We start from the raw sequence: 144179 nt of genomic DNA, 5'->3' as shown, positions 1-144179 counted from the left end.
TTATGAATCCATTTTTCTAGCATATTATTTCTAAAATACATCCACTTGGAAAATAATATGCTAAATTATATTATCTGAGGAAGAAATTTAGTAAGTAGTACAATCATTGAACTTCCTTTACAAATTAGCTTCAGAAAATAGAGTGAATGTTTGCAATAAAATCTAGAACTAAAAACTAAAGGTTAGATTCCTAATGAATCTTCATGAAAATCAGTAGGAATACTATAAATGTAAAAGTTATTCATTGCACCCATTATCAGGATAAATTCAAACAAGACAGTGTAGAAAACATAAACATTATGGAAAAAAAACTCCCACAATGATCTGCATGAAAAAATGCCAGCTATCCACCGTCCCTTTGGCAACTTGATAACTGTTAAGAGGTGGAAGAGGGAGACAGGGCTTGGAAAGTTTTCATCCATGCATCTTGTAGCACTCTAATAATTATTGTCATCAAACTTCATTCAAACCTGGTATACAGTTGCTACATCACAAACATCAACTATATTCATCACTTTTGCTACTTTACCACAAATTTCAGTCACTTCAGTTACCAATATCCTGCAGCATTCAGGGTCAAGAAGACCCTTTTGATGTATGGCATCCTCGTAATTTCAAGGAGCCTTTTCCCAAGTCAGCACCATTGCTGTCTATCTCGTGCTCACTCCAAGTTCTTTGTAGTCCAGAATTGTTGGTTTATATTATCTGAGCAGCACCAGAGAGATGCTATTGCCAAGCTGATGCAATATATTTACCTCCTCATCAGCCTATATCAAGGGAAGTGGTTATTACAGGGTATATTAGTTTCCTAGGGTGGCTGTAACAAAGTACCACAAACTGAGTGGCTTAAAACAACAGAAATTTATTGTCTCATAGTTCTGGAAACTAAAAGCCTAAAATCAAAGTGTTGTCAGTGCTATGGCTCTCTCTCCCTATAGGGGAGAATCCTTTCTTGCCTCTTCCTAGTATCTGGTGGTTTTCAGTAATCCTTAGGGTTCCTAGGCTTGCCCCTGCTCCACGTTAATCTCTCCCTCTGTCCTCACATGGCGTTTTCCATTACTTACAAAGACACTAGACATATTGGATTAGACCCCACTCTAATGATGCCATCTTATTACAGCTGCAAATGTCCTATTTCTAAATAAAGTCATATTCACAAGTACTTGGGATTAGGACTTGAACACATCTTGTTGGGGGGCACAATTCATCCCATAGCAAGGAGCTAAGAACATTTTCCTCAGCCATGAGATGCCATGTTTTGTTTTTCTGTTTTCTTTTTCTTCTTTTTTTTTGTCTTTGTTTTTGTTTTCGTTTTTGGACCTTGCAAACCTCAATTCTCATGAGACAGCCAAATAACTATACTCCTCAATTCTCTTTATTTATTTTGGGATAGAAGGGAGAAGTACAGATTCTTTATCTCCAAGCACTAACAGTACATATCCACAGCGTTTGCTATGTAATTTTGCAGTATTATCCCTCTGTCAGTGACATATACTTTTCTGCACCAATGAGCTAAGGTTTGGCCATGTGATTTGCTTGGGACAATTAAGTTTAGTGGGTGCACTATAAGCATTAGACCAAATTGTACTTGCTTCATTTGGCTTGGCTCTTGGACTTCTTCCATAACCCATGAGGATAACATGTCCTGGATAACAATGGTAAAAAATAATAATAATAATTAGAAATATGTCTTCATTCAGTCTTCAACCTGTTAACAAGCCCAGTGAATCTATAGATTGGAGCTGAATTAGTCCTGCTGACCCACAAAACTCTGAACAAGAGAAATAAGTCCTGTTTTTGTAAGTCACTGAATATTGAGACGGTTCATTCCACAGCACTATTATGGCAATAGGTGACCAATATGCTGTGCTGACTCAAGATCTATGCCCACTGCACCATTTCCTCATCCCTGCAATTGCCCTGATTATGCTTGCATATTTTTATATTTGAACTTATGTAAGGTTTAATTTATTAAGAAAACTAGTCAATATTAAAAGAAATGTATCTATTTTCTGTGTCATTTATTTCAGAAACCACACTTCTTAACCCATTTGATATTATGATGCCTGACTTTTTATAAATTCTCTTGAAATTAACTTCCCAGATGATGCCAAATACAAGATTCTAAAGCCATGGATATGTGAGAAATAAGTTTACAGACCTCTTATAAGTAAGGTGAGCATATATAATTAATCATGCACTCAGGGAGATCTTGAAGAAAGGAGATTTTGAAAGGGGATTTCTTGAAAGGGGATTTCTTAATTATGCCAGGATCAGGCATAAACCAGACATCCTGAAAACAATGGCTATGTGATCATTGTTTTTTCAGTAAAATGACATTAAAGCACATAAGTAAGGTTTGTTTTTTGGTCATTGTTCAATTTAGCTACTTAATGCCTCCCCTTATTCATGGGGGTACATTCCAAGACTCCCAGTGGAAGCATGAAACTACAAATAGTACTGAATCTTATGGATACTATAGTTTTTCCTAATATTTACTGTGAAAGGAAAATTAGTCTCAAGACCCCAAAATCACTAAGTCAAAGAGAAGTCAAACTGGGAACTGCATCAGCACACCTGCCTTCCATTTTATTCCTAAATATTATAGCTACAAATCCCTCACAAATTGCCCACAAGGAAATTTCTTGTGAACAAAGGATAGACAGAACTCAAAGTTATCCCTCTGCTTATGTGAGGCAAGTGCATATCTGATTGCTTCTTCTGCCCTATTGTCTCACTGAGCCAGACTAAGGCATAAGTAACTATTCCTGTACCCTCCACTCACATGTAAATTGTGCATTCAGTGAAAGTCTAATCAGACACTGAAAAGAATGCAACCTTTTGTCTCTTACTTACCTATGACCCGGAAGCCCCCTGTCCAGCTTCAAGTTGTCCTGCCTTTCCAGACCAAACCAATATACATCTTACACATATTGATGAATGTCTCGTGTCTCCCTAAAATGTATAAAACTAAGCCATGCTCTGACCCCCCTGGGCACATGTCATCAGGAATTCCTGAGGCTATATCACAGGTGCATTCTTAACCTTAGAAAAATAAACTTTCTAAATTGATTGAGATCTGTCTCAGATACTCTTGGGTTCACATTACATACAAATAATAAAGTTTAATTTATAATAAGCACAGTAAGAGATTAACAACAATAACTAATAATAGATTAAGTATAAAAATATGCCAGCATCACTACTCTTGCACTATGAGGCTATTACTAAATAAAATAATGTTTTTTTGAACATAAGCACTCTAATACCACAACAGTTGATCTGATAGCGAGAGAAGTACTAAGTGCTTAACAGGCAGGGAGCACAGAAGATGGGAATACACTGTAAAAATAAATGATTCATGACATGGTTTGGTTCTGTGTCACCACCCAAATCCCATCTCAAATTGTAATCCCCACATATCAGGCAAGGGAACTGGTGGGAAATGATTGGGTCATGGAGGCAAAAATTTTCATAAGTAACGAGGAGCAGAATGTTAATTGCCAAGACAATGGGAAAAACGTTTCCAGTGAATTTCAGAGATCTGAAAGCAGCCCCTCCTATCACAGGCCCAGAGGCCTAGGAGGGAAAAATGGTTTTGTGGGCCAGGCCCAGGGCCCCATTGCTCTGTGCAGCCTCTGGGTGCCCTGCATCCCAGTTGCTTCAGTTCCAGCCGTGGCTTAAAGGTGCCAATGTATAACTCAGACCATGGCTACAGAGGGTGCAAGCATCAAGACTTGGTGACTTCCATATGGTAGTGGGCCTGCAGGTGCATAGAATGTAAGAGCTGAGGTTCGGGAGACTCTGCCTAGATTTCAGAAGATGTATAAAAATGCCTGGATATCCAGGCAGAACTCTGCTGCAAGGGCAGAGCCCTCATGAAAATGTCTACTAGGGTAGCGCAAAGCGAAAATGTACCATTGGAGCCCTAGACTCCCCACTGGGGCATTCCTAGTGGAGCTGTGAGAAAAGGGCCACCATCCTCCAGGCCCCAGAATGGTAGTTCCACCAACACTTGCACTCTGCATTTGGAAAAGCCACAGGCACTCAACACTGGCCTGTGAAAGCCACTTCAGGTACTGTATCTTGAAAAGCCACAAGGGTGGAGCCATGCATCAGCATCCCCTGGATGTGAGACCTGGAGTCAGAGGAAATTATTTTGGAGTTTTAAGGTTTAACGACTGTTCTGCCAGGTTTCAGATTTGCAAGGGGCTTGTGGCCCCTTTCTTTTGACCAATTTCTTCCATTTGGAATAGGAGCATTGGCCTGTACCCCCATTGTATCTTGGAAGTAACTAACTTGTTTTTGATTTATACAGGCTCATAGCAGAAAGGACTTGCCTTGTCTCAGATGAGACTTTGGACTTAGACTTTTGAGGTAATGCTGGAATGAGTTAAGACTTTGGGGGACTGTTGGAAAGGCATGGTTTATTTTAAACTGTGAGAAAGACATGAAATTTGGGAGGAACTGGGGAAGAATGATATTGTTTGGCCCTATGTTCCCACCCAAATCTTATCATGAATTACTTCACCATATCAGGCGAGGGACATGGTGAGAGGTGATTGGATCATGGGGGCCATTTTCCTCATGCTATTCTCATGATAGCTAGTTCTCATGGGATCTAATGGTTTTAACGTGTGGCACTTCCCCCCAGCTCTCTCGCTCCTGTAATAAAATCTCATATATATATATATACACAAACATATATATATGATATAGATATAGATATATAGATATATGTATATCTCATTAGTTATATCCCTCTAAAAGAACCCTGACTAATACAACAGCTAAAATGTTCAAATTACAGCAAAAACGTTTCCATTTAATTGCACAGAAAATTTAAAAAGTTTGTACTCAAGGATTAAGATTTATTAAAATCAACATATTTACTGCTCCATTAAAGACATCCTCAGTTGAAATTTTCATTTTTTTCCATTGCAAGAGCATGATTTTGAAGAAAGCAATGACTGCTTACACAGTTTTGAGTCACTGCTTTGATTTTTATTAAGCTCCCAGTGATTTTACCAACCTTTGCTTTTCCATCCTTAATGTATTGTGAACACATTGAAAAAACAAATAATGTCTTAACGTTATTATTAGAGTAGTTTTATCATTTCTTAATAGTTCTATTACTAAAATAGCTTTATCTTTATTTTTTTTTCTATGCCCAAAACAACAATAACAAAATAAAACACATTGAAGAATCCCTAGGAATCCCAAACTACACAGTGAAAATTTGTGGACTAGAGCAGGAAAACAAAAATCAACATCTCAAATAATCTTTTCATTATGAAAATCTGTGTTGAAGGCTTTGGGAATAGCTAGAGTTATGTGTTTTAGATTTGCTATCCTCTAGTCACCAAAGAAACCAATTCTATCTGGTCCTGGAGGTTGAAAATATCAACAGGTTATATATATATTTTTCATTTTGATGTAGAATCAAAGAAGAATATATATAGGATAGTTTATTAAGTATTATCTTACACTATCACAAGGTCCCACAATAGGCTGTCTGCAAGCAGAGGAGCAAGGAAAGCCAGTCTGAGTCCCAAAACTGAAGAACTTGGAGTACAATGTTCAAGGGCAGGAAGCATCCAGCATGGGAGAAAGATGTAGACTGGCAGGCTAGGCCTGTCTTGACTCTTCATGTTTTTCTGCCTGCTTTATATTTGCTGGCAGCTGATTAGATTGTGCCCACCCGATTAAAGATGGGCCTGCCTTCCCCAGTCCACCGACTCAAATGTTAATCTCCTTTGGCAACATACTCACAGACATACCCAGGATCAATATTGCATCCTTCAATGCAATCAAGTTGACACTCAGTATTAACCATCACAGTTATAAAGGAAAGTACAAGGGTTGTCTCTCACAGAAATCTTGTATAAAAATCTGAGTACCTGTGCAATTGTTTAAGCCATAGCAAGAAAATTTTTTCATATAAGACTGTTATTACTTGATAGAATGACAGACAAACCATGGTTATTCAGACTTGAGTCTCTAGTGGACATTTTCTCAAAAATGAACAGAGTGAGCTTGGCATGTGAAGGAAGGCAAGTGACAAGGTAGTTGCCATGATTTCAAGCAAAAAATTGAATCTAGGAGAGTGTGTATTTATTACCATGAGCTTAATAGTTTCTCAACAGATTTAAAATATTCTGATGAGATCAGAGGTGATACTAATGAAAGCGATATTTTGATATTTAATTTATATTATGAAATGTACCAACAATTGTAAAACTTTCATTACTGAGTGAACAAGTATTTTCCAAATGACCAATGCACAATATGACAAAATACTGCATTGATAAATGATAAAATCGAGTACAAAAAATAAATGGAAGACTTTCAGGTAACTGTGTACAGAAAGTACACTGATATTATTTAATATTCTACATAGTAATTGACACAAGAATTACTACTTTTTCATTTTGATGTAGAATCAAAGAAGAATATTCTAAAATATCTGAAAAGATTATTGAAATAATTTACCCATTTCTAAATACATATCTGTGTAGGGCCAGATTTTCTTCATGTTTTTCAGCCAAAATAACATGTTACAGCAGTTTGAATCCAAAAACAGTAAGAAAAGCTATGTGTCTTATTAGTTCATTTGAGTTGCTATAATAAAATACTATAAACTTACTGACTTAAAAACAAACAAATAAATATTTACTTTTCATGGTTCTGGAGTCTGGGAAGTCCAAGATGAAAGCACTGACAGATTTGGTGTCTGTTGAAAGCTTTTTCCTTAAAGACAGCACCTTCTAGCTATGCCTTCACGTTGCAGAAGGGGCAAGGAGTCCATCTAGGGCTTCCTTTATACAAGCATCAATTTCCTTCATAAGAGCTGTGGTAAAGGTGATTAGGTGATGACTTTATCACTCTCCCAAATGTCCCATCTCATACTGTTATTACATTGGGCATTACTTTTCAATAAATGAATTTTGTGGAAAGCAGAAACATTCAGACCATAGCACCATAGGCTATTATGCCAGATATGAAAAAGATTTGTGATAATATCTCTGTCTCTCTTTTTTTGGAGACAGGGTCTTACTCTGTCACCCAGGCTGCAGTGCAGCACAATAACCACTCATTGCAGCCTTGACCTCCTAGGCTCAAGTGATCCTCCCCACTCAGTCTCCCAAATGGCTGGGACTACATGCACGTATGTCCATGCCCAGCATATTTTGTATTTTTTTGTAGAGATGAGGCTTAACTATGTTATCTGCCTGGTTTGGAACTCCTGGGCTCAAGTCATCCACCTACCTCAGCCTCCTAAAGTGCTGAGATTATAAGCATGAGCTGCCACACCCAGTCTGCACAAATATCTTAACATTATTTTTCACTAATTATGTTTCACTTACTTCAAAAATAGTAATTTTGGGCCAGGCACAGTGGTTCACCCCTGTAATCCCAGCACTTTGGGAGGCCAAGGAGGGTGGATTACGAGGTCAAGATCATCCTGGCTAACGTGGTGAAACGCCATCTCTACTAAAAAATACAAAAATTAGCCCAGGTGTGGTGGCGGGCGCCTGTAGTCCCAGTTACTCGGGAGACTGAGGCAGGAGAATGGCGTGAACCCAGGAGGCGGAGCTTGCAGTGAGCCGAGATTGTGCCACTGCCTAGGAGACAGAGTGAGACTCCGTCTATTAAAAAAAAAAAAAAGTAATTTTATTTAAAATATATGTTTATGTTAGCACAATCAACATTATTAGTTTTAAACAAATGTATACTTAAAAATTTGTTTTAATTTGCAACACAAAAAATATTAATGGACATAACTCATTTGAATAAAAGCTTTTAGGGTACTCAATAATTTGTTAAGACTATAAAAGAAAACTAAAAGTAAAAGTTTTTAACATAACTGCTCTAGTCAAAAGCTTACTGCCTTTTCTGGATTCCTTTTTTTTTTTTTTTTTTCTTTTTAGTTGATGAGGATACAAAGATAAAAATCATCATTTATTTCCTAAAAACACTGCTGTGCATAATCCCAATTTTATCCAACTCCTGTTTAATTCTTATTTTAAGATGAAACCCATACCATAAAGCTATCTTTTTGAGACCCTGAATTGGCAGTAGAAAAATCAATTTGTTGAGGTTTATGTAAAGTACAGGCCAAAGTAAAGGGGTAGTGATATGATTATGATTCTTCTGTTCTGTCTTTTCCTTGAAGTATTATGTTAAATTAGAAGAGTTACACTGTGAATTTCTTCTCTGGATGAGATTATCCACCCATTTCCATCTCCTTATCTGTTGTGAGCTGCTTTCAAATTACTACAGTAATGGGTTGCATAGCTAATGTATTCGCTCTGAAAAAAAGGGAATTGTTTTTGACATACATGAAGAGAAATAGTTCTGAGGTTTTCTTAAAATTAAACTTATTTATTTGTCTTCCCTATTTACTGATAATGACTTTTACCTATTTGAGTTTTGCTTTTTTGTTTTGGTTGCTTTTATTTTGGAGTTTGTGGGAGTTGGTGATTTTTAAATTAATTTTTTATTTGTTTTTAATTGACAAATAATCATTGTATATATGTGAACAGTGAGTTTTAAAATAACTCTCAGTTTCTTTGTGCTCTGATTTAAAGTTTTCAGATTTTACTGAGGAATTTACTGTGCCCTAATGACTTACTGCAGAGTCATTTTCTGTGAGAAATGAAATAACTTTACTTCCCTAATTTTAAGCATATCCTATTCGCTGAAACTTCACAATATGACTCACTGTATAGTAAATGTAAAAGACAAAAATGCCTGTAAAAACATTAGAAAAACTAACAAAGACATAAATTAGTTTAAAAATATGATAGTCATATATGAAACCCAAGAACAACCTCTCATAGATCAACAAGCGTATTCTTTGACCATCTGAAAGTTTAAAAGTGGCTGGGAAGCACTCCTTATATCGGAACCTTTAGCTCTGGTGGTCAAGGCAAGAGATCTTTGAGGAATAAAGGGACTGGGTAATTCTAGTAAGAGTAATAATAATAAAGGATTTTTTTTTTCTCTCCCTATGGCTCAAGCTTCTAAATTATATTACAAATTAATATCTATAAAGATATTCAAAGTAATGATCTTTCCTAATTTTTACTCAGTATCTACTAGACTTCCTTGCACATAGTAGAGCTGAAATAAGTTTGTCGAATAATCATTTGGTTTTAGTTTCATGTTAATAACACTTATTATGCAAAAATAATTCTTCCAACAACCAGACTCCTTACTTTTTTTTTTCAAGAAAGCATTGCCAGTCCAACTCTACTAACTCTAACCCCAAAAACATCCCCAATATTTCTTTCTGTTTCAATTCCAGTTATTTGAGTAAAAAATTAAATGCTTGTGTGATCTGGAAATATAACAGCAACAAATGTTGGCTGCTCTACCCAGACATGGGAGAAGTTAAGTAATAAAATGCTAACAGTGTACCAGAAGGACGAGGGCTCTTTTCTTCCTCTCTAGTATAGAATGACAGCATGTGGTAGGGTACAACTCAGAAGAAAATGTGTGCCAGAAGTTTACAGAATAAAACATCCAAAGCTCCAGATGTAAAATAAAAGCTGCCTAGAGAAAGAGAGTGGGGGATATATTTCCTCTGAACTCTTTGAAAGCCTGCCCTTTAAATCCTTTGTGGGATGTTTGGCTGTCAAAATGGCAAAGGAGACACAACTTAAGGGGAAAAAATGATGGGAGAGTTGTATTTTATACCTGCAACTTGGGGTGCCATAGAAGCTGTGGTAAAGAGTGAACTTCACAGCAGTATAGGGTAAACATTGCTTGCTGTGAGGTTCTCACATTTCCAAGCTCAGCTGGAGGTGACTGTTGGCATAACAGTGCAGTGTTAGAGACATGATGTGCAAGATTAGAACAACTCATTCAATATTCCCATTCAGTAGCTGTGAAAGTGCAGTTCTATGTCTTGCAATTTTCTTTAACAAAATAAAGATAATATGATATAGTTGATCTTGCCAGTGTGGTTGGGAATTTATACCAATTAAATCAGATCACAGTGAAAAAAGCTCTACTTTAGATGCCCTGCACCTATAATTTGAGATTAGATGAATACCCAGCAGAGGGGGATCTGGAAGGAGTTCTTCTTGGACCCTAGGAATAAAAATCAAGAAGTACTGAAATGCAAAATCAAGAATATTCTGAAGATCAAAATAACTTACTCTAAAACTCAAGGCCTAAATTATTTAGATGAAAAATAAATTTTAAAATATAAAATTATTTTGAAAAAACTACTTAATTTTAATTACTCCCATTAATTCCAATAGAGAGCACTACTTCATGCTAACAAGTCTAGTTCACTTTAAAATGTCACAATTCTAATTTGGAAATGCTCTCTTCTCAAAGGTTTCTGAAGCTTTTAAGACTCTGTTTTTGTTTATCAGTGTGTACTAGTGGGAACAGATTTTATTTCCCTCATATGGCTTTATTTTGTTTAATCTATGGAATCAGAGACAAATTTATTTCAAATTTTATGAGTTCTCAGTCAAAGTTTATTTTGTGTTGTTACTAACAGTCTTATAAATAATTACAGTCAAAATTCATTTTATTTTTTACAAATAAATACTTAAAAGAGAAATTACCTAATGGTGTATTTTCCTGAGGAAAGTACATGTAGTAGTAGACTAAATTTTGCTTAACTAAAAATTTGATTAGTAGGTTAAATTTTACTTAAGTAAAACTGTATTTATCTTGAACTGCCTAGTATATTTAATATACTCTAAAATATCTCTTAATGTATGTCAGATAGCACTTTATTTTTAAAATATCTTTTTCCTATAGCACACACGAGTTTATAGATCCAATATTTATAATTTAGTATTGATAGTAAATAATAGTGACAATATAGATGTTACTAATCATTTCCACAAAAAGGAAAGAAAGACTGGAAATGGACCTATAACTTTTACTGGACTGACTTTTTTGTGGATAAGCATTACCTCTGGATAAAGTATAAAAGGCATCATAGACTTACCAAAATCAGACAGTAATTAAGGGAATTTGACTCTTGAAAGAAAAAAAAAAAAAACTGCATTGAATTAGATCTATGTGTATACATATTTTCCCCTGAGGGCATTTCCAAATCTGAATGGCATAGGGAAGCTACAAGTAAAGAAAAATAGCCACAGACTTATTAATTTGAGGTATCACAAGACAAAGTTTGGGTCTGCCAGACTTCTGATAAAACTGAAAAAGAAGAACACACAGTTGGCAACCCTAAAGCCTGTATATAAAAGTTCAAGAAACTGTACGTGCATGTGGGAGTCTTCAAGGACCCCAACAGAAAGCAATATACTGCCATTCAGCACTAGAGAGGCAGAAATTGGTACACATTAGCTATTTGGTAAACATGTTGGATTTTCCACTGATATCCAAGAATGGCCATTCCTGTTGCACTGGTCTAAGAAATTTACTGTGGGATTAAGGGCAAAATAAAAACAGACCTGCTTTAAGAAACCATCAAACCAAACTTCAGGAATTAAAAGTAGTCAGCCAGTTATTTAACTATTATGTTGAACACAAATTTTTCAGAGGAAAGTGACAGAAACCAGTGCCTAAAATAAATCATCCAGATAGCATAAAAAAGAATAAACATGTGGAGAAAGAATGAATAAACATGAGAAGAAACTATTGGAAAATCTAACCTGTACAAAGAAAAGAAGTAGCACAAAGAAATAAACCCTTAGATAACATAGATGTTAGAGTAAAAGCATGAACTTTAAAGGAGCTACTATAAAATGTTCAAGGAATTATAAGAAAATCAGGTCATAACAATCAAACAGATAAATAATTTCTACAGATAAACAGAAATTATAAAAAGAAACAAATGGAAATTCTAGGATAGGAAGCATACTATTTAAATTTAAAAAATCAAAATCTTAGGCCGGGCGCGGTGGCTCACGCCTGTAATCCCAGCACTTTGGGAGGCCGAGACGGGCGGATCACGAGGTCAGGAGATCGAGACCATCCTGGCTAACACGGTGAAACCCCGTCTCTACTAAAAAATACAAAAAACTAGCCGGGCGAGGTGGCGGGCGCCTGTAGTCCCAGCTACTCAGGAGGCTGAGGCAGGAGAATGGCGGGAACCCGGGAGGCAGAGCTTGCAGTGAGCTGAGATCCGGCCACAGCACTCCAGCCTGGGCGACAGAGCGAGACTCCGTCTCAAAAAAAAAAAAAAAAAAAAAATCAAAATCTTAAGAGAATATTAAAGTTGAAAGAGAAGGAAAAAGAGAAAGAAATATAAAGAAGTTGAAAAAACATATGCAATATAGAAAATAGAGAAAAACAAAATTGAGAACACAGTCAAATGAAGATATGTGTAATATATATTCAGAAGGAGAAGAAAGAGAATAGAAATGTAAAATAATATCATAATATTTGAAGAGATAATAGAATATGTAACTTACATGTCTAAGAAGCTCAGAGAACTTCAATCTTTATAATACAAATAAACCTATATCTGGTCACATCATAGCCAAACTTCAGAAAGCTAAACATGATAAAAACTGTGAAATGTGTTAAAGAAAATAAGACACTTTACAAAAAGAATATTCATAATAATGCTGGCTAAATTCTCATTAAAAACAGAAAGGAAATAAGTCAGTGATATGATATATTTAATGTACTGAAAGAAAATACACACACACACATATTTTTAGACATATATACAATATACATATATATTCAATACTTTCCAAAACAAAGATTAAGATATGTTTAAGTAAACATGACCAGAGAGAATCTAACCTTATAAGGCCTAAAGTATTAAAAAAAAAAAACTAAATGAAAAAATGACACAAAGTATAATCTCAGATTTACAAGACAGAAGAAATAGAAAATGTATGAATAAATATAAAAAATATACAAATACTATCTTTATCCTCTTTATTATTAAAACAAGTAACAGTTTAAAATTATAACATTGTAATGTAGAGTTATATATAAACCCATACTTTATATTATATTATATTAAATGTAAATAAGAGTATCACTAATATTGGATCTACTGCATGAGTCTTGCATTTTTACATTCCTTTTACAATATAAGCTCTGAGTAGACTGATAAATTATAAACATGTATTGTAATACCTAGACCACCACTAAAAATACAAAAACTAGAATTAAAAGAAAATAGATTAAAATGTACTCAAAATAATAGTAACTAGTTAAAAGGCAGCAAAAGAAGAAGAGAAAAGCAGAATCATGACAAATTCAAAAATACAGACTAGTAGAACTAAATGCAACTACAAAAATAATTATAATAAATTTCAAAATATCTAACAAAAGGCAGAGATTATCACACTGAATTGAACAAGGAAGAAACTGTTTCTATAAGATATTTGCTTTAAATAAGACAGAGTTGGTTAAATATAAAATAGAAAAAATATATTCTGTGCAAATTTTAATAAAAAATAAACCCAGAATGCATACATTTCTATATGGAAAACTTAAATTGAAAATAAGAAATATTACAAGAGGTGAGAGGGACATTAATGTGAATAAAATAGCAATTCACCAAAGGGGCATAATCATCCTAAATAAGCATCAATTAATAACAGAATCTTGAGTTACGTGAAAGATACAGACAAATTCACAATTAGAGTGGGATAATTTAAGACCTTATTTTGACAGTTGATAAAACAAAATGATGCAAAGTCAGTAAATGTATATAATACTTAAATAATAATACCAAGCGGCATGACATTTATAGAACAATGCTGAACTACAAATATCTTATTAAATTTAAATGATTAAATTTTAAGAAGTATGTTACATGACCACAAGGAATTAAATTTGAAATCAATAACAAGATATTTTAGAATTTCCCAAACATTTAAAATTAAATAATATACTTCTAAATAATCCATGGGTGAAATCAATCACAAGGGAAGATGGAAAATACTTTAAAATGAATTCTATCTAAAATGCAAAATATCAAAATGTTTGGATTTGATCTAGAACGCTACTAAAAGAAATATTTATATGCTGAGGTCAGAACACAGGAAGTGTTTTAAAAAACTAAATTTCTAACTTGAAACTCTATTGAAATAAGAGCAACTAAACACAAAATAAGAAGAAAGTAAAAGATAATGAAGATTTTCAAAATCAAACACAGAAATCAGACATATAAAGGAATATATTAACAAAGCCAAATTTTAGTCATTTGAACCCCTAAGCCCCTAAAAATACATTTAAAAAAAAAAAGAGAGAGAAAACACAAATCTGTAGTAAGTGGAATAAAGAGAGGGCTAATGAGAATCCATTTGATCTTCATTATTTGTGGATGTATATTTGTGAATTCACTTCTGTGTTAAAATTTATTTGTAACCCCAAATCAATACTTACAGCCCCCTCATGATAATTTAGACATGGACAGAGCAGTGAAAATTGGAGTCGAGCAACCAGCACATTCCAGTTGAAGTTAAAGAAGACGATATTCTGTCTTCTTATTTTAGCTCTCATACTGCAAACAAGTGTTCTTTTTGTGGGTCAATTTGGTGCCATATATTTTGCTTTTTTGTGCTTTTTGTCAGTGATTTCACCTTTTAAATGGCTTCATGCTTAGTTCTGGTTGTCTGGCATTCCTAAGAACAAACATGTGACGTGCCTTACAGAGAAAATATTTATGTTAGATAAGCTTCATTGAGGTATGAGTTATAATGATGTAAGTAATGAGTTCACATTAATGAACTAACAATATCTATTAAATAATCTGTCCTTTGACAAAAACAGTTAAAAATATATTTATGTATTCATTAGTTGATGAAAATGTGACCAGAGGCTTGTAAGAACTTAACCCTGCATGTACCCTAGGAACAATGGCTCAGTATTTGCTAACAGTGTTTATGGCTAATTTATACAACATAACAACCTGAATAACAATTAAATTGTGAAAACATTTATAGTAATAAATTTTACAACAAAATAAGTACAATAATAAATTAAAAATTGGTATTGCCTTACATCTACTTAACAAATTAAATTCATTTTATAAAAGAAAACATCCCCCAAAGAGAATCACAGAACCAGATTATTTTTTACGGAAATTCTCTTCAACATGTGAAAAGAACATAAAAGAAGTACTAAACAATTTCATCCGCAAATAGAGAAGCAGGAAACCCTTTAAGACTTGTTTGTTTCAGAAGTTCAGTATAATCACCCATGCTCGACTAATTGTTTGTATTTTTAGTAGAGACGAGGTTTCACTGTGTTAGCCAGGATGGTCTCGATCTCCTGACCTCATGATCCACTCGCCTTGGCCTCCCAAAGTGCTGGGATTACAGGCGTGAGCCACTGAGTCTGGCCAGAAACAAAATTTTTTAATGAAGAATTAAAATAATCAATCCATCACTATATAAATGATAATTTATCATGACTAAGTGAAATTTATCTCAAGATAGTTAAGATATTATAGAAGGCCAGTTTAGCATTGAGACAGAAGGCTGGTTTAGCATTCAAAAAATCAATAACTATAACTATCACATGAACAGAATCAAAGAGTAAGATTACATGATTTTCTATTTTTAGCAGAAAAATTAGTTTGCAAAATTTAAGACATAAAAATTCTCAGCAATGTAGGCATAAAAGGGAATTTCCTCAATTTGATAAACGGCATTAACACGAAAAAATAAAGTTAACATTATGTTCAGTGGTGAATGAGGGAACACGTTCCTTCTTGTAATCAGAACAGGGTAAGAATGCCTGTCTACTCTTAGTTTTCTATGCAAAATTGTTTTAGAGTTTCTACTTCCTGAAATAAATGAAGAAAAAAATAAAAGTTCTACATATTGAGAAGAATAAAATTGTCTCTACTCACAGACAACATATCTGATTACACAGAAAATCCTAAGGAATCTATAAAAGTAATGACAAAGATAAATGAGTTTATAAAGTTTGCAAAGACCAATATACAAAAACAATTGTGTATTTATATACTTGCATCAGACAATTGCAAATGGGAACTTTAAAATAATGTTTCAAAACATACTTAGAACGAACTTAGTTAAAAGCTTACAAAACTCTACATTGAAACTGAAGATTATGAACACTGCTAATAGAAATTAAAGACAAATAAAGAAATATCTACCACTTAATAAATTGGAAATCTTAATACTGCTACAACATCATTTCTCCCCAAACTGATCTATAGATTCGATGCAATCCTGAGAGTTTTTGTAGAAAATAACACTATAAAAAGTACATTTTCAAAAGTATACTAACATGCAAAGGACCTGTAATAATTAAAATAATCTTTAAAAGCAGGGACAGTTTGAGTACCCACATTACCTAATTTCAAAATTTAGTAAAAAGACACATTTTTAAAGACAGCATATCACATGCAATTACAGACAGACAAATCAGTGGAATATAAGAGTCCAGATATAGATCAACACATTAATTATTTTCAACAAGATACTAAGATAATTCAATTGTGGAAAGTATAGTGTTTACAAAAAGTCATTGTGGAACAGTCAGATAAACATGTAAAAAAATTAACTTGAGTCCAGTCTCCATACCATGAACAAAAATTAATTTGATATAGATCATAGGCCTACATGTGAAACTGTAAAGCCTCCAGGAGTAAATGTAGGAGACTTTTTTGTGATCTTAATATAAGCAAAGATTTCTCAGGACCAAAATTACAATTTAAAATTATTGTTACTTTTGCTCATCAGAAAATACAACAAAGAAAAAAGAGGAAGAGAGAAAGAGGAAAGAGAAAAGAAGGAAAGGAAGGAGAAAAAGAGAAGGAAAGAAGGAAATGAAGGAAAGAAGGAAGGAGGAAGGAAGGAAAGAAGGAAGGAAAAGAAGGAGAAATGAAAGGAAGAAAACATCATTAAGAATATGAGAAGGCAAGTCACAAACTAGAAATAACCACTTATAATCCATACTGCTGAAAAATAACTTTTATCCAGAATATATAAATAACTCCTATGAATGAATAATAAAAAGTAAAATTTAACAAATAACATCCAGATATTTCAATAGACACTTCACAAAAGATGATATACAAATGATCAATAAGCATAGGAAACATTCTCAGCATCATTGGACATCAGGAAAAATAAAATTAAAGCCATAATATAATAATATTTTACAGTCACAAAAATGACTAACAGTTTAAAGATTGACAATAACAAACGTTGAGCAAGGATATAGAAAATATGTTAGCAATATCTTATAAAAGTCAACATACATGTAGACTTTTCCTGATCAATTCCATTACTAGGTATTTACCCAAGAAAACTGAAAACACTAGCCACTAAATGAATCATAGCAATTGTGTTTATTATATCTCAAAAAAGAAAACTCAATTTCTCAAAAACAGGAGAATATATCTAAAATATAAATATGAGTATGCTAATCAAAAATCAAAGGGGATGAGCTACTTGTACGTGCATTTATATATAATAAATATAAATATACACATATATTTGGCTTCTCTTGATATATATAAACATACACACATATGTGCATGTGTGTGTTTGTATCAAAAGAATTCAAACATAAGAGTACATACTGTTTCATTCCACTTATTGTGTTACTGTGAAATGCCAGAATAGACAAATATAAACTGTAGGGACAGAAATTAAAACAATATTTTCATATAATGCTGAGTAGTGACTAGAAAAGTACATGAGAAAAATTTCTGGAGTAATGAAAATATTCCATATTTAATTTAGGTGTTGGCTATATGAATTTACTGAAGCTTCCTGATTTGTATACTTAAGATTTATCCATTTCACTGCATGTAAATTTTACCACAATGAAAAAAAAAAAAAAAGTCACAGGTACCGAAGTATATCAGAAACAGTTACACACATGAAAAGATTTCACTTATTACCTGCATGTATATTTTGAGCTAGATATCATTAATTTTTAATATGAAGAAATGTATTTTAAGAGAGGTAAAATAATTCTTTCAAGAACACAGGATTAGTGACAGAATCAATATTCAAACTTAGTTTGGTATTTTTCTTCTATTCCATACTCAAAAGATCCTATGGAATATAATATTATAATCTCTCTTATAAAATCATATGCCATTAATTTTTTGTTTTGCTTTTTTATTTTTGTCTCCTTCATTAGTGATCAGTGAGTAATGCAGTTGCTGTACACTCAAATGTTTAGGTCTTCAGCATGGCCATTTTCAAAAGATATTTGTTAGAAGTGGAAAAGCAAAGATAGCAGGAATAAGCTTTTCAGTGATCATTAATATGTGGAGCATTTCAAGAATTACAAGTCCTACCAAACACTGCACTTAATTGAGCAGAAATGAGTCATAGGAACAAGATAAGCCATACACAGAAAACACACTTCAACATTACTATTTTACTAACATGTTCATAAAAATTTCCTTTTGTGAGATCTCAGGGTAATTTTTCTTCCTTCTTTGCTCTATTTCTTTTTTTTAACTAACAAAGATTATTTTTTCCAAAATACCATATATTTTTAAATATGATTCATAATGATAATGTAAATTCAGTGGCTTGGAGGTTCAAAACTGAAATCTTTGCCTTGTTTGAGATTCACTTCAGGGAGACATGGAAAGATTCACCCCAGTAACTGAGCCTTATTTGCAAATACTATCTCTCTCATGGGAACATTTTTATAGCCTTAAATAGCAGAGAACTGCTACTCGTGGACTTAACAAAATTTTTAATAGAAAAGAATATACAATAGTTTAATTGTACACACTAACCTTATTGAGTCATAAAGCACTTGAGAATGTGTCAGGGTCAATCAGCATTGTAAATATTGGGATTATCATGGTTTATCATAGACTATTTGAACTTTCAGTTTGTTGAAATTCCATATTTAAAAAGTTTATTATGTTTAGGAAAGCCTTGCATTTTAATTCAATTGATAATATTCTTGCTTTGAATTTATCAGCACTTTATATATTGCTCATATTGTGATACTTTATGTTCTCCGAATTTATTGCACTATTTAACACCCATCCCTGATTTAGTATTTGTTCATTCAGTCACTTATTCATTCATTTTATTCACTTTCAGATGAGGACATTATTTTTATTTCACTGCAAAAACAAAGCAATCAATCAGAGATCTTCCCATCTTCCCTCGTATGCCAAACACCAGAGCAGCCAACGAACCTATATTAATGTTTATATATTCCACCTGCACTGCAGATGCAGTAGGCAATCACTCCCAACTGTGATTTGGATCCTAAGAGCAAACTCAATGGCAATTCTCCTACAATTTTGAGCTTTCTACATCATTACAGTCTTTGCTTCCACATCTGAATCATGGCTTAAAGATAAATCGTGCATTAACATCTCCCATCTTAAACCATAAACGCTCCCCGATCTTACATCCTTCTGCAGATAATAAGCTTTTTTCCCCATCTTCCCTCACAATAAATCTTCAGAAGAATTGTCAATACTTGTTTCTACTTTCTGTCGTTCTGTTCTCTTTTGAACTCTCTCTCTCCAGTCATCACTTGCCACCACCACTCCCCTAATAACACTGTCAAGGTCACCAATAATCACCACTGTATTAAATTCCATGGTTAATCCTCGGCATTTATTTTATCAGACCTATTACCATCATTTTGTCAGTTTATCACTCTCCATTTCTTGCAATACGTTCGGCTGGGATGCCAGTTTTTCTTGGTTCTCCTCCTTTGCTTCTCCATGTTGTTCTGAGCTATATCTATAATGTACAAAACAGTTGCTGTAATAATGTATACATTCAATAAATATTTTTGCAATAAATGAATACTTGTGTTTTAAAAACCACTGTTGCTCTTCAACTATAGGCAACCTGAGCAGATTCAAATCCGAGCATTAACAAATCAATGCCAATAATGTGTCCCTTCTAACAACAGTATAACATGAAGAGAAAATGTTAGTATAAATATAAAAAACACAGCCTAATGATAATTGGCATGCATTTTTGTATCATATTAAAACACAGACTTTTTTACAGTTTAATTTTAGTGGATATTGCTGACAAGATGGCCGAAAAGGAACGCCTCCGGTCTGCAGCTCCTAGCGAGATCTATACAGAAGGTGAGTGATTTCGGCATTTCCAACTGAGGTACATGGTTCATCTCACTGGGACTTGTTGGACAGTGGGTGCAGCCCACAGAGGGCGAGCTGAAGCAGGGTGGGTCATCGCCTCACCTAAGGAGTTCAAGCGGTTGGGGAATTCTCTTCCCTACCCAAGGGAAGCTGTGAAAGACTGAGCCTGAGGAACAGTGCACTCCCACCCAGATACTTCTCTTTTCCCATGGTCTTCACAACCCTCACACCAGGAGATTCCTTCCAGTGCTTATGCCACAGGGCCTTGGGTTTCAGGCACAAAAGTGAGCAGCCATTCGGGCAGACACCAAACTAGCTGTAGGAGTTCTTTTTTTGTTGTTGTTCCCTCATACCCCCGTGGTGCCTGGAATGCCTGTGAGACAGAACTGTTCACTCCCCTGGAAAGGGGACTGAAGCCAGGGAGCCACGTGGTCTGTCTCTGCAGGCCCCACCCAGAGGGAGCCCAGCAAACTAAAATCCACTCACTTGAAATTCTAGCTGCCAGCACAGCAGCATTCTGAGACCAACCTGGGACGCTGGAGTTTGGAGAGGGGAGGGGCATCCCCCATTGCTGAGGTTTGAGTAGGCAGTTTTACCCTCACGGTTGAAGTTTGAACTGGGCGGAACCCAGGGCAGCTCAGCAAGGCCACTGTGGCCAGACGGCCTCTCTACATTGCTCCTCTCTGGGAAGGCTATCTCTGAACAAAAGGCAGCAGCTCCAGACAGGGACTTATGAATAAAACCCCCATCTCCCTGGAACAGAGCACCTGGGGGAAGGGGCAGCTGTGGAGGCAGCTTCAGCAGATTTAAACATCCCTGCCTGATGGCTCTGAAGAGAGCAGCGGACCTCCCAGCACAGTGTTTGAGCTCTGCTAATGGTCAGACTGCCTCCTCAAGTGGGTCCCTGACCCCCGTGTATCCTGACTGGGAGATATCTCCCAGTAGGGGCCAACAGACACCTCATACAGGAGAGCTCTGGCTGGCATCTGGCAGGTGCCCCTCTGGGACAAAGCTTCCAGAGGAAAGAACAGGCAGCAAAATGTGCTGTTCTGCAGCCTCCACTGGTGAGATATTATAATCTGTCTTACAAAATCACACGCCAGGCAAACAGGGTCTGGAATGGACCTCCAGCAAACTCTAGCAGACCTGCAGGAGAGGGACCTGACTGTTAGAAGGAAAACTAATAAACAGAAAGGAATAGCATGTACACTTGGAGATCCTGTCTGAGGTCACCAACATCAAAGACCAAAGGTAGATAAATCCATGAAGACGGGGAGAAACAAGTGCAAAAATGCTGAAAATTCCAAAAACCAGAATGCCTCTGGTCTTCCAAAGGATCACAACTCCTTGCCAACAGGGGAACAAAACTGAACAGAGAAAAGTTTGACAAATTGACAGAAGTAGGCTTCAGAAGTGGGTAATAACAAACTCCTCCAAGCTAAAGGAACATGTTCTAACCCAATGCAAGGAAGCTAAGAACCTTGAAAAAAGGTTAGAAGAATTGCTAACAAGAATAACCAGTTTAGAGAAGAACATAATGACTTGATAGAACTGAAAAACACAGCACGAGAACTTCGTGAAGCATACACAAGTATCAATAGCCGAATCGATTAAGCAGAAGAAAGGATATCAGAGAGAGAAGATCAACTTAATGAAATAAAGCAAGAAGACAAGATTAGAGAAAAAAGAATAAAAAGGAATGAACAAAGCCTCCAGGAAACATGGGACTATGTGAAAAAAACAAATCTATGTTTGATTGGTGTACTTGAAAGTGACAGGGAGCAAGGAACCAAGTTGGAAAACACTCTGCAGGACGTTATCCAGGAGAAATTCCCCAACCTAGCAAGACAGGTCAGCATTCAAATTCAGGAAATACAGAGAACACCACAAAGATACTCCTCGAGAAGAGAAAACACAAGACACGTAATTGTCAGATTCACCAAGGAAAAAATGTTAAGGACAGACAGAGAGAAAGGTCGGGTTACCCACAAATGAAAGCCCATCAAACTAACAGCAGATCTCTCTGCAGATACCCTAAAAGCCAGAAGAGAGTGGGGGCCAATATTCAACATTCATTTTTTTTAAAATTTATTTATTTTTTATTATTATTATACTTTAAGTTCTAGGGTACATGTGCATAACGTGCAGGTTTGTTACATATGTATACTTGTGCCATGTTGCTGTGCTGCACCCATCAACTTGTCAGCACCCATCAACTCGTCATTTACATCAGGTATAACTCCCAATGCAATCCCTCCCCCCTCCCCCCTCCCCATGATAGGCCCCGGTGTGTGATGTTCCCCTTCCCGAGTCCAAGTGATCTCATTGTTCAGTTCCCACCTACGAGTGAGAACATGCGGTGTTTGGTTTTCTGTTCTTGTGATAGTTTGCTAAGAATGATGGTTTCCAGCTGCATCCATGTCCCTACAAAGGACACAAACTCATCCTTTTTTATGGCTGCATAGTATTCCATGGTGTATATGTGCCACATTTTCTTAATCCAATCTGTCACTGATGGACATTTGGGTTGATTCCAAGTCTTTGCTATTGTGAATAGTGCCACAATAAACATACGTGTGCATGTGTCTTTAGAGCAGCATGATTTATAATTCTTTGGGTATATACCCAGTAATGGGATGGCTGGGTCATATGGTACATCTAGTTCTAGATCTTGAGGAATTACCATACTGTTTTCCATAATGGTTGAACTAGTTTACAATCCCACCAACAGTGTAAAAGTGTTCCTATTTCTCCACATCCTCTCCAGCACCTGTTGTTTCCTGACTTTTGAATGATTGCCATTCTAACTGGTGTGAGATGGTATCTCATTGTGATTTTGATTTGCATTTTTCTGATGGCCAGTGATGATGAGCATTTTTTCATGTGTCTATTGGCTGTATGAATGTCTTCTTTTGAGAAATGTCTGTTCATATACTTTGCCCACTTTTTGATGGGGTTGTTTGTTTTTTTCTTGTAAATTTGTTTGAGTTCTTTGTAGGTTCTGGATATTAGCCCTTTGTCAGATGAGTAGATTGCAAAAATTTTCTCCCATTCTGTAGGTTGCCTGTTCACTCTGATGGTAGTTTCTTTTGCTGTGCAGAAGCTCTTTAGTTTAATTAGATCCCATTTGTCAATTTTGGCTTTTGCTGCTGTTGCTTTTGGTGTTTTAGACATGAAGTCTTTGCCCATGCCTATGTCCTGAATAGTACTACCTAGGTTTTCCTCTAGGGTTTTTATGGTATTAGGTCTAACATTTAAGTCTCTAATCCATCTTGAATTAATTTTTGTATAAGGAGTAAGGATAGGATCCAGTTTCAGCTTTCTACTTATGGCTAGTCAATTTTCCCAGCACCATTTATTAAATAGGGAATCCTTTCCCCATTTCTTGTTTCTCTCAGGTTTGTCAAAGATCAGCTGGCTGTAGATGTGTGGTATTATTTCTGAGGACTCTGTTCTGTTCCATTGGTCTATATCTCTGTTTTGGTACCAGTACCATGCTGTTTTGGTTACTGTAGCCTTGTAGTATAGTTTGAAGTCAGGTAGCGTGATGCCTCCAGCTTTGTTCTTTTGACTTAGGATTGTCTTGGAGATGCGGGCTCTTTTTTGGTTCCATATGAACTTTAAAGCAGTTTTTTCCAATTCTGTGAAGAAACTCATTAGTAGCTTGATGGGGATGACATTGAATCTGTAAATAACCTTGGGCAGTATGGCCATTTTCACGATATTGATTCTTCCTATCCATGAGCATGGTATGTTCTTCCGTTTGTTTGTGTCCTCTTTTATTTCACTGAGCAGTAGTTTGTAGTTCTCCTTGAAGAGGTCCTTTACATCCCTTGTAAGTTGGATTCCTAGGTATTTTATTCTCTTTGAAGCAATTGTGAATGGAAGTTCATTCCTGATTTGGCTCTCCGTTTGTCTGTTACTGGTGTATAAGAATGCTTGTGATTTTTGCACATTAATTTTGTATCCTGAGACTTTGCTGAAGTTGCTTATCAGCTTAAGGAGATTTTGGGCTGAGACAATGGGGTTTTCTAAATATGCAATCATGTCATCTGCAAAGAGGGACAATTTGACTTCTTCTTTTCCTAACTGAATACCCTTGATTTCTTTCTCTTGCCTGATTGCCCTACCCAGAACTTCCAACACTATGTTGAATAGGAGTGGTGAGAGAGGGCATCATTGTCTTGTGCCAGTTTTCAAAGGGAATTTTTCCAGTTTTTGCCCATTCAGTATGATATTGGCTGTGGGTTTGTCATAAATAGCCCTTATTATTTTGAGGTACATCCATCAATACCGAATTTATTGAGAGTTTTTAGCATGAAGGGCTGTTGAATTTTGTCAAAAGCCTTTTCTACATCTATTGAGATAATCATGTGGTTCTTGTCTTTGGTTATGTTTATATGATAGATTATGTTTATTGATTTGCAAATGTTAAACCAGCCTTACATCCCAGGGATGAAGCCCACTTGATCATGGTGGATAAGCTTTTTGATGTGCTGCTGAATCCGGTTTGCCAGTATTTTATTGAGGATTTTTGCATCGATGTTCATCAGGGATATTGGTCTAAAATTCTCTTTTTTTTGTTGTGTCTCTGCCAGGCTTTGGTGTCAGGATGATGTTGGCCTCATAAAATGAGTTAGGGAGGATTCCCTCTTTTTCTATTGATTGGAATAGTTTCAGAAGGAATGGTACCAACTCCTCCTTATACCTCTGGTAGAATTCAGCTGTGAATCCATCTGGTCCTGGACTTTTTTTGGTTGGTAGGCTATTAATTATTGCCTCAATTTCAGAGCCTACTATTGGTCTATTCAGGGATTCAACTTCTTCCTGGTTTAGTCTTGGAAGAGTGTAAGTGTCCAGGAAATTATCCATTTCTGCTAGATTTTCTAGTTTATTTGCGTAGAGGTGTTTATAGTATTCTCTGATGGTAGTTTGTATTTCTGTGGGATCGGTGGTGATATCCCCTTTATCATTTTTTATTGCGTCGATTTGATTCTTCTCTCTTTTCTTCTTTATTAGTCTTGCTAGCGGTCTGTCAATTTTGTTGATCTTTTCAAAAAACCAACTCCTGGATTCACTGATTTTTTGGAGGGTTTTTTGTATCTCTATCTCCTTCAGTTCTGCTCTGATCTTAGTTATTTCTTGCCTTCTGCTAACTTTTGAATATGTTTGCTCTTGCTTCTCTAGTTCTTTTAATTGTGATGTTAGAGTGTCAATTTTAGATCTTTCCTGCTTTCTCTTGTGGGCATTTAGTGCTATAAATTTCCCTCTACACACTGCTTTAAATGTGTCCCAGAGATTCTGGTATGTTGTATCTTTGTTCTCATTGGTTTCAAAGAACATCCTTATTTCTGCCTTCACTTCGTTATGTACCCAGTAGTCATTAAGGAGCAGGTTGTTCAGTTTCCATGTAGTTGAGCGGTTTTGATTGAGTTTCTTAGTCCTGAGTTCTAGTTTGATTGCACTGTGCTCTGAGAGACAGTTTGTTATAATTTCTGTTCTTGTACATTTGCTGAGGAGTGCTTTACTTCCAATTATGTGGTCAATTTTGGAATAAGTGTGATGTGGTGCTGAGAAGAATGTATATTCTGTTGATTTGGGGTGGAGAGTTCTATAGATGTCTATTAGGTCTGCTTGCTGTAGAGATGAGTTCAATTCCTGGATATCCTTGTTAACTTTCTGTCTCGTTGATCTGTCTAATGTTGACAGTGGAGTGTTGAAGTCTCCCATTATTATTGTATGGGAGTCTAAGTCTCTTTGTAAGTCTCTAAGGACTTGCTTTATGAATCTGGGTGCTCCTGTATTGGGTGCATATATATTTAGGATAGTTAGCTCTTCCTGTTGAATTGATCCCTTTACCACTATGTAATGGCCTTCTTTGTCTCTTTTGATCTTTGATGGTTTAAAGTCTGTTTTATCAGAAACTAGTATTGCAACCCCTGCTTTTTTTTGTTCTCCATTTGCTTGGTAGATCTTCCTCCATCCCTTTATTTTGAGCCTATGTATGTCTCTGCATGTGAGATGGGTCTCCTGAATACAGCAGACTGATGGGTCCTGACTCTTTATCCAGTTTGCCAGTCTGTGTCTTTTAATTGAAGCATTTAGTCCATTTACATTTAAGGTTAATATTGTTATGTGTGAACTTGATCCTGCCATTATAATATTAACTGGTTATTTTGCTCGTTAGTTGATGCAGTTTCTTTCTAGCCTCGATGGTCTTTACATTTTGGCATGTTTTTGCAGTGGCTGGTACTGGTTGTTTCTTTCCATGTTTAGTGCTTCCTTCAGGGTCTCTTGTAAGGCAGGCCTGGTGGTGACAAAATCTCTAAGCATTTGCTTATCTGTTAAGGATTTTATTTCTCCTTCACTTATGAAACTTAGTTTGGCTGGATATGAAATTCTGGGTTTAAAATTCTTTTCTTTAAGAATGTTGAATATTGGCCCCTACTCTCTTCTGGCTTGTAGAGTTTCTGCCGAGAGATCTGCTGTTAGTCTGATGGGCTTCCCTTTGTGGGTAGCCCGACCTTTCTCTCTGGCTGCCCTTAAGATTTTTTCCTTCATTTCAACTTTGGTGAATCTGGCAATTATGTGTCTTGGAGTTGCTCTTCTCGAGGAGTATCTTTGTGGCGTTCTCTGTATTTCCTGGATTTGAATGTTGGCCTGCCCTACTAGGTTGGGGAAGTTCTCCTGGATGATATCCTGAAGAGTGTTTTCCAACTTGGTTCCATTTTCTCCCTCACTTTCAGGCACCCCAATCAGACGTAGATTTGGTCTTTTTACATAATCCCATACTTCTTGCAGGCTTTGTTCATTTCTTTATCTTCTTTTTTCTTTTGGTTTGTCTTCTCGCTTCATTTCATTCATTTGATCCTCAATTGCTGATACTCTTTCTTCCAGTTGATCGAGTCGGTTACTGAAACTTGTGCATTTGTCACGTATTTCTCGTGTCATGGTTTTCATCTCTTTCATTTCGTTTATGACCTTCTCTGCATTAATTACTCTAGCTATCAATTCTTCCACTTTTTTTCAAGATTTTTAGTTTCTTTGCGCTGGGTACGTAATTCCTCCTTTAGCTCTGAGAAGTTTGATGGACTGAAGCCTTCTTCTCTCATCTGGTCAAAGTCATTCTCCGTCAAGCTTTGATCCATTGCTGGTGATGAGCTGCGCTCCTTTGCCAGGGGAGATGCACTCTTATTTTTTGAATTTCCAGCTTTTCTGTCCTGCTTTTTCCCCATCTTTGTGGTTTTATCTGCCTCTGGTCTTTGATGATGATGGTGACGTACTGATGGGGTTTTGGTGTAGGTGTCCTTCCTGTTTGATAGTTTTCCTTCTGACAGTCAGGACCCTCAGCTATAGGTCTGTTGGAGATTGCTTGAGGTCCACTCCAGACCCTGTTTGCCTGGGTGTCAGCAGCAGAGGCTGCAGAAGATAGAATATTGCTGAACAGCGAGTGTACCTGTCTGATTCTTTCTTTGGAGGCTTCCTCTCAGGGGTGTACTCCACCCTGTGAGGTGTGGAGTGTCAGACTGCCCCTAGTGCAGGATGTCTCTCAGTTAGGCTACTCAGGGGTCAGGGACCCACTTCAGCAGGCAGTCTGTCCCTTCTCAGATCTCAACCTCCCTGTTGGGAGATCCACCGCTCTCTTCAAAGCTGTCAGACAGAGTCATTTGTATCTGCAGAGGTTTCTGCTGCTTCTGTTGTTGTTTATCTGTGCCCTGTCCCCAGAGGTGGAGTCTACAGAGACAGGCAGGTTTCCTTGAGCTGCTGTGAGCTCCACCCAGTTCGAGCTTCCCAGCGGCTTTGTTTACCTACTTAAGCCTCAGCAATGGCGGGCGCCCCTCCCCCAGCCTCGCTGCTGCCTTGGGGTTAGATCGCAGACTGCTGTGCTAGCAATGAGGGAGGCTCCATGGGCATGGGACCCTCCCGGCCAGGTGTGGGATAAAATCTTCTGGTGTGCCTGTTTGCTTAAAGCGCAGTATTGGGGTGGGAGTTACCCGATTTTCCAGGTGTTGTGTGTCTCAGTTCCCCTGGCTAGGAAAAGGGATTCCCTTCCCCCTTGCACTTCCCAGGTGAGGCGATGCCTCGCCCTACTTCAGCTCTCGCTGGTGGGGCTGCAGCAGCTGACCAGCACCGATTGTCCGGCACTCCCTAGTGAGATGAACCCAGTACCTCAGTTGAAAATGCAGAGATCACCAGTCTTCTGTGTCGCTCGCGCTGGGAGATGGAGACTGGAGCTGTTCCTATTTGGCCATCTTTCTCCGCCCCCATATTCAACATTCTTAAAGAAAAAATTTTCAACCTGGAATTTCATATCCTGCCAAACTAAGTTTCATAAGAGAAGGAGAAATAAAATCCTTTACAGAAAAGCTGTACTGAGAGGTTTTGTCACCACCAGGCTTGCCTTAAAAGAGCTCCTGAAGGAAGCACTAAACATGGAAAAGAACAACTGGTACCAGACACTGCAAAAACATACCAAATTGTAAAGGCCATAGACATTATGAAGAAACTGCATCAACTAAGAGGCAAAATAACCAGCTAGCATCATAATAACAGGATCAAAATCAAACATAACAATATTAACCTTAAATGTAAATGGGCTAAATGCCTCAATTAAAAGACACAGACTGGCAAATTGGATAAAGGATCAAGAACTATTGGTGTGATGTATTCAGGAGACCCATCTCACGTGCAAAGTTGCACATAGGCTCAAAATAAAGGGACAAAGAAATATTTGCCAAGCAAATGGAAAGCAAAAAGAAAAAGCAGGAGTTGCAATCTTAATCTCTGATGAAACAGACTTTAAACCAACAAAAATCAAAAGAGACAAAAAAGGGTTTTGCATAATGGTAAAGGGATCAATGCAACAAGAAGAGCTAACTATTCTAAGTATATATGCATCCAATATAGGACCACCCAGATTCATTAAGCAAGTTCTTAAGAGACCTACAAAGATACTTAGACTCCCACACAATAATAGTGGGAGACTTTAACACCCCACTGTCAATATTAGACAGATCAACGAGACAGAAAATTAACAAGGATATTCAGGACTTTAACTCAGCTTTGCACCAAGCAGACCTAATAGACATCTACAGAATTCTCCACCCCAAATCAACAGAATATACGTTCTTCTCAGCACCTCATCACACTTATTATAAAATTAACCACATAATTGGTAGTAAAACACTTCTCAGCAAATGCAAAAGAACAGAAATCATAACAGTATCTCAGACCACAGTGCAGTCAAATTAGAACTCAGGATAAAGAAACTCATTAAAAATGGGACAACTACATGGAAAGTGAACAATCTGCTGCTGAATGACTACAGAGTAAATAACGAAATGAGAGCAGAAATAAAGATGTTCTTTGAAACAAATGAGAACAAAGACACAACATATCAGAATCTCTGGGACACATTTAAAGCAGTGTGTTGAGAGAAATTTATAGCACTAAATGCCCATAAGAGAAAGCAGGAAAGATCTAAAATTGACACCCTAACATCAAAATTAAAAGAACTAGAGAAACAAGAGTAAACAAATTCAAAAGCTAGCAGAAGACAAGAAATAACTAAGATCAGAGCAGAACTGAAGAGATAGAGACATGAAAAACTCTTCAAAAAGTCAAAGAATAAAGGAGCTGTTTTTTTTTTTTTGAAAGACCAACCAAATATATAGACCACTAGCCAGACTAATAAAGAAGAAAAGAAAGAAGAATCAAATAGATGCAAGAAAAGATGAAAAAGGGCCTATCACCACTGATCCCACTGAAATACAAACTACCATCAGAGAATACTACAAACACTTCTATGCAAATAAACTATAAAATCTAGAAGAAATGAATAAATTCCTGGACACATACACCCTCCCAGGTCTAAACCAGGAAGAGGTCGAATCCCTGAATAGACCAATAACAAGTTCTGAAACTGAGGCAGTAATTAATAGCCTATCAACCAAAAAAAGTCCAGGACCAGATGGATTTACAGCTAAATTCCACCAGAGGTACAAAGAGAAGCTGGTATCATTCCTTCTGAAACTATTACAAACAATAGAAAAAGAGGGAATCCTCCCTAACTCATTTTATGAGGCCCGCATCATCCTGGTACCAAAACCTGGCAGAGACACAAGGAAAAAAGAAAATTTCAGACCAATATCCCTGATGAACATCGATGCAAAAATCCTCAATAAACTACTGGCAAACTGAATCCAGCAGCACATCAAAAAGCTTATCCACCACGAACAATTTGGCTTCATCCCTGGAATGCAAGGCTGGTTAAACATACACAAATAAATAAACATAATCCATCACATAAACAGAATCAATGACAAAAACTACATAATTATCTGAATAGATGTAGAAGAGGCCTTTGACAAAAGTCAACAATGCTTCGTGCTAAAAACTCTCAATAAACTAGGTATTGATGAAACATACCTCAAAATAATAAGAGCTATTTATGACAAACCCACAGCCAATATCATACTGAATGGGCAAAAACTGGAAGCATTCCCTTTGAAAACTGGCACAAGACAATGATGCCCTCTCTCACCACTCCTATTCCACATAGTATTGGAAGTTCTGGCCAAGGCAATCAGGCAAAAGAAGTAAATAAATGATTTTCAGCTAGGGAAAGAGGAAGTCAAATTGTCTCTGTTTGCAGATGACATGATTGTATATGTAGAAAACCCCACTGTCTCAGCCCTAAATCTCCTTAAGCTGATAAGCAATTTCAGCAAAGTCTCAGGATACAAAATCAACAGGCAAAAATCACAAGCATTCCTATACACCAATAACAGACAAACAGAGAGCCAAATTATGAGTGAAGTCCCATTCACAATTGCTACTAAGGGCATAAAATACCTAGGAATACAACTTAAAAGGGATGTGAAGGACCTCTTCAAAGAGAACTACAAACTACTGCTCAAGAAAATAAGAGAGGACACAAACAAATGGAAAAACATTCCATGCTCATGGATAGAAAGAATCAATATCGTGAAAATGGCCATACTGCCCAAAGTAATTTATAAATTTAATCCTATCCCCATCAAGCTACCACTGACTTTCTTCACAGAATTGTACAAAACTACTTTAAACTTCATATGAAACCAAAAAGAGCCCAAAAAGGAGCCCGCATAACCAAGACAATCCTGTAAAAAGAACAAAATTGGAGGCATCACGCTACCTGACTTCAAGCTATACTACAAGGCTACAGTAACCAAAACAGCATGGTACTGGAACCAAAACAGATATATAAACCAATGGAACAGAACAAGAGACCTCAGAAATAATACCACACATCTACAACCATCTGATCTTTGACAAAACTGACAAAAATAAACAATGAAGAAAGGATTCCCTATTTAATAAATAGTGTTGGGATAACTGGCTAACCACATACAGAAAACTGAAACTGGACCCCTTCCTTATATCTTATACAAAAATTAACTCAAAATGGATTACATACTTAAATGGAAGACCTAAAAATCATAAAAATCCTAGAAGAAAACCTAGGCAATACCATTCTGGACATAGGCATGGGCAAAGGCTTCATGATTAAAACACCAAAAGCAATGGTAACAAAAGCCAAAATTGACAAATGGGATCCAATTAAACCAAAGAGCTTCTGCACAGCAAAAGAAATTCTCATCAGAGTGACCAGGCAACCTACAGAATGAGAGAAAATTTTTGCAATCTATCTATCTGACAAAAGATAATATCCAGAATCTACAAAGAACTTAAACAAATTTACAAGTAAAAAACAAACAACCCCCATCAAAAAGTGGGCAAAGGATATGAACAGACACTTCTCAACATAAGACATTTATGCAGCCAACAAACATATGAAAAAAAGCTCATCATCACTGGTCATTAGAGAAATGCAAATCATGACCACAATGAGATACCATCTCATGCCAGTTAGAATGGTGATCATTAAAAATTCAGGAAACAACAGATGTGGGAGAGGATGTGGAGAAACAGGAATGCTTCTCCACTGCTGATGGGAGTATAAATTAGTTCAAACATTGTGGAAGACAGTGTGGCGATTCCTCAAGGATCTAGAACTAGAAATACAATTTGACCCAGCAATCCCATTACTGGGTATACACCTAAAGGATTATAAATCATTCTACTATAAAGACATGTGCACATGTGTGTTTATTGCAGCACTATTCACAGTGCAAAGACTTGGAACCAACCCAAATGCCCATCAATGATAGGCTAGATAAAGAAAATGTGGCATGAAATACTATGCTACATTTATACACCATGGAATATACACCATGGAATATACACCATGAAATACTATGCAGCCATAATAAAGAATGAGTTCATGTCCTTTGCAGGGACACGGATGAAGCTGGAAACCATCATTCTCAGCAAACTCACACAAGAACAGAAAACCAAACACCACATGTTCTCACTCGTAAGTGGGAGTTGAACAATGAGAACACATAGACACAGGGAGGGAAATATCACACAATGGGGCCTGTCGGGGTGGAAGACTAGGGGAGGCATAGTATTAGAAGAAACACCTAATGCAGGTGACAGGTTGATTGGTGCAGCAAACCACCATGGCACACATATACCTATGTAACAAAAGTGCATGTTCTGCACATGTATCCCAGAACTTAAAGTATAATAATAATAAATAAAAAATTTAGTATTGACTTTTCAATCAACACATAATTTAGGCTGCCTGTACATAATGTTAATATTAATATATTCATCTATATTGTGGTTCATAAATTTTACAAATACTCTTCTCCCTCCACATGTAAGGATTTATGTGCAAATCACATTTTTGTCTAAAAAGACTTCTCCAATTAAATAATGAGGACAAATAGCCACATAGAAAAAATTCCCATGTAAGAACCACTAAAAAAACCTTTAGATATCTATTTGTAAAACAGCAAATAAAAATAAAACTGCTCAGTGTCCAAGAATTATTAGTTTATTTAATATAACCCCTGGAGACACAGCAGAGTCTCTATAAAACAATAAGTGGAGTAGAAAAAAACAGAATACTATATAATTTTGAATGCATATTTATATTTTCTCTTTGGTTAAATAATAGCTTTATTATAACAGAGGAGATTATTCTAGCAAAAGTATTTTAGAGGCATCATCATCTAAGAAGACATAATATTGAAAAGGAAAGAGAATTATTTTATTTTTTAAGGACAGACATACTTGAAGTATGCTCAAGTAACATAATTATATCATTTAAGGCTGACACTGTTTTACCTAGCAAACTTAGTCTCTTTTAACAAATCATCATATAATGATAATCAGACAGATATGATTTAATAAATATTTGAGAATAAAAGCACTGAACAATTTTAATGGATCTGTAATTGTAATTCCCAAGTATCTTTCCTTTCTCAACTAATTGGGTAATGGCACTGCTAGAATTAATTCAAGGTCATCAGCGTGCACAAAGTACAGATGGTTTCACCATTTTACGGGTATACAGGGGATTCAACATTACTGTTGCCTGCTGCTTTTCAAACTAATTTTTATTCTTAAAAATCCACATTTTTACTGCAGCTGAACAGTTAAGCCATATGTTGCATTGTGAATACTTTAAAATATCTGGTGCATGTAATTGTTACACTGAAACTACCATGCACTGGTAGTTTTCAATTTTGTTGTAAGGAAAGGACACGTATACTACTGCTGTGTGCCTGTGTGTGTGTGTGCCTGTGTGTGTGTTTGTGTGTGTGTGTGTGCGCGCCTGTGTGTGTGTGTGTGTGTCTGTACTTTTCCTCTAAGTACCAGGCTTTAGTTTCAATTATAGTCCCAGTGAGAATTTCAACCTGAAATACACTGTATTGCTGATCTGCCTCCTGGTGTACAATCTACTGCAGTATGCTTCCATATTGCCTAATGCTGTTTGAGATACTTTGGTAATCCGTCTCAAAGCTAAAAGGCCTGGCCTTAAAATATCTTTCCACTTTTCCCTTGTGGTAGTCATGACAAGTAGGACTGAGGTATTTCTGTGTTTTTGTCAGAATTCTGATATGGCATTGTCATGTTTGCCAATCTAGAGCTTTGAGGAGCCTTTTTATATAGTGTGACAGGTGAAATGTCCTTGTTAAAAATAGTAATAGTAATGACCATTTTTGTCTGTTAATATTTAGCACTCACCAAAATGTTTGCATATGAAATATCGTCTTTACACAAAATCAATATCAAAAACCAGAAGCCAGATTTTATCATCATTTTGCACATGAAAAAACTCAAACTCAGAAATCTTCATTGACTTACTTAAGATCACGTGGCCAATAAGTGACAAAATGCTGTTGCTTTGGTTTCTCTGGAGCCTATCTTGCCCCAGCAGGTGAGTCCAGTGTCCTGTCTTTTTGTGTTTCCCTTACTCCATTTGTAGGATAGTAACAAGTCTTGCAGGGCTGAATGGAAAGATAAATCTGTGTTAGAGCTCTCCAGAGAAACAGAACCAATAGGAGATCTACTGCATATGAAAAAATGATGTGTTTCAAGGAATTGGCTCACACTGTTATGAAGACTGACAAGTCCCAAGATCTTCAAGGTGGGTCGGCAAGCTGGAGACCTAGGCAAGCCAATGGTTTAATTTCTGTCCAAACGTAGGCAAACTTGAAACCTATGAAAAGCCAGAGTTTCAGTTCAAGTTTGAAGGCTGTCAGTCAGGAGAAATTCTCTCTTACTTGAGAAAGGGTAGCCTTTTTGCTCTATTCAGGCCTTCAACTGATTGCATGAGGCCCACCCACATTAGGAAGGTCATCTGCTTTACTCACTTGATCTGTGTTAGTCCCATCCGAACACATTCTCACAGGAACGCCAAGAATAATGTTTCACAAAACATCTGGGCACTCTGTGGCCCAGTGAAGTTGAGACATAAAATGAGCCATCACAAATCAAACTAGATTTGTGCTATCATTGTATTCTTTCCTATCCACTTTCTTAATACCTATACACATTGTTAAAATAAACTTCCATAAATCATTTTGTCAGTAGAATAAATCCCTATATCAACAGAAACTATCTATGAGTTAAAAAGTCACCAAAAAGTGAAGCAAAAAAACATAAAACTAAAAGTGTATAGCAGACACTGTACAGTATCTGAAAAGTGCCACAGAAATAATTGATCCTCTGTGCTCCATCATCATAGGACTTCAGTGTGGAGACAAAGTGTGACCTGAGCTGTACTCTGAAAGATGTGTGGTGATCAGTTAAACCGGATTAAGAAGTCTATTCCAAGCCTAAAAATAATCTGAATTAACCAAACAGACACAAATTTGGTAAGTAAATTTGACGAACCTGTTGAGTACAATCAAATAATCAAATAAAAGAGATGAATTAGTAGGATTTTAGATATTATCAAAGTCCTGAAATAGGCAGGATTTGATTCAGATAATAATGAAATCAACTGATGATTTGGAGCCAAAAGTGATGTAATGAAAGTAGTCGGGTTTCTGAAAATTTTCCTTGAGGTAATGAGTGAAATGGATTAAAAATAAAAGCATAGAAGGAAAAAGTATGGCAAATGAGAATTCAGATTTCCTGGCACAAAGTTTTGAATGTATGTAACAGGGTAGTCGTATAAGTGTAAAAAAGAAAGCAAAGGTATTACTAAAAAAAAAAAACTAAAAATAAATGAATGTTTGAAAATGTAAAGCAGGAAAGTTGGAAGATTCAACAATACATCAAGCTTTTAAGACAAGATAGCTTAGAAAATGATGGAAGGAAAACAAAGAGCTTGGGATGAGTCAAGGAAGTGGTGACATGTACGTGGGTTAAACACTCAAATGGTAGTTGAACAAATTGGGAGCAAGAGCTAGAGATTTTAGCATCATCATTTAGTGAAAATGGATTAATTCTTCTAAGAGGTAGTTTACAGAAACTGAGAAGCAAGGACTGAATTTTTGGCCTCACTCTCAATTAAGAGTGTCTGTGAAAAAATAAAAACCAGGTAAGAAAGAAAAAAAGATTATAAGAAAAACAGGACAAAACTGGAAAATTAACCTCGTGATCTAGAGAGGAGAATGTATCTAAAAAAGAAATGTTTTAGAGAAAAACAAAGCACATAAAAGACAGAGTAGTCTGAAGTTCCAAAAAGAAAGTAATTGGTGGAACTGTTTATAGCCTGTCTACTAATCAATTGCAGAGGAAAACATTGTCACTGAATTCTAATTGCTAACTTTCACTACTTAATCTCTCTGTGGAGATTAGAATTAGTTATGGGGTGTTTATGTAGATGACAGTCATCTTGTTTGCCACAAACTCATTTGCAAGGAAAAGCACACATCAGTTAGACTCCTGTCAAAATAATTAGCTAAGCATGAGATAAGACCTTTTAGGTTTTAGAACTTTCTAAGCATGAAATCTTTTTTTTTAATATGAGGGCACTCAACACGTTTTATGGAAATAATAAGCATGTGTATAAGTCTACATTTTCCATCATGTTACATTTTTCTTGTTTTTTTCTTATCTATTTAATAAAGTACAAAATTTACTAAAATATAAAATTAGCAACTGGTAATCACTGAGATAAGGGGAAATAGAATTTCTTCTCACTTTTCTCATTTCTCTCATTCTATGTTAGGCATTATGAAATTAAAATAAAATCCATTTCAATTAAAAGGGATCTGTTCTTTTAGTATAGAGCTTGATAAACAGCATTACTGAATTCAGGTCAGTCATAATTTAATCACCATGCATCAAATACCTAACACAGATTCACAAGAATATATCCTTTTCATTCCTAGATGAAGTGAAAACCCAAAGTTGAAGTGTAGATGTTTGAAAGCTGCTTGTTACTAAGTGCATTCTCTATCTTGCTCTTCCCCATGAGTGAGAAAAAGGGAACCAGAAATCAGTGCTTATATTTCTGGGAGATATTATGTGATACATTGATTTCTGCAATAAGGTTATTTTACAAATAGTTAATCTGATTCTTTCAGTGAATTTACTGTCCTCAATCAAAGTTTGGAAAATATGAAGTTGACATTAGTTCCTTGCATTATTTGCCTTTTGGATTAATGCATTTCGTGGAACCATAGTCATTTTAGTAAATGAAATCCCCTACTTTCCATGTCTTCAGACTATTTTAAAAGTCAAACAAACTTTTCTAGAGCCTACTATTCTAAACACTATGGATGTGAAGATGAGTGAGAAGAAGTTCTGGCCCTCAAATGTGCTCCACAGTGGCTAAAGCATTTGTAGTTAATGCTCTACTAATTAAAAGAAAATTATTTGAATGTTACTTCACACATAAGTGCTTGCCTTTCTGTGTAAGTGAAACAGTCCTGAGCACACAGACATTATACTCCAATACAAGGTGTCTCAACTTTGATATTATTGACATTTTGGACCAGAGAATCCTTTGCTGTAGTAGGCTGTTCTGTGCATTGCAGGATATTTAACAGTGCCCCTGGTGTCTACTGGCTAGATGCCAATCATACATCCTGAGGCCTGACAATAAAAAAAAAAAATGTGTACAGACATTGCCCAGTTGTCCTTTTTGAGAACCACCACTCTGACTGTAGAAGAGAACAGCAGCATGAAAAAGGCAATTAGAGGAATGAGAGCCTTCACAGGAGGCTCAAAAAGAAATAGAAAGACCAACAGGAGAAAGTCTGAGAAACCAAGAGGGAAGAATTTTAAGAAGAGATCTGGTTAGTGGTATCACATGCCGTGCCCAATAATAAAGATTAGTTCTGAGAATGGAGTTCAAACCAAGCATTTCAGAAGTGATTTTTAGATACTGACCTTTATCAAACAGTATACTTCTCCAGCTACTAGTTCTTACATGGCTGTGCCTAACTGTGTCACCTGGACTTATCTACTGCCAGAGATTCAAATTCAGTCACTCTGTAGTGTGTCAGCATATACAAAATTACCTTTATGATCCTGGCATACATTTCTGTTTAACATCCACTTCTCTAATCTCATTTTCTGTTTCCTTTGTATTCCCTATAATTTTCTCCCTGTCTTTAGCAGTGCGGGATAGTATAAGAAATATTGAACTGAACTGTTCTGGTCAAAGTTCTAGTTCCTAATTTGACACTAAATTAATGTGTTCACCAGACAAAGTCTCTTATACTCTTAACCTCAACTTAATCACCTGTAAAATTGGATTGGACAGTCCCTCCAACACTAATTTTCTATAAGCTGATAAAAAAATAACACACACATACACACACAATAAACAGACCCCTAGTGTAAATATTAGCTGATCCAGTCTAATAAATACAAATATATGTAAATAAAGAAGTAACTGATTATAAAGCGCATTATACTCTAAAATGTGATGTAACCATCACATAATAAATATTTAATAATATTTCACGTTATAATATATTCTGGACACAGTTGAAAAAACACATAAAATAGTGTACTACATGTCCAAATATAAACATTAATTCTCAAGTCAGTGTTTGATTATATAATTCTATATTCTGAGGAATGGAATCTTGCATATTTTCATATTTTATAGAATGTCCCCACACATGAGATAACTCTACACATTTAATGTGTAATTTTGCTTTTCATGTACATTGACTGTGGCTAGTTTATCATTATTGAAGCTGTCACCTCTGAGGTGACCACCAGAAATATTCAAGAAGCAAGAAGCTTCTGCTGCCCCTGTTGCCACAACTGCTTCTCGAACACAGGAGGCTTAAGAATAGGCAACCAGAGCTGCAATTTATTGATTCATCAGTCTGATTAACATGTGCTATAGCCATAGCTTCTTAGTTACATGAATGTGGGAGAATGGATGTAGAAATGCTGGTACTAGATACCTGCACACTTTCAAACTTTGTTTCAAAGAACCAAGATCTCAGGAGGAAAGATTCTGCCTTATTGTCACCCTCCAGAACTCACAACAGTGCATCTTGTAAGTGGACACTAATCTGTGCCCAGACGAGAGGCATCTATCAGCTTTAAACATCTCCCAAAGGAAGAATAAAAGAATGAGAATTGAGACAATTTAAAGAATTCACCACAATATAATTGTGAATTTTCCTCTTCAAATGGGGTGAAAAGAACAACAATAATCTCTTTGAGTTAGTAAACTTTATCCTTGTCCTTGATACTCTATCAGCAAAAAACTTTGGCTATTTTTAAAAACAGCTTCATTGAGATATAATTGGTATACAAAGAACTGCATATATTTAATGTGTACAATTTGATGAGTTTGGACTTATGCAAACACCCATGAAACTTGGGCTATTTTAAGGTTTAGTAGATGTCAATGTGATTGATTTGACTTGAAGGATGGCAGAATATGCCCCTCACCCCCAAAATATGCCACTTTGGCATCAAGATTATTTTGAGTTAAAGGCACTTAAAAAAAAAAAAAAAAAAAAAACTGCAAAGGGCACCCTGATCTTCCTTTTTCTTCCTAAAGCAGGAGATGAAATTCCTAGGGGAAAGGTGTCCTTCCTGTACCAAGAGGAAAGAAATATCCCTATTATCAAAGATGAGGAATCAAGGCTGAGGGAAATCTGAACAAACAAACCTTGTTAAACTGACCCTTATCTACCTAGTTGTTTCTCAGTAATTAACTGCCCTGACCCAAGACTCTCTGTCTTGTCATGTTTTCAAAATTGTGTACTCTTTGTCCAACTTAGAATACCAGCATTCAGCTCCTACTACTTCTTTGGGTCTTTATTTTTCTAGGGGAGTCCCCAAGTATGTGTGAAAATCTGTATGTTTCTCTCCAATTGATCTGTCTTATGCCAATTTTGCTAAGAGGATAAAGTTTTGCTTCCTCTACACACTACTTAATATCTAATCAGAAAAAAAAAATGGTTTATTTAGTTTAGTTTTCTGTTTTTGTTTTGTTTTGTTTTGTTTTTCATTCCAAGACAGAAGATTACAGGCAGTGCTAGCTTATCTCTCCTACCTACTTGGAAGAACAAAATAGTGTGTAGCAATTCACACTGGGAACTTTTTCTTAAAGAAGTGATACAGGAACTGAACAGAAAAACTGAAGGAATCCGTAGACCCTTTGAAGGGAGCAGCAGGCTGCTGCCTACACTGTGAGTAAGGCAAGGGACTGTGAGTCCTCAGAGTGTGAGAAGGGGAGAGGCTGCCTCCAGAATACGCATACCTACCAGGGACCCTGAAAGCCTTGGCCAAGAAGGGAGGCCTTAACCCTACCCAGCGCAGGAACTGACTTAGGGAGGGCCATGGAATATTAAAGCAGGAGCAGTGGTGGGAAGACCCTTATGTGCACTCCCAACCTCTAGCATGGACTGAAGGAAGCAATTTCTTATTGCTCCTCACAGGGAATCCTGCAGAGGCCAATCAAATAGTTCAGGCAGTGGTTTCAGATTGAAAGAAGCTCCCAACTGGGTTTCACAATATAACTTCGGGGGAGACAAACTTTCTTTGCCAGGGATGGTGGGAGGGTAAATGAAAAGTAGGCTGCAGCCATATCCATAGGCTTTGCCAGTCAATGGGGAGGGGTGTGACCTGAAAGCCACAGTTCCTATCTCTGAGAGAAAAGCTTATGACCCGGGGCATTTGTAAGTTCTGAGTACAGGATGTGTGGAACTTAGCTCACTGCTGCCAGTGGAACACTGAGGGAGTGGATCTGCCTCACCTAGTGTGTGGGAACTGTGTGGGTCTCACCACTGCCTGCTACTCCCCACTCCCTGTGCAACCTCTCCTGTGCAGCAGAGGAAGCAACATTCTTCTCTGGAACATCCCATCCAGTGGCATGAGAACCACCCCTGGCATTCACAGGGCTGCTGCTTGCCCTGCATGCAGAGAGTCAGAGGCACTAACCCACCTGACACAGCTCCCACCTGGCTTTGCCCCATCACCTGCCCTAGAAGCTTAACCCAGTTATGCTGGAGTTTGCAAATATTTTTTTTGTGAAAAATCAGACCTTGGGGATGACGTTGAGCTGTAGGATATAAATAATTCCCACAAGTTTAGCATTCTAATAATGGAAATCTAGGCATAAATGGGTTAACACAAAGGACAGAAACTATGAGGAGCTATATGACCCCACCCATTGTCTAAGAAACCAGAGTACCTCCAACCAGGGCAATGTAAAGCAAGTAAAAAATCCCACTGCTACTACCATAGATGGTGTTCTTTTGCAGGCACCCACTTCTGGCTGAAGGGCAATCGACACAATCCATTATAGCATCTCCTGGTAAAATAACACTGCACCTACGAAGGAGAAAACAACTGCAGAACCTCAGCTATCACCACTGCCTGTATCACTCTGGCTAACCAGGAGGTCCTGAGTCTATCGAAGTGGCCAGTTCATTAGTACTATAACTGGCATTCCCAAATATACTAAGACTATCTATAACAAAGGAATCTCACAGAGTCTGTGTCATCCCCCTGCCACCCCCATTAGAGCTTTTCCTACTGGGGGTAGGGGAGGCCTCCATGTACTTGTAAAAATCTGTATGTTTAGCAGTTTAGTGCTACTAATCATTGCTGGGAGACTTGAGGACCAGTCACATCACTAGATTCCCTGCAGACATTTCCCAGCACCAGCCTGGAGTACGGCAACTTCACTGAGTGGCTAGACCAAGAAGAGCAACAACACTCATAGTATTCTGGCTTCCACGAGAAAAAAGCGTGCAAAACATCAAGGGAACACCCCATGGGACAAAATAATCCAGACAAAGGGCCTTGAACACTAGATGTTTCCACTGATGGGGAGTTTCTATCAACAGAGGCACAGTTGGAGGACAGGGCTCTAGGAAAGTTTGCAACTCTAACCCAACAGTCTGACAGATCATGGAGGCAAAGTCAACAAAGAAACAATGGACTTAAATGACATGCTAGAAAAAAATGGACGTAACTGACATTTACAGAATATTCTAGCCAAGAACTGCAGAGTATACATTCTTCTCATCACCGTGTGGAACATTCTCCAAGATAGAACATATTATAGGCCACAAAACAAGTCTCAATAAATTTTATGAAATCAAAATCATATCAAATATCTTCTCAGACCACAGCAGAATAAAACAAGAAATCAACTCCAAAGGAACCCTCAAAACTATATAGATACATGGAAATTAATTATTTGCTCCTGAATGGCTTAATGATAAAATCAAAATGGAAATTTTAAAATTATTTGAATTGAATAATAATAATAATGATATGAGTTATCAAAACCTCTGGGACACACCAAAAGCAGTGCTAAGAGGAAAGTTTATATTGCTAAATGCCTACATCAAACAGTCTGAAAGAGGAAAAACTGACAACCCAATGTCTCACCTCGGGAACTAGAGAAGCAACAACAAACTAAACCCAAAGTTAGCAGAAGAAAATAGATAATAAAGATAAGATTAGAACTAAATGAAATTCAACCAAAAAATACAAAAGATAAAGTTGGTTGTTTGAAAAGATAAAACAAAATTAATAGACCATTAACTAGATTATCCAGGAAAAGAGAGAAGATCCAAATAAGCTCTGTTCGAAATGAAACTGGAGACAGTACAACAAACACCACAGAAATAGAAACAATCATTTGAAACTACTGTGAACATCTTTATGCATATAAACTAGGAAACCTAGAGGCAATGGATAAATTCCTAGAAACATACAATCCTCCTAGATTAAATTGAGAAGACATAGAAACCCCAAACAGACCAATAACAAGCAGCAAGATTGAATCACTAATTAAAAATTGCCAACACAAACAACAAAATCCCAGGACCAGATGGATTCACACCTGAGTTCTACCAGACATTCAAAGAAGAATTGGTACCTACCCTATTGAAACTACTCCAAAAGATTGAGAAAGAGGGAATCCTCCCTAAATCATTCTATAAAGCCAATATTACCCTGATTCCAAAACCAGGAAAGGACACAACAAAAAGAAAAGAAAACTACAAGCCAATATCCCTGATGAACATAGATGCAAAAATCCTGAACAAAATACCAGCTAACCAATTTAAACAACACATCAAAAAGATATGTCATGATCAAGTGAGTCTCATCCTAGGGATGCAGGGATGGTTTAACATATGCAAGTCAATAAATGTGATACATCACATAAACAGAATCAAAAACAAAAACCGTATGGTCATCTCTCAGAACTGAGCCCTTGGGAACTATAATAATTAGAGTCTGAATAAACCAGTAGTAAATGAAGAGAAAGAAAGGGTCAGCCGGTGAGTCAGTAGATGTATCAAGGAAGTATGAAATCATGTAAACAAATTAGAAAAAATAGCAGTTAAATAAAAAGTGAATAGCTAACTCCATCAAGAATGATTAAAAGATTGAGTAAGATGAGGGCTGAAAGACATCCATGGGCTTGGGCAAAATGAAGTAGCTAAATCAGTAAAGTAGGTATGTAAATTTAAGCAGAGCAAAAAAATTACTGCCAAGTTGAGAAGCTACATTAAAGAATGTTCACTTTCTTCGCTCCTGTTTAACATAGTTCTAGATGTTCTAGCCACAGTAATTAGGCAAGAGAAAGAAATAAAGGGCATCCAAATTGGAAAAGAGGAAGTCAAACTGTCATTGTTTGCAGATGATATATGATTTATACTTAGAAAATGCTAGACTCCTCCAAAAGACTCCTAGATTTGACAGACGAAATCAGTAATGTCTCAGGTTATAAAATAAATGTATACAAATAGTAGCACTGTTGTGCATTACCAACAACCAAGCTGAGAATCAAATCAAGAACTCAATCCCTTTTATAAACTGCACAAAAAATAAAATACTGAGGAATATATACTTAACCAAGGAGGTGAAAGATCTCTAAAGAGAGAACTACAAAACACTGCTGAAAAACACTGATGACACAAAGGAATGGAAACCCATTCCATGCTCATGTATTGGAAGAATCAATATCGTGAAAATGGCCATACTGCCCAAAGCAATCTACAGATTAGATGCAATTCCCATCAAAATACCAACATCACTTTTTACAGACTTGGAAAAAACAATCCTAAAATTCATACAGAACCAAAAATGAGCCAGTGTAGTCAAAGCAATCCTAAGCAAAAAGAACAAATCTTAAGGCATCACATTACTGGAATTTATACTACATAGCTATAGACACCAAAACAGCATGGTACTAGCATAAAAGTACGCACATAGACCAATAAAACAGAATATAGAACCCATAAATAAAGCCAAATATGTACAGCCAACTGATCTTTGACAAAGCACACAAACACATAAATTGGGGGATGGGCAACTTATTAATAAATGGTTCTGGGAAAACTGGCAAGGCACCTTACACAAACATCAACTCAAGGTGGATCAAAGACTTAAATCTAAGACCTGACTATGAAAATCCTAGAAGACCATGCTGGAAAATAAATAAATAAATAAATAGGACCTAATTGAACTAAAAAGTTTTGTACAGCAAAAGAAATAATAATCGGAGTAAACAGATGACCCAAAGAATAGGAGAAAATAACTGCAAGCTATGCATATGACAAAGGACTTGTATCCAGAATCTACAGAAAGCTGAAATAAATCAGCAAGAAAAAAAAAATTCAATCAAAAAATGGGAAAAAGACATAAATAGGTGTTTCTCAAAAGAAGATTTACAAATGGCCAACAAACATATGAAAAAATATGCTCAACATCACTAATCTGGGAAATGGAAATTAAAATCACAAGGAGATACTACCCTACTCCTGCAAGAATGGTCATTATTAAAAAGTCAAAAAACAATAGATGTTAGTATGCATGTGGGGAAAAGGGAACACTTGTATACTGCTTCTGGTAGTGGAAATTAGTACAACCTCTATGGAAAACAGTATGGAAATTCCTTAAAGAACTAAAAGTACATCTACCATTTGATCCAGCAATTCCACTGCTGGGTATCTACCAAAAGGAAAAGAAGCCATTATATGAAAAAGACACTTGCACGTCTATGTTTATGGCAACACAATTCATAATTGCAACGATATGGTACCAACTTAAGTGCCCATCGATTAATGAGTGGATAAATGAAATGTGGTATATGTACACCATGGTCTACTACTGAGCCATGAAAAGAACAAAATAATGTCTTTTGCGGCAACTTGGATGGAGCTGGAGGCCGTTATTCTAAGTGAAGTACCACAGGAGTGGAAAACCAAAAACCGTACGTTCTCACTTATAAGTGGAAGCTAAGTTATGAGTATGCCGAGGCATACAGAGAGATATAATGGACTTTAGAGACTCAGAAAGGAGAGGGTGGGAGAGTGGCTAGGGATAAAATACTACATATTATACTACATATTAGGTACAATGTACACTACTCATGTGACAGGTGCACTAAAATCTCAGAATTCACCATGATGTAATTCATCCATGTAACAAAAAAAACCACTTGTATTCCGAAAGCTATAGAAATAAAACTTTTAAAAAATAATTGATGTAAACAGAAGCAGGGTAAATTTATTAGTTAAATGTTAAAACTCTGGGGTAAAAATGCTGAATGGAAATATTATCTCTATCATTTTACTAATTATGTGACTGTGGGCAAATTACTTAAACTTCCTGTTTCTTTGTTATTTTCCTATTCATAAAGTGAGAGTAACAGCATTACCTGCCTCATGTTATTGTGAAGATAAAATGAGAAAATCTGTGGACAGCATTTAACCCAAAGATTGACATTTGGTATAAACATTGCTAATGATACTGTTGATTGAGTCACACATTGTATTTTCAGCCATATCCAGGACACCATGAAGAACTTTTGAAATTACTGTAGTATCCACCCATCTGTATACATCCAATTTGTCAATAAGTAATAGTTCAAATGCTGTGTATTCATATATGCATGTGCATATGATTTATTCTCAGGCTAATCTGTTGTATAATGATGGCCATATTTTATAGCTTAAAGTTAACTATATTTTGTTATGCAGTGGTATCTTTGGCAAGAAAAGTCCATCATCCAAAAAGATAACATAAAAGTATTTTTTATTGATGTTACAGAGCTATATCTCTATTGTTATTTATAACTTCTTTCCATAGTGTTCCCGAACCAAACTGAGGTTTGGGCTGCTATTTCTCACAGTCCAATAACGAGATGCAGATGAACTGGGAAAGAGGAGAGTTTTTATTTCTGCAACCAGTTACAGCGAGAAGGCCTGGAAATTGTTGCCAGACCAACTCAAAATTCCAATGTTTTCCAGAGCTTATATACTTTTCCAGCTATATGTCTATGTGTAAGTGTGCATTCATCTAAAGACAGAAGTGATTAACTTCTTTTAATCTATAACGAAGATCTGAGTCCTGAAGACCTTCCTCTAGAGCCTCAGTAAATTTACTTTAGAATCTAAATGGGTCCAGGTGCTGGAGTGATTACCCTTATATTGTCTCCTGCTAAATCATGGAGGTTTGGGGAGTTCCTTCAGATCCCCAATAAACTTGTTTGTGGAGGCCTGGGGAGTTTCTTCAGATCCCCAGTAAAACTTGTTTAACCCTCAATGGGTCCGGTTAAGAATTCCTTCATTATTTTGTCATGCAGCCCAGGAAAAGCCTAGGCAAAACTCTTGGTGGGCTTTTGTTACATTCCAACCTTTGTATAAGGGCACTGGCTCTATCACCTTTTAATATCTAAATTAACCACCCAGTCAGTGCTGAAACAATTGTTATGGAGGCCTGCGTTTGTGAGACCTGGCCTGACACAACAGTACTTGATTTGAATTTTAAAATGCAATTTAACCTGATTAACGAATTTCAGACTGCATGAAGAGCATTATTCCCCAGACTACTAGCTCTCTAATATGATTATTAAGTAATGGGAACTTCCTAGCATGGTGCTTAGTATGGAGAAGGTCCTAAATAAATATTAGTTTCCTTTTGTTTCCACAGTTGCACAAAGGCTTGGACCATGTATGTCTCTATCTTGGAATTAATAAGAATACTCAGTGAAAATGTGCTGTGGTAGAAACAAGCAATATGATATAATAATTTTAAAAAGCAGGAGTTAAGTTCTCAAGGTAGATTAGAAAACACTCACAAATTTCTCCCTTCCTCTATATCTGTTTCTTTGTGCTGTCATTTGGCCTCTCCCCTATTAAAAAGAGCATTTATCTTTCCTTTAAATCTGGGCTTGGCCATATGACACGCTTTACCTTCCGGGACATTAATAAATGTAGTGTAGAGTCATAAAAACTGTTTGCAGACTGAGTTGCTACTATTTCTTGCTGTTAGAAACCCTCCACCAGGTGAACAAGTTGGAGATGACTTCTCAAATGACGAAAAACCATACAGAGAGAGGTCCCAAACCTTCCCAGCTACCCTCTCCCATCTCAGATATGTGAGTGACGTTGCCTAGATTATTCAGTCTCTTTTCAAACAAACTGGCTCAGATCAGAAGAACTGCCTAGGTAATCCACAGAACTATGAGAAAAAAACAAGGATGTATTGTTTTAAGCCACTTACTTTGGAGGCCACTTGCTGAACAAAAAATGAAACAAAACAAAACAAATAAACCTAACTGAAAGGGTTCATATTGTCATTCTACCATTTAACATAGCTGTGTAAACTTGGATAGCTTACTCAGTGTATTAAAAATTCAATTGGCCAGACACGGTGGCTCATGCCTGGAATCCCAGCCCTTTGGGAGGGAGGCAGGTGAATCCCGAGGTCAGGAGTTTGAGGCCAGCCTGGCCAACATGGTGAAACCCTGTCTCTACCAAAAATATAAAAATTAGCAGGGTGTGGTGGCGAGCGCTTGTAATCCCAGGTACTAAGGAGGCTGAGGCAGGAGAATTGCTTGAAACTGGGAGGTGGAGGTTGCAGTGAGCTGAGATCGCACCACTGCACTCCAGCCTGGGCAAAAGAGAGAAACTGTCTCAAAAAAAAAAATATATATATATATATATACACACACACACACACATTATCTTACTTGGAAAATTGAAACAATAACCTGCTCCTATATGGTTGTGATGAGAATTAAAAGAGATAACTTGTTTAAAATCCTTTAACACAAGAGTTGGTACATGCCAGGGATTCAGTAGCATTCACTGGCTTTGCTTTCCTCCCCGCTGACAGTTTCTTTCATAAACTGTGTTTAAAGCCCCATTGTATGTTTGTGCAAGAGGGGCCAAGCACAAAGTACCAAGCCTAAAGAAGAACTAGGATCTATAATACAGTCTGTTCTCTGTTCCCTAAGCTGTGCACTCTGGCTTGAGGGTTTCTCTGCCCAGAGAAAGGGATGCCTCTTCCTAATTCATACAGAGAGGTTAGAAGGTCTAATTGTACCTGGGTCTTATACTTAACAAATTTCTGTTGAATTAAATTGAATTGTGTTAAATTATTCCATAGCGAAAAGGTTGATTTTTAGAAAATAAAATAACAAAAGTTATCTTGACTGATTTCAAAGTCTAAAAGGGTCATCCAAACAAGTCCTCACCTTTCTTTGATCTCAAGTGAATTTTATATCTATCCCATTTCAATACTTAGAAACAGGGCTACAGAAATGTTTCAGCTTCAGGAAAGTTAAAATGTAATACACCGTACTTTGATAGTGTCTCCTATCTTTGACCATTCTACGTTCCTTTGTTGTGCTACATTTGGACTTCACCTCTTGATACCTTCATTTTCTCCAGTCTATCAACAGCCTCTTGCAATATTCACTTTTTTTATGAGCTGTATTGTAAATGACCTAAACTGCTTGCTCATAAATACCCTCAATTTCCTTAATTCCCTTGCGCTTTTTTCTTTCACCTCATCTGTACATCAAAAAAGCCCTAATGCTGGATGAAGACCACGCCTCCTTTTTTCTTTGTATGCCTTTCTCTAGCTATCCTAAAGGGGGGGAAAAAAGCACAAGTATATGCAAGTCTTACACATTAATATTTTCCGGCCATAGCTGGACCTTAAACATTGCTTGAAAATCCTTGTCCATTTTTCTCTGCCTTTCCTCTAAGAGTTTCAAATCTTCATCACACTTTTCAATTCCCTAACGCAAATCCGTTCATCTACTTATTAACCCATTCATTCAAAAATGTGCATGGAGTTTCTACCATGCAATGTATATTTTGATGAGACCTGGAGATAAAACTGTGACCAAAATATGAATGATCTCTGCTATCACGCAGTTTATATTCTAGTCATGGAAAGAGAAAATAAACCAATAAACAAAATATTACAGTTTTTGGTAAGTATTATAGGAAAAATAAAAAGGATCCTCTGAGAAAATTACAAATTTGAATAGGACAAGAAGGATGGTTAGTATTCTTAAATGTTAGAGAAGGATGCCTGAAAGAAAAAAAAATTTAAACTGAGAGACAGTCTGAAGAAGAGCTGTGAAAAAATGCCCAGGCAGATAGCACACCATCAGCAAATGCAAAAAGCAAAGCAAAAGAAAGAAAGAAAGAAAATTAGGATACAGTGTAGCAAATTAAAGCAGCGAAAGGTCTTATTGCAGCTTATTAGATAGCTCATTGACTTTCTGGAAGGGCAGAGGAAACAGGCTTGGAGGCCACACATGATTCTGCATCCAAAGTACACTGCAGTGTTGTGCCAGTGAAGAACTTCTGTCACTGTTTCTAGGATCAGAAACTTTATCTGGCACCAGTGACCATGGGCACTGGATGCCTAATCTCTCATCACTGCCCCTGAAAGTCTCCACTGCCATTCTCAACTAAACATAGATTTCATGTGGCACCTGATTTCTCACGTTTATTACTTCTTAATTGAAGCTCATTGTAGATGAGCCTCATTAGCTTAGCAGATACTAGTTTACCAGTCTGAGCCTTTGCTGTAAAGCAGCATAAAAAATGAATCCTTGATTGACTTCTACATTGGACTGGAAGAATTCAATTAGTGAGAAATTCCCCAAATATAAGAAGTGTGTTTGACAGCTAGATACCATGATATATTTACACTGAGAAACATACTGAAAGACTTTCCGGGAGCCTGGAAGCTGGTGAGGGATGAATAACTCCTCCTTTCTTGGGCCCAGTCCCAAGGCACAAGGCCACCTGCGCCAGCAGCAAGATAGCCAGAAGCAGGAAGAGAGCTGGCCGGAAAACACATACCTGCTTAAGACCGAGAGAGAGGCCGTCCAGGTAGCACGTAGCAGTTACATCAGACTGAGACACTTCCTGTTTACAAGAGGCTATAGAACCCCTGCCCCTACCTGTGTACCTGGTGGTACACTCTTGGGGTTCAAACCAATACAAAAACCTTGCACATACATCCCCCAAATTTCAGAAACTTACAACGAAAGTTTATTTCTTGCTCATTTTGCATATATATACTGTGGATTCTCTGAGTCTCTGCTTTTTGCTGTTCCTTGACTTCTCTCATTCATACTGAAAGAACCACCTGTATATGAATCACACCTTTCTTGTGATAGAAGCAAAATAAGGAGGCTAAGCTGTTCCATGCAACCACATTTAATGCTTCAGTTTGCTAAATATCATGGCCATCCATATTCTTTCAGCCAAAATTAAGTCTCATGGCAAGTTAAGAAAAAAAATGAAATAAAAAAAATACTTCTCCCATGGGGCAGGTGGTTGAAAGGGTAAGAATGGGTGAATATTAATAAATGATAATCGATTAACACACTATGCCCCTTAGTCACAAATGTTTATTTACTACTGCACAGAAAACACACCTTCAAAAAGATACTATGGCATCAGACTCTAAGTCCATCATTTTCTGATAATCTCTGCTTTAAGTCTAAATGCTGATACTCCTCTGGCTTACACATCCATCATAAAATGGTGGAATATTCACCAAAAAAGCATGGCTGTTTTAAGAAAGACACAGGGCAATCAATCAGTGGTACATAAAAATCTGAAATTCAACCAGATAATGTAGGGGAGAAAAAGTAATAGTTTTCTTCCTTAACTATTGAAAGGTTAACAGCTGACATCCCTGTAACAAAAAATACTAGTTTAGCAGATACTAGTTTACCAGTCTGAGCCTTTGCTGTAAAGTAGCATAGACTAAAAAAGAAAAGCATAAAATGTTTACTTAACTAAAATTTTATCTGACATGGGAGAGTTCAGAAACGAAGACCCAAAGACCCAAGGAAAACTGCATATATGTATGCTTAAATTCAATGAAGAATAGACAGTTGTGTCGAACTATGATGGGACAAAAAGGCATATGATCTAATAGGAAAACTTAGCAAGGCCTAAGTCAGAGTCTTGGTGTCTCTATCATTTAATTCCTTTCTTCCAGGTAGAGTGCTGGACACCTGTTTGATGAGGGTCTTATTTCAGAATCTTGCTAAAAACTACAAGATGACCTAACACACAATGCAACACACTTACCTTTTCTGAACTGCCCTCAGGCTTGGAAAGCATGTAGTTCCTGTTCCAAATACTTTGTCATGACATAATAAAGGCTTTCGTAGGACAATATTTGTGGGTGCCGATTTTTATATTAGTTAGCTCTTGAGGGTTTATGTTGTTTAACTAACAAGCCCAAAACTCAGTGACTGACAGCAGCACAGGTTTATTTCTCATTCCCTTTTTGTGGTTTCTGGGGCATGGTTGTGCCTCAGATCTAGTCTGTGGGGCATAGTTGTGTCTTCTACAATTGTCCTTTTAATTTAGACTAGGGGGAAATGTACACCCTCAATGTAGGACGTGACTTTTCTCACAGAAGGGGGGAAAAACAAGAGAAGCTAAGTCAAATTATTCTATTGTATTTGTAGCTCTTGCTCAGACATGGCCACGTGGCAGACCTGCTTACATTAAGCTAGAAAAAGTGTCACTTTGCCAATGGGATAAAAAATTATATTTCTTTAGAAGGCTGAGAGTAAAAAAAGAAAGGGAAAATAAATATTGGTATACAATAATACAACTTACCACAGAGGGTATGTAGGAACAAATCTCAGAGCCAAGCCACAGAATATAATTAGAGGTCCTAAACAAAAAGTAAACAAAGAGAAAGAAAGGGTCAGCCATTGAGATAGTAGGTGTATCAGGGAAGTATGAAATCATGCAAACAAATTAGAAAAATTAGCAGTTAAATAAAAAGTGAACATCTAACTCCATCAAGAATCATTAAGAGATCGAGTAAGGTGAGGGCTGAAAGATATCCATGGTTTGGGGCAAAATGAAGTAGCTAAATCAGTAAAGTAGGTATGTAAATTTAAGCAAAGCAAAAAAGCTACTGCCAGGTGAAGAAGCTACATTAAAGAAGGAATAGATTTTGTAACTGCAAAATCTATTCCTTCTTTAATGTAGCTTCTTCACCTGGCAGTAGCTAATTTATCAGTACAACTGATAAATTACACTCTTTTCTTCCCTACCAAATTCAAAATCAAATGATGAATAAGCACAGGAGTAAGATATACTGAGATCAAAATAGCAAATCTATACCTAGTAAAACTAAACTGCAGCTAGACCTTAAGCCAATATGGACTTCTTAATTTTTTCCCCTTTTATTACATGGCTAGGATACATTTTCAGGGTAAATTGGTTCTACAGAATTTCATTTCTCCAGTCAGGTGCAAGAAAAGAAATGGTTGCCTCAGCCACTTGCATCTCATAGAATGAGTATAGAAAGAAATTGGCTTCTAGGAGTCATTAAAGACAGGCTCTTGGCCTCACTCCAAGTATATTTTCTACACAGAGTATGAACAGTAAAAAAGAATGCATCCGTGCTCTGCTTAGATGTGACAGATGATTAATCGTCTCCCAATATCACAATTCCTTCCGTAACATTAGAAATGTGCCTCCTCTCTGTGGAATTTCAGCAGGGAAAATGAATGCCTAGCTAGAGGCCAAAGCTGTCTTGCTTCTTGTACCATCCAGATGCAATGATAAATGAAGTGATATAAACAAATTCCAGGTCACATCCTTAAAAAGAAAATATACTACCATCTATTTTGTCTTTCTTCCTGTCTGGATCCAAAGACATGGTACAAAATAGTACATTAGACACAGTCACTACTTTCTAAGGATAACAGAGTGACTCCACCAGCCTGGATCTCTGGATAACCTTTTGATTGAGTCACCAAGACATTCTAAAAACCTTCATATTCCTCTAGAATTTTACATGAAAAATAAATTCTTTTTTGTTTGACCGACTGTATTTGGGGGACTAGCAGGTATAGTAACTTATGCTGCATCATAATTAATAATTGATTTGGAACCTACTAATATAATGCTGCCATAATAAAAATCACAAATTAAGCATCAGCTTCCCAGGTGGGCTGTGCGCATCCGGACATAAAATTTTTGTTTTAAAAATCTGGTAACCTTTATTATGTCATGACAAAGTATTTGGAAAGTGAACCACATGCTTTCCAAGCCTGAAGGCAGTTCTGAAAAGGTAAGCATGTTGCATTGTGTGTGACTTCACCTTGTGGCTTTCAGCAAGATTCTGAAAGATGCAAATGAAGATAGGAAAAAATAGCCAGATTGCAAGCAGAGTTGGAATGGAACATATTTTTGTCAAAAGAAAAGGTTTTTTGTTACCTTAGTCTATTTATGCTGCTATAACAAAATGCCATCAAGTAAGTAGCCTATAAACAATAGAAAATTATTTATTGTAGTTCTGGAGGCTGGGAAGTCCAGGATTAAGATGCCAACAGATTTGGTGTCTGTTAAGGGTCCACTTTCAGGCTTATAGATTGCCTTTTTTTTCTGTATTCTCACATGGTAGAAGAGGTAAATGTTGGGGTCTGCATGTTTCCTAAACAAAGGAATGAACACACAAAACAAGACAAGACAAACATGGAGCCACCCTGAATGGCACACTCTGCTTTATTTTATACAGTCGTTTGTGGAATGTTGCCAAGTCACAAGACACATTGTTGTTTTTCTGACCTTTCCCTGACTTTCTGGATTTTCAAGATGTTTACACATAAACAAGCCCCCAGGGTCTGCTGTTAGCAGCTGGCTCCTTTGTCCTCCCTGTTTGCAGGGAAGGAATGCCCTGCTTCGTTTGCAAGAGTAGGACTTCTCGGGACGCCCTGCTTCATTTGCAAGAGCAGAACTTATTGGGAACGCCCTGCTTCATTTGCAAGAGCAGGACTTATCAGGAACGCCCTGTTTGCGAGCACGTAGTCCTCTACAGGTAAAGGGTCTCTCTCTGGCCCTCTTTTATAGGGCCGCTAATCTCATTTGTGGGATATATCCCCATGACCTAATCGCTTCCCAAAGGAAGAGACTATTCCCCAACTCCTAACCACTCCACACCTCCTAATACCATAACCATGGAGATCAGAATTTCAGCATATCAATTTTTAAACCACAGCACACACAAACTACAAGCCACCTACATTTAGACTGTAGCACTTGTCCTGTGTCTTCATTTGACATTGACTGAGTTTAGTGATGTATTGGAAACAGCAGTGCTGCAGTTTTTTTTTCATGCTGCTACCAAAAGGGACAAAATTGTATCCCAATAACTTTTCCCAATGTTTCTTCCTAAGATTTCTCAGCCAGATATAGGAGGAAGCCTAGTAATGGAGACCATATTATGGTTTCTTTCCTAGCCAAGACTGTTTTTTCTCTTATATAGCTTCATGTCACCTCAGCTAATTTAAGGAAAAAGTAGACCTAACAATGTGATAAATAAAAAGCCTGATTGATTAAAAAGCCATTATAATATAATGGACATGTAGGAACTTTTCAGAAAGCAAGCCAAAGTCAAGGATGACAATGGATAAATCAGACACAAACTAGAGTCTAACCAAGCAGTTTTTCCACTGATAATTCCAAAAGGCTTTATAATTCCTGTCCAGCAGGAGTTTGTCATTGCCATGCATTAGTGACTGCTACGCATTCTTCAATTCCAAATGGCCAAAATTCGCCTTTGGTTATCAATACTCTATTTCTGTTTCCCATTTTTCTGTGTATTAGGGGTGTGTGTGTGTTTTGTGAAAATTGGGGAGAAAGAGAAATGATTTATTTATTAATTTATATATCACCAGACCTTGAGGAGTAACATCCAAACTCAACAGAGAGCATTGCATATTACCCAGTGACTCAAGACTTTGTGTAGAATGCAGTGACTACATGGAAGGTTGTATTACATTTTTGGATACAAGAGTGGGGAAAATGTTATATATTGATACTTGAATAGCCAGAGAGGAAGAGATTGTTAATCATTTCTTAGCATCCACTCATCCATTTGTTAAAAACCATCCCTCTCCCCTCAATTTTGAGCCACAATGCCCCAAATGTAAGGTACATTTCTGAGCTTCTCTTGTGACTAAGTGGCCATAAGGGCTTATTGCCCTCCATTTCCTTTTTCCCTGCTGGCTGGAAGATGGTGACAACTGGAATAGCCACACAAAAACAAGAAATGTAAGCTAGAAATTGAAGGTAACAGATGCTCTCTCAGCCAACAGGCCTAATACTCTTGAAACTACTACCAGCCTCTGGGCCAAGAAGTAAAAGAGAAATAAACTTCTGTTACATACAATTAATCTTTATGGCTTTAAAACAAACAAACAAACAAACAAACAGAAACAAACAGAAACTCAACCCATACCATAACTAATTCAATAAGCCATTTGTGTTTGTTCTGCTCTATCTCCCAAAATCAAGAATCACATAGGTCAGTCATCTTAAGTGAAACATCGAGTGAGGTGAACTGGAAGTATAAAAGCTATCCTCCCAACATAGTTTTCTTCTAGTTAGTGTAGCAAGAGTATTGATCTTACTTAATTTAGATGAAGTAGACACTGGTTATGCAGCAGCACTCTCAAGAATCAGTGACAGTAAGGGGAGTAAAGAATTTAGGCAGTTTCAAATAATGGTGAGATATTTTTTAAAAGACTAGAAGATATTTGTAAGCAATGTTATGATAGGGATTCTGATAGATAGTTCCATAGAACTGGAGATGAAAGTTTAAAAATGCAAATATTTGGTGGCTCCTTCCTAGATACACTAAGTCAAATTTCTTCAGGAGAACTAAGCAAGTGATGGAAAAGTTTTTTGTTTGCTTTGTTTGGCTTAAAATTTTATTTTTTGGGGGGCAGTTTTAGGTTCAAAGCAAAATTGAATAGAATGTACAGAGATTTCCCATATACCCTCTGCCCCCATACACATATCGCCTCCTCCAATATCAACATGGCCCACCAGAGTATTACATTTTGTTATAACTGATAAACATATATTGACATATTAACTAAAGTCTGCAGTTTACATTAGGCTTCACTCTTGGTGACGTGCATTCTGTGGTTTTGAATAAATGTGTAAAGACAAGTATGCCCCATTGTAGTGTCATTTCAGGGTAGTTTCGCTTCCCTAAAATTCCTCTGTGCTTTACCTATTCATCTCTTCCTCCTCCCTATATTCTGGCACCCAATTATCTTTTTAGTATCTTCATAGCTATACCATTTGCAGAATCCTATCGATGGAATTATACACTATGTAGCCTTTTCAAATTGGCTTCTTTCACTTAATATGCATTGTTTCCTCCATGTCTTTTCATGTCTTGATTACTCATTTCTTTTCAGTACTAATAACACTATCTGCATGAACTACAGTTGTTTTATACATTAACCTACTGAAGGACATATTGCTTGCTTCCAAGTTTGAGCAATTACAAATACAGTGCTATAAGCATCTGTGTATAAGTTTTTGTGGGGACATAAGTTTTCAAATCCTTTGGGTAAATACCAAGAAATGTGATTGTTGGGTCATATGGTTAAGAGTATGTTTAGATTTGTAAGAAACTGACAAACTGACTTCTAAATTGACTACCCTGTTGCATTCCCACTATCAATGGATGAAAACTCCTGTTGTTCTTCATCTTCACTAGTATTTGGTGTTTGGTTAATGTTCTGAATTTTAGCCATCCTGATAGGTGTGCAGTGACATCTCATTTTAATTTGCATTTCCTTAATGACATATGATATGGAGCATCTTTACAAATGTTTATTTGCAACCCGTATACCTTCTTTGGTGAGGTTTCTGATAAGGTATTCAGCCCATTTTTTAATGTTGTTCATTTTCCTGTTGTGAGTTGTAACAGTTCTTTGTTTATTTTGGAAAATAGTCCTTTGTAAGACATGTCTTTTGCAAATGTTTCCCCCAGTCTGTCATTTGTCTTATCATATTTCTGGTAGTGCCTTTCATAGAGCAAAAATGTTCATTTTAATAAAGTCTAACTTATAAGTTCTTTTTAACATGAATCTTGTCTTTGGTATTGTATTTAAAAATTCACAGCCAAACCCTAGATATCTAAATTTTCTCCTATATTATCTTCCAGGAATTTTATATTTTGCCTTTTACAATTAGGTCTATAATTCATTTTAAGTTACTTTTTGTGAACAGTGTAAAGTTTGTGTTTAGATTCTTTTTTTTTTTTTTTTTGTACATAGATGTCCAGTTGTTTCAGCATCATTTGTTGTGAAGACTACCTTTGTTTCATTGCATTGCCTTTGTTCCTTTGTCAAAGTTTAGTTGCCTATACTTATATGGGCCTATTTTGGAGCTCTTTATTCTGCTCCACTAAATGATTTGTCTGTTCTTTTGTTGCCAGTTCCACACTGTCATGATTGCTGTAACTTTGTTTTAAGTCTTAAGTCAGGTACCGTTAGTCTTTGTTCTTCTTCAATATTGTGTTGGCTATTCTGGGTCATTTGCCTCTCTATATAAACTTTAGAATCAGTTTGTTAATATCAACAAAATAATTTGCTGAGATCTTTATTGGGATAATGTTGAATCTATCAATTAAGTGGGAAGAACTGACATCTTCATAATATTGTCTTCCTATTCATGAACATAAAATATCTCTTATTTTAGTTCTTTAATGCTTTTCAATAGTTTTATAGTTTTCCTTATATAGATCATAATATCTTTCTTCAGAGTTTTGTAGGTTTCCTCATTTATATTGTTCACATATTTTGTTAGATTTATACATTCCAAATGTTTCAGGTGTTAATGTAAATAATAATGTGTGTTTAATTTCAAATTACACTTACAAATTGCTAATGTACAGGAAGGTGGTTGACTATTGTATGCTAAACTTATGTCTTGCAACCTTGCTTTAATACTTATTAGTTTCAAGAGTTTTTTTTTTACCAGTTCTTTCAGATTTTATACATAGAATATAATATCATTATGATCAAAGATACTTTTATCTTTTTCTTCCCAATCTAAATATCATTTATTTTATTTTCTTCTCTTACTGAATTATAGAGTAATTCATCTAAAATGCTGAAAAGGAGTGGTAAGAGAGAACATCCTTATCTTGCTCTTGATCTTAGGGGAAAAGCTTGTAATTTCTCATCATTAAGTATGATGTTAGTTGTAGGTTGTTTATACGTTATTTAGTTGAGGAATTCCCATTTATTCCTAGTTTATTGAGAGTTTTTATCATGAATGGGTGTTGGATTTTGTCAAATGCTTTTCCTGTACCTATTGATATGAGCATGTGATTTTTCTTCTTTGCTTTGTTGATATGATGAAATATATTAATTGACTTTTGAATATTGAACCAACCTTGCATACATGGGATAAATCTCACTTAGCCATGGTATATTTTTATTTTTATATATTGTTGGATTTTAATTACTAATATATTGTTGAGAATATTTGCATCTATATTCATGAGAGAAATTGATTTGTAGTTTTATTATAATGTCTTCATTGGGTGTTGGTATTACTGTAATGCTAGCCTCATACAATGAATTAGAAAGTATTTCCTCTACTTTTGACTTCTGTAAGAAATTGTTGAGAATTGGTATAAATTTGTCTTTAAATATTTAGTAGAATTACCGGTACATTTAGGCCCAGTGCTTTACATTTTAGAAGGTTATTAATTATTAACTAAATTTATTTAATAGAATTAGGCCTCTTCATATTGTCTATTTCTTCTTGGTGAGTTTTATTGTGTCTTTCAAAGAGTTGGTTTATTTTGTGAAGGTTATTAAATTTGTTGGCATACATTTATTCACAGTGTTGCTTTGTTGTTCTTTTAATAGTCATGAGATCTGTTGTGATATCATTCTTTCATTATTGACATTAGTAACTGTGTCTTGTCTTTCTTAGCCTGGCTACAGGCTTATTAGTTTTATTAATTTTTTTAAGGAAACAGCTTTTGATATTTTTTATTTTCTCTATTGATTTCCTGCTTTTAATGTTATTTATTCCTACTCTAATTTTTATTTATTTTGTTCTGGTTAGTTTTTATGTAATTCATTCTTCTCTTTCTAGTTTCCTAAGTGGAAGCTTGGATTATACATTTTTTTAGTTTTCAAATATTTGGATTCTATGATATAAATTTTTCTCTAAGCACTGTTTTTCCTGCATTCCTGTGTTTTTACTTTCATTCAATCTAAAATGCCTTTTAATTACTCTTTAATATTTTGAGATTTTCCAACTACACAGCTATTATTGATTTCTAGTTTAATTTCACTGTGGTCTGAGAGCAGCCATATGATTTCTATTATTTTTAATTTGTTAAGGTGTATTTTATAGTCCAGAATGTGGTCTATCTTAGTGAACAGTTCATGTGAAGTTCAGAAGAATGTGTAATCTGCTATTGTTGCTGTTATTTGGAACAAACTGTTATCTGTCAGATCAATTAAGAGTAAGTAAATTTAAAAAGTTTTTTTTTTTTTTTTTTTTTTTTTTTAAGATGGAGTTTTTGCTCCATCGCCCAAGCTAGAGTGTAGAGGTGGGATCTCAGTTCACTGCCATTTCCACTTCCCAGATTCCAGCAATTATCCTACCTCAGCCTCCTGAGTAGCCAGGATTATAGGCACCCACTACCATGCTCAGCTGATTTTGTATTTTTAGTAAAAATGGAGTTTCACAATGTTGGCTAGGCTAGTTTTGAACTCCTGACCTCAAGTGATCTGCCCGTCTTGGCCCCCCAAAGTGCTGGGATTACAGGCATGAGTCATGGAGCCCAGCTAAAACCTTTAGTATACTTTCACTTATTTATTCTCTGATGTTTTTCCTTTCTTTATGTAGATCTGCTACAGCATGAAAGTTTGTGTCTCCCCTAAGCTCCTCTATTGAAACTCTAACTCCCAGAGTAAGAGCATTGGAGGTGGGGACATTTGGAAAATGACCAGGTCTGAGGACAGAACCTTCATAAACAGGATTAGTTCCCTTATAAAACAGGCCTAAAGAAGTTCATTTGCTCCTTTCACTATGTGACGACACAGCAAGAAGGTGCCAACTATAAGGATTGGACACTCACTAGACACCAAAACTTCTGGTGACTTGATCTTGATCTTTTCACACTCCAGAACTGTGAGAGACAAATGCTTGTTGTTTGTTAAGCCACCAAATTTGTGATATTTTTTGTTATAGCAGCTCAAGTAGACTAAGACCAGATGAAACTGTCTGACCTACATAATTTTCTTTCTCTCTGAAGAAAATGAAATCTCCTTTTTTTTTTTTTTTTTTTTTTGAGATGGAGTTTCACTCTTGTTGCCCAGGCTGGAGTGCAATGGTGTGATCTTGGCTCACCGTAACCTCCACCTCCCGGGTTCAAGCGATTCTCCTCCCTCAGCCTCCCGAGTAGCTTGGATTACAGACATGCACCACCATGCCTGGCTAATTTTCATATTTGTTATTAGAGATGGGGTTTCACCATGTTGGTAAGGCTGGTCTTGAACTCCTGACCTCAGGTGATCCACCTGCCTTGGCCTCCCAAAGTGCTGGGATTACATGCGTGAGCCACCACACCCGGCCTATGAAATCTCTTTTGATATTTCATACAAGGCAAGTTCTGGTGGCAACAAATCCTTCAACTTCTGTTTGTGTAAGAAAGCCTATTTCTGCTTTACTTTTGAAGAATCATTTTGCAGGGTACAAAATCCTAGTTAGGTGATGTTTTTCTCTCAACACTTCAAATATTTCACTCCACTCTCTTCTTGTGTACATAATCTCTAGGAAGGTATTGGATGTAATTCTTACCTTTCCTCCTCTATAGTAAGGTGATTTACTCACCCTCTGGTTTCTTTCAAGATTTTTTCCTTTATCTTTGATAATCTGAGGGTCAAATATGATATATCTATGTGTAGTTTTTTGGGCATTTATCCAGCTTACTGTTTTAAGTAAGCTGGATCCATGGCTTGGTGTCTGAAATTAATTTGAAAAAATTCTGTCCTTTTTTCTTTAAATATTGATTTTATTTATTCCTTTCTTCTCTTTCTGGTATTCTCATTACACATATTATACTTTTTGCTGTTTTCCCACAATACTTAGATATTTTATTCTATTTTTTTCTTTTTTCTATTTGCTTTTAAGTTGGATTTCCATTGTCATATTCTCAATCAAGCTCAGAGATTGTTTCCTCTGGAATGCCTAGTCTACAAATGAGCCCATTAAATGCATTTATTATTTCTGTTGCAGTGTTTTTGATCTCTAGGATTTCTTTTAGATTCTTTCTTAGAACGTCAATCTCTCTGCTTATATTGCCCATCTGTTCCTTTACACTGTCTATCCATTACAACTCTCAACATATTAATTATTTGTGTTTTAAATTCCCAGTCTGATTATTCCAATATTCCCACCACATTCAAAGCTGGTGCTGGTGCTTGTTTTGTCTCTTTAAACTGTGCTTTTTTGCCTTTTGCTATGTCTCTGTTTTTTAATAAGCCTGTGCCCCCGGACTGTGAATGTTACACATTCTTCTTGTTATTTTCCTCCTCTTAGGTGGAATAGGGTGGGTAGAATGGGTTGGCATTGGATATTTCCCTTCCTCCACGTACAAGACTAGAGTAGGTGGAATTAGGTATTTCCCTTCCCCTAGGTCAGTTAGGCTGTAATTAAACAGTTTTTCCTGAGGCCATCCCTTGTTAAGTAGAATAGAATTTTTTGTTGTATTTCAAAATAACTACCTTTCCCTTTCCCCTGCCAGAAGCAAGAGGGCATTTTTCTTCAATACTTACTCTGAGAAACTTGTCAAGATTCCGGAGGTAGCACTCAATAGTGTGGGGAACCCCCTAATCCCCAAAACTGGGTCCACCTGGAGCTTCTAAGGCTCCAGCAATTTATCAATTACAGTTTAGATTTCCTACCTTGGCACTGGTTCCTGGAGAAGTTTCTACTTATGAGTTTCTATTCCAGGAAGTTGTAGATCTCTGTATTCACCTATCTGTCTCTCCAATTTGTGGGGCAGGGTTTTGTCTTGTGACATTGCTTCTCTCACAGATCTAAGATGTGTTAATTTTTCAGTTTGTTCAGCTTTTTTACTTGTCGTTAGGATGAAGTGGTGACTTCTTACCTCCTTACATACTGGAACCAGAAAAGTGATTTTTTGTTGTTGTTTTGTTTTGTTTTGTTTTGTTTTGTTTGTTTTTAATAGTACAATGGATGATGACTTATTTAAAAAAAAAAAAAAAAAAAGGAAGAAAGAAAATGGTTGATTCAGAGATCCTGGGTGTCAGAAATTAAATTTAGGTTTCACTGGCAAAGATATAGGAAGCTATTGCCAGTAGGTAGGATCTGGAAAGCATCACTGATGTGGCTGGTAAAACTTAAGAAGAGACATAACTCAACTAATGCCAGTTTGAATTTCAGTCAGATTGAAGACACAACCAGTTATTATGTCAGGGGCAAGAATCAACTGTCCATAATCAGAAAGCAATCTTGTTTTCCTTGGCTGGATAAGTGAAGCACTGTTTAATTAGTAAGTGTAGTTGTAATACTGGTATGAAAGTAAGAGATAATTGAATAAACTGCATGGAATTGATAATGTATGTCAAAATCATGTGTAGACATAATGATAAACATGAAGTCATTGAAAGACACTGTGGGTATCGCATTTGTTTTTTTAATATATTTTTTGAGATTTTTTGAGAGAATCAAGCATATAAAATCTGTAATTTAATAAATTGAGTAAAAACTTAAATACAAGAAACATTAAGTTTCTTTTTTAAAAAACACAGTATGGAAGTGAAAAGGTAGAAAGAGAAAGACATATGTGACAGCAGATAAGTGGAAAATAGAAGATGTATATCTTACAAAGACAAGAAAAAATAGGATCAAGTGCACATGTGGAATAATTGGGCTTAGAAGAAGTGAGGTGCTTTCACCATTTTAGTAAAAGTGGTGAAAGTGAACATGAGTGCAGCTGCAGGTAGAGGTATAAATTTAGTAATGGGAAAATGAATGAGTCCCATTTGATGTCTTCAATTTTCTTAGTAAAGTGTGTAGTGACATTATTATTTTGGAAAGAAGAGGAGAGTAAGGGGTGTAAGTCAGTTAAAATGGGCTGGACATGGTGCCTCATGCTTGTAATCCCAGCACTTTGGAGGATTGCTTGAGGTCAGGAGTTTGAGACCAGCCTGGTCAACATAGTGAGAACCCATATGCAAAAATATATATATATATAAATGAGCTGAGCATGGTGGTACACATCTGTAGCACCAGCTACTCAGGAGGCTGAGGCAGGACGACCACTTGAGCCCAGGAGTTCCAGACTACAGTGAGTTATGATCATGGTACTGCACTCCAGGTTAGGTAACAGAGTGAGACCCTATCTCTAAAAAATAATAAATAAATAAAAGAAAATACAAAAGAAAAATTACAATTTTAGAAGATGAGCAAGAAAATTTTCTAGGTAAAAATAGTTGGGTTTCTGCTAAGTGTTAGGTTGCAAATTGAATTTATATTCATGAATTTAAAATGAAATCATGCAACCTTGACCAATGTTATTGTCCGCTAGCATTCGGTAGCATTAATACATCATAAATAAAGAAGATAAGTATGCTGAACTAATGTTGTTTCCTACCAGGCACGTGTAAAAGAAGCCTAAAGAACCGAGGGAGTTGAGAACCCTTGACGGTAAGTGATTACAAATATAATGCTATGGGGTAAGAAAGGAAGTGAAGTAAACAGGGGACTGATGAATGGCAAGAAAACAATAGTCAGTGGGTTAGAGATCTTGTTGAGGTTGAAAAAATTCTACTATTTTATGAAATAGTAGACACCAATCTCTTTATTAGCATCCAATATGTATTTCACAATTCTCACTTTCTGGTAATAACTTACTTCTGTTTTATTCATATTTCTCTAGAGGAAAAAAAATAATAATACAGTCAGAAGAAAAAGTTCACAAACTTCTCAATTATCACCACCATGTCTACTGGCTGACCTGGCTCAGCACATATATTTTATTAATTCACTCCTGTTACAAGAGATAAACTGCTCAAAATCCTATCCAAGGCCAAACGCTTCACTTTTACACAGGACGCCATCCCTGCTTTGGCTGCTTTTCTTCTCTCTCTTGCATTGTTAATTTCCTTTTCTAACCTGGAACAAAACCACCAGCCAAAAACATGCACTATCATTTTTATATCACAAAAGAGGTTTTCGTTTTTTTTTTAATTTGACCTTACAAACCTTCCACCTATCAACACATTTCTCTGCCTTTTATGAAACAATAAAATGCTTTGAAAGCAGCATCTATGCCCATCATCTCCAATCTGTCTCCTTTCCTCTCTTGAAACCAATCCAATCACATTTTTATCCTCTCACCTCCACATTAACTGTTATCTTCAATGTCGCTATAGACCTTCAGATTGCCAGAACCAATATTTACCTGGGTTTCTCAGTCACTTGCATATGGTTTAGATATTTGTCCTCTCCAAATCTGATGCTGAAATGTAAGAGGTGGGGCCTGGTGAGAGGTGTTTGGATCATGGACATGGATCCCTCATGAATGGCTTGATGCCTTCCCCACAGTAATGAATTCACACTCTATGAATTCACACCAGATTAGGTTGTTTAAATGAGTGTTACACCTCTCCCTCTCTGTCTTGCTACCCACTCACCACATGACGCATCTGCTCCCCTTTCACCATCCGCCATGGGTAAAAGCTTTCTGAAGCTTCACCACCAGACGATGCTAGTGCCATGCTTGTACAGCCTGCAGAACCATCAGCCAAATAAACTTCTTTTCTTATGAGTTAACCAGACTCAGGTATTGCTTTATAGCAATGCAAAATGGACTAACACACACTCAGACCTGAAATTCTTTCTTTTCTTAGCTTCCAGGATGCATGCCTATTTTGGCTGTTCTTGCTTGCTTGTAGTTAACTTTTTCCCAGGTTCCTTTGCTGGCTTCTCTTAATCGTGCGATCTTTGGAAATTAGACCACCATGAAGCACCATCCTCAAACTCCATCTCTCCTTTATCTACACTTACTCCTTTGGTTATCTCATCTAATCCATGACGTTAAAAGACACCCACATGCTGAATAGACCTACATCTATATCTCCAAACTAGATTTCCCTTAAACTCAGGCTCACCCTTCCTATATGGTATCTCCATTCAGACGTCTACTAGAGTAGTGGTCCCTAAACTATTTTGCGCCGGGGACCAGTTTCATGGAAGACAATTTTTCCATGTACTGGGTTGGGGCAGTTGGTGGAAGGGTATGGTTTCAGCATGAAACTGTTCCACCTCATATAATCAGGCATTAGATTCTTACAAGAAGCGTGCAACCTAGATCCCTCACATGCACCGTTCACAATAGGGTTTACAATCCTATGAGAATCTAATGCCACTGCTGATGTGACGGGAAACAGAGCTCAGGTAGTAATGTTTACTCGCCGACCTTTCACCTCCTGCTGTGCAGCTCAGTTCCGAAAAGGCCATGGGGACCAGCACAGGTTGGGGACCCCTGTACTAGAGACTTAAAACTTTCTATGTCCCAAACTAAATTCCTAAGTTTCAACCCCAAATCCTGTTGTGAATGATTTTTAGTAGTAACTAAGATAAAAAATTTTGGAGTTAACCTGCCTCTATTTCTCCACATCTTTTCTCTTACCTTTAAAATGTGTATCTAATCCTATCACTTAGATCTCTTGGACTTCTACAACTGTAGTCCAACCTAGCTTAATCTTTCCTGAATTATTGCAAGAGAATTCTGTTTTCACTGCTTATATCCTTAATCTCTTTAGTCTTCTCTCTGCACCACATAAAGTGATTATTTTAAAATATATGTTGTGCAATTCCTATACACCCTTCAATGATTTTCTGTCATAATCAAAGTAAAGTTCAAAGTCCTTGCAGTGGATTACAAGGTACTGTAAGACTGAGTTTCCTGCCATCTCACTAACCTCACAGCTACCCAACAGTGTAGACGTTTTCTTTTGTTTCATTTAAAGGCATTCATATTTTGCTCAGGGTTCTCACTTTTAATAATGGGTACAGTAGGGGTTTTGAGGCTTGACTCCTCTCTAAGTCACATAAAAGAAGCATTTTTTTTCACTCCCAGCAGAAGATCTAATGTACCTCACTTGGAAAAATAACATTATGAAGCATGGTCTACAACAAGCATGATCTGAACTACAAGCATGATCCTATTGATCCGTAAACATTTAACCTGGAACATAAGCATCAGCCCAATACCCTGATGTTATTATTATTATTGCTATATCAAATATATTTTTTGGCCAGGCACATTGACTCACATCTGTAATATCAGCACTTTGAGAGGCCAAGGCAGGAAGATCACTTGAGCCCAGGAGTTTGGGACCAGCCTAGGCAACATTGTGAAACCCATCTCTAAAAAAAAATACAAAAATTAGGTAGGCATGATGGCTGGTGTCATTAGTCCCAGCTACTCAGGAGGCTGAGGTGGGAAAAACGATTGAACTTGGGAGGTCAAGGTTACAGTGAGCCATGATTGTGCCACTGCACTCCAGCCTGGGAAACAGAATAAGACCCTGTCTCTAAAAAAATTTTTTTAATTAAAAAAAATATATATACATACACACAGACACATATACATATGTATTTATATATAAGATATATAAATCTGATAAATAAGATATATATCTTATATATACACATATAAATTTATATATTTTATATATACATATATGAATTTTTATGTATACTTTTACATATTTTATAAAATATTTTATATATTTATATAAAGTATCTATAAATATACATATCTGCTATTATTGCTTATATCAAAACAGATTTTTTTTTAACCTCAACCACTCATCCTCTTTCAGCTACCAATACACTTATCTGTTTTACTTTATGTACTCTCATTTTTTTTTTTTTTCCAAAATACCTTTATCGCCTTACTTCCACTTTTGGAAGAAGATAACATGCCTTTTCGGATGCCCTATTTCTACTCAAGGACAATTCCTCCACCTTCCTTCTTATCTCTTTAAACTACATTTATCTATCAATTAGCCCTTTTTTATATTTGTGTTTGGTCTCTCTCATTCTGCTTGCTCTTTTTTTCAACTTTAAACATCAACAAAATGAGTCCATTGTGGAAAAAAAAAAAACAAGCACAATTCCTTTGACTCTATTTCCCTTACAGCTTTACTTTGGTTTTTTAAAGGACTACAAAGGTCCTTAAACAAATATTGAGTCTTCTTTTCCTTACATTACATTCACTTATCTATCCATTGTTAGTTGTCTTTACTAACACACTCAATCTAAATCACTTTAGAAAAAGGTAACCAATGATACCCTTATTGTTTAATACAACAAAAAATCTTTCTTTCCTCCCCTTTCTTTTGTCCTTCCTTCCTTCCTCCCCTTCCTTCCTACCTTCCATCCATCCTTCCTTCCTTTCTTTTTTGGCAAGACCTATCACTAGTGCCTGGTAATAGAGTGTTTTGATTTTATGTTGCATCCAATGCAAACCCCCAAACTCTGTGAAGGTGTTTTCAGAATTGACAGGTATTCTGTCTAGCCAAAGGGTGGGCATAATGTTTGGCAAGAATCTCAATGGTTCTAAAGTTGAGGATCCTAGTCAATTTTAGATCATTCATCAACACACTTTGCAGCAATTACATCCTATTGGCCACAGATCAAAGTGATTTGTTGTTGTTAGAAAATACATGCCAACACACAGTGGTGCTTCTGAGACCTCCAGGGGGCACTGAGAGGGTTCTTGGAGGGTAAAAAGTTGGTTGTCATGGAAACAAGATAGATCCTCAGGAACAGAGAGAGCTTTTGAAGAAGGCTTCCGGTTTTCCTGTCTCTGTTGAAGGGAGAGAAACCCATATTCCAGATAGCTCAGGAGGATTTTCATAGAAACAAACTCCCAGGCAGAAACCAAAGTTTTTTTTTAAAAAAGAAAAAGCACAGATAAACTTCCTCTAGAGAACTTAAATTCCACCAAATGAAATTACAAACAAAACAATGTTAGCAATGATAAATTTTCACTCAACTGTACGTGGTACCACCTGCTCCATCAGACAGGCATTGTATTAGAGAGAGGCAGCATTAACTGTTCTTTGAGCAGCCACCTGGGGAGTGGGCACACTTTGCCTTCTTGCTCCAGCCTGCCTGCCTCATCTTCTCACCAGCTGTTTGCCATTGGAAATCAGTTGCTGAAGCCAGACTCAGCTATTCACCACCAATCCCTAGCTCTTTGTGGTTTCTGGAAGGTTGCCCGCCTCCTGCAGTGCTCTCTCCACCTCCTCTCTGTTTGGGAATATTTTCTCCATTCTTTGAGGATCTAATCAAGTCTTTTAATTTCCTAGAAGACTTCCCCAACTGCGACTGCGTTTGCTAACATCTTTAAACCTTTAAAACTATGGTAGCTTCTTGTACTTACTTTTTTTTTTTTTTTTTTTTTTTTTAACTATACTACTATCCTCCCTCATTAGAGTTAATTTCCTTAAAGGACCAAACTGGCTCACAATCTCCACTTAAGTTCATACCACAGACAGTCCATGCTTATGAAAGACAGAAGAATAAAACACTAATTATGAATTAATAATAATAAATATGATATAGTGCAATCATTCTTTTTGGTGGAAATTTCTGTTTTTATTAGTAGTTGTCAAACATGTGCCATGAGTGTTTAAGATTTACTTCTGACTCCTGCGGTCTATTCAAGATTCATATATGCTGTATCTTCACCTTCATGTGTGTCAGGCCTCTGAGCCCAAGCTTGCACGTATTCATCCAGATGGCCTGAAGCAAGTGAAGAATCACAAAAGAAATGAAAATGACTAGTTCCTGCCTTAACTGATGATGCTACCTTGTGAAATTCCTTCTCCTAGCTTGTCCTGGCTCAAAAGCTCTCCAACTGAGCACCTTGTGACCCCCACCCCTGCCAGCCAGAGAACAAACCCCTTTGACTGTAACAGTCTACTACCTTCCCAAATCCTATAAAACGACCCCACTCCATCTCCCTTTGCTGACTGACTCTCTTTTAGGACTCAGCCCACCTGCACCCAGGTGAAACAAACAGCTTTGTTGCTCACACAAAGCCTGTTTGGTGGTCTCTTCACACAGATGCGTGTGAAATTGTGAACATTTTTTTACCTGTGGCCTCATTTTATTTTTTTTATAATAATCTGAATGTGGTTAACCAAAAACAAAATTTCATAGGTGGAATAGTTGGAGTAGTATAGGTCCTGAAGAATTCAAAACTCTTAAATTACATATGGAGACTATTTGGCAACAGATATCTTTCTCCAATTCTATCTCTTTAAGGCGATTCCTTTGAGTAAAATATAATACTTTTTAAAGCAATATGTAATAGCATTGCTTTGATAAATATATATTATAGGGGTGTTCATATTGAGAATATCACACTTTGTTGGCATGCTATATTTTGTGACCACAGTGGTTCTATTATGGAAACCAAAAATAGAATTTGAAGTCCCCCAACTAACTGAATGGACCCCTCCTCTCAGCCAAGGGCATTCTGAAGTAAACTTGAAACACTAGTTCAGGCCATGATGGGAATGGGTGGTCAAACAGGCCTCATTATACGTCTCTCCCTTTGGAATTCAAGCACAACTGATCAGCATTAACATTAAAACAGAGAACTTAAGACTGACAAAACAGACTCTTTTTAGCAATAGACACCAAAGTGACAAGACAGCAGGCCCTGAAAGAAATTGAAGTATTTTACAACAGAAATATATTTCCTTGACGTATTTTGAAATGGCCCTGCAAAGCTGTGTTTTGTGGGAAAAAAAAATGTGCATTCTATAGAGAATTCCTTTCCTTTTCCAGGTCTTTTTCCTGATCCAGGAGAGAATTAACTAAGGGTCTGGCACCTTTTTAAGTCTGATAAGAAACATTTACAATCTATTCTGTTTGAAGCCTGTTACCTGGAGGCTTCAACTGCATAATAAGAACCTTGGTCTCCACAACCCCTTATCTTAATCCAAACACTCCCTTATATTGATTCCACGTCTTTAGATAAACTCTGTCAATCAATTGTCAATCAGAAAATCTTTGAATCCACATAGACCCTGAAACCCCTTTCCTCCACGTTGAGTTGTCCCACTTCTCCTGACCAAACTAATGTACATCCTACATGTATTGCTTGATGTCTTCTATCTCCCTAAAATGTATAAAACCAAGCTGTAGCCTGACCACCTTGGGCACATGTTCTCCCGATCTCGTGGGGCTGTTTCATGGGCCATGGCCACTCACATTTGGCTCAGAATAAATTCCTCCAAATATTTTACAGAGTTTGAATCTTTTCTTCTGCAGTTACAATTTAACTGTGGACCATTAACACCTCGGCTAGTATGCATGCAGCACACATCAGTAGTTTACTTCCTACTTGCTCCTAAATGTGGCCATTAGGATGATATGAAATTTCCAGGAATGTTCCAAATCTCTGAAGCATTTTTCAGCCATACTGAACATGACCTTTCCTTTCTTACTATGTTCAGCTAATGTTTGGAACTATCCCACTGGTATTCATTAAAAGAAAGACTTTAGACAAAATAAATTTAATGGAGTTTATTTGAGCAAAGAACAATTTATGAATCAGGCATCACTCAGAACCCAGAAGAGGTTCAGAGAGCTCTGCTGCAACAGCAAAGTTGGCAAATTTATACAGGCTGAATAAGAAAGGAAGGCAAAGAAAATAAATTTTATTGGTTGGAGGGGAAAGTTTATAGAGGTAGCTTAGCAGTTTCTGATTGGAGAAGTCTCTAGTTTCATTTTACTGTTTATGTTAGATGTGCATTTGCTTATGCAGAAACTTAAAGCATTGGCATTGACTAAAGGTGTCCCAATTTAAATTGTTCTTTACATAGTAAAGTTCCATTTTTTTCTGCCAAAATAATGTTTTAATAATAATTCTGATAGAAACTTGCTGGATAGTTCTCCTAGTTCAAAGAGGAAAAAGGGATATTCCAAGTGTTTCTGTCTGCCTAAGAAAAGTTTCAAAGATCTTGAGGTGGAAGCTTATATGAAATAGGCAGGGAGAATGACTATGTATAATCAATACAGGGTGATTTTCATTTTTATGAAAACTATACTTATAGCTATGTGCAATAAATCTATTTGGGTAGAGAAGATTCAGACTGAAAAAAGCTAGCTTTGTACTTTTGTGTATTACTGAACTTTATTATTGCTGATATGAGTGTTTTAGAAACAGCAAAAAGTAGCCAATTTTCACAGCAAATTCAGGTGATTCCAAAAATAGCTGTAATATTATAAGCACGCAACAATGGACAGCATCTGTTTTCCCCAAAATATCAAGATAGAAAATCCAAAATGTTATTCTGTTATTTAAAAGCCTCTGGCATTAACTAGAGATAAGGGAGGAGAAGTCATTTCTATTGATCTATGGATAAAAACAAAATAGTGTAGTATTGAGTTAGCAATATTGGTGAGAAGATAACTTCTTACATTGGAGAAGAGAAAAATATCGAGTACCGTGGGTAGATAAAAAGTAGGTTAGATTAGCAAATTTAGAAGAGCGTTAGCATCAATGTGACCTTGGTATAGGAACAAGGAAAATAGTAAAGGAAACAGAATTCTATCACATTTTACTTTCTTTAGAATGCATAAGGGAGGGAAAACGAACATGGCTCTGGTATAAAAATGAAGGTTTTCAAACTAAACAATACAATCACAGTTCATTGGTGAATTGGTAACAAATTTCTCCCTCATCTTATAGGAATTATAATAAGAAATATTACATGTAAATTAGGTAATTATGACTCAAGCGAAAACTGTGCCTAGCTAGTTCCACCATAAAAGAAAGGCTATCTGGGGGAAAAAAATGCCCTTGAGATTTCTTTATGTCATGGCACATATAGAAAATGCAGGTGTGGTATACATAGAAAATATTTTTGTCATGGTGCTATGGTTTCAATGTGTCCACCCTCCAAAATTCACGTGTTAAAAACTTGATTATCATTGCTGCAGTATTGTGGGGAGGAGCCTTTCAGGAAGTGGTTATGTCATGAGTGCTGCATCCTCATGAATAGATTAATGCCATTGTCTGTGATCCCAGCACTTTGGGAGGCCAAGGTAGGTGGATCTTTTGAGCTCAGGAGTTCCAGACCAGCCTAGGCAACATGGCAAAACTCTGTCTCTACAGAAAATACAAAAATTAACCAGGCAAGGTGGTGAGAGACAGGACTAGCTGGACTTCCTAGGTCAACTAAAAATCCCTAGGCCTAGCTGGGAAGGTGACCGCATCCACCTTTAAACACGGGGCTTGCAACTTAGCTCACACCCAATCAGAGAGCTCACTAAAATGCTAATTAGGCAAAAACAGGAGGTAAAGAAATAGCCAATCATCTATTGCCTGAGAGCATAGTGGGAGCGGCAATGATCGGGATACAAACCCAGGCATTTGAGCCAGCAATGGCTACCCTCTTTGGGTCCCCTCCCATTGTATGTGAACTCTGTTTTCATTCTATCAAATCTTCCAACTGCATTCTCTTCTGGTCAGTGTTTGTTAGGGCTCGAGCTGAGCTTTCGCTTGCTGTCCACCACTGCTGTTTGCCGCATTTGCAGACCTGTCGCTGACTTCCATCCCTCTGGATCTGGCAGGATGTCCACTGTGCTCCTGATCCAGCGAGGTGCCCATTGCCACTCCCAATTGGGCTAAAGGTTTGCCATTGTTCCTGCATGGCTAAGTGCCCAGGTTTGTCCTAATCAAGCGGAACACTAGTTGCTGGGTTCCACGGTTCTCTTCTGTGACTCACAGCTTCTAATAGAGCTATGACACTCACTGCATGGCCCAAGATTGCATTCCCTGGAATCCATGAGGCCAAGAATCCCAGGTCAGAGAATTCGAGGCTTGCCGCCATTTTGGAAGCGACCCACCACCGTCCTGGGAACTCTGGGAACAAGGTCCCCTGGTAACAGTGGGATAATCTTAGTTAGTTGGGAGGCTGAGGTGGGAGGATGGGTTGAGAGCAGGAGACAGAGGGCACAGTGAGCCAAGATCATGCCATTGCACTCCAGACTGGGCAATAGAACCCTGTCTCAAAAAATAATAATAATGACATTATAAAAAAGTTTAAAGGAATGAGTTCAATCACTTCTGCTTTTCTGCCCTATGAGAACAGAACATTCATCCCCTTTTTGTCCTCCTGATTTCTGCTATGTGAAAATGTAGCTAGAGGTCTTCATCAGATACCAGTGCCTAGATCTTGTACCTCCCAGCCTCCAGAACTGTGTTAAAAAATTCCTGATTTTTATAAATTCACCAGTCTCAGGCATTCAGTTATAGCAGCACAAATAGGGTAGGAAACATGGCACACTGGTATAAATGGACAGGCTGGGCAATTGGCCCAGGATCACTGGCTCCCCAGGCCTTGCACAACCTTTTTGTGGCCTGAGGGGACTGTATTAGTTCATTTTCATGCTGCTGATAAAGACATACTCAAGACTGGGAAGAAAAAGTGGTTTAATTGTGCTTAGAGTTTCACATGGCTGAGGAGGCCTCAGAATCATGGTGGAAGGCAAAAGGCACTTCTTACATGGTGGCAGCAAGAGGAAATGAGATGAAAAAATGGAAACCCCTGATAAAACCATCAGACCTCATGAGACGTATTCACTACCATGAAGACAGTATGGGGAAACTGCCCCCATGATTTAAATTATCTCCCACCAGGTCCCTCCCACAACACATAGGAATTATGGGAGTACAACTCAAGATGAGATCTGGGTAGGGACACAGAGACAAACTGTATCATATATCACCCTGGCACCTCCAAATCTTATGTCCTCACATTTCAAAACCAATCATGCCTTCCCAGCAGTCTCCCAAAGTCTTAACTCATTTCAGCATTCACTCAAAAGGGCACAGTCCAAAGTCTCATCTGAGACAAGGCAAGTCCCTTCCACCTACAAGACTGTAAGATCAAAAACAAGCGAGTCACTTCCTAGATACAATCAGGGTACAGGTATTGGGTAAATATAGCAGTTCCAAATGGGAGAAATTGGCCAAAACAAAGGAGTTACAGGGCCCATGCAAGTCTGAAATCCAGCAAGGCAGTCAAATTTCAAAGCTCCTAAATGATTTCCGTTGAGTCTAGATCTCACACCTAGGTCACGCTGATGCAATAAGTGGGTTTCCTTGGTCTTGGGCAGCTCCCCTCACTGTGGCTTTTCAGGATACAGCCTCCCTCCTGGCTGTTTTCATGGGCTGGCATTGAGGGTCTGTGGCTTTTCCAGGCACATGGTGAAAGCTATCAGGGGATCTACCATTCTAGGGTCTGTAGTGTGGTGGTTCTCTTCTCACAGCTCCACTAGCTGGTGCCCCAGTAGGGACTCTGGAGGCTCCCACTCCACATTTCCTTTCTGCACTGCCCTAGTAGAGGTTCTCCATGAGAACCCCACCCCTGCAGCAAACTTCTGCCTGGACATCCAGGCATTTAGATACATCTTCTGAAACCTAGGCAGAGGTCCTCAAACCTCAGTTCTTGAATTTTGTGCACCCACAGGCTCAACACCACATGGAAGATGCCTAGCCTTAGGGCTTGTACCCTCTGAAGCCACAGCCCAAGGTTTAGGTTGGCCCCTTTCAGCCGCAGCTGGAGTGGCAAGGCACCAAGTCCCTAGGCTGCACACAGCTTGGGGACCCTGGGCCCAGCCCACAAAACCACTTTTTCCTCCTAGACCTCCAATCCTGTCACGGGAAAGGCTGCCGTGAAGACTTCTCACATGCTCTGGAGACATTTTTCCCTTTGACTTCAGGGCTAACATTTGGTTCCTTGTTACCTATGCAAATTTCTGCAGCCAGTCATAATTTTGCCTCAGAAAATGGGATTTCATTTTCTATCACATTGTCAGGCTTCAAATTTTCTGAACTTTTAATGCTCTGTTTCCATTTTAAAATGGAATGCTTTTAACAGCACCCAAGTCACCTTTTGAATGCTTTGCTGCTTAGAAATTTCTTCTTCCAGATACCTTAAAACATCTTTCTCAAGTTCAAAGTTTCACAAATCTCTAGGTCAGGGGCAAAATGCTGCCAGTCTCTTTGCTAAAATATAACAAGGGTCATCTCTGCTCCAGTTCTCAACAAGTTCCTCATCTCCATCTGAGACCACCTCAGCCTGGACATTATTGTTCTAATCACTATCAGCATTTTTGTCAAGCCATTCAACAGGTCCCTAGCAGGTTCCAAACTTTCCCACATTTTCCTGTCTTCTGCTGAGTCCTCCAATCTGTTCCCACCTCTGCCTGTTACCTAGTTCCAAAGTCACTTCCATATTTTTGGTGATCTTTTCAGCAGCACCCCACTCTACTGGCACCAATTTACTGTATTATTCTATTTTCATGCTACTGATAAATATATACTTGAGACTGGGAATGAAAAGAGGTTTGCTTGGACTTGCAGTTCCACATGGTTGGGGCGGCCTCAGAATCAGGGTGGGAGGTGAAAGATGCTTCTTACATAGTGGTGGCAAGAGAAAATGAGAAGATGACAAAGGGGAGACCCCTGATACAACCATCAGATCTCATGAGACTTAATGACTACAATGAGAACAGTATGGGGGAAACCACTCCCACAATTAAAATTATCTCCCACCAGGCTCCCCCCACAACACACGGGAATTATGGGAAGAGAATTCAAGATGAGATTTGGGTGGGGACACAGAGCCAACCATATCAGGTACCCAGAATGCCTTCACTGCAAATCAGTACACTCCGGCTCATCTTCAGACGATGATTAAAACAAGTAAGGAAAGAACCTGTGTTTTTAGTAAAGGGGTCAAATTGGGCATGTGTGCTCTTGAGTTTCTGGATAACACCTGTGGAATCTCCTACTGTTTTAGTTGCAAACAGCTTGAATAAATCAAATAATTGCACATTAATATTTCCTGACTAGTTCAAACTTGGCATTACCTTTGGAATGGGATTTTGGATTGAAAAACAGAAATCATCTTTATGTGTGTTTTGGCTTGTTCTTGTAGACATTATAGCAACTTGTTTCTTGGATTGATTTCCCTACCCTATGCTATCAGGCAAAAGATTAGAGGTGGCCTAGAGCCTCAGAGGAAAAATGTAGCAAAAAATTCAAAATATAATAGCTAAATTCAAGTATTTACTTTCATAACTTCTAATATTTTCTTCCATGTCATACTATCCATCCTTCTGAAAATCAGAAACTTTTAAAGCTTTGAGTTGAATTTTGAGTAAAAAGTTAATTATTACATTTGTAAATTTCCTTTGCAATATAATAAAGCATAGGTAAAATGTGCCTTAATTCAAGAATAAAAGATGTTAACATAGATCATAAAATGGTAATCTGTTGCCAAAGCCAACCATATACTATATGAACCACAAACTCCTTTTTTATCATCATAAATGTCTTGAGATACTTTAGCCCAGCCTTAGCTCTCTGGCTGACAGTATCTCAGAATGCTTGTCACAGGATAGCTTTCTCTTTTCTCCTAAGCCTATACCAAAAGATCAGCCAATTGATAAGTAACAAAATCATTTCACCAGAGGTCTTAAATTATAATAAAATAAGTCAAAGGAGGTCCAATTTGTGACCAGCGACCAGGTTAGTCATTGTTTATTAGAGCCAAAATACACTGGTACTTACTAGATGGAGATGTTGTCGGGGTCCTTGTTCTAAGAGCTCCCAAGATGGTGGCAGGCCACTTCCAAGATGGTGGCAAGCCTCTTGTTCTTTGACCTCAGGAGTTCTTGGCCTCAGGGATTCCAAGGAATGCAATCTTGGGCCATGCAGTGAGTGTTATAGCTCTATTAGAAGCCATGGGTCATGGAAGAGAACCGTGGAACCCAGCAACTAGTGTTCTGCTTGATTAGGACCAACCCAGGCACTTAGCCGTGTAGGAACAACCAGGAGCTTTTAGCCCAGGAGCAGCAATGGGCGCCTCACTGGATCAGGAGTGCAGCAGACATCCTGCGAGATCCGGAGGAGAAGTCAGCCACAGGTCTGAGACAGTGGCAAACAGCAGTAGTGGACAGCGAGCAAAAGCTCAGCTCAAGTGGTAACAAACACGGACCAGAAAAGTGTGCAGTTGCAAGATTTAATAGAGTGAAAACAGAGCTCCCATACAATGGGAGGGTACCCAAAGGTGGTTTCCGTTGCTGGCTCGAATGCCTGGGTTTATATCCTGACCACTGTCCCTCCCTCTGTGCTCTCAGGCGATAGATAATTGGCTATTTCTTTACCTCCTGTTTTTGCCTAATTACCATTTTAGTGAGCTCTCTTTACTACCTGATTGGTCGGGTATGAGTTAAGTTGCAAGTCCCGAGTTTAAAGGTGGATGCGGTCACCTTCCCAACTAGGCTTAGGCCTAGGAAATCCAGCTAGTCCTGTCTCTCAGAGATGTGACAGCTTTTCCCTTTGATATTAAAAACCTAATCTGTAACTCAGACTCAGGATCTAAGACGTTTGTAGGTTCACAGTATGAAACTATATAGTTTGAACATGGCAAGGATTGACATGCATGAATTGGGCTTTAGGCAGTTCATTTCCATCTTTGCATTTCTGTCCAATAATATTTTTTGTGCTGTATTTGTTTTTCTCTTTTTTATCTATTTTACATTTTTCACCTTTTTAAATTTATCTTTTCTTTCTTTTTATTTAAGACAGGGATCAGATTCAGTATATGCTGTCGCAAAACACTGGCATCTGAGAAAACAGCAGAATCAGGAAGATTACTCTCACCTCTCCCACGTTTCCCCTGAAGTAGGTCAAAAGATCCTCATTGTGAAGTGCCCTCCTTACACTCACAGAAAGGAAACATCTTTACCTTTGAAGGAACAGGGACACAGGAAAGAATCCAAGTAAGTCTTATTTTATTTATTGTCATTAGAGCATACGTTTTTATCCAATCACACTTCTCCACGACTATTCACTTTTTCATCAAACTTAGCATAAAAAACACATAGGTTTGCCTGTTTATTTTAGTCTTCATTTCCTTGTGAAGGCTCCCATGTCACTTAAAACTAATATTAAATAAATGTGTATGCTTCTCTCTTGTTAAATTGCTTTATGTTATAAGGCCCACAGCCATGGATCTAGCGATGGGTAAAGAAAAGAAATCTTTTCTCCTCTACATAAGCAAATAAACTAGTACTCACACATATGAAAGAAATCGTTTTTGTACTCTATAATTTATTTTCCTTGAGGAGTGGAAGTTATTATGAAATTACTGAGGTTTAGAAAGACCTGGATGAAAAGTTAAGCATTTTCTGCACAAGCAATATGAGAAAGATATTTTCTTTATGATTTTGTCACTAATTCTTAAACACAAATCCAGCCTGGTAATGTTTTCTTCCTCATCAATATTAATTTACTTTGGGGAGCTATACTAGAAATATTGAGAAAATAAGTACACTCAGCCAACCCTATATGTGCTTGCTTCAACTGTAAGCTAACAAACCAAAACCCAAAAATGAATATCTACATTGCCTGATGTACAAGCATAGATTGAAAATGGCACATAAGACAACTGAAAGATATGCTATATATTACCAGAACCTCTCCAACGAGAAAAACAAAATACTCATTTTGTTTTGTGCTTAAAAGTCAGTCACAAGATGTCTATCTAGTGCTATCTGAAAAACCTTTACTACAATGGCAATGCAACTTCTCATAAACTCTCAGTAGTGCTGATAGAACCAGATATGCCGACAGACCATAACAATAGAGCAAATCAGGAAGTGAGCAGAACAATGGCTCTCTGTTGTTGAAAAGGAAAGGGAAGAAAAGCAAAGTAAGAGACAGGAAGGGAAAGGATGACAGGTAGTCTTGAATACAATGAATTGGTTACAAAAAGATACTTAAAACATGATGATCAAATGGATTGTCTGAATTGTGATCAATGTTTTTATACTGTTAAAACTGATAATAACTTGTTTCTCTTGTTACAACTTGTAGGCATCATTAATAATCAGAATCATATTAAGCTTTAACATATCAGAATATTAAGTTTACAATGTTTTTCAAGATAAAGTATGTACATATATATGTAGGGGGGCTGTATTGCAATAAAAAAAGTCAATACAAAATATTACCATTTTTTTGGTCTGATATAAAAAGTAGTCCTACCCTTACATAATCACTGACTGGCTCAGTATGATTTGCTTCACAAAAGTGATGATTTAAAATTTTTTAAATATTTTATATATAATGTTTTCCAGTTATCTATCTGCATGAAAACTACTCAATATTAGCTCTTCTGCCACCCTTCTTACACTGCAAACTTCAACAAAAGCAGTGTTCTAATGTCTTAATACTAGATCTTTTGATATTTTTTAAATAGTTTTATGCTTGGGCAAAATTCAATGAAATAAACAACATAAAATTTACTCTAAAATTTGTCTTGTCTTTTACAACAAGTACCAACGAGTGTCCGACATTTGAAAATGTTTCTGCTGCACCTAAAATGTCTCTTAAATATGTCTCCTAAACGAGCAACATATTCTTTGCAGGTTTTTAAGAGAGCTGTCTATTCAGAAAGCACAAGTATTAAAGTGTGAATTGAGAAAAGTAATGAAATCAGTTACTTTGAGTCTAAGTACTCCTATATGTTCACGTTCACCAAAGTTTTACAGTTTCAAAACACAAGAATAAAATTACTTGTCATGGGGAAATCTGTATTTATTTTGGCTCTGCTCTACTATTTGGGATGTTGTTGATATCTCTGGGTTCTTTACTATTTATTCTTCCAAATGCATACCCCTAGTACAATTTATTAATGCTAAAGAAATTTTGTAGCTTAATAATTTAATATTGTTACAAATAGTCAAGTCCTAGCTACGAGAATAAAAAATGCACCACAAATGTGAGTACCTTGTTGAAACATAATAATGGATATATCCACCAGCAGTAAATGCATTAAATTAGGTAGCAGAGAAGTGTCTTATATCACGATCTGAAATATGTATGTCATCAATGCAAAATTCTGTGTTTTGCATCATAGAAAACAGACTTTTGAAAAGTCAAAAGGGATATATCCAAAAGAAGCATTCTTTTATATTCTACTCTCTTGCCATGATATCCTGTAATGGCCAGCTTCATCCATGATTTCACATGTCTGCAACTCTGCAACAGTACAAGCTTGCATCATTTCCTTGCAAGGAGTCATTTACTTTGATGTTAATCCCTTACATGACAGTCTATTAAAATTATTCTTTTAACTATTAAATGTACTTTTAAAAATTACAACCTAATTTTTTCAGAAGATTTACCCATTTATGAATGCCCTTCTTATACCAAAACATCTTGTCTGGTATCCAACAGTGTCTGTACCACTCATGTTAAAATCAGCCTTATGTTATAAGACATAGGATCTCCAAAATGTCACTCAGTTGATAGAAGTTTCAATTTATTTATTGATTAATATCTAATTTATAATAAAGAGGGACCTAGTGGAATTGGCTACAGGTTAGGTAAGAATTTATTTGAAAAAAAAATTATGACAAAATTTTGGGAAAGTTGAGCTGTCCTAGAAGGGCAGGGTACAGTGTCTAAGACAATACAATGAAAATATTGAGAGAACGAGGTAAAAGAAGATGTAGGAAAGTGTATTAATGAGGCTGGAAAAGAGAAATGAATTAAGTTTACTGAATAAATAAAAAGTAAGTTAACTTAGTAAATCTAAAAAGGAATGTTCATAGTAACACAACTGTCATATAGAGGCACACAATATAGGAGAGAGACACACAGAAGAGTAGACTGCTTTATAGTCTTTTGAATACTGAAATGAGAGCACTGGTGGCTTCTGCTTTGTCCCCAGTCCCCTCTCGTTCTGCAACCAGTTTATCCAGCTGCCGATTTCACTAACCAAAATCAGCCCCCAAACTACCACCACATATTTGGCAGCAGCTTCCACAGAGGGTGATGATTTTCACAGATGCCTCCATGACCACCTTCTTTATGATCTCCCTTTCATGAGCAGATTATCTTACCTTCTCAGACATTCCCACAAGCTGTCACTGTTCACTTACCCACCCATATGAGTAATTTGAGCTAAGATGTTTACTGACTATTTCTCTGTTCCTTCAGCTTCTCACCTCCCCAGTTCCTCCCACATTTGTATCACTTTAATTCCTATATTAAGCCTTTCATTTCCAATGCAACTCACAATAATTCTGTATTCTTAAATGAATACTGACAAAGACATTGATACCTGAGATGGACCAGTTTTTTACTTATGCATATCTCACTGTATCCACTTCTTTCACAGTACACTCCCACACTTACACTCGACTCATTATAACTTGCTTTGGCCGATGCACAGAAGCAATTTTGATGGAAGCAGAGGCTTGAAAAGATCTTGAATATATCTGCTTTTTCTCATGAAGCCTTGCCACTGCTATGTTAACATGCCGGTTCTCCTGCAGGAGAAGAATGTGAAAGAGAATGAATTTATGCAAGCCAAGGTTATCCTAGGCAAGTTAGAGCCCAACAAAGACACCAGCTGACCACAGATGTATAAAAGATGAGATCAGCCAAGCCTCATCTAGAGATTGTCAGAACAGCCAGCCAACCAGCAGAACCATGAAAAATAACACATGCTTGTTGCTTTAAGTCACTCATTTTGGGAGAAATTTGGTATGCAGAAATAAATAACTGATACAATAAAATAAGTAAAGTTAAAGAGAACACAGCTTTAAGTATAGGCATCTGGAAATGAAGAATGTATATAGAATTAAGCGCATTGGCAAACGCCTTACCTCAGTGGGTTGATTGCCTCATCTTGTTGATTGGGACTTGGGGGAAAGGTCATGGGTAAGGAAGTTTAAGGTAAAAGCATATTGATGAACGTATAAAAGTAAGCCTAAAGCATGACTATGAAAGTAAGCATAAAGTTGCATGTTGATGTCCATGACTGAACAATCACCACATAAAAAGCCTAAAAAGAAAAATCGATATAATGACATAGCCAAGTGATCTGAGCCACCATCTGACATCAGTTGATATCAGCCAGCTTCTGATATTAACTACCCCATTGGTGACACACTGGGTTTATGAAGAGACAGTCTATGATGATGAAGATATAGCATATGCATGGCACTACAGCATGGACTCCTACTCGCCAAGGCTGTTCGAGGTACTGTTACTGCCCAGTGTCCAACATGCCATCAATAGAGACTGAATCAGAGCCCCTAATAAAGTCCTGTCTAGAGTGACCAATAATCCCAGTTTGTCTACACCTGAGGATTTTGCCAGGACAGAGGACATTCAGTGCTAAATCCAGTTTGTTCTCAGGTAAATTACCCCTAAGGAAACCAAACCACCAATTGGTGGCAAGTTAACTACATTGTAACCCTATAACCCTGGAAAGAGCAGTGAGTGCTCTTAACCGGAATGTTTGTAAATCTTTGGTTAGGTTTTTCTTTCCTATCCACAGAGCCTCAGTTAACTTGCAGAATATTTAAACAAATGTCACATCATTATGCATAACATCACCTCAAACCAAAAGAGCCATTCTTAGCAAAGGGAGTGTGATGGTGGGCATGTGGACACAGGATACCCTGGTGCAATCACATATGGCACCACACAGAGACTGCCAGCTTAAGGTAGCATTGAGACAGCATTTTGATTATACAGCTGAGGTGTTAAATTGCAGATGTGACTCTGCAAGGATGGACACCAAACTCCAGATGTAGTTTTCACCCTAAATCAAGAGCCATTAAATGGTGCCATGTCCACAATAGATAAAATACATACGTCTAGGACAAAGGATGGAGTTAGGAGTGACTTTGTTTATTGTCAATTCCATCAACCTACTGAAAGAATCCATGCTTCCTATGCTACAACATTAGATTCTAGAAATTTTCAGGTATTCTTTTATGTAGGGACATGGATGCAGCTGGAAACCATCATTCTGAGCAAACTATCACAAGAACAGAAAACCAAATACCGCATGTTCTCACTCATAGGTGGGAACTGAACAATGAGATCACTTGGACTCGGGAAGGGGAACATCACACACCGGGGCCTATCATGGGGAGGGGGGAGGGGGGAGGGATTGCATTGGGAGTTATACCTGATGTAAATGACGAGTTGATGGGTGCTGACGAGTTGATGGGTGCAGCACACCAACATGGCACAAGTATACATATGTAACAAACCTGCACATTATGCACATGTACCCTAGAACTTAAAGTATAATCATAAAAAAATAAAAATAAAAAAATTAAAAAAAAAGGAGATAGCTGATCAACAATCTCAATAAAGTTTAGGCTACACATGTTTCTCAATGATTTGGGGCTCCTGATGCCAAGGAAAGTAGTCACCAGCCTGGCAGAGATTGTTGATTCTGATCACCAAAAGGAAATAATGAAGCTGAATAAAGTATGTTGGGCACCCAGATGATCCAATAGGGCATCTATTAATACATCTTTCCACAATTTTGACAATAACAAGTGCAACAAACCACCCAAAAATATCTAGAATGTGTTGTCCCCTGCACAGAAATTTCCTTCCCTCGCTTAGAAACCTAGTGAACTAACATTCATTTTACATGTTTTCCTTGGCACTCTTAGTAAAGGATCTCTTTCTCCACTACCTTGATAACTTTAAGCATTTATACTAAAAATTAACACTGTCATTTGTTATTTGTATGTGCATTGCTCTTCTGTAACTATAAGCAATTTAAATTGAAAAAATATGCATTATTCCCCTCTCCATTCAGGATTTAGAATTGTTCTTGATAAATAGGTGATGATCAGCAAACACTTGTTAAAGGAATAAAAAGGAGGAAGGATTGTCACTTTTTCTCTGAAATATTTGTTTTAGCCCCACCCTATCCTTTATCAGGTATGCAGAACTCTATTGATTTCTTTGTTATGAAAAGAATCTTCTCTTCTGCTATATTCTAAGCAATTGGCATGCAAGGGATTTTTTGCCTTTCATCTCCTATACTTAGGAGGGTGCATCACTCAGAATAAATGCTCAATACATATTGAATGAAGGAATAAAAATATTAAATTTCCTACTGTTACCACCTTAAAGCAAAACTAAAAGCATAGCATATTAATATCAAAATGACTTGTTAGAAAACCCATTCAAACTTGACTTTGTAAAAGTGTCTGTCAAGATGGTTATTTTAAAAGCATCTGAAAATCTTAGAAATACTAAGGAAAGGATGTATGTTCTAAGCCATTGAGAGTTGTGTTTGAACTTCAGTTTTGATGCTAGTAATGTGAATTCCAGATTTTATTATGCACTCTAAGCTTCTATGTCCTCATTTTTAAAACATAGATAAAAATCTACTTCACAAGAATTTTATGAAACTTAAATGAGAAAATGAATTTAAAAACAGGTTAATATACAGTAGACACTTGGTAAACAATAGCTGCTATTATTTTTTCATTGTTTTTAATATCATCATTATCATTATTAATATAAAACTACTTGGAGCTCACACTCTACCATAGTTAATATTGCTGTTTTAAAAAGGATTCATCTTAAATTTGGACAAGTGGAAAGTCATATGGATTGTGGTCATGTGTGATTTTTAAACAGGCAACTGGAGAATTCTTTTCCCTCTTACAACAAACACATTTCCATCTTTCCAATACTGTCAAGGAAATTTTTTTTTTTCCTTGAAATCTAAGTCCTTCACTAAATGTCCTATTAAGCTATGTAGTCAGCCAGGCATAGCCTGTAATCCCAGCACTTTGGGAGGCCAATCGCGCCACTGCACTAGAGCCTGGGCGACAGAGCGAGATTCCGTCTCAAAAAAAAAGCTATAAAAGCTATCTAGTCAAAAGACTGACCCATTTTGGAAGTATTCTTTCCCTATTTGCCTAGGAAGAAGTAAAGATTCTTCTTTTTTTTTTCTTTTACCATTTTAGAAAACACTAACATATTATTGTCTCACGCATCTGTGTAAAGAGACCACCAAACAGGCTTTGTGTGAGCAACAAGGCTGTTTATTTCACCTGGGTGCAGGTGGGCTGAGTCCAAAAAGAGAGTCAACAAGGGTGGTGGGATTATCATTAGTTCTTATAGGTTTTAGGATAGGTGGTGGAGTTAGGAGCAATGTTTTGCAGGCAGAGGGTGAACCTCACAAAGTACATTCTCAAAAGTGGGGAGAATTACAAAGAACCTTCTTATGGGTGGGGAAGATTATAAAGAATCTTCTTAAGGGTGGGGGAGATTACAAAGTACATTGATCAGTTAGGGTGGGGAAGAAACAAATCACAATTGTGGAATGTCATCAGTTAAGGCTATTTGCACTTATTTTGTGGATCTTCAGTTACTTCAGGCCATCTGGATGTATGTGTGCAGGTCACAGGGGATATGATGGCTTAGCTTGGGCTCAGAGGCCTGCCAATTATCATATATAACATATTCCTGCATTTTATCTTATAGATTCTCTGGGACGGAGTAAGCACCCATTGTCCATTTACTTACTTGTATTTATTTTAATCTAAAGGAATTCAGAACATATCACCCCCAAATATGCCATTTTGGCACATGAGTTATTTTGAGCTTAAAAAATTGAGAACCAGCCAACACAGTAAAAGTTCTTTACCTCCCCCTCAACTGCCTAAAATATAAATTTCCCCTTTGTAAAGGAAATGTACATCTATTTTAAATTTTTCGTTAGTAAAAATATCAGTACCAGGAAAAAGATCTATTCTGAGATAACTTTATCACCTGAAAGACTTTTGTCTTCATAACAATGCAATTTTTCTTCCTCATCTTCCTCCCTTCGCCTTCCTGTAACTTGCCCTCACCACGTTCCAGAAGCACCAAACCGCAGTTATTTTTTGTAGCTCAGGATATTATATAAGCCTCAATTAACTGGTCTTTTCTCATATGAACTTCTGTGCATATACACATAATATTGTTTTCCTCTTCTTAATCTGTCTTATGTCAATTTAATTCCTAGACCAATGAACCGTTTTTTATCTTTTTCAAAAAACCAACAAAAAAATATAACTCATGAAAATAAATTAAAACCATCCAAATGAGAATTCGTAAACCCTATTTATTTAGAGCTTGCCATAAAGCAAGGGAGTCAGCCACCATCAATTGCTTTTGGCAAAGATTCAAAGTCCAGCAGGGGAGTGAGAAATCTTCAAAGTGAAATTGTAGGTTGTTGGCCTTGGGTAGCTGGAGGCAGGCTAACTAGAAGTGAAAGTACCTATTTGGCTCTCTCTGGTTAATCCCGAATTGGAACCAGAAGCAAAATTAGGGAAGCTGTTATTTACTGATCAAGTCATGACCATTTTGCACAGTTTGTAACTTCCTGAACTGTCACTACAGAGTTTGCAATTAGCATTTTATTTTTACATATGGTCTGGTCATTGTTGGTGTATTTATCCCTGTTTTTCTCACATAGACAACACACTCAGAATACTAGCATTTATTTGCATGCTGGCCCACACTTATAAAAATGAGTTTCAAAATATATTTATAACTTTAAATATATTTCTACACTAGAATTAAAGCATACTTTTTTCTTTCTTTCTTTCTTTCTTTCTTTCTTTCTTTTTTAGACAGTCTCACTCTGTCACCCAGGCTGGAGTGCAGTGGCACTGTCTCGGCTCACTGTGACCTCCACCTCCCAGGTTCAAGCTATTCTCCTGCCTCAGCCTCCTGAGTAGCTGGGATTACAGGCATGCACCACCATACCCAGCTACTTTTTTTTTCGTATTTTTAGTAGAGATGAAATTTCACCACATTTGCCAAGCTGGTCTCAAACTCCTGATCTCAAGCCATCCACCTGCCTCAGCCTTCCAAAGTGCTGGGATTACAGGTATGAGCCACTCTGCCCAGCCTGAGTTACAGCATACTTTAAAAAAATAATTTGTGTATAGATTTCTATGTAAAATAGATATTGACTTAAGCTTTATGTTGTTGTTTGTTTTGGGAGAAATCTCAATAATGCCACATTGAATTGGAGATCTTTTAAGGACAGTTTTGAAAACAAGATGGAAATACTTTAAAGGTTACCATTGACAGAGTAGGAGCATCGCTGTCTTGTACAAGCCCCTCATTCTAAAGTTCACCTTAATCAAAAACCCCCTAAATCCAAAGGACATCAGCTAAGGTCAGCACAAAAATAAACCACAACTAAAATCTCCAACCAGAAACATTCCAAACTCCTCCTTGGCCAGAGTCATGCTAGCCCAGAAGTAACCTCCCTCTGACAGGAAAGGTTCCAGCTGCAAGATAACCCCCTACAGCCAGAAAGACGTCAGTCCCAAGATAACCCTCCCTCCTCCCAGAGACATTCCAACTCTGCCATAAAGCTTCTCGCTCACACAGAAACATTCCAAGCTTGTGATAAGCCCCCTCACCCTAAAACCAATATACGCTGTTAGTCTGTAAGAGAACGTGCTCCTCACCGAAATTGGCAAGAAGCCCCTCTCAGGTTTATTTTCACTAAAATAAATGTGTCTTTAACTGTCGAGCTGCATTTCATGTTTCTTCCCTCTTTCTTTAACTCTTACAGCCACAACTAGCAGAAACCTGATAGTTTACTATCAATGTTCCTTACACATTGATGACAATCCCCAAGAGAAGAGCAATCTTACTGTGAAAGATTTTTTTTTTTAAACTAGAAATAATTAAATCTGATACATAAAATAATTCATGAACCATACAAGGTCTTCAAAAGCAATTTTGTTACATGAATAAATTATTTTTATCTTTAGAAAGGTGTCACAACAAATTCTAAAGTATGCGTAAAAATAATTTCAAATAAAGAAATGATTCTGCATTCTTACACTTGATTTACTCTGGGTAAAACAAAAGTTTTGAATATAGCATCATGTTACCTTTAAGAAGTTGAAAAATATCAACTTCTGAAAGAAGAAATTATAAAAGGAAAGTGTATAGTACAAACTGTTAATACTTAGACGTTTATTCCCGAAGAGACCACCAGGTCAGAGTCAAAGCTAAACATGAGGATCTTTATTACAGGTTGAACCTGGAACTCTCCTTCGTGAAGCGAGACAGGCAGAGCCCCACTGAGCTCGAGCAGTGTTATATAGTCTAAGAAAAGTGGGCATAGAGTTATTGTAAATCAGATATATGATTGGCTAGTGTTTGAACAAGGCGATTTGGCTAACTTATGATTGGTTCCACCATTTCTGATATTCGGTTCAACCTTTGGTAGGGAGCAGGTTTATGGCAACAAGAGTTTATCTTACTTAAAACCGTCTTGTGACCTTGCTTCAGAACACAAAATCTCTGGTGCGTGCAGAAAAGCAGGTACTCACAGAACTCTGAATCTCTGGTATGTGCCAAAGATTAGAGAGCAGAACAAGGGTTTGGTGGGTGGGGCGGTACACATGTATCTTTATGTTCTTTCATTTCCCCTCTCACAAGTAACTGGATGTCAATCTTGGATTTCCAGGGATCTTATAATCAGCCTCACTTTCTGGGTGCAGGAGAAGCTGGTGATAGCTCACGGAGGACCGTGGTTGGATGGTATCAAACCTTTCTCTGACAAAATTGTAGAAATTTTGTTTACCACACGGGGCCTATAGTGAATAAAGTAGTAAAGACATTAGGGGCCTAAAAGGGGTGCCAGAAGGGAAAACATTGAAGAGTTCCACTAATTGTCCAAGTGTATATGTTGGGAGTCCTTGTCGGGTAGCGAGTCCTGAGGAGGTTAGACTTTCTTGGGTATTAGATCCTATACCCTGGCTGGAGTGCATTTTACAATAGTGGTATGGGCAGCCTGCATTCTGGTGCCACCAATAATTTTACAATTATATTCCAGTCTGATCATATTCAAAACAGATCATAGGTATCCCGGTTGGGCAATCTGGAAGTGGTGAAATTGGGGTAAACTGGGTGTGCACCGGAGGGCAGTCTGCACTAGCTAGCAGTTTGCCGCCTGGGGGTTTCCGGGGTGAGTTTTGTTCTCATAGAGCCAGAACCTCCAGACATAGGGAGTTAGGCAGCAGTGAGGAGGAGTCAGATGCATAGGCATAAAAGCACATAGGTAAGCTAGACATGGTTACGGCTATGGGGATGACGAGCAGGAGTTAACTTTGGAGGATTGTTCTTAGCTTTGTCTATAGTCCATGTAACCCGGTGCTCCAGATGGCCGGAAGGTGGGGTGTTGGGTCCACTGGTTTGGCGTGTGTGTAGTGGATCCGCAGGCGATGCCTTCTACCTTGAAGCGTTGGGAGTAGTCAGGAGTACTTGCAGTGGTCCTTTCCACCTGGGTTGAAGAGTTTTCTTGCCAGTGAAAAAGCGACTAGGACCCAGTCTCGGCTGGAGCAGGGGATGGCGTCGTGAGGAGGTCTGCCTCATTGATTCTAAAGTAGTCTGGGCCAATTTCCTGAGTGAATTTTCTGCTTAAGGCTTGTAAGGAGAACAGGAAGCCTCAGAGACATTTGTTTCAGTTTCAGGTTTGAGTAAGTCATCTTTTAGACTGAGGGACCAGGGGTGGGGTCTGTACATGATTTCATATGGTGTGGCCCAGTCTGGGGGTATTTCGGGCCTGGAACGGAAGGGGAGAAGTACTACCCAATTGGCATGACTCCATGGTCCAATTTAGTTAAGGTCTCCTTCAGAGTCCGATTCATCCTTTCTACCTGTCCTGAGCTTTGGAGACCTATAAGCACAATGTAATTTCCAATTTGCCCCAAGAATGGAGCCCGTCCTGACTTACCTTGGCAGCGAAGGCTGGTCCATTGTCTGACCCTATTTGGGCCGGAAAGCCATACCTGGGAGGATTTCTTCCAAATTTTCTTTGCTACAACCTGAGGCAGTTTCTCTCTTGGTTGGAGGCGGCTTCTGTCCATCCTGAAAAGTATCTACAAAGAACAGTAAGTACTGATACCTATATTTTCAGGCTTTTATCTCCGGTAGAATCTGTTTCCTAATAGACACCAATTTCTGGATTCCTCTACACCTGATTCCTCGCGGCCTGGGTTTGGGGGCATTCAGTTGGCAGGCTTTGCAATTTGTTTTGACATCGCTGGCCAGTTCAGCTATCGTCTGATTCTGAACTTGGCGTGCCTGATTAAGTCTATCATTAAGCGAACTTGGGTGGGTTGTCAGTGGATATGTTCAACACCTGCCGTCCTAATTTTTCTGGTAGGATGGTTTGGTCATTTATATCAGTCCACTACCCATTTTGAACCTGTTTTAGAGAGCGTGTCCATCCATTCGCGATCTGTTGGTATAGTCGAGAAAACATGGCAATTTTGCGAAGACCCGCGATCAGGGGAGCTGGAGCACGAAAGGAGCTGACTGGGAGCTTTGCTATGCTCTTCGCGGTTTGGTCGGCTAAGAAGTTGCCTCGAGCAATTGGCGTGGTTGGTTTCCTGATGCCTAGAGGCAATACAACCAGCAGAGCTGTTTGAACCTGCAAGCGGTAATAAAACTAGGATCTCTTACTGTTTTTTATTTCTTTGCCTTCAGCTGTTAATAAGTCCCTCTCTGTGGGTGGCCCCATATTGTAATGCTTGCCAGTGGCAAAGCATAAGCGGCTATCGTGTATATATTAGTTTTTCTCTGCCTAGGGTGAGGGCCTGTGTGAAAGCTATCAGTTGACTCTTTGGGCGATGTCCCTGGAGAGGCAAGGGTTAAAAGCTGAATTACCTCAGTCTCTGGCGTTACAGCAGCTCCTGCATACCCGCTGGCCTTGGTGGGCGTGCTTCACTGCCATCAGTGGGGCAAGGCAGGTTCTGTCCAGGGGCGATCTTCTGGAGTCCTCCGCACCCATGCACCTGGGCCAGTATCTCAGTGCACTCATGAGACCAGGCGTCAAGTCTAGTTTGGCAGCAGTGAAGCAGGGTTTAGAGAAGTTGGGGGCGAAGAAGTTATTCTGAGGGGTTTAACAGCGGTCCCTTGATGGTGGTGGGCGTTTACTCATCCATCCCGGTCCGGCTGCCGGTGGATGCCTTATAGTGGCATCGCGGGTTTATAATGCGCTTAACTCTTACATGATAAGTTTAATGGCGTCTCGGACCATTAGAGGCGGTCGCCCCTTGATTATCCGAGGCAGGGTGGCCAGCCAACATCCCACTGAATCTAATTTTGCGACCGTGGGCAACTGGCCTCTGCCAGGGCTAGGTGCTAATGTTAAACACAGCTTTACACCCTTACTTTCATCACGTATAAGTGGAAGGCTTGGGAACATCAGGAGCTGGCGAGGGCTGATAATAAGGCAGTTTGATTTGCTGAAGGCCAGCAGCTCAGCCTCTTCGTCCAATTGAAGGGCTGCCGTTCCTTTGTTGCCTGGTATAGGGGCCAGCTCAGCAAATCCGGTATCCATAACCTACAGAACCCTACCCGACCCCAGAATTCTCTCACTTGCCGTGTCGACTGGGGTCTGAGATGAGACTGTTTCCTTCGGGCTTTGGTTAGCCAGGCGTTGCCCCACTGGCAAGGTACCCCAGATAAGTTACCTCCGACTTGCAGATCTGAGCCTTTGTTGCTGAGGCTCAGTGGCCTAACTCCCCCAGAGTCTTCAAGAGGTCCTCAGTCCCTTGAACACAAGTTTCCAGGGACCCTGGCAGCTATTAAAGAGATCATCAACCTTATATTACAAAGAGTTATTTGAGTGTTGCCGCCTGTACTCACCCAGATCTTCATGAAGGCTTCATCGAACAGGGTTGGCGAGTTCTTGAACCCTTGGCCAGCAGCCTGGTCCATGTTAGCTGACCGTTGATGCCCCTCTCAGGATCCGTCCATTGAAATGCAAGGGGTTCTTGACTTTTGGGAGCCAGAGGAAGGCTGAAGAAAGCATCTTTTAGATCAGAACAATGCCTGTTTTTAGGGATGTAAACACTCAGAAGGGTGTATGGATTGGGCACAGTGGGATGTATGTCCATGACCCTTTTATTAACTTCTCTTAAATCCTGTACTGTCTGTTGTCCGGTACCTATTGGGTTTTGCGAACAGGTAACAGTGGAGTATTCCAGGATAGTGGCAAGCCCGGTAGGACTCCTGGTCTAGGAGTCCGTGGGATATGGGGAGGCGTAATTCCTTCTCTTCCCTCAGGGGCACGGGATACCGAACCCGGGCAGATTCCGTCCTGGCTTAACTACAAATACTTGGCGGGGTCGATGTTTGCTAGCCCTAAGCCCCAGTTTCTGCCACGCTTCAGGGGAAGCGCTGGAGCAAGAGTCAATTTCCTGATCGGGGCTTTTTGCTCTTGATGGAGTCTGTACTCATCTTCTAAGGTGACAGTCAGGATAGATATTGGCCTGTTTTGGGAATCAGTTATCTTAGGCCCTTCTAGCTCAAAGTGGATTGGGCCCCATTTTTTGTCAACAAGTCCCTCCTAGTAGAGGGCAGGGCTCTCTGGAGATGACTAGGAAGGAATGGAGACTTTTTCCGTTCCTAAGTCTACAGTCCTCTAGGTTGTCAGGGTATTTTTGATGCCTGTGGCTGTGCACCAGGATGTTTTCTTAGACATTTTTCCAATTGGTTTGGTTAAGACTGGCGTTCCGCTGGTATCCAACCAAAGAAGCGAACAGGGACCCCTCCACTTGCAAAGTTACCCTATGGGTTGGGGAGGGTCAGACCCGTCCCCTAGTCAGAGTCCTGGAGTATGAGCAGATACAAGGTTAACTGATCCTCCGTTTGCGTCGCAATCCAGTGACCACGTTCCTGCAATAAGCACACTGATCCTTTCAATGCTTGCCTAGAGCCTTGCTTTTTCTGCTTTCTGCTTTGACCCATTCCCTGCCTGGGGGGAAGCTGCTACTAAGACTTTGTTATTTCTTTGGATTTGCCCTGAACTGTTTTTCTTCTGGGTATCCCTATTATTATAAAACTAAGCTGGGCATCTGAAGGGAGGATTCTGAATCTGCTTTCCCTCAAGCCTTCAATTTCTGGGTTTTCTTTTATCTGGTGTTGCCCTGGTTTACGGACATTACTACCGCTGCCTGATTTTCCGGTGCTTCACGGATTCCAGCGGGGTAAAACTGTCTGAAGGCTTCCATTAATCTCTCAAATACACAGCAGGGCTTTCTGTCTTACCTTGTAACACAAGATATGCTTTAGCCAAAGTGTGGTGGGCTTGCGGGCGCCTGCAGCCAGGAGACCACGCCATTAGAGTCTGGCGATGAAAGAGCAGTCGTCCCTACCTTCTGCCGTGTTGTAGTCCCATCTGAGCCGGGTCAAAAGCCGCATTAATGAGGTCAGGGATTTGCAGTTGGCTGGCAGTCTCCGCAAGGACCCAGCTTTCCTGGCCTCTCCAGCTTGGATTCTTTCCACGCTCCTCCGTTTGAACAGGATTGGGAGGAGCTGCTGACGATACTTTGGAGTGCGGCTGGTGAGTAAAGCTTATGACACTGTCTAACAAGCGAGGTTAGATCTTTGGGATTATCTGAGACGAGCATTTGGGACTCAATTGTATAAATCAGTGGTGGAAAAGGCCAGTACATGAGGCGGAGAGCCGGTGTCATCGGCGATCCCTATTTCTCTGAGAGGCAGGGCTACAATTGAGTCAGGGGAGTGGGGCTTGGTCCTGCTGTGACCTCAGCGTTAAGCCCTTGACCCCGAGGTTACTTTAAGCTCTCGGCTGCTTCGGCTTCGGTTTCCTTCTCTGGAAGCACCACCCTGGGGGACTGGGTCCTCTTGGGGATAAGATGCTTGGGATATGGTGGGGAAGTGTGGGTTCCTACGCGTTAGGGGTCCTGGCTGTCTACAGCAGCACAGGGGCGAGGACCACAAGAGTCCCTTTGTCTTGTAGGTGCGTTACTAGGACCTTGCAAGGCTCAGGATGAATGGAGTTATCCAGGCGGTGGGTCTTCCACAAGATTTTGCCACACTAGAATATAAGAGGGAATTTGATCAGGATGTCCTGACTGTCCCTGGCAGGAAAATCTAAGTTTTACCTTAGTAATAATAGAGACAGAAAAGTTCCTTGGGGAGGGCCACCTTATGCCAAGAGGAGGCCACTCGAGCGGCCAGAAAAGTAACTAGCTTTCCTTTCTTTAGTTCACGCTTAAGTTACGCCCCGAAAGAACCTTCACATCTTTGAAATTGGTAACAAAGGTGAGGCGTGCTCTGGTTGTTGCCCATCTTTGGACTGCTCCTACAAAGAAGGAGGGCGAAAATGAGTGTGAAGCAGGGGTATCCGACGAGTCGGTCCTGGAAGGTGAGAAGAAAAGGTTTTATGTTTTAGTTTTGGACTTACACTTAACACTTAACAATGGCCGGACGGAGTGATAGCGGTGATCTTTGTGGTGGGACTTCCGACCTGAGTCGAGCGGGGCAACCAAGGATGGAGGCCCCCAGATGGGCACTGAAGGGGCGTCTCCCCACCAGTCAGTGGCTGTCTTTTAGCGTCCACCAAGGCCGTGCCACTTACAGAACAGACCAATACAGATTACAGATTACGGATTTGTAGAAATTTCAGGGAGACAGACAGAGACAAGGAGCAGAGACAGTGACAAAGCCGACACCTACAGATGAAGATCCATTGGCTTGGGGGTCTGGTGGGCTTGGGGAAATCCCGGGCGAGCCCCATTTGTTATCTTGGTGGTTTATTCCCCGAAGAGACCACCAGAGTCCAGAGTCAAAGCTATAGCTGGCAGGATCTTTATTACGAGTTCGAACCTGGAACTCTCCCTGCGCTTCATTGAAGCAGAGACAGGCAGGAGAGCTCCCCCACTGGTGAGCTCCGAGCAGTGTTATATAGTCTAAGAAAAGTGGGCATAGAGTTATTATACAAATCAGATATATGATTGGCTAGTGTTTGAACAAAGCGATTTGGCTAACTATGATTGGTTCCATCATTTCTGATATTTCGGTTCAACCACTGGTGAGGAGAGCAGGTTTATGGCAGCAAGAGTTTATCTTACTTAAAACACGTCTTGTGACCTTGCTTCAGAACTTACAAAATCTCTGGTATGTTGCAAAACTAAAATCTCTGAATGCGATGCAGAAAAGCAGGTACTCACAGAACTTACAGATCTCTGGTATGTGCAAAGATTAGAGAGCAGAACAAAGGTTTGAGGTGAAGTGAGGGTACACATCTATCTTTATGTTCTTTCAAAACAATTTCTTGATTTAAAGAAGGATCTGCTTTAAGTACAAATGTTTAATATAAGTTAAATAAATTGTCTTCTTCAAACCATTTTTTAATTATTTTCAGTAAATATTTATTGAATACGCAACAGAAGAAAAGACTGAGGATGAGAGCTCAAACAAGACCATCATACATAATATATTTTGCCTGAACTACATTTTATTTTTTTCTTTCATCATTGAGATTTTATTGGTACAGTACAGACATTTCAATTTGTACACAATTCTTAACATAAGTACCAAAAGTCTAAAAGGCCATGTATTGTAATTCTTTTTTAAAGTTATTCCAGTGACTTTCTCCCTTAAAATTTGGAAGCAAATTTTCCTTAAAGGCTATCAAGTACCAGTACCTTCATATGTTGATAAGCTGTTAAATACGTCCCACCAATTCACAACTGAATAGCAGATACACTATATATTCACATTTTTAATCTTTCACAGCACAGTAACAAAGTTGTTAGGACATCAGGACTACCACAACCAAAGATGTTACAGAGTACACACAGTTCTCACAGGGAGAGCTATGATCAAGGAGTGGATTTTTTAAGGAAACAATTCTACTACAAAACATGGGAATAGAAGTAATTTAAAATGTTCAAGACATTAAACGCAGGACATACTCTATATTGCCATTTAATCTGGTTTGTACTATAGAATATAAAAACTAACCTCCCCAGCTATGGTATGTTAAGTTGACACCCAAGACAGTCAAAGCCTCCCATAATTCAATATCCCACAGTATTTTCTGGTTGTACCAAAAAATAAACAACCAGCAAATAATTTCACCTCTTAAAAAAAAAGCATTTACACTTAAAAAATGAGATGAGGTGTGATTCCCTCCTTTTTAAAAACGTTTCTAGAGCTACTAAAAAACTTGCATTTACAAAATAGTTGATAATAAATATTCCTCTGGATTGTACAAGAAAGGAGACAGGGACCGCTGATAAGACATGGTATATGGTATTAATCAGACTTGACTTCTTAATCTCCTGCTTCATCAGAGGCGGGACTCTCCTCAGTTTTCGTTCCCCATTTTCTGCAGGTAAATCTTCAGTTTCTTGGTTGGCCACTTCGGCCTGTTTTCTCTTTGCTCCCCTTTTCCCTTTTGTTTGACCCTTTTTGTCTGAAGATTTGTCTTTCACTGCTGCTCTTTTCAGCTTTGCTTCCACTTTTGCAGGAGCAGGTTTAGCTAACAACCACTCGGATCCCCTCTTGGGCTCTTCCTTGGCGGCCCCTTCGTTGGAGCTGACCTTCCTCTCGGGCATCCTGGCGGCAGGGAGGGCATGTGCCAGGTTCCTGCGGGCCGGGGCTTGCCTAGAGCCTTCGTGAAGCTGAGCTGCAGCTCCTCTCACCGCCCGAGCTGCTGAGACCCACTGCCTTAACTACATTTCGAAAACTTGAACCAACATTTCAAAATCAGGACATCTCATATACAAGTCTGGATTTCAGTCTTCCCTTGAACAACCAGGGCCTGCATTTCCCCAGTGAGACTCTGCCTTTCTCAGTTGTCCTTTATCAGAGCCCTGCCACCGTTTTTATCTCCAAATAAATACTTTTTATACCTTCCTGTCTATAAAGAATTGAAAAACGAAAGACCAATAAAGTATCACATTTTAAGAAAAAGTCCCTTTTACATTTCGACTGCCTTCTTTAATTTAAATTAAATATGCAAAGACTTTCTGTAATGAAGACAAAATCTAGCCCACTTCAACTGCTTTTAAAGGTTTAGTATTAGGCGGTGGTTCACACCTATAATCTCAATGCTTTGGGATGCTGAGACTTTAGAGGATCACTTGAGCACAGGACTTCAAGATCAGCCTGGGCAATAAAGCAAGACCCAATAAATACATAAATAATAAATAAATCAATCAAGAATGTTAGCCAGGCATGGTGGCATACACCTGTGGTCCCAGTCACTTCAGGGACTGAGGTGAGAGGATCGTTTGAGCCTGGGAGGTCAATGCTGCAGTGAGCTGTGATCTAGTCACTGCACTCCAGTCTGGGTAACAGAGTGAGACCCCATTGCCAAAAAAAAAAAAAAAAAAAAGAGAGAAAAAAAGGTTGAGTATTTCTTATCCAAAATGCTTGGTACCACGAGTATTTCAGGGTTTCTTGGATTTTGGAATATTTGTATATATGTAATGAGATATCTTGGGAATAGGACTCGAGTATAAACACAAAATTCTTTAGTTTAACATACACCTTATAAACACAGCCAGAAGGTAATTTTATACACTATATTTTGATAATTTTGTGCATGAAACAAAGTTTGTGTACACTGAACCATCAGAAAGCAAAGGTGTCGCCATCTAAGCGACCCATGTGGACAATCTGTAGTTGTTTGTCATCGCCATCACTCCTGACTTTGAACTTATATGCTATTAATAAGCAATCATTTTCTTACTCACATGTAGGTGTTTAAGTAAAAAATATGACCTATCATTAATACAGTTAAAAAACAATGTGTTCAGGTAACTAAACAGCACAGTAGCATCATCAGAATACCTCTATCAGCTGTTAAACGACAGCAACTATAAACACCAGCAGACTGAATAAACTGCATTGTGCACCTGTGTTTTCACTGCAACCTATCACATGAGGCCAGGTGTGAAATTTTCTACTTTGTGGCATCATGTTGGTACTCAAAATGCAAAATTGAATTAAATATAAAATGTGGACTTCAGACATTACAATATTCAATCCTTATTTAAGTCTTGCTATAACTTTGTTTCATGCACAGGTTTTGGAGCATACTGGATGTCGGATTTTCAGATTAGGGATGCTCAACTGGTATTATTCTGGCCCCTGCAAAGCTTTCAGTAGGTCCCCTACTATTTCATACCGGGGACTTGCGAGTTCCTGGGAATAGCACTGTAACTCATTCTTGAGTGGGTCCTTGACTTCATTGAGTTTATAATCTAATAGGAAGAAGGCTATGAAGAATTCTAATAAAGTAAAACAAGCAATTACAACAAACCTTCCTCTTTAACTTATCAAAAACGGAAACTTTGAAGAGCTGCTCTTTAATAAATCACTGGAAGGCACCAGGACCCAGGTGTTTTGACTCAGCCTCATTTCAGACTGAGATCTGAGGCCATGATACCTCATGTGCCTATATATGCTAATAATCACCATTTCTTGTACCACTGTTTACATACTCTCATCTACACAATGATCTTCAACTCTTTCTCATGCACTTCAGTCTTACAATTTGTGATCAGCAAACTCCCCTGTAAATTCCACCTCTTCTCTGAATGTTCTTTTCAGTGGCTGAGTTCCATTAATCCTGGCTTCCTTTTGTGTAAATTCTTCTGCTGAATTGCTTTTAACAGAAAGTCCTTTTATTCTTTCTCAGCTTATAAACCTCAGGACAATGAGATGTGATAGGTGTCCTCCTTTCTTCTTACTGCCATATCCAATTAATTAATTCCCCCCTGTACTTTTGAGAAAATTAATGCTAAAGCCTTTGCCATCCATCTATAAAAGTGACACCCTTTCTTATGTCTTAATGCCTTCTGCTAAGCTATTACTCTTTATCATTTGCTGAAGATTTATCTCAGGGCAAAGAATTCCTCCCTACCTGATTATCATTATCAACTATTTCAACATTAACATAGACGAAGTGGCCACACCCTCATCTCTTTGGTTCTTGAACTCTCGTCTCTACTTTCCATACCCATTCCCACACTCAGCTTTGATGTCATTAGAAATTGAATCAAATATAACATATGGACTTCGGACATTACAATATTCAACCCTTCTTTAACTCTCTTCCTATAACTTTGTTTCATGCACAAAATTATCAAAATATAGTGCATGAAATTACTTCCTGACTATGTTTATAAGGTGTATGTTAAAGAATTTTGGCCGGGCGCGGTGGCTCAAGCCTGTAATCCCAGCATTTTGGGAGGCCGAGACGGGCGGATCATGAGGTCAGGAGATCGAGACCATCCTGGCTAACACGGTGAAAACCCGTCTCTACTAAAAAAAAATACAAAAACTAGCCGGGCGAGGTGGCGGGCGCCTGTAGTCCCAGCTACTCGGGAGGCTGAGGCAGGAGAGTGGCGTGAACCCGGGAGGCAGAACTTGCAGTGAGCCGAGATCTGGCCACTACGCCCCAGCCTGGGTGACAGAGCAAGATTCCGTCTCAAAAAAAAAAGAAAAAAAAAAAAAAAAACCAAGAATTTTGTGTTTACACTCGGGTGCTATTTCCAAGATATCTCATTACATATATACAAATATTCCAAAATATTGGCCCTTTCCTGGTTTTATTTCTTTTACTGTCCAGTTTAATTAAAGTATGCCATTATAATCACTCATTTGCATATACTCAACTCTTTTGCCCTTTTTACCACTTTTGTATACTTTAAGAAAATTCTTATTGAATTCTAACTTATACCATTTTTCTGCCTGTAATTGAGAACCAGAATATTCTGGGAAAAAGAAAAACATGCAACTGGGCATTTTCACATTAAAGTCAAAATGAAAGACTTCAGATGAGCACAAAACAAGTATGTTCGAACTCCTGTGACGACTCCCTAGTGCATTTGTTTTCCAGCATTCTGAGATGATATAACATGCCCTCTCCACTTTTTTTTTTTTTTTTTTTTTTGAGACAGAGTTTTGCTCTGTCACCCAGGCTGGAGTGCAGTGGTGAAATCTTGGCTCACTGAAACCTCCGCCTCCAGGTTCAAGCAATTCTCATGCCTCAACCCCCCAAGTAGCTGGAATTACAGGCATGTGCCACCACCGCCGGCTAATTCTTGTATTTTTAGTAGAGATGGGGTTTTGCCATGTTGGCCATGCTGGTCTCGAACTCCAGCCTCAAGTGATCCACCTGCCTCGGCCTCACAAATTGCTTGGATTATAGGCATAAGCGACTGCACCTGGCCCTCTCTCTATCTTTTCAACTCCATTGTGTTAAGTATTAATGATCTACTTAATGTTTTATGGAGACAATTGAATGTATCAAACATAATCTCTTCAGCAGAGACTGCTAGTAACCATACAATATACATTGAATCCTTATTTTTAATGACAAGATTTCATTCTTTAGATAAATACATTGCCACCTTGCAGAAGGATTATTTCTCATCCTTCCTTGAACCTAAGTTTAGCTATATGAATCAGTCCTGGCCAAGGAGACGTAAATAGAAACTTTATGTAGTGTCTTCATCATTAGAAGGCTCATTAGAAGGTATGCATGTGGTCTTCTTTTTCTACTTTCTCCAACTTTCTGCCTGGATTTTTTTTATTTATTTTTTATTTATTTATTTTTTTAGTTTCTAGTGTGTTTTATGCTAACAGGCAGAAATTTGCCAAGAAAAACAGAGAAGGGTCAGATAAAATTGAATGACACTGCATGTCATGATGAACAACCATCTGGGGTCCTTGTCCAGTATTGTTCCAATGGAGTGGAAGAATTAGAAAATGTTTCCATGTATAATGTGAGTAAAAAGACAAGAATTAAAGATGGGTAATTTATAAAAATCTTTCAAGAAGTTTGATTATGAAAGGAATGATAGAAGAACAACAAGGAAAAATTAAGAATTAGGAATTTTTTTTAATGGGAGGTGCTTGATCATTTTCACTTCATTTTTATTTACTGAAGGGGAATCTGTTGATTTTAACAAGTTAATCAATCTAAAAGAAGAATTCATGTTCTCTCCACACCTCTCCTTTTCCTTCGGCCCCCTAAACAACCTGTTCTTTATTTTTCTTATCATTTTTTTTTTAAACATGACGTTGTTTTAGTTTTCTCTCCTCTAAAGCAGGAATAATAGTAGTACCTACATCAAAGATTGGTAAAGATTACATATGTTTTTTTCTTTGGCTATTGGACCTGTGATTAATTTGTTTACTCTTGGGTTCATTCCCTGATGCCCATTACTCTGCTTGTCACCACAAATATCTGACTCCTTCATTTCCTAGGACCCTTGTCTATTGACTTCTAATTGGTTTCAGTATCCTGAATATACCAGCAGAACACTAGGGAGAAAGAAAAGGAGAAATCAGGATATTTATCTTTCTTCCTCTCTCTTTCTGTCTGTTCCATGCTAGATCTCAACAGAACCTCTCCCTTCTTCATGGTTTGAGCTCTCCTTGAAGACTTTCCGTCTCTGAACTTGAGAAGCATCATTGTGCCCCATTTGTACTTCCAGCTATAGGGGTGATAATAGCTTTCACGTGTCGCTAAGCTCAGGGTTGTCTTACTATGACCCAATTGGTTTTTCATCTCGTTTTTCATGTTTACAACTAGGTTCCCATGTTATATTCCTCTACTGAACTACTTGGCATGGGTTCTGTCTTCCTGACTTCGTCCTGACTGATACAACTATTATTATCATCATCATCATCATCATCAACAGAATAAGTCAGGAAATGTGGGATGTGGAAAAAAATGTTAAATGTGGGAAAAAAAAAGTGCCTCAGAAAATAAGAGATGGAATACAAAGCCCAAGTAAGAGGAAAAGCCTGCAATTGGAAAATGGAAATAACTTCATATTTAAAAAATTAAATAAATAAATAAATAAATAAATAAATAAGCATCTAAAAGCATGTGAATAGCCAGTCAAGATTATTCTGTATTTTATGTTTTGTTATTTTTATTCCATCCATTTATCTTGGACATGTTTGAGGCAACTAAGACCATAGTCCAGTTGTACCCTGTCTCCCAGTAGCACCTTAACGAGGTAGTGAGTCTCCAGAAAAAGGTGACAGAAGTATGTGTTATACAATTAGAACCTGAGAAGTGTCAGGGAGCTCCTTGTGTCCCAGAGTGCACAGAGGCTGCAGAAGGAAATCCATGCAACACAAAAGAGAGCAAAAATAAAAACAGTTACATAAAATTTCTGAGCAGATTGGAGATGAACAGAGCTCAAAAAGTCCCTAAACATAATTTGTTGTGGGAGCAACAGAAGAATTTGTCTTTGCCTAAGAGTGCTACTAAAGAAGAAAGAGATTTGCTGAATTTAATGCATCAGATGAGAGCCCAGAATAATTTAGTAGCAATATGTACAGACTGATCACTAAGAAACAAGCAAGACAATATGTGACTCAATAGAAGTCAATGAGGACAGAGTATATTTAGGACTAGATGCCCAGTCCCACTCTCCAATGTCTTTAGACTATGTAAGACACATGGACCCTTGACACAGTTCCTGGAAAAGGAGAGGGGAGACTGAGTAATAATAATTGGGGTTATGGTTTTGACATTCTGACAGAATAGGGCTGAAAATAGAATATAAATTCAATTTTAGAAAAATAATTTTTGTTTATTACACATCTGAATTAGAAAACTGAGATTTCTACCTATGACAAGGGAATAAAAATAGTTGAAGGTTGTAACAAGATCAGTTTTAAAGTCATGTTGGAAAAATAAGCTCATAAAATATTTAGAAATTTTATGAAGCATAGTACTACATTAAAAATACGAATGGGCTGGGTATGGTGGCTCATGCCTGTAATCCCAGCACTTTGGGAAATCGAAGTAGGTGGTTCACCTGAGGTCGGGAGTTCAAGACCAGCCCAACCAACATGGAGAAACACCATCTCAAATACAAAATTAGCTGGATGTAGTGGTGCCTGCCTGTAATCCCAGCTACTCGGGAGGCTGAAGCAGAAGAATTGCTTGAACCTGGGAGGTGGTGGTTGTAGTAAGCCAAGATCGTGCCATTGCACTCCAGCCTGGGCAACAAGAGCAAAACTCCGACTCAAAAATAAATATAATCATTCATATATATATACAAATAGATATATGTATATATATCTATATAGCCATATGAACATATATATGAATAGATTCATAGGTGTGTGTGTATATATATACATATATATCTGAATTAGAAAATATACACATATACACACACATGAATATAAATATGTATATAGGTATATGTGTGTGTATATATATATATATATACACACACACACATATGAATGAATCTATTTTGCTCAAAAAGAGAAAGCCAAGGTGGAAAAAAATTCTTTATTTCAAAATGCTTAAAAATGTTTTTGAATAATTAGTTGAAACACTGAAATCACCTAGAGTATAATCTTGAAATTTTGGAGATAGTTAGCATTTTGGTCATCTTGCAGTTTTGTTTTGTTTCTCCATGTATACAAAATTATTTGTGAAGACAGAATTAATTGTGAAATTACTTATAATGAAATTTTTAAATATTTACACTAGCTTAATTTCAACTGGATAAAATAGAGATATATGCTTATATGGGGCTAAAACTATAACAGGTAAAAATATAAGAGTGGGGTTCACTGCGCCCATTTCGTGTCTGGAACCCAGACACAGCAAGCCACCTTTCAGCTTAAATACTTTTTACCCTAGTTTTCCCAGTGTTTTCAAATGAGTGCTAAAATGGTAAATTAAGAAATAATGACTTAAACACTTTTTGGCTATATTTATGATGGAATTTGAATTGGTATAAACTTTTCTCATACAAGAGATAAATCATTACTTGGCATGTAAAATGCCCTGGTCAAAATTTATTTGCTGCTTTTCTTCAAAGAGAAAAATAGTGATGTTCTGGCAAAGAGTATACGTGAGAATAAAGAGAAAGGATTCATTGTTTATCTAGCAAGTTGCTCACAAATTCGAATTACTTAGCAGTTATCTTTCAAGACTGAACACTCACATCAACAACTGTAAGCAAAACTGTTAATTGTTATACTGTATTTGACAATATCCTTATAATGGGAATTAAGTTTAAGAATGGGAAAAAGAGAACTGATCACTGGTAACATAAGCAGTTTTTTACCTTAAATTACATGTGACAAAAATTGTGGTGTTAATAGTTTAGAGAAAAAGGAAAAGAATGAGTTATCTTTCTTTACTGAGCACGGCCCTGTGTGACACAGCAAAAAAGACTAATCAGTCAGTGACTGTTTCATGACATAATTAACTAAATTTTCCAGTAATAATATGTGTTTATTGAAAATTTCAACTTCGTATAGTACCACTTCTTTGGCAAATCACTTTTCTACAGAGATTTTCATAAAGTTTTAAGAATGAAGCAGCAGTGGCACCAAGCAGTCTACTAGACGTCCCTGGTTTATTGTTCTATGGCATTAGAAATATTTTGGCAAAAACTTTGAGAATTGTAGCCTACTCTATAATTTTTTAGTCACTTATTTCACATCTTTTTGATAATTTAAAAATTTTGCCCAACTTTGGCCATTAGATAACAATAGCTTCTAAAGAAGCCATGAGCCATAACTCTTCATGAAGCTCCTCTTGCTCTAAAAACAGAGGCCCATGTCCTGGACCCAGATCCAGATAAAAGGGCCAGGCACTATGTTATCTGTATCAATTGCTAATTCATAAAGGTCTTAGGTGGGGGGTCTTTGCAAAAACCAGCAGAGAGTACCTGTGTCTTGTTTTCTTTCTTTTTTATTTATTGTTTTTGTTTTCTCAGCAACCTGGCTCTCAGGGAAAGAAAAAGGCTCTTCCAAAGTGTCTGGCTGCAGCATGCCAATAATCGTGTACAGTCAGTAGCAGTGCAACAAATCACTGATAAGTGATGAAAATATAAACATGGTAATTCTAAAGGGCTTAGATAAAAGGACAACATGCTATTTGAGGACAGCTTTTAATTCTCCAATGAAAAGAGAAGACAATTATTTCCTCTCTAGGAATTTTGGATACAGAAATAAGTTGGAATGTGACTTTACCTTGCTTCTTTGAGCCATAAAAGGATAATATTCTGATTAACAAGCTGGCTTTTGTAAACTCTAAAACTAAGTACGTTTACAGATTAATTATTCTCTAGTTATGGGAGGAGAAGCAAGCCTTGTCGAGAGTAGCAGTAACCATCTCCTTTATATCACTGCAGTAGGAGTTGGTATTTTAGGCTTCTTTTGCATTCATCCCCATAGCATTTTGTGAAGCGTGTCATGAAAGACAGCAGTACAAGATTTCCTGCAGATTTCTCTCATTGATTTATTAACTGATCTATACAGTGGTTGTCTTATCACACTGATCACTAATGATGACATAGAGAATAATTGCCATCCTATGACCTATCAGAAAAGTCATTTTAAATATGAAAGTAATCATATTTTATTATTAATAGTCTACATAAGCCAGTTCTCTCCTTTCTAGGATCTACACTAGCAGAAGTTGTAAAGCAGTGTCTTAAATACTCATTCAGGATGTTTAATATACTTTAAGTCAGTGGGAGATTCAAACATTATCAACCTTGCATTTTCTAGGGTTTTTTCTTAAATTTTCTTTATCAACAGAATTGGCTGAAAGGATATTACCAGATCTTGCAATAATATGACCAAAATATTCATAACTTGATCTTAATAAATTGCATATTTTTAAAAAACACATTAAGTCTCAACAGGAAGATGTCAAACTACAATTTTACCTAAAAGGTCTTAATAGGTGCTATGTAAATATGACAGTATATTATTAGAGGAAAATATTACCTAAAATAAATTGTGAATCACTTTATGGTTAGATGAACTGAAATTAATATTGATACTGTGTGCTTCACTCTTAACTAGAAGAAAAATAACATTGCTGGAAACATTAATATGATGATGGTGCTTCAGGTAAGCAACTCACAGTGGCTTTTTGCCATTTAAACAAATAACAGTGGCTTTTTTTTTTTCCTGAATGTTAAAATTATATTTTGGTGTAGAAAAATGTATGATTTAACAATTATTTTCATTATATAGAATTTTCCAGTAGTTCAAAGTCTACATTTGAAACTTATTTATGCTGACTTTTTTTTTTTCCTAGATCAATAGTATCTCTGGAAATTAGATATCTCCACAGAAACTTTTCTCTTCTTCTTGATTTACCTTCGTCATTTTATGAATATTTTTTCCTTCTGTTTTAGAGATAAGGGCATGAGATAAAATGCATATGTTATGGGGAATATATTTAACATATATTTGTATTTTCCAATTCAGCATTCTAAAACAGTTATCTGCCAAGCATGTAAAGTTAAGAATGCTTACAATTTCCATATCACCACAAACTGTTACAATCCGCACCTCTCTGTCCTTTCCTTTGAACATGGCCATTGTGATACCATGGACCTTTTAATGACAACACCGTAGCATGCAACATGATAGTACACTATGACCAAATAGACCAGTTTTGTTTTTAATAACATAAGATTTAATAGTTTTCATTTTTGTAATTCATTTTATTTTGAATTCTTGGTTTGGATGTTTTAGGAATTTGGACACTTGACAAAAAGCTTTCCCTGTGTAAGAACACAAGAGTTCTACTTTTACCAAATTGAGTTAGAACTCAATTCCTTTTCTGTACTCCTTCCTTTTCTCATTCCTTCCTACTTTCCTTCCTTCTTTTCTTCCTTTTGTCCTTTTTTTTTTTTTTTTTTTGCAGACTAAATCCTCAGAGAATCCTATTTATATATTCTCAATGAATTTTATTACATTTCTTTAAGTAAATAGCATTTCAAGTTATGTGTAAGTAAAATGTGCATGAACTACAAAGACATAATAGTAATAATTCAATTTTACCCACATAGTTCTATTTTATTTGATTCTTTCTTCCTTTGTTAGTATTGGTAAATATATTACCTCACAAAAAGTTATTAAAATCTGCACTTCACAATAATTTTTTCCTCAAACTATGACATGTATTTTATTTGATTCCATTATAGATTTTATACTTTTGTATTGGAATGCAATAATCGCGTATATTATAGGGGTTCAAAAGTGATGCAAAGCAGATTTGTAAAATAATAAGTTATATAGTTAATATATCAAATAAGTTTATTTTACATCATAAATGTTAACTATGACTTTCCTTAATGGATGAATTATATTCATTTATTATTTTAATTATCTATGTTTCAAAATGTTCAAATTGCAACATGACACTTGTAATGATAATATTAAACATGTATTTCCTAATAAAATTGAGATTACAAAGATTAAACATTAAGAACTTACAGTTTGTTTTCACACCAATTAATATTGAAATTCCATCTTCTCCTAAGGTAATTTTCGCAAAAGTGTTACATAATATATTAATTATTCGTTTACTTTCATCACAATTCTTATTGTACTTGATCTATTACGAGAAAAGTATAATTGCATAAAAGGATACTGTGGTCTATTTTTCTATTTTAAGAAATATTGCTGTTTAGAATAAACTACCCCACTGAATATTTTTTAGTATGGAGTATAAAAATATTACTCAGGTAAAACCATAATAATAATGATCATTATTTATTTAGAATATTTAATGTGAGTGATATTTGCAACCATCACTTTGTTTTTAAGATAGTTTTATTTGATTGGTGTAAAAACTCTAAATGTTGAATTCTCTGTAATAAGGTTTAATCAGGTATATATCATATATACACATATAAATTTCTTATAATTAGCTGTCATTTCTATAGAAAATATAAGTAAATAAAAATGTTAAGCTGGAACTAAGATTGCATGACCTTGCTACCAATTAACTTAAGGAACTGTTAAAGGCTTTGTCATTTTTCTGTAGCACAGATTTTTATAAATTAAAAGAAAACTTAGACAAGATATGTATCTGTTGTCTTCATTATACTGGGTAAGAACTGACAGAACAATTAAAGCAGGGCTCTGCTTCTAGTAGGAAGATATAAACAAAACCTGAAATCCAAGTAGTGAGCTACCGCTTTATTTCCAAGATTTTAAGTATTTTGCCAAGGGCAGACTTACTTTGGACAGAAAGAAGAGCCAAACATATAGGAGAAAGGGAGAACTCAGGACATAGAAAGAAAATCTAAAGTATTTGACAGTATTGATACTGCCTAAGATGAACATATTTGACAACATTTACATTCCCAAGGATGAAGCAAGCACTGAGCTTCGCAAAGGATATTGAAGACAGTAGATACAAGAGGCCCTACTGGAGGGAACTATGCAGGAGTTCATCAAGAGTGAGAATAGGAGTCTACTGTAAGCAACTGGCCATATCAAAGGAGGACAGCAGGGAATGCTTGAAAGATATCTAGCAAAAACATATATAATCTTCACTAAATCAGAACAAAAAATTGTCCTTCATTTATTAAGGACTGTTGGCTGGGTACAGCAGAAGGCGCCTCCAATCCCAACACTGTGGGAGGCCAAGGCAGGATAATTGCTCAAGGCCAGGAGTTTGAGATCAGCCGGGGTAACACAGTGAGACCCCCGTCTGCACAAAAAATAATTTTAAAAACTTTAGCTGGGAATGGTGGCATGCCTGCAGTATTACTAGTTACTTAGGAAATGATGACTTGAACCCAGGAGTCCAATGTTGCATGAGCTATGATAGCACCATTGCACCCCAGCCTGGACAACAGAACCAGACCCTGTCTCTAAAAACTGAATAAATAAAAATAAAATAAAATGAGAATTGTACACTGACTATCAGAGTAGAATGAATGAATTGTGACTCTGTTTACTTTGTGGCTTTATTTTTATAATAATAGATATTAATTTTTTGGTATTTCCCATAACAGAGTATGATCTATTCTCCATAAATCTGTTTATTTACAAGACAACATAATTTTTAAACCCTACAAGTATATTATATATATGCAATTGGGGAAAATTTATTACAAGTTTGAAAGTCAAGTGAGCCAAAAGAAATAAGTAGAACCACTTACAAAATCCTGTCAATGAAAGATTCTTTTCTGTTTGGATCCCTTACAGTGCCTATTTAAAGACTATGATTGATTTTGGTAAAAGAAACACCGTGCAAATAATAAACGAAAGTAGAAATGTGTATAGACACTGATAACAAAAATGTATAATTATACTCAATTCTAATTATTTCATTGGCTGCCCATCAAAGGAACTGCATTTCTTTTCTTCTTCCTATGGAGTCTCTACAAATTGATCTTACCAGTGACACCACATTACACACACACACACACACACACACACACAAATGTCTGTGAAAAAATGTTTGAGGGAATCTATCTTCTTTGGTTATGAATTAGCTCTTTTCAAATAACTATTGACAATACCACTAAATACAAACTGACCAAATGAATTGTGTTATGTGATATAAAGCAAATAATTCACTTACAGCCTTACTTCACTGCCTTTTCTTTCTCTCATAAAACCTGATTGCTTGGTAATCAGCATTTCTGACACCTTCCTGAGAAGAAATAACATTGTATCAAGAAAAACACAAAATGCACACCCATCTTTTAATGGGCTCATTTAATGTTCTGTCCCCAAGTCACCCAAAAATGTATTTTGTGGTTGTAGAGAAGAAAATCAAGCCTAATACTCTACTCTGGTAATCAACTTCCTATATAAATTCTCACTTCAGTTAAGTTTCGAGTCAGGCAGAGGTAAGTTAAAATCTTTGAAACACTATTCTCCTTTCCTGACAAAAAGAAACATAAAAACTGAGTTCAGCTCTCCTGCGGTTTTTGGAAACAGAAACATTCTATTTATATATAATTAAAGGGGTTTCTAAAATAGCAAACAATCATAGAAGTTTTCACAGTTACTATTGTACTATTATGGCTGCTATTCAATTTTTAATGGAAATTATTCAAAATTAAAAATAATTAGTAAATAAGTTAAGAAAACATGGAAACGCAAGTTTTTAAATCGTTTAGGAAGAAATGATGGAAGATAACATAAATTGAACACATGTTTAAATTTGTTGCCTATGAGGGTAGGGAAAATGGAGATACAAAAATTATAAAGTGATGAAACTTGCAATGATATTTCAGAGACACTGGAAGTTCCACAACAAAGGGGACACCAAACTGACATGAAGTACTTTGAAGAAGAATTGATAAGTGCATCCTCCTGAGATAAGATGAACTTTATAAAGGGAAGAGGTAAAAGGGGTGATCCATCAGGGAACAATGACTTATGCATGTAAACATGCCCAATATTGTGTTGGATTTGTAGAGAAAAATGAAATTTAAGGGGGACATTACAACAAAATTATCACTCATTATCTACTATTTACTATGCTAGACCTTATTGATAAAATATGGGCAAAAGAGAAACAACACGCACCATTTATTGGCCAATAAGAAGAGAAAGCAAACAACACAGAAATAAACTCATGCTTGGAAACTAATGCTGTCTATGAAGGAAAGGAACCCAGTGCTCTGAGCAGAAAGCAATTTATTTCAATTAGAGGACTAAGAAACTGACTTCTAAGCCAAAACCTCATTGAGAAGTCTGAATTAGCTGGGCAAAAGAATATTGAAAATTAGCCAGGCATAGTGGCAGGCACCTGTAATCCCAGCTACTCAGGAGGCTGAGGCAGGAGAATTGTTTGAACCTGGGACACAGAGGTTGCAGTGAGCCAAGATTGCGCCACTGCACTCCAGCCTGGGCAACAGACTAAGACTTTGTATCAAAAAAAAGATAAAAGAATACTGAGCATGCAGTAGAGGGAGCTGAGTAATGGAGAGGTGTACTTCAATGAAAGAGAGATAAAAGTATAAAGGACTGAAGGAATTTTCCAGGCATTGGATAGCAAAGAGTGAGGGTAAAAAGGACTGGAGAGTAAGAATGACTAGAAAGGCATCATGAGGGCACGGTCAAATTTTAAAATTAGTCCTGAATGCAATGCAAAGCTTTGGAAAACATTTAGTCAGAGAAATAACATCACCCGATTTATATTTTAGGATTATTTTGGTTGTTACAAGAAGTTTGGATTAGTTGGGAGTGAGAGTGAAAGCAATTATTACACAAGATAAGAAATTAGGATGACTAAGAAAGAGTGTTGGGGTGGAAATTGAGATAACTTGTAAAATTTAAGATATTATTTTAAAGACAAAATTGCCAAATTTGGTGTACAATCATATGTAAGGGCTACTCTGCTTCATTCCTTGAGTAACTACCGGATGGTAGTGTCATTTATTGAAACAGTGAGGGCTAAAAGAGGAGTAGATTTGTTTGCAGAGCTAAGGCAGAATGATTTTGATCATGATAGAACTAAGATGCTTAAGATATATTCAAGCAAAGAAAGATGAAAGGATAACGGGGTAAAGGAAATTTTAGATGGGTAGTAGATTGTTGCTTACAGGGCTTGAAACTCAAAGGTAGTATCAGAATTGGTGATACTGGTGACATATTTCTGGGAGATGTAGACATATAAAATTTCTAAAGGCATGGGACTGCCTGAGCTAGACAAAGTAAGTGTGTATTACATGAGGGAAAAAACAAAGAACAACAACAACAAAAAGCACTATACAAAGTTCTTAGGTTGTATAAAACAGAAATAGCCAGAAAAGAAGAAAACATATTAAAAAAGGAAACTCAAAAGCAAAGAATAAGAAATCATGAACTGAATTACTTTTTTTTAACTCAGAAACTGGTCAAATGTATCAAATAAATAAAATACTGATGAGAAATCAAGTAAGACAAAGAAGGAAACATGTGTATGGATTTGACATGGAGGTCACCAGTGACCCTAACCAGAGCAGAGACCAAATAGAGTTGGAGCCAATAAAATCTGCTGTACTTTTCTATGAAGAGAGAAAACTATCTGAATAAATCAACGTAGTATGTTTAAATTATAAAAATAAATGAACTATGTATTTATTTACAGGTAAAGTCAATATATTTAATTTCTTACTTAATATAACAATTAAAACTAGAATCCACATGGTTTACTTTTTATAAAAGTTGATGCTTAATATCATATTTTTGAAATGCAATCTACTTTTTATTTTACAATGCTGTATTAGTCTGTTCTCACAGTTCCACATGGCTGGGGAGGCCTCACAATCATGGTGGAAGACAAAGGAAGAGCAAAAGGATGTCTTCCACGCGGCAGGCAAGTGGGCATGTACAGCGGAACTCCCCTTTATAAAACCTTCAGATCTCATGAAACTTACTCATTATCACAAGAACAGCACAGGAAAGACCTGACCCCATGATTCAATTACCTCCCTCTGGCCCTGCCCTTGACAAGTAGGGATTATTACAATTCAAAGGAAATTTGTTTGAGGACACAGTCAAACTATATCATTTCTCTCCTGGCCCCTCCCAGATCTCATGTCCTCACACTTCAAAACACAATCATGCCTTCCCAACAGTCCCCCAAATTCTTAACTCATTCCAGCATTCACTCAAATGTTCAAGTCCAAAGTCTCATCTGAGACACAGCAAGTCCCTTCGCCTATGGGCCTGTAAAATCAAAAGCAAGTTAGTTACTTTTTAGATACAATGGGGTTACAGGCATCAGGTAAAAATATCCATTCCACATGGGACAAATTGGCCAAAACAAAGAAACTACAGGCTCTATGCAAGTCCAAAATCCAGTGGGACAGTCAAGTCTCAAAGCTCCAAAATGATCTCTTTTGACTCCATGTATCACATCCAGGTCATGCTGATTACTGATCATGATGTAAGCAGTGGGTTCCCATGGTCTTGGGCAGCTCTTCCCCTGTGGCTTTGCAGGATACAGCCCCACTCCTGTCTGCTTTCATGAGCTGTCATTGAGTGTCTGCATCTTTTCCAGGCAAACAGTGCAAGGTGGATCTACCATTCTGGGGTCTGAAGGATGGTGAATCTCTTCTCATAGCTTCATTAGGCAGTAGTGTCCCAGTGGGGGCTCTGTGTGTGGGGGGTCCCACTCCATATTTACTTTCTACACTGCCCTAACAGAGGCTTTCTATGAGGGCCCTGCCCCGTAGCAAACTTCTGCCTGATATTTAGGCATTTTCATAAACCCTCTGAAATCTAGGCAGAGGTTTCCAAACCTCAGTTCTTGACTTCTGTGCACCTGCCTGCTCAACACCACGTGGAAGCTTTTAAGGCTAGAGGTTTGCACCCTCTGAAGCCACAGCCCCAGCTGTACCTTAGCCCCTTTTAGTCATGGCTGGAGCAGCTGGGACACAAAGCACCAAGTCCTTAGACTGCCCACAGCACAGGGGCCTTGGACCTGGTCCATGAAACCATTTTTCCTCCTAGGCCTCTGGGCCTGCGATGGGAGGGCTATTGCAAAGGTCTCTGACCCGCCCTGGAGACTTTCCCCCATTGTCTTGGTGACTAACATTAGACTCTTTAATACTTATAAAAATGTCTGTGGCAGGCTTGAATTTCTCCCCAAGAAATGGGTTTTTCTTTTCTATCGCGATGTCAGGCTGCAAATTTTTCAAACTTTTATGCTCTGCTTCCTCTTGTACGCTTTACCACTTAGAAATTTCTCCACCAGATACCCTAAATCATCTCTCTTTAGTTCAAAGTTCCACAGATCTCTAGTTTAGGGGCAAAATGCTGTCAATCTCTTTGCATAGCGAGAATGAGCTTTACTCCATTTCCCATCAAGCTCTTCATCTCCATCTGAGACCACCTCAGCCTGGACTTTATTGTCTATATCACTATCAGCATTTTGGTCAAAGCCATTCAACAAGTTTCTAGGAAATTCCAAATTTTATCACATCTCCCTATCTTCTGAGCCCTCCAAGCCTCCAGGAAGTTCCAAACTTTCCCACGTTTTCGTGTCTTCTTCTGAGCCCTCCAAACTCTTCCAACCTCTGCCTGTTACCCAGTTCCAAAGTTGCTTTCACATTTTCAGGTATCTTTACAGCAGCACCCCACTCTACTGGTACCAATTTACTGTATTAGTTTGTTCTCACAGTTCTACATGGCTGGGAGGCCTCACAATCATGGTGGAAGACAAGGAAAGAGCAAAGTGATGTCTTACATGGTGGCCGGAAAGAGGGTGTGTGCAGGGGAACTCTCCCTCATAAAACCATCAGATCTCATGAGACTTATTCATTTTCATGACAACAGCGTGGTAAAGACCTGGCCACATAATTCAATTACCTCCCTCTGGCCCTGCCCCTGACACGTGGGGAATTATTATTACAACTCAAGGTGAGAGTTGGGTGGGGACCATATCAATTGCCATATAATTGTCCTTGAAAAATAAAATCATATGTATTTCAGTAATATTAGAGGAAAATAAAGAATGAAAGTCAATAAATATTTGAGCTACAAGGATTTTATACATTTTGAATTCTTCTTATTTTACAGATAAGGAACTTGAACTACCAGAATAACAGCCTCTTATTAGACCAGGTTTTGCAAAAATAAACTAAAATTCTCTGTGGTATTGTAATAAAAAATAAATTCCATGAATTTAATAAATATTAATAATAATGCTACCAAGGCCGGGCGCAGTGGCTCAAGCCTGTAATCCCAGCACTTTAGGAGGCCGAGACGGGCGGATCACGAGGTCAGGAGATCGAGACCATCCTGGCTAACACGGTGAAAACCCGTCTCTACTAAAAAAAAAAAAAAAATACAAAAAACTAGCCGGGCGAGGTGGCGGGCGCCTGTAGTCCCAGCTAATCGGGAGGCTGAGGCAGGAGAATGGCGTAAACCCGGGAGGCGGAGCTTGCAGTGAGCTGAGATCCGGCCACTGCACTCCAGCCTGGGTGACAGAGCGAGACTCTGTTTCAAAAAAAAAAAATTAAAAAAATTAAAAAAAATAAAAATAATGCCACCAAGAAGTTAGCCTTTTCATTTACAAACATAGAAAATGATAACCATAACTGTTGTTGTTTTTAATGATAGTTAAAATAACAATTAATAACTATTAAAATAACAGTTAATAACTGAGTTATCTGTCCCAGTCTAGTTGGGCAGCTCTAAAACACTACAATAGGGCAATTTATACACAATAGAAGTTTATACTCACAGTTCTAGAGGCTGAGATGTCCAAGATAAAGGAACCAGGAGATTCAACATCTGATGAGGGTTCACTCTCTGCTGCCAAGATGGGACCTTCTGGCTCTGTCCTCACATTGCAGAACGGCAAGACTGTTCTCTTGACGTTTATGGGGCCACTCTCACCTGGACATTATTCCCATTTGTGAGGGTTCCTCCCTCAGTACCTAATCACCTCCCTCAGTACCTAATCACCTAATGGCTCCCTCTTTTAATACATCACCTAGGAGTTAGGTTTTAACACGAATTGTGGGCAGATACGTACGTTCAGATCATAGCACCATCTAAAGCATCCTTAGAAGTCTGATTTATTTGCCTATTTGACTATAAAATTTAAAAAGTGAATATTTTTTACATGTAAGATAAAGTTCACAATGAGCCCTGATGACCTGGAATTTGCCAGTTTACTAGGAAGGAATACTCTCCTTGCTTCTGGTTTTCATTCATTTATTACAGGAATGCTGGGGGTGAAACCTGATGACACTGTATGTACTGAAGCTTTTCAATAAATTGTGTTTCAGTTTTAATAAGATCTGGCTGTTTTATTTGTCTGTTGTCACTATTGTTAACCAGATTTTTTTCTACATTTGAGTAGTTCTTAGGTGGACTTTCAACTACTAAATGTGGTAATTTGTAGAAAAGTACATGTCTTGTCTGCTGAAGCATGTATCATTGCTATGCATTACCTATCACTTAATAATTTAATGTAAAAGTACTCATCAATAAAATTATTATTTTCTAGCTTACACTTGGAAGTTTTAAGAAAAAGAACAAGGAAATAAACCTATCACTATTAACAATGGAAGTAACACTGTTTCCATAAGAAGTTAATTCTTCATACATTTGGGAAGATTGTATTATTGAAACAGGAAAGAAGGAGAAAGAAAGGAAGAGAGAAGGGATAAAAGAAATATTAGTGTGAAAAATATATATTTTTTAGGAAATTCTTTTCAGTCTCCCTTCCTTGTTAACCCTTTCCATGATTAAAAAAAAAAAAAAACTGAAATAATAATGAAAGACGTGTGAAGTACTCCTGATACTGTGATTGGGAAACATGGGTTAAACATGGTTCCACAGATGATCGAAAGATTGCCTTTGAGACCCTGAAAGTGAAGGATGAGAAGAGCTTTAAAGAGACTGAAGTACAGATGAAAAAAATACAGAAACTACAGGATGGCATAAACATTTCAAAAGGCAAGATCATCATACACAGCGGCGACAGTGAACATGAAAACTGATATGTCCACAATGACAAGGAATTAGTCCTTGTACAACTGTGAAAACTTAAGCCTAGGCAGCATCCCATAACTTACTCAAACTCACCCTCAAGGCCCTGATAGAGATTGTTGAAAAGGGTGAAAAGATCTGTAAGCAATCAAAATATTGCTGAAATATGTAGGAAATTTGAATCTAAGAAAGAAAAAGTGCTTCATTTTTGTCAGTATTGACTCACTAAGGAGCAGGAGGAGATTGAGGAGAATAACCTAGAAGACCTGAGAAGCTCGACAAGTTGATGGTGGACTACGTAGGGATGGAGAATTTCCAGAAATAGTATGACAAAGTGAAAATGCAGCAACTGGCCTTCAACACAGACGAGTCCACTGTTAGAAATCAGTGGGAAGTTGTGGGAGATGCTGAAGGAGTACTTGAATGGCATCTCAGTGAGTGACAGAGTGCTGGGCCAGATCAACCCACTGTTCATAGTCATCCATGGACGCAGCTTACCCTAGCCTTTGTCCACACCTATAGCCCATCCAAGTAACAAACAACATCCAACCACTTATCATGTCATTGAAGCAGCCCACATGATCTCTCACACCCTGTGATCTAAGGAAAATCTCTTTTCAACCCACAGGGATTTTTTTGAGAGACCTAAGGACTTTGCTATTAAAAACTTCCAATGGGGCAAGGGCAAAACTCTGGTTGGTAGTTGGGTAACTTTGAGCAAGTAGACAATTTTTCTTAATTTGAATTTAATTTCCTCACGTTGTGTGAGAAGAATAAACACCTCATAAACATAAAATATTATATTCATGTGAAGTATAGATTACCATTATTTTAAAAATATTCTCTATTGATTGGAAAGATAAGAACAAAACCTTTTAAAGGAAATTAATTAAAACTAAATTGACTGACTTGAATACAGAATCTTGTCATATTGATTCATGACTAGTCTGATGTTTACTTACCAATCTAAGAATTTTTCAGGCAGATTGAGCAAAAATAGTTTTGTTTCAGGCAATACTGACATGAAACTAGATTTTTTAAAAACTCATTATATATAAAAGTTGATACAATTACTTTTATCTATATTTATTTTCAAAATTATTTGTCTTCAAATGTGGCTGTGCTGGGGCAGGGTAGATTCTAAAATGGCTCCAATAATTTCTACTTACTAGCATTATCTAGAATTCATACCTTTGTGTAATCCTCTCCTCTTGATTATGACTTCCTTCTAACAGAGTATGACAAAAGTGACGATTTATCATTTCCATGATTAGGTTAATGTGTGAAAATAAAACTTTCCTAGATTTCTCAGTGTTCAGGTAAATAGCTCTAGCTTCTATGACATGTTCACATATCATGAGAATTAGATCTATAGCCATTTGTCTAGTTAATTGTTCTAATTTAAAAGAGTAATAGAACTTCTCTTATCTTCTTAGGGGGCTAAATGGCTATAGCTAGGAGTAGATTTCTTGCTTGAGTCCCTGAGGTGCCAGGAAAGACTGCAAAAGCCATAATCCAAGGAATTTACATTTCAATTTGGAATGAGACCCAGGACCTTGGAGACTCCTCTAGGTTATAGACTAAATACAAAGGTTATCTGTCTCATAGAGAAATTTTATTTACAGAAAAAAAGGCTAAAGAAAGGAGGACACCCCTTCTAGGAGCTGAAAGGAGAGAGGAAGGGAAAGTACCTTCTTGCCCTTTATAACAGAAAACCATTATTTTTTCTTCACCACTCATTATAGGGGTGGATGGGGAGTCAGGCTTTTCTTAGAACAATTTGACTGGCTCTCAGCTTGTAACTCTAAGAATAAGAACTACGACATAGGGTGCCAACACTACCTAAGGTGCCAACACTACCATTTACTGTGCAATACTTAATAAGAAATTTGTCACTGATTTAGAACGTTTAGAATGAAATCAAGAAAGATGACTGTTAAAAACCCAACAGCTACATAAGATTGTAACTTGGCATTCATTATTGTTTTCCCTACTTGCACACTTCTGTCAGAGATGTGTGAACCAGAGCAACTTCATCTTGAATGGGGGCCGTGTAATATAAAGGTGAGACCTGCTGAGTTACATTTCTAGTACGATAGGCATTCTTAGTCACAGGATGAGATAAGTGATTGTTGCAAGATATAGACCCTGCTGATAAAACAGATTGCGGTAAAAAAGCCATCCAAAACCAAGATGGTGATGAAAATGACCTCTAGTTGTCCCCATTGCACATTACACACTAATTATAACATATTAGCATGCTAAAAGACCCTTTTACCAGCACCATGACAGTTTACAAATGCCATGGCAACATCCCAAAGTTACCCTATATTGTCTAAAATGGAGAGGAACCCTCGGTTCCAGAAATCTCCCACCCCTTTCCCTGAAAACTCAAGAATAATCCCCCCCTTATTTAGCATGTAATCAGGAAATAACTATAAGTATACTCAGTGAAGCAGCGTATGCTGCTGCTCTGCCTAGGGAGTAATCATTCTTTCTTCATTTACTTTCCTAATAAACTTGCTTTCACTTTACTCTAGGGATTTGCCCCAAATTCTTTCTTGCAAGAGGTCCAAGAACCCCATCTTGGGGTCTGTATCTGGACCCCTTTCTGGTAACACTTTGAGGAAGAATGCAGCCATATTGGAGAGGCCCAGAAAGTAAAAGAAGGAAGTCTCCAGGCCAATGCCAGCTAGGAACTGAGAACAACAGTTCAACACACTGCAAGAAATTGAATTTTGTCAAAACTACAGAGCTTAGAAGCAGACCTTAGACTCCAGTCTTGGACAATACCTTGACGGCAGCCTTGGGAAAGATCCTGGCAAGCCACCATGAGATCCATGACTCATAGACATGGTGAGGTAACAAACACATGTTGTTTTAAATAGCCAAGTCTGTGATAATTTGTTACTAAGTAGTAGAAAACTAATGCAATGACCTAAAAATCTAAAGTACAGATACAGAATAATTTCATTAGTGAAAGAATTCTTATATAGAGTATTATACAATGTGAATTTTGTACTTAACAATTTTTTTAAATAAGGCAGCTATTGTTTTGGAGAAGTCACTTAGAAAAAGCTTCTCTGAAATACAAGATCTTCTAAGATCGTATGGAAGTGCAAATCAATTTGAAAAGTAATGTTTCAGAGTCAAGATAATTTTAAAAATAATTTTAAAAACACTGATTGAAACACCTCATTTAAAAAAAAAATCATTAGTTTTCAACATGGTTCCAAATTTATTAAGGTCAGAAAATCTCTTCAAAAGTCATTTATTTTATGAATAACTTAAATAAAAAATAGCTTCAATTAAACTGAAATAATACAAAAATTTATGAAATAGCTAAAGAATTATTAGAAGGGTATCAATTGAAAAGAGGTAAAATCTCACTAGTAAATTTAGCATATCTGTCCAGTTTTTGATCATCAAGCAAGAACAGTCCACGTATTGCTTAAAGGCATATGTGTATGCCCCAGGCATACACAATACATGCTATTTCATAGTTTGGAAGAAAAATAAAAGCTGTCATTAGGAAGCCTGCCACTAGCAAAAGAAAAAGAAAAGAAAAATAAGCCTTTATAAAATATAAATTGCACTGTAAACTCCTTGTGTGAATTTCATCACATAGAATATGAAATCACTGGAGAAAAGAAAACGTAGCAACCTAAAATTCTAGGCAAAAATGTATGTGTGTAAATAAATACAAATTTATAAATATTTTATGCATTTTCTATCATAGATTACAGGTTATAGATTATATTTGAAGGGATTTTTTAATTGTGTAAATGTACTAATACTACTGAGCATAAAGAAAATCAAGCATGAAAAGCAAATAAAAATATAGAGGACATTGAGAAATATGGTTTTAACTTTCTAATATCTTATTACTTTTTATCCTCAGTTGATTATGAATAAATATTAATGTATTGTATATGAACATGGAGCAGCACAATAGAAAATAGTAAATTATATATAAATAGTTCGTGTCTTTTCAAATTGGCTACTTGTTTTATGCAATTATACACTGGATATAAATTACATAACATATTAAATATGCATATATTAAAAATAAAGCTGTAGGATCAATTTCAAAATGGTGGTTAGAGAAGGAAAAAACTTATAACCTGTATATTTACTTACAGGAGAAAATAATAAAACAATTTTTGAGACATACTAACAAAAGAAAACATGGTTTTCTGGGTGTTTAAAAAACACATCTAATCTTTTTTTTTTTCATTTGTATTATTTCAAGACAGAAAGCAACTGAAAGTATATTCTGCTGATCTTAAACTTGTTTGAGATGGTACTCTTTTCCACTTTACACAAGCAATATCTTCTATATACTCATATCACACCTCCATGTAGAAAAACTAAGAAATACTTCCTGCTTATGTGTGGCCGTTTTAAGCAAGAAAGTGACATTAGCTGATTTTTGTTACTAACGGTAAGTTGCGTATATGTGGAGAATTGATTTAACAGCTACAAAAAAGTAGTAGCAGGTCCTGTGTTAGTTTACCGGTGAGATTTAGGAGAAAAAATATGTTGGTATTTGTAAAAGACAAAGAAAAAGGAGAGAAAGAAAAGGATTCAAGATACATAATACAGCGGGGCATGGTAGGTGCACCTGTAGTCCCAGCTACCCCTGAAGCTGAGGTGAAAATATCGCTTGAACCCAGGAGGTCAAGATTGCAGTGAGCTGTGATTGAGCCACTGCACTAAAGTTTGGGCAACAGAGTGAGACCTTTTTTCAAAAAAAATAAAGATATATTATATAGGTGATAAAACCAGTTGGACTTCTCATGTGGAAAGAAAAAGAAAAAGGAAAGATAAATTCAGGTTGACTCCTCAGCTTTTGGACTGAGCAAACAGGAAGACTATAGTGACATTTACCGATATTGGAATAACTGATAAAGAAACTGGACTTTGTTTCTTCGTTGGTGTGGAAGATTTTATTTTCCAGAATAACTATAGCAACATTTCCGATCCCACAACCATTTCCAGAATCTTGCAACTCCACATCTAGAGGAAGAGTCTATTTCTCCTCCTTTAAACCCAGCTGGATCATGGTGACTACATTAACAAATAGACTGCAATGTGCAATGGTCATAAAAGGCAGTCTTACTCACAGGAGACTCACCCTTGGAAGCTAACCATCAGGTTATATGGAGGTTAATCTATATGGAAAACTGTGTAGGTGTTCAAACTGACAACCTCAGTTAAAATTGCAGCTGAAAGCTAAGAACCAAATGACAAGACAGTGAATGCCTTCAGGTGATTCCAGATCCTAGCCTTTGGAATGATCCTAGCTGACAGCAAATGCAGCAGAGACCAGCTATCACTACCAAGCCCTGCCTAAAGTGCATATGTATGAGCAAAATATGTATCATAATTCTTTAAGACACCAAGTTTTGGTGTGATTTGAGTTGTGTGTTATTAAGCCATAGTAACTGGAACAGTGGATTAGTGCTTTTGTTACTATTGCATGTGTGTGTGCGCGTGTTTTTGGAGAGAAGGGAGTTTATGCATCTGATCAAAGGTTCAGTTTTCAACATAGGCATGAGAGATACACAAGTTGGTATGTCAAATAAGCAGTAAAATACATGAGTTCAAAGTTTAAAGGAAAACTTTAGAACAGAAACATAAATATAAAGATGTTTATACAGATTATAAAAAATATGTAAAATGAGGTTTAGGAGGAAAAATAGTGTAGATAAGTTAGTTTCTAAAAAGCTAACAAAATATACAGAGTAACTGCGAAATCATCAAAATCAATGCTTTGGTCTTCAAATGATCAGGTCTCAGGTGTTAGGTTTTAGCACTCAATAACTTCTGCATTGAGAATAAATAACAATAAGAACAATAGCAATCATTTATTTAGTTTGCTTTATGCCAAGTATAATACAATATAACTAAGTTAAACATATATATGACCTATTTTTGTCATTAGATTAAACCCATGAAACTTTTTTTTTTTTTTTAATTTCTATCAGTTAAGAGATATAGGACAATAATCAACCCATAGTCACATAATCAGTGACTGGTAAAATCTTAGTTTTGGCTTAATTCTGTGTGACTCTAGCTAAACTATGTTTCCCCCTGCCCCCCTTATAAATGTTTTAAGCTGTTCATATCTAGAATGAATTTCCTAAGGCCTATTTAAGTATGTTTCATTCCAGAATTTTCATACAATAAAACAAAATGTCAAAAACAAAAAGGAAGTAGTTTTAGAGTATTTTATAGCATATTGCTTGCTCAGACTATCCAAAATTTTCATTTTCTCTCAATTGCTTCATCATTTTGAAACTTGAATTTTCTAATGGCTAATTTAAAAAAAAAAAATTGAAATAATAACCTTTAGCAAAGTTCAGAATGCATAGGTAGTTTTAAAATAATAAATAAAAACAATACTATCTCTTCTGTCTTGAAATTATATTGTATTTTTTCTCTACTGATTAAAGTAAAAAATGTAACCTTACATGTTGTATACTTAAGAGTTTACCAGTGACAGAAATGATTTAAAAAATGTAGGGAAATATAATGCTCTGAAATTGGACAATTTATGGTTCAAAACAAAGATTACAAATTTGATATTCAAATACATCAGGTGCAGTAATCTCTACAATGTTAATTTATAATAATGAGTAATGAGATTTTAAACAAAAAAAACACAAAAATTCACATTTCTTACATCATTTCAAATAATTCAATCTCCAACCACATTAAAAGTGAGACAGACAGGGAAAGTGGAACAGGGACCCCTTCCCGTTTTTCTTACATGCTCCCGGTTGTGCCAGTCTCACGGCCTTGTGGCCACAAGCACTTCCACTCATTGAATCAACCAATCAGACGTGAAAGAAACAGAACACTCTAAAGACAAACATACAGGCTGTCAACCATAGGAATTTTCCAAGAAACCCTCTGCAAGTGCACAAGCAATGTAATATCATAGCTTGTCCTAACCTAAGCTTTGCTTCATTTTAATAGTCAAAATCACATCCCTGGGTGGAAATTTAAGATGCTAATGAAACATGCAATGCATGAAGAAGCATGACACAAGACTGTGAAGGTGCAACCAACAGACCACCCCAAACATGCAATGATGTCACCTGGAAAACATTCAAGAAAGCATAAAAACCAGACTAACTTGTTTTTGGGGAGCCAGCAGCATGTCCCTTCCTGTTGTCTTCCTTTCTGCTAGAGCTGAAAGCCCCAATAAACTGCTTTGTTCAAGTCCATTTCACACTCTTGATCAATTTTTATTTACTGAGGGTTGAGATTCCACCACCAGTAACAGTACACAACTCTGAGAATTCCGAGTACATCTCTCTTTCTACTACTGATCCAATGGAATTGCCAAGGACTCAAGAAAAACTATAACTGCTTTTGAAATGTAGAATCTCTTTTTATCTTTTTCTCTCTAAACCCAACTTCATACTGTGATCAGTGGTGAGTTAAAGAATTTTTAGGCTTTACACATATGTAAACCTAACACTGTCATTTTGAGGACAATTAATTCCTGCTCTTTTTGTTCAATTCTTTTAAGTATTTCACCCATCCTTATAAGGAAATATCGAAGATTAAGCTATAAAATCAGCTTCACTGGAAAAGGATTCAAACTTGCTGAATTTGACTTTAGACTTTAAGTCCAAGCCACTCAACAATTTATATTGTTAAAAGTTAAGGTGTCTGTGCTTGAAAAAAATTTAGATTTCCAGTTATAGTTTCATTTAGTTCTGCATTTTACTCTTCCAAATTTTGATTTGAGGACAGCAATGCAAATGGTGGTGAATATATTTAATTGTATTTTTCAAGAAAAGTATTTTTTGTAATTACTCTTTTATTCTAATATATTATTTTTCCTTCTACTGATCATTTATTTATACTTATCATATATGTAGTCTTCCTTTATGTGAGATACTAAAGATAAGTAAAAAGAGTAACAGATGTAGTATTCTGGAAAAATGCCATAGTATTGCTATTTTTCTATTTTTTTATATTTTTAGTTATTGGGAAACAGAGCAATGGATGTTAAATGCTCTCAAAGAGACAGAAAAAAATACACAGAAATGTTTTTGCTATAGTGCTAGACTGTAGTAATACAACATCAAAATGAATATTGACAAATACATTTAAGAAACCTATTGATTTCTCCACATGATATCATATGATGTTATTGGTGGTTTTTTCATTAAATTATCCAAATTCTGGTTCATAGCCATAACAGCTTCTATGTTATAAAGAACTAGTATAAATTTGCTTAACTAGCTATTAATAATCATGTGTAAATATAAACAAATATAGTCAATCCATCTGATTTTGTTGAAAAATTTGTCAATTGATGAAGTCTAAAGATCTATTTAACTTTTTTTTTTTTAGTTTCCACTGCTTTTTTTATATATTTGTCATAGTATATTCTGAACCATTTAAATAATAATTATCCTCATGCTTGCAATAATCCTTTTACTGTCTTCATACTACATATTATTATCTTTCTCATTTTTTTCTTATTTATATGTATACATAATTAGTTTGGAGTCAGAAAAAAATGGATATACCAAAATATCACAATACAAAGAAGCTGTAAAAAAATAGCCCACAAAACCAATAAATAAGTTAAATTGTCTGATTCAAAAAATTAATTCCATAGAATTGGGTTTAAACAGACAAAGCTAAAATTTTCTTGGGGAAGTTTTATAATCTCCAGTTGTTTTGAAATGTCTAAAACCAGTTATTTCCGAAAGAAAATGCATGAATTTGATTCTTAAAACTTTAGCTTGACATTTTCAGATCCCAATAGGTACTAGGAGGAAGTCAACCAACAGATCCAATTAAGAGGAATAATGACTCCACCAATTCCCCATACACGTGACCCACATTGTGCTTTATTTCTGACAATAATATGACTTGTAGCAGTACAACATGGTGTTAGAAATTACGGATTTTGGAGCTGGTTAAACTTGACTTTCAAAGTCATTTCTTCCACTTTCTAATTTCATGTCTTTAAGACAAATTATTTATCCTCAGCCAACTACTCAGTCACCTACTGTTGGAACTTTGTATTGATTTGAAATCATTTCCCCAGATTCCTGACACCAGGTCAGGCAGCAAATCCTCTTCCTTCTTTACTAGGAATATCTCTTGAATTCTTCCCTTTCTATCAATATTAATTTATTCTGTCACTACACTAGTCAAGGCTCTCATCACCACAAGTCTAGATTGCTGCAGTAGGTCCCCAAACAGTCTCTTTCTATGTGGTAGATTTAATCCTTGTTCCCAATTCTTCAGTCCCTCTCTGGATCACAATTATGCTGCCACACCCTTTGCCATGTGACATTGTAGTACCACCAGAATGAGCAAAGAATATTTTCCCACCCCATTGATGCTTAGCTTGACCAATGAAAGGTGAAAGGAAGTGACAATAACTACTTCTCCGCTGAGACTTTAAGAGTCAGCAGGTGTTTTTTCTTGTGCTTGTGTCATTGCCATGAGGAAAAAAAAAAAAAAAGTCCCTTGTAAACTCTGGTCCCAGGATGAGACACTGTAGAACAGATCTGAACCCAACCTGCAGTCAATAGCAAGCCCAGAAGATTTGCGATCTGAAAACAAGCTGCCTCAGCTGACCTACAAAACTATGAAAGAGAAGCTATAAATGTTTCTTGTTTTGAGCCACTGATATTTTGAGGCCCCTTGTTATATAACAAAAACTGACTAATAGTCTGCCTTCAGGCTTTCTTTCCTCTGATAGAATGCACCCCTGCCAGTTTTAACCTCTTGTAATACTGCTCAACTCTCCCTTTAACTGCTCAAATGTTTTATTGTTCCCAATCACGTAATGAAAAATCCAAACGTTTTAACCTGATCGTTCACAACTGAGCTACTACTTACCTATCCAGACTTATGTTCAAATACACCTAAAATTGACCTATTCATTTTAGCATAAAGATGCATTTATTGTTCCAAAGCATTTGTCATTAATTTTGTAGTCTACCCTACAGTTCATTACTAACCTCCTTTCTTAAAGCTCGTCCCCATCCTTTCCTTTGAGTAATAAATATTTTAAAGTTTAAAAAATATTTATAAACATTGCTTCAGAACATCAAAGATATTGTGTAACTTTGTAGTAGAATCGAGTTGTTGATGTCTGTGTAAGAACTAAGATGTTAGTCACTGCCTCTAACTCCTGAAATCTTGTAAGCTGCAAATGCTGAGTGACCTTTTAAGATAGTTTAAGTAACTTCCACAGACCTTTTAAGATAGTTTAAGTAACTTCCACATTACATGTTTAGGCTGCTCCAGGTAGATGCCATTCCCTTAACTGTGTTCACCACGTTACCTAAATGTTTAAAACGCTATAACATGGCTGTATATCTGAAGTGAAAACAGAAATAACACAGAAAGCAAAGACTGTATATTTAATCTTAGTCCAGAAAATAATTTAGCATGGCATTTTCTGTTTCAATTCATAAATCTAAATACTTTTGTTTTTGTGGTTTCTTAGTGTTTGGATCCATTCTTGAGATTTTCAGATCACCCAGCACTTACTGCAAATCTTAATTGTTTTCTTCCAAATCTCAAAGACCTACCCAACTGCCCCAGTCATGAATATGCTCTCCTATAATATTTCCCCCTTAATAGAATGATTCCTTTCATAGTCTACCTTTTATACGAATTTGCTGTTTATATCCAACTAGACATTAAACTTTGAGAAGTCAACCTAGACCTTCGTAACTTGAAAATGTAATTGAAATCCTAAGTATCGTTGGCAGAACAGTAGAAGAGAAAGAGCACATTATTTGCACCCATGAAGACCTGAGGGCAAAATGTGACTCTACCAATCACCAACTATGATAGTGCTATTTATTTAGTTCTTCACATTCTAGATTAATCTCATTTAAAAGTGTGGGAAATGGGAACAGTGTCTGTGCAGGTATTCATAACCTAAGAAATTTGGGAGGGAGTATTTGTTTTAGCAACTAACCCTACTTCACTTTCTTCAAACTTTAAAATGTATGAAGTTTTTCACATGCTAGGTCTGGTTTATTCTGAAAGCCCCATGTCTACCAGGTTGCTCCAATTTATGATTCAGATCTATTATGTTTATCACTTTTCGAACTGCTTTTCACTGCTTTTAAATGGGGGATTTTAGTTCCCCATGACTATCTCTAGCAAGCCCAATCAAAAATCAAAGAACTCAGATCCAACTGGACTGTCCCTAGAAATGTAGAACAGATAACCTAGCATCACAGCATAGAGCTATGTTATGTATCTTCCAAACTTAGAGAGTGAAATATATTCTAAATTGGAAGAAAGATTGAAAGGGAAATGAGCACACCATTTTTGCTTGATTTTAATTTAGATGTTCTTTCCTAGTGCAGATTAGAATTGACAAAAGTTATATTTTATCTAACTAGGTAACAGCCTGAAAGTCCAATTTAAAGATGGCTGCTTTAAGAATGCTTTGTCAAATTCAAAACTCTGAAATTCATAGTGTGATGTCACAGTGGAGGTTTGATAGCTCAGACTGCCTGCTAGGCACTCAGTAAATTATATGACAATAAATTGATTAAAGTACAGATGCAGTTAAATGATTAAGCACCATACACCTCCTATGCCATATCTGTAACAAACAGCTGTTTGGTTACTTTCTCAAAAATCACCAATTTTAGCATCAATATGACGACCATATAATGTATGTCATTTTCTGGAAATTTGATGTTAGGTTTTCAGGTTAAAAATGAAGTCTGACTAGCAGTGTCTGAACCAACTTTTTAACTTTCCCCTAGATGCCTGTAAGTGGAAAGGAGAAAATAATTTTATATAATGATGTCAAAACCAAATCACTAAGCTTACTGCCAAAATTAAAGAGGAACTAAAAGTAATCAAAGCCATGGAGCTTCATTGGCAAATTCAATTAATTAAACCACATTTGTGGCTCTATCAAGTGAAACAAAACAAGCTTGCTGTTTCTCAGAAGTAGGTAGGCAGGAAGTGGCTCCAGTCCACAGTTAATTTCTTGATCAGAAGGCGGCAGAACTGTAATCATCCGTGTAGATGTATTTTGGTGTTGGCTGGAATAACTCATAATCATTTCCTAACTATTAGCAGAATCTTCCTTTCTATATTTATTTGGAAGCTTTCATTCTCAGTCAACACTCTAAATTATAGAACACAGTGCCTCCTGGGCAGCATAGTCCCCCAAAAGTAAAGCACTAGAGAAGAGGATAAAAGGAAAAAAAAGAAAAAAAAACAAAAGGAAACAAAGGACTATTTATTTGGGAGATTTTCATTTTCCATGTATTCAGTTGATTTAAATAAACTAATCTGAAAACATCAGGAAAGACATAGCCTCTGTCAATTAATGCCAAATGAAATGTTTGCATGTTATATAAGGTAGAAATTTTCCTAGTATTTGTGTAATACAGCTTGTCTTCTAGTGGTAGCAATACAATGACAAATTTATCAAAATTGTAAAGAACAGTAAGCAAAACTATGGGTCACATTCATGTTTCCTGAGTGCAAATGTGAATTCTAAACAAAAATAGTTTCAAAATAAACAAATTTGAGGATATATATATATATAGTCTACAGCATAGAGTAAAAAGAACATCACCTAAAAACTCAAAAGAAAAGTTTTTGTATCAGGAAGAAATGTTATAGTGTAACCATAACAAATGTTAGAAAACTTTTAAAATTGTCCTCAATATGTTATAAGGAGATATGACTGCTATGAAATAGAAGTAAGGAGCAGGAAGAATTATACACAAAGGCAAGCCAACAAATGAGATTCAAAGACAATACTCTGGACTTAGAAGATAGCAGTTTGTCTCGAGGAAGGATGAAAGCCAAATCTTAAAATACCCATGAAGCAGTAAGAAAATTATTGACTAGAAATCATCATCAAAGATCTGGAGTAGGAAACACAGAAAAAATGAAGAAGAAGAAAGATTTTGAAAGAAAACATGAGAATTCTGAAAGACAGAGAATGGAAATCTGATATAAAAATTATGTGTTTATAAGGAATGAGCCAAAAATATTGAATGGAAGAAAAATTCAAGATAAGTATAATTAGAAAGGGTTCTACCAACACGTAAGATATTTAAATTTGAAACAGAATGTCACTCTAAACCTAACTATGAGAAAAGTCTGGATAACCTGTAATCTTTTTTTAGCTCATCAGGGAACTGAGATTGCAAGATAATAAGGAAAACCTAATTCCAAAGGGTGACAAACCCTTCCATAGGCTAAAGTGACCATAAAGAATACATAAGAGCCCCATATACAAAGAGTTTGTTTCCATTCTGCAGCCCTTTTCCAGAAGCCTCTATCATGGTAGGGCAAGAAAACTGAGTGAACTCCCTTTGTGACACTGGCTTACAGGGCCTGCCAAGGTTTGAGAACGGAGTAGTCATACCTAGAGAAGGACATCAATGGCTCAGGCTGTCCATAAATACAAGGTGGTGATAAGCTACTCCCCAGGAACAGGGTAGAAACCTGCTGGACCACTTTCTGAAACAAAACAAAAGCAAGCTGCTTTTAGAGGAGGCGGAAAATTATCCACTCTTTTCAGGAACTAATCGTACTTTGACAGGAAAAGTTAACTATAGCAGTGGGAGGGGGAAGGAAATCCTCCCTTTCCCAGGTCCAAGGCAAAGACTGGCTTCCACTGATGTGTGGTAGATGCTAATGCTATCTTCTGATTGAAGTAAGAGTAAATATCCTTTCCCTTGAATGCAGACAAAGGTTGGATGCCTCTGAGAAAGGGATAGAAAAACCTGTCACTTCCCCCCAGTTCTGTCCTGAAATAACAGGCCAAAACCATCTCCTACTGGGCATGCAGAAAATCTGCTTGTGTCCCAGAACCCTACATGGATAAAACAAAAAAGCTGTTGCAACTGGAGCAAAAGCAGGAAATTCACTCACAGCCAAGATTTTTCTCTGACACAAGGGAGAGTTTGGATGCGATGGGTGGAGGAGTGAGAAACACACTTGCTGTATAGACCCTGCATCATATATAAGAGAAAGTTTGTCTGCCATGAGGGATGGAGCAAGAATTCAGAGATGCCTCACTCTTGAGTGTCAGTCACACAGGACCTGCTTAAGGCTGTGGCAGGAGCAGCAGAAAAGAGAAACACATCTGCCCCCTAAACAAGCCTTGCATCAAATAATAAGCAACAGCAATCTACCACTTCTGAAGAGCCGGGAGCACAGAGAGAGAACTCTGTGTACACAGGTGTGTAGGACATGCTGAAACAGAGGATGGAGCACAGAGTAAAACACCTCTCACTCCCATATCCACTGTTATGGTTTAAATTGTATCCCACCAAAACTCAAAGGTTGAATCCCTTTATCTCAGAATGCAACATTATTGGAGAATAGGGTTGTTACAGATATACTTAAGATAAGGTGACATCATACTTTAGCAACAGTTCCTAATCTTGTTGATAACCTTATGAAATATAAATAAACATAAATATCTAATAACCTTATGAAAAGGGGAAATTTGAAGATAGACACCCACAAGGAGAGACCACCATGTAAAGATTAGAGTTATGCTACCATAAGCCAAGGAACTATCAGAAGCTAAGAAAGAGAACTGGAACAAATCCCTTCCAGTGCTTTCAGTGGGAACATGGCAGGCTTCTAGCCTCTAGAACTATAGACAATAAAATTGTGTTACATGAGTCATTTAGTTTGTGGTACTATTTTACATCAGTCCCAGAAAATTAATGCATCTACACTAAACACAAGGTAGCAGTGACCCACTACTAGAGGAATTTGAATTTCTTAGTACACTAAGGGTAGGTATACTAAGAACAAAACCACAACCCAGCTCCACCTCAACTGCTGACGAGTTTAACACAACTAACCATAGTAATGTCTTGAGAAGAAGAGGCATACCCTTGCCAGTCATAAATGTTTTTACCTCACATTCTACTTTTATTTTATACATATCATCCAGTTTTCAATTAAGTATTATGAGACATATAAAATGGAACAAATAGTATCAATTTTTAAGAAATAAAACCATCTACAGAACCAGTTGAGAGATACCGCAGGTGTTCAAACTACGAAACAAGGACTCTAAGATAACTATGATTAAAATTCAAATGATCTAATGAAAAAAAGTGGAAAAATCCCTTAACAGGTGGGGAATTTCAGCAAAGAAATAGCAAGTATTAAAAAATAAGTCAGATAAGGGATGGTGAGTAATCTGCCTCATGCCTGTAACCCCAGCACTTTGGGAGGCTGAGGTGGGAGGATTACTTGAACCCAGGAGTTCAAGACCAGCTTGGGCAATATAGTAAGACCTTTCCTCTACAAATCATAAAAAATAAAATAATTCAAATGGAAATGTTAGAAAAAAATCAGAGATGATAAATATATTAACATGTTTATTATAAAGCTTGGAATAGCAGTGGAAAGAATTAGTGAAATTGAGTTAGATTAATAGAAATTATTCACATTGAAATACAGTCTTGCATTGGTTAGAGACAGAGATATGTTCTGAGAAATGCATCGTTAGGCAGTTTTGTCATTGTGAGATCACAGAGTGCACTTACCCAAACCTAGATGTAATAGCCTATTACACACCTACGATGTATGTTATAACCTACTGCTCCTAGGCTTCAAACCTGTATATCAGGTGACAGTAATGAACACTGTAAGGAAATGGGACACAATGGAATGTATGTGTCCAAACATATCTAAATATATAAAAGGTACAGTAGAATACACTATTATAATCTTCTGGGACCACTGTCATACACATGGTTTGTTGTTGACCAAAATGTCATTCTGCAGTGCAGGACTATGCAAACAAAAATAGAAACAATCAGCAACAGCAGAAAATGAAAAAAATAAAAGAAAAAAGAAAAAAGAACAGAGCATCTAAGACCTGTGAGAATATCAAAGGGTTTACAATACATGTCACTGGAATGCTGGAAAGATAGAAAAGTGGAGTAGGAGAAACTTATGAAGAGATAATGGCTGTCTATTCCCTCAATTAGAAAATGATCACTTGCAGTCCCAGCTAATTGAGAGGCTAAGGCAGGAGGATAGCTTGAGGCCAGGGATTGGAATCTACAATGAACTATGATGGCACCACTGCACTCCAGCCTGGGTAACAATGTGAGAGCCTTTCTTTGAAAACAAACAAACAAGCAAAAATAAAAACAAACCAGAGATTCAAGAAAGAAGCTCGGAGAACCCCAAGCACAATAAATACAAAGAAAAGTACACCTGGATAAATCAAATTGCTGAAGGCCAAAATGAAGAGTAAATCTTGATGGCAGGAAGGAAGGAAGGAAGGGAGGGAGGGAGGGAGGGAGATGTACCCAGTAACATGAGTGTACACATTCTTTTCAAGTGTACATAAAACATTCACCAATACAGACAACAGCATGGACCACAAAACAAATCTCAATACATGTCAAAAGGTTGAAATCTTACAAAGTATGTTTTATGACCTCAGTGGGATTAAACTAGAACTCAATAACATAAAGTTAACTGAATTACTAAATAATCAGAAATTAATCAATATACTTTCAAATAATTTATGAGGCAAAGAACAAATTAAAAAATAATTTAGAAAATATTTTGAACTACATTTAACTCAAAGAAAACCCTACGTACCAAAATTTGTGAGACATAGTAAAATCTTCAAAGGAAATTTATCTATTAAATATCTATGTTGGAAAATTAGGTCTCAAATCAACAATCTCAGCTTCCACTTTACCAAAAAAAAGGATACAAAGCTGAAAATAGACAGAAGGGAGGATATAAAGATAAGGGAAAATATAATGAAATTGAATATATATAATATATATATACACACACACACACACACAGAGAGTCAAGAAAATTAATACAACCAAAAGTGGTTCTTTAAATAGAGCAATAAAATTGATTAATCCTTAGCCAAATTGATAAGAAATATTACTGATCAAATAATTCAAAATATTGGGAATGAAAAAGGAGATATCCCAATTGCTTGCATAAGCAATCAAGGCAAAATATGGGAATGTTTTGAACAACCGTATGTTAAAAAATTCAACAGCTTAGATAATTTGATCAAATACTTTGATAAACACAAACAAATAATGCCCACTGAGTAAGAAATAAAAAATCTTATTATAACTGTATCTATTAAAGAAATTACATTTTTAGTTCCAAACAGAACCTTCTCATAAAGTTATAATTTGAAAAACAATACTCTAGACTTCCCTAAGCTTTTCAAGTACACTGATTTAAAACACACTTCATGCTTCATCTTTAACTACATAAAAGAGCTACAGCTACATAAGATTAAAAAAACAAAAAAAAAAAAACAAAAAAACCCAAAAAAACCATACATTGCAATTTAAAAAAAAAAAAAGAGAGAGAGAAAAGTACATAAAAATTGTTACCTAAAAGCAAAATCTAGATAACCTCAAGGCTTTCCATCTGTAATACTAAATGTTAGGCATGCATGAAGCAATTTATATAGAATTTTAGAGACAAAATTAGCTTGTGGCTTAAGAATTTCATACAGAGCTACAGCAGAGATTGCTAGTTATACTCCAACACCATTTTTCCTTCTTCTATACTGTGGTAGATAGTAAAAATGTCCCCACATATTTATCCTCCTTATAGTCTTGTCTTTCACCATATAACTTACTAGTGTCCTCCCTTTCTTATTCTGGGGTTGTCCACATAACTTACGATGTTATCCAGTCTGTCATTGATGGGCATTTGGGTTGATTCCATGTATTTGCTGTTGTGAGTAGTGCTGCAATGAACATATGCATGCATGTGTCTTTGTAACAGAATGATTTATATTCCTTTGGGTATATACCCAATAATGGGATTGCTGGGTCACATGGTGTTTCTGGTTCTAGATCTTTGAGGAATGGCCACTATGCAGCCTTACAAAAAGAACAAGATCATGTTCTTTTCAGGGACATGGATGGAGCTGGAAGCCATTATCCTCAGCAAAGTAGCACAGGAACAGAAAACCAAACACTGCATGTTTTCACTTATGAGTGGGAGCTCACCAATGAGAATACGTGGACACAGGGAGGGGAAAAACACACACTGGGGCCTGTCGGGGGTACGGTGAGGGGAGGGAGAGCATTAGGAAAAATAGCTAAGGTATGCTGGGCCTAATACCTAGATGATAGATTGATAGGTGCAGCAAACCACCATGGCACATGTTTACCTATGTAACAAACCTGCATATCCTGCACATGCATCGCAGAACTTAAAATAATAATAATAATATTTTAGTGCATTGTCCAAATGACCAGAAACTGTGTCTTTATAGAGCTGTATCCCAAAGAAAAGTGGACATTGCTTTTTAGCTTTTGGAATGAACTGAAACCAGATAAACAGAATCCCACAATATTTTTGAAGAAGCTATAAAGGCAAAAGCATTGGCAGCCTGGACTAAAAAAGACTGAAACTATTAAAAATATAAAAACTCTCTGGGACTCCCAACTTGCTAAGAGCAGATGGCAGGCTCAGAAAGCTGTTCAAATGCCAAGAGAGCAATGTCTTTAAAAGTAGCCAAGGAGAGTGATGAAAAAAGGGATGTATGAAAGGGGATAACCAAGAATAATAGAGCAAGATGAACTGAGAGGCCAACCCCAGGAATCAGAACCAGAGACTAATTTGTTATGGTTGAAACAAGAGATGTCATATGCTCGTTACATGATGTGGTAAAGCATTTTGGCAATAAATAACAAGAGTTTTAAAAATGGTTATACACTTTTATCCAATAATTTTATTTTTTGGTATGTTTCCTAAGGTAACAGCCAAAAAAAGTGAATTATATGCAGGATTTTGAAAGCCAGAGTCCTATAATACTAAAATGTTTAAACTTACACATCATCTATAGGATGCAATATTATTCACTTAAAAACTATTATTAATGTTAAATGGTAAATATGCTTACAACACAATATTAAAAGATAAAAACAAGAAGAAAGCAAAATTGCTTATGTGGTATGACTCTATTTATTCCTTTAAGGATATTATAATATACAAGTTTAGAAGACCAGAAAGAAACATGCGTGTAATAACATTGAATAGTGGCCGGGCCTCACGCCTGTAATCCAAGCACTTTGGGGCGCCGAGGCAGATGAATCACGACATCAGGAGATGGAGACCATCCTGGCCAACATGGTGAAACTCCGTCTCTACTAAAAATACAGAAATTAGCCAAGTGTGATGGTGGGTGCCTATACTTGCAGCTACTCAGGAGGCTGAGGCAGGAGAATCGCTTGAACCCGAGAGGCGGAGGTTGCAATGAGCTGAGATTGCACCACTGCACTCCAGCCTGACAACATAGCGAGGCTCTCTCAGAAAAAAAAAAAGATAAGAAAACATTATGAGGTGATTTTTACCATGTCCATGTGTATAAGTACTAGAAAGATCACTACACCTGCTTGCTGTTCCTGACTCATGATGTGCTGTGGTATTTTGCTTTAAATTCAGTTCTTTAATGTGTCAGAAACAATGATTTTTTAAAAATCATTTTATTTTCACCTATACATGTTGTGAATATCTAGAAAAAAATAATTTCAGTATGTCAAATATTTAATCGGCCGAGAAAGAATTTTAGCTCAAATAGTAATTAACTCATTTTTAATTTCATGGATAAAGTTGGTTGTTTTGTTGTGATGGTGATTATTTTGTTTTGTTTTTAAAAGTCATCATTAAAAAGATGGGGAGATCCTTTCCTACTAGAAAACATAGAAGGTGTGGTTTGCTTTAGTGTTAGATAATGGGAAGAAAACCAATGGTCTCCTGTACATGGAAAAGGAGCTCTATATATCAACTTGTGATCATATATCCTAACATTCTGAACATTAAAAGTTCAGAAGTTTTACATTAAAAAAACTGAAATGGAGAAGTGGATTTTTAAAAGTAATTATAAGAGGATCAGTTTTTGTTTAAGATTAACATCAGAAGAACAACAAGAGGAAATCATGATATATTGAAAAAATGAATAGAATAAACATGGGAAGAAAATTAAAATCCCAAAAAGAGTAAACACAAGATCAATCAAATTTTGTAAAAGCTAAGACAAAATTAAAATGAGAAGCACAAGGTAACTTCATAAAAGTTTCGTTCATTAAACTCTTAGCAACTTTCATCACGGTTGAAAAAAATATCATTTTATTCTTTTTTTTCAACTTTTATTTTAGTTTATAAGGGCACATGTGCAGATTTGTCACAAAAGGATATTGTGTAATGCTGGGATTTGGAGTATGACTGAACCTGTCACCCAGGAAATGAGCATAATACCCAATAGGTAGTTTTTCAACCCTTGCTTCCCTCTTGTCTCTTGTATTCCCCACTGTCTACTGTTCCCATGTTTATGACCACATATAGCCAGTGTTTAGCTCTCACTTGTAAGTAAGAACATGGAGTATTTGGTTTTCTGTTTCTGCATTAGTTCACTTAGGGTGATGGCCTCCAGATACATCCATGTTGCTGCAAAAGACATGATTTTTTTCTTTTCTTTCTTTTTTTTTTTTTTTAATGGATGCATGGTTTCCATTGTGTATATGTACCACATTTTCTTTATCCAATATACCCTTGATAGGAAACGAGGTTAGTTCCATGTCTTTGCTATTGTGAATAGTACTGCAATGAACATATAAGTGCCTAAGTATTTTTGGTATATTGACTTATTTTCCTTTGGGTATATACCCAGTGATGGGATTGCTGGATCAAGTGGTAGTTTTGTTTTGTTTTGTTTTGTTTCATTTTGTTTTTTGAGACAGAGTCTTGCTCTGTCACCCTGGCTGTAGTGCAGTGGTGCGATCTCAGCTCACCGCAACTTCCGCCTTCTGAGTTCAAATGATTCTCCTGCCTCAGCGTCCTGAGTAGCTGGGATTACAGGCATGCGCCATCATACCTGGCTAATTTTTGTACTTTTGGTAGAGATAGGTTTCACCATGTTGGTCAGGCTGGTCTCGAACTCCCAACCTCGTGAACTGCCCACCTTGGCCTCCCAAAGTGCTGGGATTACATGCATGAGCCACCGTGTCGGACTGGTAGTTTTAAATTTTTTGAGAAATCTCCAAACTGGTCTCCACAGTGGCTGAACTAACTTGCATTCAGACCAGCAGTGTATGAGCATTCCATTTATGCTGCAGCGCTGCCAACATCTGTTATTTTTTGACTTTTTAATAATAGCCATTCTGAGTGGCACGAGATGGTATCTCATTGTGATTTTGATTGGCATTTCTCTGAGGATTAGTGATGTTGAGAATTTTTTCATATGCCTGTTGGCCACTTGTGTGTCTTCTTTTGAGAAGAAGACATATCATTTGCCCATTTTTTAATAGGATTGCTTTTTATTGCATGATTTGTTTAAGTTCTGTATAGACTCTAGATATTAGACCTCTGTCAGATGGATGCAAAGTTTGCAAATATTTTCTCCCATTCTATAGATTGTCTGTTTATTCCATTGACAGTCTATTGCAGAAGCTTTTTACTTTAATTAAGTCCCATTTGTCAATTTTAGTTTTTGTTGCAATTGCTTTTAAGGACTTAGCCATAAATTCTTTGCCAAGGTCAATGTCCAAATGGTTATTTCCTAGATTATCTTCTAGGGTTTTTATAGTTTGAGGTCTTATATTTATGTCTTTAACCCATCTTCTGTTAATTTTTATATATAGTGATAGGCATGGGTCTAGTCTCATTGTTTTGCATATGGATAGCCAGTAATCCCAGCTAAAAGGGAGTCCTTTTCGCATTACTTATTTTTGTCGACTTTGTTGAAGACCAGATGGTTGTAGGTGGATGCCTGTATTTCTGGGTTATCTATTCTGTTTCCTTGGTCTATATGTCTGTTTTTATACCAGTGTTACTGTTTTGCTTAGTGTAGCCTTGTAGTATAGTTTGAAGTTAAGCAATGTGATGCTTCCACCTTTTTGTTTGTTTTTGTTTTTTTGTTTTTTTTGTTTTTTGTTTTTGTTTTTTTGTTTTGCTTAGGATTGCTTTGACAGTTACGGGTGTTTTTTGGTTCCATATAAATTTTATAATGTTTTTTTTTTTTTTTTCCCCAATTATGTGAAGAACTACATTGGTAGTTTGATAGAAATAGCATTGAATCTGTAAATTGCTTTAGGCAGTATGGCCACTTTAACAATATTGATTCTTCCAATCCATGAATATGGAACGTTTTTTCCATTTCTTTGTGTCATCTATTATTTAGTTCAGCAGTGTTTTATAGTTCTGCATGTAGAGATCTTTCACTTCCCTGGTTATGTGTATTCCTAGGTATTTTATTCTTTTTCTGACGATTGTAAATGAGATTGCATTCTTGATTATTAGCTTGAATATTATTGGTGTATAGAAATGCTACTGATTTTTGTGCATTGATTTTGTATCTTTAAATTTTATTGAATTGATTTATCAGTTCAGGGAGCCTTTTGGTGAAGTCTTTAAAGTTTTCTAGGAATAGAAACATATTGTTGGCATAGAGAGATAGTTTGACTTCTTTTTTCCTATTTGGATGCCTTTTGTTCTTTCTCTTGCCTAATTGCTTCACTAGGACTTATAGTACTGTGTTGAATAGGAGTTGTGAGAGTGGGCATCCTTTTCTTGTTCTACTTCTCAAGGAAATGCTTCCAGCTTTTGCCCATTCAGTATGATGTTGGTTGTGGAGGAAATGAATAAATTCCTGAAAACACACAACCTCCCAAAATTGAACTAGGAAGAAATTGAAATCCTGAACAAACCAAAAATGAGTTCTGAAATTGAATCACTGATAAAACAACCTACCAACCAATAAAATTCTTGGACCAGATGGATTTACCACCAAATTCTTCCAGACTTAACAAGAACTGGGGTAGTAAATCCTACTGAAAGTAGTCCATAAAATAGAGTAGGAGGGACTTCTCCCTAACTCATTCTATGAAGCAAGTGTCATCCTGCAGCCAAAATCTGGCAAAGACACAACAAGAACAAAAACTACAGGCCAATACCCCTGATGCACATAGATGCCTAAACGCTCAATAAAATATAAGCAAACCAAATCCAGCAGCACATCAAAAAGTTAATTCACCATAATCAAGTAGGCGTCATTCTAGGGATGCAAGATTGGTTCAACATATGCAAACCAATAAATGTGATTCACCATGTAAATACAATTAAAAACTAAAACAATGTGATCATCTCAATAGACACAGGAAAAAAAGCGTTTGGTAAAATCCAACATCCTTTCATGATAAATAACTCTCAATAAACTAGGAATCAAATGAAAATATCTCAGGCTGGGCACAGTGGCTCAAGCCTGTAATCCCAGCACTTTGGGAGGCCGAGACGGGCGGATCACAAGGTCAGGAGATCGAGACCATCCTGGCTAACACGGTGAAACCCCATCTCTACTAAAAAATGGAAAAAACTACCCGGGCGAGGTGGTGGGTGCCAGTAGTCCCAGCTACTCGGGAGGCTGAGGCTGGAGAATGGTGGGAACCCGGGAGGCGGAGCTTGCAGTGAGCCAGGATCGCCACTGCACTCCAGCCTGGGCGACAGAGCGAGACTCCGTCTCAAAAAAAAAAAAAAAAAAAAAGGAAAATATCTCAAAATAATAAGAAATCTTATTTTCAAAACACTCTCTTCTCTTGGTTCTGATGACAATTCAACCTCCAACCTTTTTTCTAGCTCTAAGACAGTACTTTATAACCCTTGTTCTGCTTTATCTTACTCCATTAAATGTGGAAATTGCTTAGCCTTTTCTTTTCTCAATCAACATTGTTTTCCTGGGCAATATCCTCCACTCCATTGGTTTGAATTATGATGCGTTTATGTGTGTGAATCACAAATATATTATCCTCTGTCCAGTCCCCATAACTGTATTCCTGAACTGTGGAAACAATAATCTTCAGTTGAATGTATCCAAGGTAGCAAAACACAGTAGGTCTATAATTAAACCCAAGATTTTTTGCCCCTTATCCAGTTTCTTCTCTCTCAGTTTAGGCCTCCATGTATGCATATCAGGGTTTATAGAAACAGTGATGCTCAAGCTTACTTGATCAGCTATCATTCCAAACATTGACCATTTCTTTCCAACTTTTCCTCTGGTAAATTTCTTTAATTGATCTACTTATTTTCATCTTTATTATACAACATTGGTCCAACCATCTCTCCTAGCCTCTGAATTTATCTATTTAATTATGTCGCATCAGTTCCTCGCATGGAAATCAAAATTACCTTTCTGCTTTAAAAGAAAATCAATAAATCCCTAGGAAAGATTCCAGGTATTCCAGGGTAGAATAAAATAATTTCATGTGAGACAACATTTGAAACCTTTAACGTGGTGTATGAGGTCTTTCACAGTTGTTTATATTTTAAGGCTGTCTCTTGTTGCTAGTCTCATTCTCTCTTCTCTCGACATTGCAGCCATTTCCATTTCTGAAACTGACTGTGGTAATTTTAATATCACCACCACCAACACCCACATGTCCACATCCTAATCCCAGAAACTTTGAATATGTTATCTTACATGGCAAAAGGGACTTTAAAGATGTGATTAAATTAAGAATCTTCAGATGGGGAGATCATCCTGGATTATCCCTGGAGGTTCAATAAAATCACAAGGGTCCTTATGAGTGAAAGAGGAAGGCAGAAGAGTCAGAAAAAGAGAGGTTGGGGTGATGTGATTGCTGGCTACAAAGAGGCCACAAGCCAAGAAATATGGACAACCTCTAGAAGCTGCAATGGTCAAACAGATGAATTTTTCTCTAGAGTCTTGAGAAAAAACACAGCCTTGTTAACACCTTGATTTTAGTCTAGTGATACTGACTTGAAACTTTTGACCTCCAGCACTGTCACATAATAAATTTGCATTGTTTCAAGTCACTGAGTGTGTGGAATTTGTTACAGAAGCAATAGGAAACTAATACAGTCACCATGCTATTTCTTGCCTCAGATTCTTTGTATATGCAATATTCTTCCTACCCAGAAATTTCTGCTTCTCTTTACCTGACTAGTTTTTGCTTTTTCTTTGCGCTTCAGATTAAATATATTTACTATGGAAACCACTCACCAAAAAAAATTAGGCCACTCTATTAATTTCCTATTTATCACACAGTAGCTTAAAACAGCACATATTTATTATCTCACAGTTTTGGAGGTTAGAAGTCCAAAATTAGTTCCAATGGGCTAATACCAGTGTCCGTAGGGTGGTTTACTGCTGGAAGACCTAGGGGACAATCTGCTTCCATGCCTTTTCCAGTTTCTAGAGACCACCTGCAGTCCTTGACCCATGACTTCTTTCTCACATCATTTCAACTTCTTGTTTCCATGGTCACATCTCCTACTGGTAACTCTGATCTCCTCCTCTTATAAGGATCCATTTGATTCCCACAAGATAATGCATTATAATTGCCCTATCTCAAGATTCTTAATTGCAATGACAAAGTTCACTTTGTTATATAAGGCAATATTTCACAGGTTTTGTTGATTAGAATATGGACATCTTTGTGGGGGTGGGAGGCACATTATTCAGCCTATTGTAGTTGGGTATTATATGCTTATAATACTTACAGTATTATAAAAATGCAGTTTATTATAAAACATCTTATAATTATTTGTATCATCAAAATTATTTATTTGTAAAAATTTTAATATTTACTTATCTTTCTTGACTGTATTCTTATTCTTTATGAGTGCACTGGAGATATATATATATATGTATATCTGGCATATAGAGAATGAATATTTTTGATAGCTGTCACTTTTATATTTTAAAAGTTTAAAATTACGTTCAAAGCACAAAAATACACATAGTGTACATTTTTAGGTACATTTTATAAAACCTGTGTTCAGAGACAATCCTTGTCACTTTTAAACCTGTAGATACGTGTCTACCTGTTGATACTAGCGTTTGAAAAAAAAAAAGAATCAGGCAAAACCATGCCATATTTAAACATTACAAAAAGAATGTGCAAGCTGTCAGAGCTGAGTTTAAGTTGAAGATTAGTTTTAGCTCACTGAAGGAGGCTAGTGGCCCAGGTTGCAACAGTAGACATTGGCTTTGAATACAGAAAAGTTGATGGGAAATAGAGGTAAAAGGGGAGAGTCCAGAATTAGGACAGAATATCAAACAATGTTCTAAATATTCATTGATACTACATTCATTCAAACTTCATTTAACAAAAGACCACGTTTAATATATTTAAATTAATAATGTATCATGGTTAGAGAGCTTTGCAAAATATAACAGTAACTTAATACACAAGACCAAATTCCACTGACATAAGCAAAAAGAATTAACACATCTTCACATGTTCACTGACTATTCAAAAGTGGTAATGTAGAGAATCACTAATACACCCTACCTTTCTATCATGTCAAAGTATACATGAATGACAAGTTACAAATGAAATGGTGACTCTCCATATTAAACTCCTTTACAGCCATTTTGATTAATACCATGCATATCAATACTTACAGTATTTAATGTGATAAATGAGCTTGTTTCATGCTTGTTAGCTTATCTGATCTATGTGAGATTGATGATAGTGTTATTTGCCTGAGTTAATGTATGTCTAAATGATATTTATATTTTGTTTGAACAACATGGGTGGAGAAGTCAGTCTCATACAGGTTTGTTGAATTGAATGGAAGGTGAGATTTAAAGTGATTTCAGTCCATCTCAGAATATTTATTTTTAACTTTTATCCAGAAGAAAGCAAAATATGTTGATTTTCAAAATTCATCTTCAATCACTATCAGTAAGCAATTTCAATAACTTATCCTATAAAATTATAATTAACTTTAAAGTATCTTATAATCAAAGAGAACAATTCCTGATTCAAAGATTTTCTGTATGTGGATCTTATTCTTTTGGAAAATTCAATTCAAATGTCTCTATAAAATTCTTAAGTTGTTCAGCGATAAGTCTATTAGTCTGTTCTCACATAGTTATACAGAAATACCTGAGACTGAGTAATTCATAGAGAAAAAATGCTTTAATTGGCTCATGGTTTCACAGGCTGTACAGGAAGCATGGCTGGGGAGGCTCCAGGAAACTTGCAATTGTGGCAGAAGATGAAGGGCAAGCAGGCACTTCTTACATGGGGAAAGCAGAAGAAAGAGAGTGAAGGTGGAGATGTTACAAACTTTTGAACAACTAGTTCTCGTGAGAACTCACTCACTATCACGGGAACAGCAAAGGAGAGATCCAGTCCCATGATCTAGTCACCTCCCACTAGGCTCCTCCTCCAACAGTGGGGATTACAAATCCAAACCGTATCAACAACTTTTCATGTATATGTAATATCAGCATTCTCTACTTATTATTATTAAACTATGAAACACGTTAAGGAATCTGTAGAGATGATTCTTCCAGATTTTAACTCTTGTATTCACTCTTTCAGTTTATCTGCCATTGAAAGCTGTATTGTATTCTTCTTTGCAAGCAAAAATTTTAAAAATTATAAATGCTGAATACATTCAACATGAAAACTAGTTGTCCAACTTATAGTTTGTAAAAGTTGGGACAAAATGTTTTATTTTTATTTTGTAGAAATACTAAATGTTTATTTAGTAATTGAAACATTTTGAACAGAATATTTGATTCCTAGGTAAGCATTAATTATTGTTTATGATCAACTTTCCATTTTACCACATAGCAATAGTCTCAACTTTAACATTTTAACCTTTCTATAATTAACAAATGAACAAATGTTACTAAGTTACTAGGCACTTTTTTTTTTTTTTTTTTTTTTTTTTTTTTTTTTGTTTTTGTTCACAGCAAATCCCTCTCCTTGAAAGAAGCAATGTGTTGATTTACATTCTGGCACCAGCTCCCTCCTTAATCTACATAAGAACTTCAGAGGGTTTTCTGATATCACAGCTGTGTCCTCAAAACATATTCAAAAAATCTTAAGCTCTAAACCACATTTTAAAAACTATGTAGTCCTTTATACTTTTGTGTTTCAGGGTTGTGTTTTCCAGCAATGAAGCTGAAAAACATATTCCTCCTTTCCATAGCTACTATGTTCAAATCAATAATATGTATTTTATAAATTATCATGTTAGCCACAACTGGGCATTTGCAAGTTGCAATGAAAAACATACTATAACTCTGTGCTCTGAGATGATCCTCCTTATCATTAGTCTGTTCTGGAACATGTCATTATGGTATCAGTGGAAAGTGGTATTTTCACTACCTTGTCTG

At 37.0% G+C, this 144179-nt stretch overlaps 1 long non-coding RNA gene and 2 pseudogenes across 2 annotated transcripts; 1 reads left to right on the top strand and 2 right to left on the bottom strand.

Moving 5' to 3' along the window:
• Positions 1-68461: 68461 nt before the first annotated feature.
• LOC116274178 lies at positions 68462-115738 on the bottom strand. 2 transcript variants are annotated; one of them, XR_004182771.1, is made up of 4 exons: positions 114744-115738; positions 81317-81450; positions 77774-77858; positions 68462-68823 (listed from the first exon to the last, which is right to left on the bottom strand). It is a non-coding gene; the product is annotated as an uncharacterized LOC116274178 (long non-coding RNA). The 2 variants fall into 2 exon arrangements; XR_004182770.1 differs by having other exon boundaries at positions 77774-81450.
• On the bottom strand, positions 95225-96892 carry LOC101003138 (annotated as a pseudogene).
• A 71-nt stretch (positions 115739-115809) lies between the features above and the next one.
• On the top strand, positions 115810-116783 carry LOC101003488 (annotated as a pseudogene).
• The last annotated feature ends 27396 nt before the right edge of the window (positions 116784-144179 follow it).

The sequence above is a fragment of the Papio anubis genome, chromosome 3 (genome assembly GCF_008728515.1).
Source record: "Papio anubis isolate 15944 chromosome 3, Panubis1.0, whole genome shotgun sequence".
In the NCBI taxonomy this organism is placed as follows: Eukaryota; Metazoa; Chordata; class Mammalia; order Primates; family Cercopithecidae; genus Papio; species Papio anubis.
This window is presented reverse-complemented; position numbering and strand designations above follow the sequence as displayed.